The sequence below is a fragment of the Oncorhynchus gorbuscha genome, linkage group LG03 (genome assembly GCF_021184085.1).
Source record: "Oncorhynchus gorbuscha isolate QuinsamMale2020 ecotype Even-year linkage group LG03, OgorEven_v1.0, whole genome shotgun sequence".
Classification (NCBI taxonomy): domain Eukaryota; kingdom Metazoa; phylum Chordata; class Actinopteri; order Salmoniformes; family Salmonidae; genus Oncorhynchus; species Oncorhynchus gorbuscha.
Window position 1 is genome coordinate 73,749,580 of NC_060175.1, and position 144,179 is coordinate 73,893,758.

The 144,179-nt window shown below is 42.4% G+C and overlaps 6 protein-coding genes across 20 annotated transcripts; 3 read left to right on the top strand and 3 right to left on the bottom strand.

The window, feature by feature from the left end:
* Positions 1–15,477: 15,477 nt before the first annotated feature.
* On the top strand, positions 15,478–39,096 carry LOC124031877 (beta-citrylglutamate synthase B-like). Its single transcript, XM_046343659.1, has 5 exons — positions 15,478–16,413; positions 25,283–25,513; positions 31,580–31,666; positions 34,616–34,819; positions 37,685–39,096. The coding sequence occupies exons 1-5, from the start codon at positions 16,251–16,253 to the stop codon at positions 38,194–38,196; spliced, it is 1,197 nt and encodes a 398-aa protein (XP_046199615.1). The 5' UTR covers positions 15,478–16,250; the 3' UTR covers positions 38,197–39,096.
* A 3,066-nt stretch (positions 39,097–42,162) lies between these two features.
* zmynd12 (zinc finger, MYND-type containing 12) lies at positions 42,163–52,583 on the bottom strand. 2 transcript variants are annotated; one of them, XM_046343660.1, is made up of 8 exons: positions 52,281–52,583; positions 49,032–49,173; positions 48,440–48,611; positions 47,594–47,784; positions 46,837–46,959; positions 46,591–46,672; positions 44,639–44,784; positions 42,163–42,835 (listed from the first exon to the last, which is right to left on the bottom strand). In XM_046343660.1, the coding sequence occupies exons 1-8, from the start codon at positions 52,430–52,432 to the stop codon at positions 42,707–42,709; spliced, it is 1,137 nt and encodes a 378-aa protein (XP_046199616.1). In that variant the 5' UTR covers positions 52,433–52,583; the 3' UTR covers positions 42,163–42,706. The 2 variants fall into 2 exon arrangements, with proteins under 2 accessions (XP_046199616.1, XP_046199617.1); XM_046343661.1 differs by having other exon boundaries at positions 47,615–47,784; positions 52,281–52,572.
* A 2,324-nt stretch (positions 52,584–54,907) lies between these two features.
* LOC124031879 (epithelial membrane protein 3-like) lies at positions 54,908–59,418 on the bottom strand. Its single transcript, XM_046343662.1, has 5 exons — positions 59,275–59,418; positions 57,442–57,532; positions 57,194–57,296; positions 56,958–57,098; positions 54,908–55,603 (listed from the first exon to the last, which is right to left on the bottom strand). The coding sequence occupies exons 2-5, from the start codon at positions 57,517–57,519 to the stop codon at positions 55,428–55,430; spliced, it is 498 nt and encodes a 165-aa protein (XP_046199618.1). The 5' UTR covers positions 57,520–57,532; positions 59,275–59,418; the 3' UTR covers positions 54,908–55,427.
* A 782-nt stretch (positions 59,419–60,200) lies between these two features.
* ccdc30 (coiled-coil domain containing 30) lies at positions 60,201–101,040 on the top strand. 6 transcript variants are annotated; one of them, XM_046343664.1, is made up of 28 exons: positions 60,201–60,298; positions 60,984–61,192; positions 62,351–62,533; positions 63,063–63,183; positions 63,390–63,580; positions 63,751–63,840; positions 64,541–64,624; positions 65,095–65,248; positions 69,981–70,052; positions 73,429–73,544; positions 73,763–73,860; positions 74,268–74,460; positions 74,638–74,739; positions 75,121–75,246; positions 76,821–76,958; positions 77,367–77,545; positions 78,831–79,086; positions 79,357–79,479; positions 79,820–79,990; positions 85,553–85,762; positions 86,473–86,630; positions 92,502–92,667; positions 93,132–93,253; positions 93,625–93,766; positions 94,056–94,192; positions 96,597–96,720; positions 96,809–96,876; positions 97,883–101,040. In XM_046343664.1, exons 2-28 carry the CDS (start codon positions 61,172–61,174, stop codon positions 98,100–98,102), a joined length of 3,765 nt encoding a protein of 1,254 aa, XP_046199620.1. In that variant the 5' UTR covers positions 60,201–60,298; positions 60,984–61,171; the 3' UTR covers positions 98,103–101,040. The 6 variants fall into 6 exon arrangements, with proteins under 6 accessions (XP_046199620.1, XP_046199619.1, XP_046199624.1 ...); XM_046343663.1 differs by having other exon boundaries at positions 60,211–60,302; XM_046343668.1 differs by having other exon boundaries at positions 60,211–60,302; positions 97,904–101,040.
* A 5,573-nt stretch (positions 101,041–106,613) lies between these two features.
* Positions 106,614–112,222, bottom strand: LOC124031882 (zinc finger protein 362-like). Of its 9 annotated transcripts, none has more exons than XM_046343676.1 (9): positions 112,090–112,222; positions 110,511–110,574; positions 110,023–110,248; positions 109,484–109,630; positions 108,879–109,215; positions 108,358–108,582; positions 107,805–107,883; positions 107,393–107,551; positions 106,614–107,055 (listed from the first exon to the last, which is right to left on the bottom strand). In XM_046343676.1, exons 2-9 carry the CDS (start codon positions 110,571–110,573, stop codon positions 106,939–106,941), a joined length of 1,353 nt encoding a protein of 450 aa, XP_046199632.1. In that variant the 5' UTR covers position 110,574; positions 112,090–112,222; the 3' UTR covers positions 106,614–106,938. The 9 variants fall into 9 exon arrangements, 7 of the variants coding, with proteins under 7 accessions (XP_046199632.1, XP_046199631.1, XP_046199628.1 ...); XM_046343675.1 differs by having other exon boundaries at positions 110,023–110,275; positions 112,090–112,221; XM_046343672.1 differs by lacking the exon at positions 112,090–112,222 and adding an exon at positions 111,235–112,030.
* Positions 112,223–120,606: 8,384 nt separating this feature from the next.
* On the top strand, positions 120,607–129,888 carry LOC124031884 (tumor necrosis factor receptor superfamily member 25-like). The gene is made up of 9 exons (XM_046343677.1): positions 120,607–120,867; positions 121,513–121,606; positions 122,550–122,666; positions 123,118–123,232; positions 124,494–124,615; positions 125,154–125,315; positions 125,600–125,625; positions 126,043–126,151; positions 128,739–129,888. The coding sequence occupies exons 1-9, from the start codon at positions 120,850–120,852 to the stop codon at positions 129,101–129,103; spliced, it is 1,128 nt and encodes a 375-aa protein (XP_046199633.1). The 5' UTR covers positions 120,607–120,849; the 3' UTR covers positions 129,104–129,888.
* Positions 129,889–144,179: the final 14,291 nt, after the last annotated feature.

The window sequence follows — 144,179 nt, forward strand, 5'->3', positions numbered from 1 at the left end:
TGCCATGGGATCTTTAATGACTTCAGAGAGTCAGGACACCCGTTTAACGTCCCATCCGAAAGACGGCATCCTACACAGGGCAGCGTCCCCAATCACTAACGGCGTTAACGGCCCAAAGTAGTTTTAGAACAACAAGCTCTCACAGTTTAACGTCAGAATTAGACGTTCATCCATTTTCTCAAACGTCAAATTTCAAAATGGTTCCACACATCAAATTTCAAAGTGGTTGGTTACTTCTCTGTATCGTTCAAGGTTAAGTTTCTATTATTTCTTAACTTCTTCTTCTTAAGGTTATGCATTAACTCTGGGTAGTTAAGGTAAGGGTTAAGGTTTGGGATCGGCTTAGAACAAAAATACGTTTTTATTGCTGGATTTGAATATGAAACCTTTGGAACCTTAGCAAAACCAAAGCCTACTTGAAGGCAACAGCCCTCACTGTTGTCTCTAATAGCTGATTGCCAAGTGGCCCGCCAATGGATATGCATCCAGCTGCAGCACCAATGTGCAATAGAAGGAAGAAAACGTTGAGCCGGTAATATGGGCTAGAGACAATGCGTGACGACACTATATGCAAATAACTAAGAACAAATAAAATAAGACAAAAGAGGGGGATGTTGTCCTGAGGACAAGAAAACATCAGAATAAAAAAATGTACCTGTGAAAACTCACATGCCACCATAGTCACAGGCAGGTTAGAGGGTTTGTGACACTGTATGACAAAGTTCTGTGGACAGACACCCATTCAACATAAATGCAATGGTTCATTGGATCAGTCTAAAACTTTGAACATACACTGCTGCCATCAAGTGGCCAAAATCTAAATTGCACCTAACCTGCAATACTACATTGTGACATTTCTCTTGCATTAAAAAGATGAAAAGAAAATGAAAAAAATATATATTTTACCAGATCTAATGTGTTATATTCTTCATGATATATTCTCCATTGTATTCTACATTACTTTCACATTTCCACAAACTTCAAAAGGGGTTTCCTTTCAAATGGTATCAAGAATATGCATATGCTTGCATCAGGTCCTGAGCTACAGGCAGTTAGATTTGGGTATGTCATTTTAGGTGAAAATTGAAATACATATTTTTTAACACAGAAATATCTCATTCATATAAATATTCAAACCCCTGAGTCAATGCATGTTAGAATCACATTTGGGAACGATTACAGCTGTGAATCTTTCTGGGTAAGTCTCTAAGAGCTTTGCACACCTGGATTGTACAAGGTTTGCACATTATTATTTAAAGAATTCTTCAAGTTCTGTCAAGTTCATTGTTGATCATTGCTAGACAGCCATTTAAGTCTTGCCATAGATTTTCATGCCAATTTAAGTCACACCTGTATCTAGGCCACACAAGAACTGTCATAAACGTGTATATAGGTGGCAGGGAAGTCAGACGCAGGAGAATCGAACTTGGTAAAATGGAGTAGTTTAATAACTTAAAAACAGCTCCAAAACCATGACAATAATCAAAACAAAGTGGCGCACCAATACAAACATGATAAATGAACAACAAACAATCTCTGACAAGGACATGAGCCGAAACAGAGGGTTAAATACACAACAGGTAATGAATGGGATTGGAACCAGGTGTGTAGGAAGACAAGACAAAACCAATGGAAAATTAAAAATGGATCAATGATGGCTAGAAGACTGGTGACGTCGACCGCCGAGCACCGCCCGAACAAGCAGAGGCATCGACTTCGGCAGAAGTCGTGACAGGAACATTCAATGTTGTCTTGGTAAGCAACTCCAGTATAGATTTGGCTGTGTGTTTTAGGTCCTGCTGAAATGTGAATTGGTCTCCCAGTGTCTGTTGGAAAGCAGACTGAACCAGGTTTTCGTCTGGGATTTTGCCTGTGCTTATAGCTGTCCTCCGTTTATTTTCACCCTAAAAAAAAACTCTAGTCCTTGCCAATAACAAGCATACCCATAACTTGATGCAGCCACCACCATGCTTGAAAATATGAAGAGTGGTACTCAGTGATGTGTTGTGTTGGATTTGCCCCAAACATAACTCTTTGTATTGAGGACAATAACTTAATTTCTTTACCATCCAGTATTTCTTAAGTGCCTTGTTGCAAACAGAATGCATGTTTTTGAATAATTGTATTCTCTACAGGCTTCCTTCTAGATTCGTATTGTGAAGTAACAACAATACAATTATGTTGATCCATCCTCAGTTCTCATATTACAACCATTCAACTCTGTAAATGTTTTAACATCTTTAATGGCCTCATGGTGAAATCCCTGAGCAGTTTCCGTCTTCTCTGGCAACTCAGTTAGGAAGGACCCCTGTATCTTTGTAATGACTGGGTGTATTGATACACCATCCAAAGACTAATTAATAACTTCCCTATGCTCAAGGGGATATTATTATTTTTACACATCTACCAATCTCATTTGCGAGGCATTGAAAAACCTCCCTGGTCTTTGTGGTTGAATCTGTGCTTGAAATTCACTACTCGATTGAGGGACCATACAGATAATTGTACGTGTGGAGTACGGCGATGGGGCAATCATTCAAAAATCATATTAACCACTATTATTGAACGTGGAAGGAGTCCATGCTGCTTATTATGCAAATTGTTAAGCACATTTTTACTCCTGAACTTATTTAGGCTTGCCAAAACAAAGGGTTAGAATACTTATTGACTCAAGACATTTCAGCTTTTCATTTTTAATTAATTCTAAAAACATAATTCCACTTTGACATTATGGGGTATTGTGTAAGCCAGTGACACAACATCTCAATTGAATCAATTTTAAATTCAGGCTGTAACACACTAAAATGTGGGAAAAGTAAAGGGGTGTGAATACTTTCTGAAGGCATTGTACATGACACATACATGTTGAGGAAAATAAATCCCGTTTTGAGAGGACAGGTTTTTCTCTATGTGAATAAAACAATCATGGAGACTGATTCGAAGGGGCACATTCTATAGAACACAATCTGAAATCTGTTTCACTGACTAATTTGTATAACTTTGCCTCAGGCTTTTAATTTTCTCTAAGGTTAATTAATTAACACTGTTCCGGTGTCTGATTACTTTCGGTATCTTGTCATATTTTGGTGTCCTTGTTAAAAACGACCCCCGTTAAAAGGATGAAACAAAACCCAGACAATTTGCCGGGTTTATAGCACATTGTTGTGAATGATAGCATAACAGTTTTGAAAATTGCCACATTTATATATTTTAGTGTAAACATACCGCTTTGTAATTTCAAATGACCTGGTGTTTTTGAATGGATAAGACAATTCCGCAGCACATTCCAGCATCAAATCCCATATGTATCTGCACCCACTTCCCTAAATAAAACTACAGAGTTGCGTCTGGCCATAATCTCACAACAACAATATACAAAAACTCCTAACAAAAAAACAGCACACTCATTAGCATCGCCAACGATTTCTCAACAGCTATTCCATGCTATGCAGACCATTAAATTATGCATTAAACCTAATTTATACAAAAGTGACTTTAGTCTTCATTGCTTGTCATTACAGATAATCCAATCAACTCCCACCAAGAAACACTTCTATAAATCATTTTAATACCTTCAAACTAGACAAAAAATGTGAGCGAAAAAAAAACCCTAGTCTGAGTCAGAGCTGAGCTGAGTAAAGCTGAGAAAATGTGTGTGTGGGGGGGTGACGTTACCTCATTACTTAGCTAGCTAACCAACATTTGGGGGCAAAGAAAGAATGGAAAAAGGATTGCTTCTTCAGGAGATCAATGATCACAGCGATGAATGAATGACAGATTCGCATTTCATCACTCAGAACTTCGCTGACATTCTTAAAGAGACAGTATACCATTCTTTTGAACTATTCTCCATAGGAAACGGTGCTTTTTATATAATGTAGAAACCAAATATTCCACAAATTACTTTGTTATTTCAATGACAGGTGTTTGTATAAAATGTTTAGCTTTTATAATATACATTGATGTAATGTAACAATGAAATAAATCACACCGCAATAAAGAATCAGAGTACGACTTTCATGTGGAGTTTGATACTCACTGGCTTGCATAAGTTGCCCTTGGCGACCAAACACCTGGGAGAACGTGGTGCTGCTGAGGTTGAGTATGTCCTCCATGGCTCAGGTCTTCAGGGGGATGGTCCTCCCGCTGTTCCCAGGGAGGGTGTGCCGTAGGTGAGCCTGAGATGCAGGTTGAAAGTGGGTCACGACAGAACTCCTTTCCTTCACTGCTTTCACACTGGGGTCTGAGAGACACGGGCTCCCGTCTGGTTTACAGCTGCTTCGGACTGGTCTGAAATCAGTGCTGTTTCACTGTGCACCTGCTGCTGTGTGAAGTACCGCTTTTCTTCATCTGGTCTGAGATCTCTGCCGTCCTGTACTCCTTCCTCGTTTTGTACCTCTATGAGCAGCTGCTTCAGAGTGAGTGCACAGCTAAGAAGGCATGAAGAGAGAGACTAGAGAACCCTGCTGCAGTCAGCAGACAAACACTCCTCTCTATGGTCTCTGCTGAGAGAAACTCAGAGAACATTGTATAAGGAGAGAGAATATGAGTGTGTGTGTGTGTGATCAGCTCTAATGTTTATGCTGTTGCTGTTATGTATCTCTTCTTCTGGCAGTCTCTCGAGCTGAGCAGAAATACTGACTGGCATCCTATATATATAGTACATAGAGATGGCGACTCCTGTCTCAATCCACATAGCCAATATCTCTTTCATTCTCTCAACATTTAGAGGCACTCAATATTAGCTACAAGTAGTTGCCGCAAATATATATGAGAAAACAATTGGCATTTTAGAAATACCTATATTTACAGAGCCTTCAGAAAGTATTCATACACCTTGACATTTTCCAAATGTTGTTGTTTACCAAATGGAAATAAAATGGATTTAATTGTAATTTTATGTCAACGATCTACTCAAAATATTTTGTAATGTCAAAGTGGAAGAAAAATACAAACATTTTTTAAATTAGGTATGGAAAATAAAACAGTATAATATCTTGATTATATCCTGAGTCAAACAATGTTAGAATCACCTTTGGCAGCGATTACATCTGAGTCCTTCTGGGCTTTGCACAAAGTCTTAAATAGATTTGCACATCTGGATTGTACAATATTATCACATTATAATTTTTTTAATTCTTCAAACTGTCAAATTGGTTGTTGATCATTGTGAGACAGCCATTTTCAAGTCCTGCCATAGATTTTGAAGACAATTTTGTAACACAACAAAACTATGAATAAGTACACGGTTGTGAATACCTTCTGAAGGTCTGTTACATAGGCAGGAGACACATTTTATTTTCATCACACAGAAAGTCAACAAAGTCAGTGTTTTTTATGACAACAGTTCCTCGCTCAATTCGAAAAATCTTTGAAACACAAGCAAATAATCATGCTCAGATCCCATATCTCCACACAGTTTTGCAAACAGGTAGTTTGCCTTCTGCAGTAGGCCTATATTTCCAAGTTCTGTGCTCAGCTGTTTTGTCACCAGTTGCTCTCAGTGTATCATACAATGTGTCCATGTGGCAGAGGGAGGAAGACATATTCATAACTACGTAGTGGGGAGGAGGCCTGCCCGCCGTCCCGCCATAGATGGAGCCCCATCTGTGTAACAGCCATTAGATTCCATGGAATATGTTTTTTGTCAATATAGCCACGCAGCACACTGAACGGGATGTTCAGGAATCATGTACGGTTTCATCCTCGGGAATCGTGAGACAGAACAATAAGTCCTCGTAAATAGCATCTCCCGACATGTATAGCGAACAAAAGTCCTCCGACACATTGGTGCGACACATGGGCAACTCGGCCCACACAGCTAACATCCATTTGGAGAGCATAAGCTGGGGAGTTTGAGTAGTTTAGTCAGAGTTCTCTTGATTTCTAGCAATGGCATCAATTCTTATTTTCGTAGTGTTATCTGACAAAGATATTGATTAAGTTTATGTCTTTGCCTCCCCACACTTTTTTTTCACCATTTAAATTGCAGCCAGTAATATTAAGGCACAGTCTTCTACAGTGTGTGTGTTTTGGTAAGATGAGCAAGATGTTAAAACATTTTTTTTAATTGAATTTTTATACCCCCTTTTTCTCCCCAATTTTGTAGTATCCAATTGTTAGTAGTTACTATCTTGTCTCATCGCTACAACACCCGTACGGGCTCGGGAGAGACGAAGGTCGAGAGCCATGCGTCCTCCGAAACACAACCCAACCAAGCTGCACTGCTTCTTAACACAGGGTGCATCCAACCCGGAAGCCAGCCGCACCAATGTGTCAGAGGAAACACCGTGCACCTAGCGACCTGGTCAGCGCGCACTGCGCCCGGCCCGCCACAGGAGTCGCTAGTGCGCAATGAGACAAGGATTTCCCTACCGGCCAAACCCTCCCTAACCCGGACGACGCTAGACTAATTGTGCATCGCCCCATGAACCTCCCGGTTGCGGCCTGCTTCGACAGAGCCTGGGGTCGAACCCAGAGTCTCTGGTGGCACTCCTTAAACCACTGCGCCACCCAGGAGGCCTAAAACATTTTTAGTTTTTATCATGAATTACTTTATTTTCAAACATGAAGTTTAGGAGTCAGGGTTCAGGGTAGCCACCTCTCAATAGAAATAGGTGTACAAACAATAACTTTGTACTATATTAATTTAACAATATGTTTGTTATTGCCTTAGAACATACACTTCTGTAAATTCTGAGATAAATAACAATTCAACTGAGAAATGTGTTTCCGGTGATTCACTATTCAATAATGATTCAATATTTCAGTGGGTCTGAGGCCATATAGTCTAATGTTACATATTTTAACCAATCATTATAAAACAAAATACATTTCGGGCTGCTGTAATATACAAAAGGTCAAGGCCATAGTGAATGACCATATTTAGGAAGACGCTGAAATAATACTTTATAATAAGCCTTTGTGCCAAATTAGATTGAAATGGGTTCAGTGTGTATTGACGGAATATAGGGTTGAGGGAACATAGGGCTGAGAAAAGTAACTGGAAAAAGTGCAGACACCACCACCTACTGCATTGGATAGGGCCTGTGTAACGGATGTCATCTGGAGATAAAGAGGAGGACCAAAGCGCAGCGTGGTAAGTGCTCATGATGATATTTAATTGAAACGAACTGAACACTGAAATACAAAACAATACACAATGTGAGCAAACCAAAAACCGAAACAGTACCATGTGGCCCAAACACTCACACGGAAACAAACACCCACCAACCAAAAGTGCAACCCAGGCTACCTAAGTATGATTCTCAATCAGAGACAACTAACGACACCTGCCTCTGATTGAGAACCATACTAGGCCGAACACAAAAACCAACATAGAAAACCAAACATAGACTGCCCACTCCAACTCACGCCCTGACCATACTAAAAACAAAGAATAAAATAACAAAACTATGGTCAGAACGTGACAACCTGAAACAACTGTTTTGGTCCACCAGCCACTGTGGCAGGTATACTGAACAAAAATATCAACACAACATGTTTCATGAGCTGAAAGAAAATAAGCTTATTTAGCTCAAATTCTGTGCATAAATTAGTTTACATCTCTGTAATTGAGCATTTCTCCTTTGCCAAGATAATCCATCCACCTGACAGTTGTGGCATAAGAAGAAACTGATTAAACAGCATGATCATTACACACGTCCACCTTGTGTTAAGGGACAATACAAGGCCACTCGAAACATTGCAGTTTTGTCACACAAAACAATGCCAGTGATGTCTCAAATGTGTAAGGAGCTGCAATTGGCATGCTGACTGCAGGAATGTCCACCAGAGCTGTTGTCAGAGAATTTAATGTTAATTTCTCAACCATAAGCCACCTCCAATGTTGTTTTAGAGAATTTTGCAGTATGTCCAACCGGCCTCACAAGTGCAGACCATGTGTATGGCGTCGTGTGGACGAGCGTTTTGCGTGATCATAGTTGCCCCATGGTGGTGGTGGGGTTATGGTATGGGCAGGCATAAGCTACGGACAATGAACACAATTGCATGTTCTCTATGGCAATTTGAATGGACAGAGTTTGGGATGCTCTGGATCGACATGTACGACAGCGTGTTCTAGTTCCTGCCAATATCCAGCAACTTCACACAGCCATTGAAGAGGAGTGGGACAACATTCCACAGGCCACAATCAACAGCCTGATCAACTCTATGCGAAGGAGATTTGTTGCGCTGCAAGAGGCAAATGGTGGTCACACCAGATACTGACTGGTTTTCTGATCACACCCTTACCTTTTTTACGGTATCTGTGACCAACAGATGCATATCTGTATTCCCGGTCATGTGAAATACATAGATTAGGCTGTAATGAATATATTTCTGTCACGCCCTGACCTTAGAGATCCTTATTATTCTCTATGTTAGGTTAGGCATGGGGTGGCAGCATCATGTTGTGGGTGTGCTTTGCTGCAGGAGGGACTGGTGCACTTCACAAAATAGAAGGCTTCGTGAGGAAGGAAAATTATGTGGATATATTGAAGCAACATCTCATGACATCAGTCAGGAAGTTAAAGCTTGGTCACAAATGGGTCTTCCAAATGGACAATGACCCCAAGCATACTTCCAAAGTTGTGGCAAAATGGCTTAAAAACAACAAAGTCAAGGTATTGGAGTGGCCATCACAAAGCCCTGACCTCAATCCTATAGACAATTTGTGGGCAGAACTTAAAAAGCATGTGCGAGCAAGGAGGACTACAAACCTGACTCAGTTACTCTAGCTCTGTCAGGAGGAATGGGCCAGAATTCACCCAACTTATTGTGGAAAGCTTGTGGAAGGCTACCCAAAACGTTTGACCCAAGTTAAACAATTTAAAGGCAATGCTACCAAATACTAATTGAGTGTATGTAAACTTCTGACCCAGTGGGAATGTAATGAAAGAAATAAAAGCTGAAATAAATAATTATCTCTACTATTATTCTGACATTTCACATTCTTAAAATCCTAACTGACCTAAGACAGGGAATTTTTAGGAATTGTAAAAAACTGAGTTTAAATTTATTTGGCTAAGGTGTATGTAAACTTCCGACTTCAAATGTATATTGATTGATTGATTGATTGATTGATTGATTGAAAAATGACACAGTCACACTCAACTCTGATTATGGACACCAACAGAGGGTTTCTTTTACACTCTACTTAAAAACTGATCTGGGACCTTTGTTTTTACACTGCTGCTACTCGCTGTTTATTATCTATGCATAGTCACTTTATCCCTACCTACATGTACAAAATAACTCAACTAACCTATACCCCCGTACATTGACTCAGTACCGGTACCCCCTGTATATAGACTTGTTATTTTTATTGTGTTACTTTTGATTTAAATTATACTATTTTTACTTTAGTTTATTTGTTAACTCTTTCTTGAACTGCATTGTTGGTTAAGAGCTTGTAAGTAAGCATTTCACGGTAAGGTCACCTGCTGTATTCGCAGCATGTGACAAATAAAATCTGATTTTAATTTGATTGATTGATCTTATGCTACACACAAATTCATTGTAAAAAAAGTATAATCTAATCCATTCTGTTAGCAGTTGGATTTATTGCACCTGTTACTGAGATGGTTGTTCCTGTTTTGATGGTTTAGGAACTCAGTCGGAGTCTCAATTTACTTTTGAGAGTTAGAATAGTAGAATACACAAGGTACAATTGGTTGTGGATCTGCAGTTTTCTTTTGAAATTTCAGTCACTGACAGTCACCCCCCCCCCAAAAAATTGTATTTTTTTTTAAATATGTTTTTTTAACTAGGCAAGTCACTTAAGAAAAAATTCTTATTTACAATGACAACCTACCCCGGCCAAACCAGACGATGCTGGGCCAATTGTGCGCCGCCCTATGGGACTGCCAATCACAGCTGGTTGTGATACAGCCTGGAATCGAACCAGGGACTGTAGTGATCCCTCTAGCACTGCCTTAGACTGCTGCGCCACCTGGGAGCCCAATTAGCCATGTCAACAATTTTTTATTGGTAAATTAGTCTAGCCAGCTGTCTAAACTTGTAGTAATCATAGATGAATACCGACCAGGCATGTAGAGCATTGCATACTATGTCACATATGTGCAGATATGTGCACGACGTCATTGTGCTCTCTCTCGCTCTGCTGTGTGTGCATCTTGCTAGCTGTCACCCCAATGAGGGGGGGGGGGCTGTAGCTCATTGGCTAGAACTCGAATTGCTAGGGGGCTGGCCCAGATGGGGAAACATTTTGGGAAAATTCCAGAAAAACAGTCACTTTCAATCTAGGGATTTCGTGGCTAATTGAGGTTAAACAGTAATTCAGCTAATATATTATGCATGTATGAACTTCACATTGACACATCCAGCCCAAAGCGGAGGTTTAAAAAATAATTAGTAGTTGCCACATTTCCAGAGCATGTCTTTGACTTTAAAACATACATTTTTCTTTCCACTGGGGGCATCAAAATGATTTGCCTGCAAAAGAATAGGCTCAGCCTTTGCTACTGGTATAAAGCATTTCCTTAATAGAGTTAAGTAGTTTAACTGCACAAATGGATTGATTGCACAAATCAGTTTACTGCATATTAAATCAACATAAAGAAAGGGAGGGAAAAATCATTGAAAGTCAATTGAATTTCTTGAATGAAACACACCTTGGCATTGTTTGAACAGGGAACAAATACAAATGGCGGAAGACTGGGGAAAAACATGTGTTTATCTATATTATACCTTAACGCAGAGCTTTCCATGATTCTAGATTGTCTTTAGCCAAAAGTGTTTAATTTTGAGTAGACTTTGTTGCCAGGTACAGGTGTAAGGCCTAACCCTCCTTCATTTAAACTGCAACGTCTTTAAATATGTTTCATAACAGCCACACTTAGGGCCACTGGTTTACAGTCATTCAAATACAGTTAGAAATTGACCCCAACCCTAGTGGGTACAGAATAACATTCAGACAAGGCTGCCTTTGTTGTAAAGCACACCGTATTATGTCACTAGATGGCGCTCTAAACCAATAATTAATATTTCTGTATAAGACATTGTTACAGACACTTTTCCAAGACCTGTTTAGTCATTATTAGTTCATCGCCCATTTCACCAAAATAATGAAGATAGTAAGATATGACATCTGGTGGAACCCGCCCATGATTGTCTTCTATAAATCACAAAAGAAAAACAGTCAAATCTAAATCAAATTTTAAAAAAGAAATATATATAACTGAATTGTTACAACAACAAAAAATATTGGGGTTTAACACAAAATAAACAAAAATGATTTAGTTCATATGTCGTTTATAAAGCCCCCAAGCATATCTCACTTTGTGCCTGCAAAAGGCTAGGCTAAGCCTTGGCTACTGGTATAAAGCATTTCCTTAATAGAGTTAAGTAGTTTAACTGCACAAACGGATTGATTGCGCAAATCAGTTGACTGCATGTGTGGGTATGGATGTGGCTACACAGATTTATTTTGTGGCTTCCATCCCCATCAAAGTTGCCCATCCCTGGTTTAGGTAGTCTCATTTATCAATCTTCCCTAACTTGAAAGTTATTCTGAATGTGTGTTGCAGGTGATTAAAAGTTCCAATTGTTGGATATCATCACTCTATATGCAGGCTACATCAGGTGTGACTTAGCCTGTATTGTTATAAAGAGTTGAAATGTAATGATAACATATTCACTTAGGCACTCACTTGATGAATGCTACATGATTGAAAGCCACTGAATGCAACAACCAAGTCTCTGTCACTAACAAACACAGTCATGGGTGGTACAGTAACTCTACAATTCACTCGAAATGCACACTGGGAAAGGTACAAATAAGGCTTTACACCCTTCATAGAGGGTCCTAGAAAAAACCTTCAGAAGATAGAGGGTTCTAGGAAGAACCTTTCATGGAGGGGTCTATGAAGAAACCTTCATAGAGGGTTCTAGGTCTAGGTAGAATCCTCTGCAAAAGGTTCTACCTAGCATCAAAAAAGGGTTCCCCTATGGGGACAAACTGAAGCACCTTTTGTTCTAAGAGTGTAGATTTGATTACTGAATGTTGTGAATTATTCTCATTTCTGTTGATAGTGAATGAGGCCAGACTGGAGGTACAAGGGCCAAGGACACACTGATTATTCACTGTTATATTGCATTGAGGACATTCTGTGAACACTGTGTGACTCTGTAGCAGCTGACAGTCACTGACTTTTCGTTTTGACTTCCTACAAGCCTCCCAGGCTGGAGTTCACAAAACATGTACTGCTGTCTGATTAAGACATAAAGGGCATGTCTCCAAGAATAGACTACAACTTTGTTTTCCATGTATTACAGCGAACAATAGAAATGTGTCTTCTGCTCTGTTCTCAACTCCGAATGATTTGAGGTGTATATAGTTTATCATCTCTTTAAAGCTATAGACTGGGATCTGGGAATCTGTATAATGGTATTTTAAATTCTCTGTATATACCTACTGACATACACCATAAGCCCACAGGTCATATCTCAACCTCATACACATAAAAAAATATATATATTAAATAAACATAAAGAAAGGGAGGGAGGGAAATATCATTGAAAGTCAATTGAATTTCTTGAATGAAACACACCTTGGCATTGTTTGAACAGGGAACAAATACAAATGGCAGAGGACTGGGGGAAAAACATGTGTCTATCTATATTATACCTTAACGCAGAGCTTTCCATGATTCTAGATTGTCTTTAGCCAAAAGTGTTTAATTTTGAGTAGACTTTGTTGCCAGGTACAGGTGTAAGGCCTAACCCTCCTTCATTTAAACCGCAACATCTTTAAATATGTTTCATGACAGCCACATTTAGGGCCACTGGTTTACAGTCATTCAAATACAGTTAGAAATTGACCCCAACCCTAGTGGGTACAGAATAACATTCAGACAAGGCTGCCTTTGTTGTAAAGCACACCGTATTATGTCACTAGATGGCGCTCTAAACCAATAATTAATATTTCTGTATAAGACATTGTTACAGGCACTTTTCCAAGACCTGTTTAGTCATTATTAGTTCATCACCAATTTCACCAAAATAATGAAGATAGTAAGATATGACATCTGGTGGAACCCGCCCATGATTGTCTTCTATCAATCACAAAAGAAAAACAGTAAAATCTAAATCAAATTTTAAAAAGGAAATCTACATAACTGTTACAACAAAAAATATTGGGGTTTCTCACAAAAGAATCAAAAATGATTTAGTTCATATGTCGTTTATAAATCTTTAACTCATTGGTTCAAATGGTGTGGTTTTGGTGCAATGTAATCCCTTATTGCTGTTATTATACATTGACATATTAGCTCACTATTCGATATGCACCAAAATGATCATTCCACAATTGTTTGAGTTAAAACTATTAATCGGTTATTATAAACTACATGTTGACTAAAACGGTTTATTGACTAGTCTAGGATAAAACCATAGCAGTACCTTAGGGTACCCCTAGGGATAAAGTAACATCTAACATTGATTCCAGCCATGAGCTTTATGGCTTTATGAAGCACAATTAAAGGGGTATGACCTTTCATTTCATGTCTTACAATCAAATTCACTTCAAAGGGCACACACACTTTTAAAAGGTGTCTTTTGTATCTTTACAACAAAAGTCTAATCTGGGCATCGCAGTGATTCACAGTTGTAAGTCTATTTTGCAGAACTTGAATGTAAGAAATATCATAATTCCATTCAGCAGTGTCTTGCTGGGCTCGCATTGAAGGATAAAGCTGGCCAGGCTATTTTGTCCATGATGGATGTGATTCAGCTGGAGGAGGGTAGTGCTATTGAACGAAGGGGAGAAAGATGTACTTGTCTGTCTTGTGATTGGTTTTGGTACAACTGACCTGGCTTGGTTCTTACACTGGCCTATTCATTCTGCGGTTCCACTTGTGTGCCTGTCCAGTCTAGAACTTAATCATCCATTTTCAGAATTCTACAAGAAACAAATCTCACATTTTAAGACACCCAGAAATTCCCGAAAAGTAACATTTTGACACATCCTAAAGTACTTTAAAATGGGGGTCGGAGGTTCTAAGGGTGTCATATTGGTTGTGAACAATCAACAGTGTTGTCCTTATAAAGTCTGAATAAGGCGATTGTCTGAAAAACAATACCTATCCAAATTAATTGAACACGGCCTGCAATAGCTCTCCACTCCCTCCCTTTCTCGGAAATAGCTCATTGCCAAGGCATAATTTCGCCCTTGATGATCACATGTGTTTTGAATCCGTGATGCACAGCAGCCTGTCACACACAAACCTATACCAGTCGATTGATAGAACATTCGTACTCTGTAAAATAAAGCTCATAACAGAGAATATTAGATATGTTTGTTTTTTTAAGCGTCGAAAATAGCCTACAAAGAAATAGTATCGTTGAAATGTTTAGAAAAAGCCTACAAAAGAACGACTGTGACGTCCTCTACCAGCAAAACTATGCGAGATCTTGTTTCTTGAAATCATATACACTATTGCTTTTGCGTGGATAAATAAGCTTCCGACCGTTACAGCAAAGATTGCCTGTAACTAACCCAATATACTTAATCAGGGTCGCTTCAATGAAAGCAAACGAAGGCAAGCAAGCATAGTGGGGAGAACAAGCAAGGAGGTGGACAGCGTTAAGCACGAGCTAGAGAGATACCATTGGCGTAATTTAGCATGTAATTGCATATTTTTGTTAGGGAACGCCTTCTCCGTGAAGAGAAGGCGTTCTCTCGATTCGCCCTTGAAAGCCTTCTGAACAACGAAATGTCTTGAAACTTTGGCAAATGGTCGAGTCTACAAAACCTAGTACAATCTGTTCGTAACATAATATAGTTTTTGGAACCGAAAATTCTATTGAGATCGAATGTTTAATCGATGAGGAAATAAGTGTTCCCGCCACTGGACTTCCTTTCATCACCATATTTGGTGGTGAGTGGAAGCTCTAAACGGATGCTTCAGATGTATACATCCTGTGAGACATCTGGATTCTTTCTATTTTTGTTTATAAACTGTCGACCAGAACTAAAGTATTGCATAATTGGTCAAATGCTAGTCTGTCCAGCAGAGATTTGCTGTCGATCAACGTTTCGATTAGGCTACAGCTAGCTAAGAAAACCAGTCTGACCATCCGATTGTTGAAGCTATGTTATAATTCCTTACATTTCAGCATCACAACATGGAGACAGAGGCGTTAGTATTCACCAAACCTCCCAGCACCCGGTCTGAACCGGTTCGGGTGATGCGCAAACTCGTGATACTGAGTCCCCCCCTCTGCTGTAGCTTGTATGACACGCACTAAATCACAGCATTAGCGCGCCCACGTTAGCTACACCCCTGTGTTAATTCACGCATTGTCATTGGCTCACATGCCTTGCGAGCCTCCACAGCGTCAGCATCCTGATTGGACAATAAAACCGATTGCACTCGTTCTCGTCCGGTGCTTCGGATTTCACTTTAGAACCAATGAAATTGTATAAAATACGCAAACTCCGCCCATAGAGCTAAAACGAAAGCACATACTTCAGCGACCGCTGGTTTATAAACTGCGATTGGTCGATATTATGGCATAAACTCGATTATCATTGGCCATATATTTTTCGGGAACGAGGAAAATTGAGTTGTAAACGAGGCGCGTGCTTGAAGGACAACGCAGGACTGAAAACAAGCGTGCACCTTTTCAGCACCGATCCTCGTGGATAGCGGTACAGGGCCATTCCACCAATTAATCAGACCAGACAAGCGTGGGGATACGAGCAGCATCGGTTTCTTCGATAATCATAGAGCTACCACAATTGTGTTATTCAGCCAAGCGGCTGCCGTGTTCACTGGGTAGTAGCTGTTGAGTTCCATGAGCGGTGGATTCGAAGCAAAACGGCACAAGCTTTGTTTGCCCTAAGGGCTGCAAGTGCAAGGAGCCATAGCTAGTACTGCTACCAGTATTGTTTTTAGAAGGGAAGAAACTGTGGTGCTCATTGTGATTCAACGGGTTCTTGGATCGAAAGGGACCAGGAATAACGGCCTGCAAATGAAGGGAAGCAAGTGGAAATCGAGTAATTAATCGACCATTAAAAGAACAGCTGTAATCGTGGTGTTAGATGTTTTAGCCACATTGCTTGTTCGTGTAGCTGCACTCTATTGTATGAGCATCTTTGTATTATTCGCGTCAATCTCTGACTAGGATCCCGCGCTCTCGTTCGCCCGCCCGCCCGCCACCCTCTCGGCCACAGCTGTGTGTATTCTGTACTATTTTCAATCGGCACGACACAGTTTGATACAAATATGTGTTCTCGGGTTTGGTTTGTGACCGACCGGCGTATCCACCAGGAGTATCCGCAAGTCCAGATCCTTCGGGCTCTGAAACAGCGATGCGCCGAGGAGGATGTTGAATTCCGCTCACTTCTCATGGACCAAATCGTGCTCACCATCAGTGAGGGACAATTAGGCAAGTATCACTAGATTTGAAGTGGCACACCGTAATAATAGTCATGTCATTTTTCAACTGTTTTGAATTTGGGTTTAATCGTGTATTCTTGTTGTCTATGGTGGGGCGTATTTCAGTTGTAGTATTATATAGCCACTAGCGAGCCTAGCAGTAGCAGGTATTGTTCCGCACCGAAACACACACACAACTTGCTAGCGCGAGCTGCTGGCTAGCTAGCTAACTCTGTGACGTGACCGCCTAAACCTAGGTAAAAATGAGTTCACATTGGATTTGTGGTTTTCTTTCGTCAATAGTTATTGAACCAAGCATGCAATGACCATTATAATTGTATATTATGAACCAGGGAAGGATGGAAAACAATGACATTTTTTGAATAATAATAAAAAGTACGTTTCAGATTTAAATCTTCAATAGCTCTTAAACAAAGCATACTGTGACTATGAAAATGATAAATTCTGTATCAGGGGAGGATGGAGAACAATCCACACATTTTATTTTGGGGGAATAGCCTGATTCAGAATATATGGTTGTCATAGTGATGGTACCCTTAGTTTAAGAGCTATTGAAGGATTGCAATCGTTTTATAATGTGTGGATTGTGGTTTAAGAGCTACTTAATTAAGATTTACATCTGAAACCTTACCCATGTTTTATACAAAATAAAAGGTTTTGATGGTTCTCCATCCTCCCATGACCTTTTTCATATTCATGGAATGCTTGATTCAATAGCTATTGGACGAGTGAACCGAATATCCAATATAAAACTAACTTTACTTAGGTATATCACCAACCCAGTTTCCAGACACCCTCGAATAGTCAGACAGAGATACTCCATGATGCCAAGCCAACAAATTTGCTAAATCGAATAGCTACTTTATTATATGCGTAGGTGGAAAATATTGTCTACATTATGGAAACGTATAAAACTAGCTAGCTAACGTTATGCTGGATAGCTTTTGTGAACAAGTCACATTTTATTGGTCACATACACATATTTAGCAGATGTTGTTATTGCGCTACACCCGCATCGTAATACAAAGAGAGTGGCTAGCTAGTAGCTAACGTTAGTAGGTTATGGGGTATTCTTCATGGGCCAGCACAGCTATGCTAGCTAGCATTAATTCAATAGAAGTATCTAATAACGTTAAGCAGTAGAAGAAGATGTCATTGATTTGACTTGTAATTAGCTAAGTGAAGTGTGGGTTTAGCTAGCTAGCTATATTGATTCACTTTTAGCTGTCTTCTATTTTTTTTTTTTAAACTTGAGTCAACACGAGTACCACAATTGCAAATACATAGGAGATATTGGAATTCTCACGAGGCACTTGCATGCAGGGACAACAGACACAGGCTTCAGAACACATACTTTAGCACTGATGGCTGGTGGGACAAGTCCAACAATAGCTACTATAAGTTTATCACATCTTAATATCCTTGGTTGCTTGATTTGAAGAACGTGAGGACCCTTGTTGTGTGGAATTTGGTCGTCAGAGGTGAGCTTGGGTAAGGGGAGGGCGCATTTAGCTCAATGAGGTGGCAGGCTGTCTTATAGCACATCTTACATGATGGCATTGACTGAAGGGAGGGGGCAAGCTGACTCAGACCAGGAGGTGGGGATGGAGCTGTCTCTTTGACATGTGGCAGTGAGATTGGGAACGGCTTCCGAATCCAGAAGCCGCTTCCTCACGTGGGATGGAGCACGTACGATCTAGAAACCAGTGTGCATTCTCCTCATCCTTCACGTAGGCTACATGTTGAATCTGTTTCTCTACAACAGTTGGGGAAAAAACGTAGCTTACAAAATGGTGGTAAAGTCAAAGCCGGTCAGACGCCCACTTTAACAATGGCCTACTTGGTAGATAGCATAGTCTTCAATGCTGAATAATCTGTGACACACCCAGGAGGAAGAGAGGGTAGGAATATTGGCCAAAGCCATAACTGGATCACAGCTGTGTTTTGTGTGGCCTGCCTTCTTTTTTTCTCACAGGGAGTCAGTCATACATTCTCGTGACATGACAGGCCTTACAATGCATTGTAACCACATCATAATGCATTAGGCCTATACCTGCAGTGCTATCTAATAAACAGTATGAAATGACAGCAGGCTTGAAATCGTTCAGTATGTATCCGCCCTGTATTGTGTAAATAACTTTAGTAGCAAAGTCCATTGTCATAGCCTGTTCCACGTAAAAGTGTTTAATGGATCCTCCATGTCCTCTGAACAGGCTATGTGCTCACTAGCTTGTCTGGAATACCAAAGATGGACCTTCACGTAAGAGGCCAAACCCAGTGATCAGCCAAAGGAATCTCACATCCCATGATTCAGTGATATAGAGTTGTGCAAGAGGTTACACAGGTTACGAATCGACACCGGATTCTTTGGCCTTCCACGTAGAGGCGACACACACACTTTTCACCGCTAGATAACAAATATAACACGTCCATACTATTATTGAAGGCAACAGGACACAGGATCTCTTGAGCCAGGGACAATTGAACACATTGTGATTTTCCACCACCGTCAGTAATATGATGTGAGACGCATCAGTAATAGACCAAGAGCACAGTTCCCTATCTTTCCTTAATCATAATCTTAGCACTGGAACACTGAGGAAAGACTCCCCATTGACGAACCATGCTGATCCATCTGTTTCAAGTTTTATTGTCACGTGCACAGGATACAGCAGGTGTAAATCAGTACAGTGAAATGCTTACTTGCGAGCTCTTTCCAACAATGCAGAATAAAAGTAATATAGTTAAGAAGAAATAAATACAAAATAAGTACAAATAAACACAAGAATGTAAGTTATATACAGGTCAGAGCCAGTACTATTATTACAATGTGCAGGGATAATGGAGTGATTCAGTTAGGTATATACAGTGGGGTCTATAATTACTGGCATCCTTGATAAATACTGAGCTATGTTGTTTTTTTGTTTTTTTTTTAAAAGGGGGAAATTGTATTTTGTATTAATAGAATTGGTCAGAGAAAGATATTTGGGGGGGGGGCAAAAATGACACTGAGCCTTTTTCAAAAATATTTTATGATATTGGAGAACACATTGGTAGGGATCTTAGACCCTTCCTCCATACAGAATCCTTCCAGATCCTTGATATCCTTCACCTGCCCTCTTCAATTCTTCATAGGTTTTCAATGAGGTTCATGTCTTGAGACTGAAAAGGCCATTGCAAAATGTTGATTTTGTGGTCAATTAACCATTTCATTGTTGATTTTGATTAGTGATTAGGGTTATTGTCTTGCTGGAAGATACACTTGTGGCCAAGTGGCAGACTCCTGGCAGAGGCTACCGTTTTTTTGGCTAAATGTCCTGGCTTAGATGCCACTGACCTTAACAAGGGCCCCAGGACCAGTGGAAGCAAAATAGGCCATAACATCAACGATGTTGACTATAGCACCGGTTCCGATCCAAGTGCCAATGCCTCCAGGCGGAGCTATGGTCAGATGACATGATAGTAGAGAACTTTGGCCATGCACACCAGTGGTGGGTTTGAAGCATATGCAGAAAAGTACCTCATACCTACGGTAAAATATTGTGGTGCATCATCGATGTTGTGGAGCTATTTAGCTTCCACTGGGCCTGTGGCCCTTATTAAAGAGTAACTATCATGTTTTTTTTAGGGGAGGGGGGATATACAGTACAGATGTTTTCGGCTTAGTAATAGTGAATCGCGTCAATTCTGGTTTTCAATTTGACAGTTGCAAAAGTGATATATTTTGGGCTTTAAGTTGTAAATCTAGCTCGTTTTGCCCCTAGCGGTTTGACATTTTAAAAAGTGATGTAGAGGCACCTTGAGAAAGTTCCTCTAGTCTATGTCATCTCAAGGGAGGAGTTCGGTATGATATACACTCCCTTCTAGATCTGCTGGGTGGTACCACCACAAGGCTTACTATTAAAACAGGTGACAGCTTGCTTTACTTGGCAATGGTCTTGGTATGTGGAGTGGGCGAATAGTATATACTAAACGCAACATGTAAAGTGTTGGTCCCATGTTTCATGAGCTCAAATAAAATATTCCCGAAATGTTGAATACACAGAAAGGTTATTTCTCTCAAATGTTATTCACAAATTTGTTTACATCCCTGTTAGTGAGCATTTCTCCTTTGCCAGAGTAATCCATCCACCTGACAAGTGTGGCATATCAAGAAGCTGATTAAACAACATGATCATTACACAGGTGCACCTCACCACAGATGTCTCAACTTTTGAGGGAGTGTGCATTTCAAATCAAAATCAAATTGTATTTGTCACATGCGCCGAATACAACAGGTGTAGACTTTACAGTGAAACGCTTACTTACAAGCCCTAACCAACAATGCAGTTTTATTTTTACAAATAATACAACATGTTATGATAAGAAATAAAAGTAACAAATAATTAAGGAGCAGCAGTAAAATAACAATAGCTAGGCTATATACGGGGGGTACAGGTACAGAGTCAATGTGTGGGGGGCACTGGTTAGTCGAGAAGGTTGAGGTAATATGAATAATTAAAGTGACTATAACAGAGATTAGCAGCAGTGTAAAGGGGGGTCTGAGGACCCATGCCAAATCTTTTCAGTCTCCTGGGGGGGGGGGGCGGGGGGGTTGTGCCCTCTTCACGACTGTCTTGGTGTGCATGGACCATGTTAGTTTGGTGATGTGGACACCAAGGAACTTGAAGCTCTCATCCTGCTCCACTACAGCCCGGTCGATGAGAATGGGGACGTGCTCGGTCCTCCTTTTCCTGTAGTCCACAATCATCTCCTTTGTCTTGATCTCGTTGAGGGAGAGGTTGTTGTCCTTCACCACACGGCCAGGTCTCTGACCTCCTCCCTATAGGCTGTCTTGTCAGTGATCAGGCCTACAACAGTTGTGTCATTGTCAAACGTAATGATGGCGTTGGAGTCGTGCCTGGCCGAGCAGTCATGAGTGAATAAGGAGTACAGGAGGGGACTGAGCACGCACACCTGAGGGGCCCACGTGTTGCGGATCAGTGTGGAGGATTTGTTGTTACCTACCTTTAGCACCTGGGGGTGGCCCGTCAGGAAGTCCAGGATCCAATTTCAGAGGGAGGTGTTTAGTCCCAGGGTCCTTAGCTTAGTGATGAGCTTTGAGAGTACTATGGTGTTGAATGCTGAACTGTAGTCAATGAATAGCATTCTCACATAGGTGTTCCTTTTGTCCAGGTGGGAAAGGGCAGTGTGGAGCACAATAGAGATTGCATCATTTTTGGATCTGTTGGGGCGGTATGCAAATTGAAGTTGGTCTAGGGTTTCTGAGATAATGGTGTTGATGTGAGCCATGAACAGCCTTACAAAGCACTTCATGGCTACAGACGTGAGTGCTACGGGTCAGTAGTCATTTAGGCAGGTTACCTTAGTGTTCTTGGGCACAGGGACTACAGTGGTCTGCTTGAAACATGTTGGTGTTACACTCAGACAGGGAGAGGTTGACAATTTGGCGTGCTGACTGCAGGAATGTCCACCAGAGCTGTTTCCAGATAATTCAATGTTTATTTCTCTACCAAAAGCCACCTCCAACATTGTTTTAGAGAATTTGGCAGTACGTCCTGTGCTGGCGTGAACTTACTCCAATGAACTTATCCTCTGCAGCAGAGGTAACTCTGGGTCTTCCATTCCTGGGTCGGTCCCAATGAGAGCTAGTTTCATCACAGCACTTGATGGTTTTAGCGACTGCGCTTGAAGAAACTTTCAAAGTTCTTTAAATTTTGACCTTCGTGTTTTAAAGTAATGATGGACTGTCGTTTCTCTTTGCTTATTTGAGCTGTTCTTGCCGCAATATGGACTTGGTCTTTTACCAAATAGGGCTGTCTTCTGTATACCACCCCTACCTTGTCACAACACAACTGATTGGCTAAAACGCATTAAGAAGGAAAGAAATTCAATAAATTAACTTTTTAAGACATTACACCTGTTACTTGTGCAAAACTGTCATCAAGGCAAAGGGTGGCTACGTTGAAGAATCTCAAATATCAAATATATTTTGATTTGTTTAACACTTTGTTGGTTACTACATGATTCCATATGTGTTATTTCATAGTTTGGTGTCTTCACTATTAGTCTACAATGTAGAAAATTAGTCGAAATAAAGAAAAACCTTAAAATAAGTAGGTGTGTCCAAACTTTTGACTGGTACTGTATGTATTTTCTTCTTCAAATATTTAATTTACAATATTCGTACCGTGCCCACACACTTCTAATTTTTAAAAGTGAAAGCATACCTGTAAGAGGGGTCACCCTGGTAGTACAGTAGATAGTAGGTTGTATATTGTACCCAAGACCGATCTGTGTATTAAGTTGACCATTGTAAAAAGAGCCGCCATAGAAAGCAGTCTCACAACAACTAATTTGCAAATTGGAGTGGGTCTAAGGTGTCTTGGACGATGGAGTTTGTGTGCCATGACCAGCCTGTCAAAAGCACTTCATCATTCAAGATGTGAGCGCTACAGGGCGGTAGTCATTGTGGCAGTTTTCCTTCGTTTTTGAGTACCGGATCGGTGGTAGTCCGGTTGAAACATGTGGGGATTACAGAATGGACAAGGAGCAGTTGAAAATGCCTGTGAACATTTTGTGATGACGTGCCCTAGAACACCGTAAGGCCGCGGGGCCAGGCGTGTGTTAACCCGTTTAAAAGACTTAGGCCTACTCACGTCGGCTTCAGAGAGAGCGAGATCACTCAGTCCTCCGGAACAGCAGGGGAGATATATATGTATACTGAACAAAATTATAAACACAACATGTAAAGTGTAGGTCCCATGTTTCTTGATCTGAAGTAAAAGATCAGACATTTTCCATATGCACAAAAAGCTTATTTCTCTTAAATTTTGTGCGCACATTTGTTTACCTCCCTTTTGGTGAGCATTTCTCCTTTGTCAATATTTTCCATCCACCTGACGGGAGTGGCATATCAAGAAGCTGGTGAACCTTGTGCTGGGCACAATAAAAGGCCACTCTAAAATGTGCAGTTTTGTCACACAACACAATGCCACAGATGTCTCAAGTTTTGAGGGAGCATGCAATTGGCATGCTGACTGCAGGAATGTCCACCAGAGCTGTTGCCTGAGAATTTAATGTTCATTTCTCTACCATAAACTGCCTCCAACATCGTTTTAGAGAAATCCATTTACATTGACTGATTTCCTTATAAGATTTGTTGTTCTGACAAGAGGAAGAGGAAGGTTATATGAACATTTTCTGAATGTTCACATCGTACTATAGGTGCACCCACTCGCCCCAAATGAATGAACAGATTCATTGAGGTTTTCAATGTGCTCTGTGTAGTTCCCTTGGAAACCGAGACAAGTGATGTGGACATTGTCTTGGCCAGTGTGTCCTCTAACACTTAATTGTAGCATGGTTTGCTCAACGGCTGCACAATCAAAAGTGTGATTGGGGAGAAAAGGGTGTGTATGAATCATCCCCCGATTTGAATACTGAGAATGAGGGGAGGGCTGACAGACTGTGCTATTCCTAAACAAACGCTTTCCACTTCTCAGAGTCATCCCCCGCCACACACTTTTTCCCCGCCGCCCCTGCAGTTCTTTATGCATACATCTCCAGCCTTTTCCATTTTTTATTTCTCTGACCATCGTTTGAACCAAAAATGACCTATGTCCTTCCCTTTTTCTGTGCGCTCCATTTAGCATCAGGAGCCAGTATTTGAGAAGCCCGTCACCTATCCTTTGTTTGTGTGCCTCAGTCACTGCGACCTCTGTCGATCCAGCGTTGACGCTGTCGCTTTGGTGAGTGGAGATCTTAAGATGGCTGAAAAGCAGGTCACGGTGGATTGAAGAGTGCTGCGTCAGTGACGAGCCTTTCTCCTCCCTCCCTCCCTCCTTCCCCCGCTCCACCTCTCGTACCATCATCACCCCATCTGCCTCTCCTTATTGTTCTTTCTTCCCGAATTAAAATGGCTGGTAGTAGGCCAAAATGGACTGTTATTTGCCAGTTCAAATCGCACAGTGAGTAACCTCATGCACAATAAAATGTTCAAACACGCAAACTATGTCAATATAAATATACATATGTTTGTACATAATCTATAGATGGGCTATATACATAGCTATCTCTTGTATACCTTCTCAAACACGCGGTGCAAGATCATTCAGAGAATAGGTGCTGGTGGTACATCTTGTGTGCATGATCGTAGAAATCTCTTATGTGTATTTAGGTTCAATCTCCCCTATTTGTGCTGATACCTTCTTATATTGGGAGAATGCAATGAACTGTAAGCTGTATTAAGTACACTGCTGGGGATCGGTGCTCCTCCAGGGGCGACGAATCTTGGCCCTGAGGCCAGAGAAGTTGGCAGTGCCACGGGGGAGCATGAGGATGTGGGCAGGGTGTGATGTGAGTGAGCGATGCAGGCAGGACCCAGTCCAAATGAAGCACTTACACCACTAGGTTACAGTAACCTACCTGGACCCTTGCCTCTGCTACTCACAGCCAGCTCAGAACTCGCACATCCAGAGCAGCTCCATAATGTCGAGCTGCGTACACAAACACAGTAGTATCCGATCGCAGCTAGACTAGGCCCTACGTTTTTGGTGCAGTGGGAACAGATGTATGGGCGTGGCCTGAATGTTCCAAATGGGCACTAGCTACTCCTAGGTTGTCTGGGCTTCTGTTGTGTGAGACAGACAAAGCCAAGCCACTGTCGCTACCTGAGTTGCTCAGAAAGAGTGAAAGTGTAGCCTGCATTTCCATATCGGTAGAAGATTGCGAAACCTGTCTATGTGATCAATCAATAATTGCCAAAGCTGTCTATATGAAGCTATGTGATGTGACATTGGGAATATTTTAAGATGGAGGCCTCTCTTTTCTCTCTCACACCCTCCTTTCATCCCCAGGTCTGCGGGTGGAGCAGGAGGTGGTGACGTCCTACCCTCAGGTGGCGGTGGTGCGGGTGCCCACCCCCTGGGTGCAGTCGGACAGCGACATCACGGTTCTGCGCCACCTGGAGAAGATGGGCTGCAGGCTGGTCAACCGGCCCCAGGCTATCCTCAACTGCGTCAACAAGTTCTGGACCTTCCAGGAGCTGGCCGGCCACGGGGTCCCCCTCCCAGACACCTTCTCTTACGGTGAGCTCCAAAGCTTGGTCCATATTGTTTCTGATTCCTGAGCTTAGAAAACCCTTAATCTCTTGACTTTTCATGTTGTGTAGATTACATCCTTGATTATAATGATTTTCTGAAATGTATTTCTGTAACTGAAATTGGATAACTACACTGAACAAAAATATATAAACGCAACATGTAAAGTGTTGGTCACATGTTTCAAGAGCTGAAATTGGAGATCCCAGAGATGTTCCATAAGCACAAAAAGCTTATTTCTCAAAAATGTTTCTCCTTTGCCAAGATAATCCATCCACTTGACAGGTGTGGCATATCAATAAACTGATTAAACAGCATGATCATTACACAGGCGCACCTTGTGCGCTGGACAAAAAAAGGTCACTCTAAAATGTACAGTTTTGTCACACAACACAGTGCCAGAGATGTCTCAAGTTTTGAGGAAGTGTGCAATTCACATGTTGGCTGCAGGACTGTCCATCAGAGCAATTGCCAGATAATTTAATCTTAATTTCTCTACCATAAGCCGCCTTGAACATCGTTTTGGCGAATTTGGCTGTACATTCAACCGGCCTCAGACCGCAGACTAAGTGTATGGTGTCGTGTGGGCGAGTGGTTTGCTGATGTCAACATTGTGAACAGAGTGCCCCATGGTGGCGGTGGTGTTATGGTATGGGCAGGCATAAGCTACGCACAACGAACTCAATGGCAATTTGAATGCACACAGATACCGTGATGAGATCCTGAGGCCCATACCGTTCCTCCACCTCCATCACCTCATGTTTCAGCATGATAATGCACGGCCCCATGTCGCAAGGATCTGTACATAATTCCTGGAAGCTGAAAATGTCCCAGTTTTTCCATGGACTGCATACTCACCAGATACAGTGCATTCGGAAAGTATTCAGACCCCTTTACTTTTTCCATATTTTGTTTGTTTACAGTCTAAAATGGATTAAATCGTTTTTCCCCCTCATAAATCTACAGTCGTGGCCAAGAGTTTTGAGAATGACACAAATATTAATTTTCACTAAGTCTGCTGCCTCAGTTTGTATGATGGCAATTTGCATATACTCCAGAATGTTATGAAGAGTGATCAGATAAATTGCAATTAATTGCTAAGTCCCTCTTTGCCATGCAAATTAACTTAATCCCCCAAAAAAACATTTCCACTGCATTTCAGCCCTGCCACAAAAGGACCATCTGACATCATGTCAGTGATTCTCTCGTTACCCCGGGTGTGAGTGTTGACGAGGACACGGCTGGAGATCACTGTCATGCTGATTGAGTTTGAAAAACAGACTAAAAGCTTCAAAAGGAATTTGGTGCTTGGTATCATTGTTCTTCCTTTGTCAGCCATGATTACCTTGAAGGAAACACGTGGCGTCATCATTGCTTTGCTCAAAAAGGGATTCATAGGCAATGATGTTGCTGCCAGTAAGATTGCACCTAAATGAACTATTTACTGGATCATTAAGAACTTCAAGGAGAGCGGTTCAATTGTTGTGAAGAAAGCTTCAGGGCGCCCAAGAAAGTCCAGAAAGCGCCAGGACCGTCTCCTAAAGTTGATTCAGCTGTCAGATCGGGGCACCACCATTACAAAGCTTGCTCAGGAATGGCAGCAGGCAGGTGTGAGTGCATCTGCACGTACACTGAGGCAAAGACTTTTGGAGGATGGCCTGGTGTCAAGAAGAGCAGCAAAGAAACCATTTCTCTCCAGGAAAAACATTGGGGACAGACTGATATTCTGCAAAAGGTACAGGAATTGGACTGCTGAAGACTGGGGTAAAGTAATTTTCTCTGAATCCCCTTTCCGATTGTTTGGGGCATCCAGAAAAAAAGCTTGTCCGGAGAAGACAAGGTGAGCGCTACCATCAGTCCTGTGTCATGCCAACAGTAAAGCATCATGAAAACATTCATGTGTGGGGTTGCTTCTCAGCCAAGGGAGTGGGCTCACTCACAATTTGGCCTAAGAACACAGCCATGAATAAGGAATGGTACCAACACATCCTCTGAGAGCAACTTCTCCCAACCATCCAGGAACAGTTTGGTGACGAACAATGCCTTTTCCAGCATGATGGAGCACCTTGCCATAAGGCAAAGGTGATAACTATGTGGCTTGGGGAACAAAACATTGATATTTTGGGTCCATGGCCAGGAAACTCCCCAGACCTTAATCCCATTGAGAACTTGTGGTCGATCCTCAAGAGGCGGGTGGACAAACAAAAAGCACAAATTCTGACAAACTGCAAGCATTGATTATGCAAGAATGTGCTGCCATCAGTCAGGATGTGGCCCAGAAGTTAATTGACAGCATGCCAGGGTGGATTGCAGAGGTCTTGAAAAAGAAGGGTCGACACTGCAAATATTGAATCTTTGCATAAACTTCATGTAATTGTCAATAAAATTCTTTGACACTTGTGAAATGCTTGTAATTATACTTCAGTATTCCATAACATCTGACAAAAATATCTAAAGACACTGAAGCAGCAAACTGTGTGAAAATTAATATTTGTGTCATTCTTAAAACTTTTGGCCACGACTGTACACACAACACCCCATAATGACAAAGCAAAAACATTTTTTTCTTAATGTTTGGAAATGTATAATTTATTTTACTGAAATGTCAGTACTCAGTACTCAGTACTTTATTGAAGCACCTTTTGGCAGCGATTATAGCCTCGACTCTTCTTGGGTATGGCACTACAAGATTGGTACACCTGTATTTGGGGGAGTTTCTCCCATTCTTCTCAGCAGATCCACTCAAGCTCTGTCAGGTTATATGGGGAGTGTCGCTAAACAGCTGTTTTCAGGTCTATCCAGAGATGTTCAAGTCCGGGCTTTGTCTGGGCCACTCAAGGACATTGAGACTTGTCTCGAAGCCACTCCTGCATTGTCTTGGCTGTGTGCTTAGGGTTGTTGTCCTGTTGGAAGATGAACCTTCACCCCAGTCTAAGGTCCTGAGTGCTCTGGAGCAGGTTTTCATCAAGGATCTCTCTGTACTTTGCTCCATTCATCTTTCCCTCGATCCTGACTAGTCTCCTAGTCCCTGCTGCTAAAAATCATCCCCACAGCATGATGCTGCCACCACCATGCTGCACCGTAGGGATGGTGCCTGGTTTCCTCCAGAAGATACACTTGGCATTCAGGCCAAAGGGTTCAGTCTTGGTTTCATCAGACCAGAGAATGTTGTTGTTTATGGTCTGTAGAGTCCTTTAGGTGCCTTTTGGCAAACTCCAAACAGGCTGTTGTACCTTTATCTGAGGAGTGGCTCCCGTCTGGCCACTCTACTATACATGCCTGATTGGTAGAGTGCTACAGAGATGGTTGTCCTTCTGGAAGGTTTCCCCATCTCCACAGTAGAACTCTGGAGCTCTGTCAGAGTGACCATCAGGTTTTTGGTCACCTCCCTGACCAAGGCCCTTCTCCCCCGATTGCTCAGTTTGGCCAGGCGGCCAGCTCTAGGAAGAGTCTTGGTGGTTCCAAACTCACACTTAAGACAGCTTGTAAGGAGTCGACTCAAGGAATCTCGGACAGTTTGTCCAGGTTCAATTCTTTAATTCGTCTCGATGGAAGGGTTGCGCTTCAACCAATACAATGGAAGCTTGAGTTTTTCTTTACATGGCTTATATACTGTCACATGATGCACTTCTTATTGGTCGGTACAGAACTTCAAATTTGGCATTAACATGAGGTTAACAGAGAGCTGACTGACATGGTACTTAAAAATAAATGGTTCAAACTGGTCAACAATTCAACTTATCCCCTCCAGGAGAATGTGTCTTGCTCAGCAACCTTACTGCCCAGAATAGGCAGAGCTCTTCCAGATGAATTCCTCAGCGGAGTGGCCCTTTATAGCACAGACATCTGACCACAAGTGAAGGGTTAAAACACACACACACACACACACACACACACACACACACACACACACACACACACACACACACACACACACACACACACACACACACACACTACTTGAGATCTTATATGGATATATATTGGACTATAATAACTAAGGATATACTGCTTAAAATCTACAACATTATCACGAAATAAAAGTCCTTATACTACCGCAGATTGTACATAAAGCGGAAGACTACTAAATCAAAGCACAGCTGCTCTCTTTGTTCTTGAAGTGAGGGCAATGATAATGAATTGGGTGCATCCTTGTATCAGAGATATGCCATCTTAAATATTTGTTATTTATTTTACTAGGCATGTCAGTTAAAAACAATTTCTTATTTACAATGACGACCTACCGGGGAACACGGGATTAACTGCCTTGTTCAGGGGAAGAATGACATATTTTTACCTTGTCAGCTCAGGGATTCGATCCAGCAACCTTTTGGTTACCGGCCCAACGCTCTAACCACTAGGCTACCTGCCTTGCAGGGAATGATTCGCCAAGCATACTTTTAAATGCGCTTGAGTTGGTCTGAGTGTAGACATAGTCATGACAAATGGTTCTACAACCAGGATTAACATAAAAAGTCACCCGATAGTATAATCTTAAGAATCAAAACAGAAAGAGCATCTCACATCCAATCCCCTCCTCTATCATCATCCCTTTCTCCGACACAAATAATCGGTGTCATTTTGGGGTGTTTGTCACATTTTCCATGGAATTTCTTCCTTCTTTACGTTGGACAAAGCAGGATGTTACGTTGGCCAAAACAAAGCAGGATGCTCAGTCAAAACTGTTCGCTGCTCTGGCTCCCCAATGGTGGAACAAACTCCCTCACGACGCCAGGACAGGCAATCACCAGGAGCCTGAAACCCCACCTCTTTAAGGAATACCTAGGATAGGATAAAGTAATCCTTCTCACCCTCCCTCCCCCCTTAAAATATTTAGATGCACTATTGTAAAGTGGTTGTTCCACTGGATGTCATAAGGTGAATGCACTCGCTGATGTTTTGACTTAAATTTGTAAATGTAAGACTACATCAAATCTGACAGCGACTGTGTATTTAGATATTATTATTTTGCCACTGCAAAAATCAAATGCCGTGTGTTTTGGCAAGGGCAGTAGGGATAATCTTTCCCGAATAGCATTCAGAAAAACGAGGCCAGGCAGACCAGGCGGTGCAGGGAAGCTGGAGTGCTTATGTAATGTGCCCCTCCACCCTCATGACTTTGAAAATAAAAGATCCCTCCCTCCTGCCCCTCCCCTCCTCTGGCTCTAACCCCGCCACAGCAGCCAGTGACATGGTCGAACTGAGCTTTAAATTGTATGTGCTGCTGTCTCTGTGTCTCTCTCTCCTGTTCTGTCTCTCTCTTTTTCTGTCTCTCTCTCTCATTCTCACAGCAGTGTGGACGTGTGCTTTTTGAAAAAGGCATGTGCAGGGCAGCTCACATCTGGTTCTCTGTTAAAATGCCAGACCAGAGACCGAGAGCACAGAAAAAATCTAAATGATCCTGTGTTTCCTTCTCGTACAAATTTCAGTGCTCAATATTCCAAACAGTTCAGTCCCAGACAGAGCAAACTGAAGCAGAGCTCTCTCTCTCCAAATGATGTTTAAATGTCAATCGTGTTCTTAATGGTCAATTGTATTAGAAGTATTATCAGATATCGTCACATGAAAAGTCAGAGACGATAAAACAGCCAAGTATAAATGCAGAATGACATACTCACAGCAATCCTCATCCAATGGCAATCCTTTCTTATTAGCCACGAGTCATCCGTAAGGCGCGATCCATTCTGAAGGGCTCCCAGCATCCCTTGTTTGATGAATTTATCTTTCTTCCCTCAGATACAGGCTCCCCAAGTTTAAAACGAATACGTCTGAAATACTGTTAATTGTGCATATTGCTCTATTTATATTTTTGGTGTATATTATTGTCATGTGTTCAATGTGTTTTTACTACATGCTGCAAAATCAATTGCCACCTTGGGATAATAGAGACTAAACTACTCTACTTCTTGCTTCACAAGTCACAACATGTATCCTATAGCAACAAACCCCATTCCGCACGGTCAAATGACTGATGTACACAGAGAGTTAATAGAGGGGGTATGATCATTGGACAAATTGTAACGTGTATGTGTGTCTGTCTTGTGTGTTTCGTAGGAGGACACGAGAACTTCCGCAAGATGATCGACGAGGCGGAACCGCTGGGCTACCCCGTGGTGGTGAAGAACACTCGTGGCCACAGAGGTCAGTCTGACTGCAACCATCCCTCCCATCTCTCATTGCTGTCTCTTTACAGCCCAGGCTTCTGGGTTTATGCAAACCCGACTCTCTCTACTCCTCTTCCACCATTTGAGGCACTGCATCTCAGTGTAAGAGGTGTCGCTATATTACCTGGTTCAAATCCAGGCTAACACATCTAGCTGTGATTGGGAGTCCCTTCGGGCGGCACACAATTTGACTAGGTTTGGCCCGGGATAGGCCGTCATTGTAAATAAGAATGTGTTCTTAACCGACTTGCATAGTTAAATCAAGGTCAAATATGCATTGTGGCCAATGGCACCTTGGTCCACCTAATATAATTTGACAAATGAGTGCTAATTGTTTGAGGAAAGCAGCAAGTATGAATCTTTGACAGCTTATTTAAACCCATATTAATAATCACGGTCCCTTTCTTTTGATATTTTCTTACTTTATTTATTTTAAGGATTGCCAGAGACCTTTTTTATAACCCTGACATTTTGGGAAGAGATTGACCACGGGCTATTCCACAGCAGCCTGCCGGCCCATCAACCTATCTATTCATAGTCATTGACACTTTAGTTGGTCTCCTAGTTGGTCGTCCATTGTCTGTATGGATAATAGACTTTGGGTAGCGACAGGGCATAGACTATCAAGACAAGGCATTGTTAAGGAAAGTGACCGTTGGTGGAGATCAGCCAATGAGCCATTTCTTGAGCATTTAACAGGACTTAAGATCCAAATACCTAGCCAATAGCAATGCCAATGGGCAGAGCCGTTCCTTCTTTTCTCACATGTAAAGCTAAGTGGTCCTCTTTGTTGAATGTGTAGTCTGGTTGGCTGGTTGACACTGGGTTTTAGTGAGTGTGCCCCCTCTCTATCTCATTGGACAGCTGTTTTGCTCCTGTTCGATGGGGTCGTGTCCTGTTGTTTGATCTCAGCTATGAGGTGTCATGGCTACCATTTTGTCCTGTCTGTGTGGTGTAAGCAATGCAACCTATTCAAATATCTCTACACACACCCCACCACACTCGCATGCTCCTCTCACGAGTCTCCCTCCCTGGTCCCTTAGTCAACGCTGACCTGTGTTGGGGTTAGAGGACATGCCACTAAGCACGAAGACAGAGTCTACACTAATTAAAATGGGCCCTGGCATTTTTGCTAGCTAGTGCGAGAGGCATTCTGCTCTCTCCCCACCATGGCTTCTCAGTCAGTGTCCCGAGTGTCTTGAAAGATGACTACATTTAAATTGTTACATGGCCTTTCATGTGAGAGGTGTCAGCGTTCACAATATCACTGTCAGCTTCAGAAAAATACTGAAAGTACGCACAGTGTCTTCAGAAAGTATTCTCACCCCTTGACAGCCTGAATTTTTTATTAGATTAATTTGAGCTTTTGTGTCATTGGCCTACACACAATTCCTCACAATGTCAAAGTGGAATTATGTTTTCACTACATTTTTACAAATTAATTAAAAATGAAAATCTGAAATGTCTTGAGTTAATAACTATTCAGCCCCATTGTTATGGCAGGCCTAAATAAGTTCAGGAGTAAAAATGTGCTTAACAAGTCACATAATAAGTGACATAATAAATATGTACATCTGACTATGTATCCCCCTTTCCCTTAAAAGCCCTTAATCAACAACGCAGTTCAAGAATTGGAGTTAAGAAAAGATTGACTAAATAAACGTAAACATTTAAAAACATAAAATCTACAAGTAACACAAGAAAATTACATAACAATAACGAGGCTATATACAGGGGGTACCGGTACCGAGTCAATGTGCGGTGGTACAGGTTAGTCGAGGTAATTTGTAAAGTGACTAAGCTTACATGTAGATAATAAACAGCGAATAGCAGCCGTGTAAAAACAATGTAAATAGTTTGGGTGGCCATTTGATTAATTGTTTAGCAGTCTTATAGAGGGGGTAGAAGCTGTTAAAGGAGCCTTTGGTTCCTAGACTTGGCGCTCCGGTACCGCTTGCCGTGCAGGAGCAGAGAGAACAGTCTATGACTAGGGTGACTGGAGTCTTTGACAATGTTTTGGGCCTTCCTCTGACACCACCTAGTATATAGGTCCTGGGTGGCAGGAAGCTTGGCCCCAGTGATGTACTGGGCCATACGCACTACCCTCTGTAGCGCCTTACGGTCAGATGCCGAGCAGTTGCCATACCAGGCGGTGATGCAACCTGTTTGGATGCTCTCAATGGTGCAGCTGTAGAACCTGTTGAGGATCTGGGGACCCATGCAAAATCTTTTCAGTCACCTGAGGGGGAAAATGCGTTGTTTAATAGTCTTTAACATAATTTTTTAATGACTACCTCATCTCTGTACCCCACACATACAATTATATATATTATACAAATATATTAGTGTTTTATTTAGGGCTCCCGAGTGGCGCAGCGGTCTAAGGCACTGCATCTCAGTGTTAGATGTGTCACTACAGACCCTGGTTTGATTCCAGGCTGTATCATAACCGGCCGTGATTGGGAGTCCCATTGGGCGGCGCACAATTGGCCCAGGATCGTCCGGGTTAGGGTTTGGCCGGGGGTATCCCGTCATTGTAAATAAGAATTTGTTCTTAACTGACTTGTCTAGTTAAATAAAGGTAACATTTTTATTTTACAGAGTATTTTGTGTAGATCGTTGACACAAAAAAAGAGACTTAAATCCATTTTAATCCCACTTTGTAACACAACAGAATGTGGAAAAGGTCAAGGGGTGTGAGTACTTTCTGAAGGCACTGTTTGCAGAGTATTACATGGTCAGGAGGGCAATGGTCAGATACATGGATGATGACTTTTGTGACTGAAAACCCTTGCTCACTTTCTGTTTAACTCGAACATTGTCTTTTAAAGCATCTTTGAGATTCTTGAGATGTAATGAAAAGTTCTACATTTCTCCCTACCCTACACTCCTCAACAACCCCCCCCATCCCACCCCTCTCTCACAGGAAAGGCAGTGTTCCTGGCCAGGGACAAGCACCACCTGGCTGACCTGAGCCACCTGATTCGCCACGACGCTCCCTACCTCTTCCAGGAGTACGTGAAAGAGTCGCACGGTCGCGACGTCCGGGTGGTGCTGGTGGGCGGCCGTGTCATCGGCTCCATGCTGCGCTGCTCCACCGACGGACGCATGCAGAGCAACTGCTCCCTGGGTGAGTGATGCTGGCCAGAGGAGAGAAGGATATTATTCTTGGACAATGGAAGTTTGTTTTTATGCTTCTTGTTTACAACCGACACGTTTCAGCATGTAGCCTTCATCAGGGTTTTACAGACAGAATATAAATTAGGTTTATGTGATGCTGTTTATGTGATGCTGTCACCACAGTGTCTATAGACTGGTTATTGCTAGAGAAAACCAAGGTCAGAGTCAAATCTGTTTTTTTATGGTCCTAATCTCTCGTGGACAGATTCTCGTGGACAGATAAAACGGCAATAATCTGTCAAGGCTCACGTAGAATTATGTGATTACGAGCAGGAGTGTTGATTATTTGGATGAATCTGGATAGGGCGAAGACTATGCTTAACCTGTCTGGGAACGGGGTTCCACATCTCATTCCGCTGGCGGGACCCCTCGCCAACAGCCAATGAAATTGCAGGGCGCCAAATACAAATCAACAGAAATCTCATAAATCGAATTTCTCAAACATACAAGTATTAGGCACCATTTTAAAGATAACATTCTTGTTAATCCAGCCAGAGTGTCTGATTTCAAAAATGCTTTACAGCGAAAGCTCCACAAACGATTATGTTAGGTCACCACCAAGTCACAGAAAAACCCAGCCATTTTTCCAGCCAAAGAGAGGAGTCACAAAAAGCACAAATATTGATAAAATGAATCACTAACCTTTGATGATCTTCATCAGATGACACTCATAGGACTTCATGTTACACAACACATGTATGTTTTGTTTGATAAAGTGCCTATTTATATCCCAAAATCTAATTTTACATTGGCATGTTATGTTCAGTAGTTCCAAAACATGCAGTGATTTACAGAAATACTCCTTATAAATGTTGATGAAAATACAAGTGTTATGCATGGAATTATAGATACACTTCTCCTAATGCAACCGCTGTGTCAGATTTCAAGAAAACTTTACAGAAAAAGCATACCATGCAATAATCTGAGTACGGAGCTCAGAGCCCAAACCAGCCAAAAGAAATATCCGCCATGTTGCGCAGTCAACATTAGTCAGAAATAGCATTATAAATATTCACTTACCTTTGATGATCTTCATCAGAATTTCACTCCCAGGAATCCCAGTTCCACAATAAATGTTTGATTTGTTCGATAAAGTTCATCATTTATGTCCATATACCTCCTTTTGTTAGGGCGTTTGGTAAACAAATAAAACGCGCGTGCAACTTCCAGCGGAAAGGTCGGACGAAAATTCCATAAAGTTATATTACTGGTCGTAGAAACATATCAAACAATGTATAGAATCAATCTTGAGGCTGTTTTTATCATAAATGTTCAATAATGTTCCAACTGGAGAATTCCATTGTCTGTAGAAAAGCAATGGAACGGGAGCTACCTCTCATGTGAATGCGCGTGACTGAGCTCGTGGCTGCTGGCAGACCTCTGACTCATTCCCCTCTCATTCAGCCCCCCTTCATAGTAGAAGCATCAAACAACGGTCTAAAGATGGTTGACATCTAGTGGAAGCGGTAGGAAGTGCAAAATAACCCGTATCCCACTATCTTCAATAGGGGCTGAGTTGAAAAACTACAAACCTCAGATTTCCCACTTCCTGTTTCGATGTTTCTCGGGTTTTTGCCTGCCATATGAGTTCTGTTATACTCACAGACATCATTCAAACAGTTTTAGAAACTTGAGTGTTTTCTATCCAATACTACTACTAATATGCATATATTAGCATGTGGGACTGAGTAGGAGGCCGTTTACTCTGGGCACGCTTTTCATCCAAAAGTGAAAATGCTGCCCCCTATCCCAATGAAGTTAAACTGGTGCAGAGATCTTTAAGCCTATGTGTGTTTGATAAACGGTTTCTGCTAGATTCCACAGCCACAAAGTCAAAATGGTCTGTTTTGTAAGAATGCATGTCTACAAAACACGGGCGACGGGAGGGGTTTGACCAAGAGATTCCCTTTGCGAGGGAGGAGATTTCGCTTCCTTCCTTTGCACAAAGGTAATCGCAGTTAACGGCATTCCCCCCCAGAAGAAAACCAGAAAATTTGAAACTTTCTCACAGAAATGTACCTCTGAGTAACCGCGATTAATGGAGTTCCATAAAACAAATGTTGCTTTGTTATGTTATGTTATTTTCAATTAATGAGAATTTCTTTAGTTGGCTAAGAAACTCTTTTTAATTTTTTTTACCCTGAACGTTTCCATTTCCATTATTTTCATTTATTTTGTGGTTCACAAGAGGATTCCAATGGATTTTGCAGAGTCATAGTTTGTCTATGTTAGGAAACCACACCATATCATAGTGAACAGTAAGAGGAGCAGTGCAATTGAATTGGACCACAGAAGGGCAATGTAGTTAGTTGTCTTGAACGTGACTTTGTGGTTGATGACAGACATGATTATGCTTGTCATAACATCTGCAGTTTTAGACTAGCCGACACACTCATGTCTTGTGACATTTTGGGGTCATTGGTCATCAATTGTTCCACAGTTATATGACAAGTGTCACATGATGTTATAACAAGATTTGGTTTTGTCTTATGCAAGCATAGATTCTCAGTTTCTCTGGCTGGGTCATATAGTATATGATGTATGTGTTTGTCCATCCTATTTCTATCTATTTCGCCAAAAGAAATACTCATAATTCCACATTTCACAAGACATCAAGAAATAGTGGTCCCGAGAGTTGGTCACTGTTTTCTCTGTCCTTCTATGATTCCTCGCTATAGAGGCCTCAGAGAATGTGAATAATGTCCATGTATGGCACACAGTGAACAGTCTACAGTCCACAGATAGTGATGGCTGGCGAGTGTGTGAGTGTGGTGACTGACATCCCTATTGTCCGTTGTCCCCTTCTTTCCCGCAGGCGGCGTGGGGATGATGTGCCCGCTGAGCGAGCAGGGCAAGCAGCTGGCGGTGCAGGTGTCCAACATCCTGGGCATGGACGTGTGCGGCATCGACCTGCTGCAGCTCAACGACGGCTCGTTCGTGGTGTGCGAGGCCAACGCCAACGTGGGCTTCATCGCCTTCGACCAGGCGTGTGGCATGGACGTGGCGGGCATCGTGGCCGACCATGCCCTCTCGCTGCTGCCCAGCCGCCTCACGCGCAAGATGTCACTGCTCTCGGTGGTGTCCAGCGCCAGCGAGACGAGCAGCGAGCCCGAGGTGTGCCCTGCAGTCAGCAGCGTGCTGCCCGAGGCCGTGTGCAACATGAGCGTGGGCTCTACTTCTAGCGAGAGCGACCCCGAGCTGGCCGATACCACCCCTCAGCCCCCGAGCCGTCAAGCTGGCCCCAGCCCGGTGCTACCCAACCTCCCCGACCCGGCCTACAACTTCAACACCCTCCTTGCCAACGAGATCAAATTATTGACTGAGTGAGCTGGACACAGCCAAGGCACGCACGCACGCACACACACACACACACACAGACACACACACACACAGACACACACACTTACAAACACACACCTGAACATTTGGCGGTGGACATTCCTGTTGCAGAGCACAAACACAAACTCCAATACATGTTACACAGGCAGGATGTTACATGCAAAAGCATGAGCTGAACAAACAAAAATGTAATGAAAAATGCTATGACCACATAAACTGACATGACGAACAGATGTAGACGCACGCGCCTTCTCATACTAACTCCCCCCATAAACACATAGAGATCTAAGGCTGCTCCCCTGACTCTTCTCCTCTTCTCCCCCACTGCAAACAACCCAGTTAGTTTACAACTGCAGTTGGTGGCAGAAGTGGGATCCAGAAGGTTAGCTGAATTAAGGAATCTTTTTGTTTTCAATTGCTTTGTGAGGGTGAGTTGAGCAAGAGTGTTTATTTTGTGAGAACCCTAAAGAGCGTTACATACACCAGCACATAGTCAACGGAAATCTGTCCATCCTATTGAGCGAGCACACACTACAAAACTGTATGTTGGAGAATGAGATTGATGCGTGGTCGTCGTTGTAGATTAACCACTGAGGACATAGCCAGGCTTGATTTACTGTTGGTGAAATGAATTGTTTTGCATGGGATTTTCTCCATGACCGGGAGAGGGGTACACACAGAGGACTAGATAGACTGCCCACCAGCTCCATGTAGCAGAGGACAGACAGGTTACACTGTCACGGGGACTATTAAGTGCAGATTGGGGCCAATTCCATCTTCTACCTCAGTTAATTATGGAAATGGGATGATTGAAAATCATAAAATACAAATCGACATCACATTTCATTTGCATTAAATTCATGAATTGTCTGGAATCAAAATGGAACTCCCCCCTAACGCTGACAAGGAGCTCCTAAACACTGGATCTATGGTCTGACTTCCCTTCCCCTAACTCTTAATTGAAGATGTCAGAACATCTTAAAGCTCATTAGAATAACAAAACTGACCTAGGGCCTTTGCTTAGGGGCACCTTGTAGAGTAACAACACTACACTATTTCCTGTCAAGAGAATGCATCTAGAAACACAAGCATAGGTCAAGCACAAATGACCCAAAATCGAGCCTGCAGTCACTCTGTTTTCAATGTCATGTTTTTAGGGGCTTGTTTTTATTCGCTTTAAAAAATAAAAGCTTTTTACAGGAACAATAGTCAAATGAAGACACGGTTTATTTTTCTTCATTTTATAGTTCTCGGGAAGAAAGTTGGATCCGTCTAGGAACAGTGAGTTACAGTGCGGAAGCTGTCACTACACCTACAAGAATAATATACCTCAAAACAGAACTTCTCACTGCCATAGAATAAACTACTTTGAGTCATACATATCTGCCAGCATCCTTGTGGTTTCAAGTGAGCCTTGACTTTGCAAGCTTTGATCCATCCATAGGATGTAAATATAGTCAAGTAAATTGTTTGTAAATAATAATTTTAGAAGCGTTTATGCTTACTAGTATCGGGCTGAAATGAAAATCCTAGGGGCTGAAATAACTGTAAACTTTCTAAACTTAAAACATTTTGGTAAGCTATTGTGTACAACAGATTGGTTTGTACGGAACATGCAATGTCAAAAATAAAGTTTTAACAAAGAACATGCTTGCTAACATTTCTGTGGATTTGGCTAAATGCGGTTAATCAGCCTAATGTTTTGGCCGATGACAAATTACTGTTTATTCTTCTCAAGTGAGCTAAACTTCATAAACTTGTTGTACAAATAAAATGCAAAACAATACTATCTTTTTTTACAGTGTGTTTGATAGAATGTTACCGTTTCATTCCTCAAAAGGAACACTTCTCCAGGGATACCTGTGGCCTAGAGCTTCTCTCTCGAGCTGTTGGTTAATTGCGGTAAATCTTCTACCACTCAGCCTTAAAAAAATACCTATCCACTACGTATCAACTCTGGGGCATCCGCCATCAACCAAAAAGCATTCGCAGCAATCATCCAAAGCACAAGCCACCCTACTTTGTGCCACTTAGTGACTAGCCATTATTGTTGAGGTCCATAACCCATATGTAGAAGGCTTCTATGTCAAACAGTTGACTCTCAAACATAACTCAGGGAAGCAGCCTTGATCTCATCCCCACTCCTAAGGCATGTGACATATCCATCCTAGCTACAGATCTGCCTAAAATGTGTATTGATGACAAACAAAAAAATAAATGTTAAACTATTAAAAAATGTGGTGTACCATGAAGGTTAACGTGCACTTTTTTCCCCTTGCTTGTTTTATGATGTTCAGTGTTTTTTCCGCTAATCTATGGTATTTTTTAAGGAAAAAAAGTGGTTTGTGTGCACTAATCTTGTCTCAAATAAAGTGAGGCCGCTGTGAAGCTTGATTTTTGTGGGGGCGATTTACTAACGGTCTGGAATCTAACAGGGGTCTGAGGCAGTAATCACAAGCGTGCCAAATGTGAACGCAGCAAAGAATTTGTGACTTTTTGGGAAAAAGCTGTAAAGTATCTGAGCGGCTCCCATGGGATTTAACACCATTTACAGTACTGTGATTTGTCCAGCATTATGAAATATCCCTCTGAGAACTGTGATTCCCCTGTACTTGACATAGGGCCACGGGGTCTGTTCATCAATAAGTCTATGTCACCCTGCTTCCTTCCACAGCTTTTGGGTGACTGGTCTACAATTGTTGTTGTCCCTTTTTTTTTTAAGGTTCCGTTTATTGTGTGTTTTATATGAAGCCTGTGTCATTCCACATTAATTACTTTTTAGATTAATGTAAAGAGAACACATCCTCTAAGATCTTAAGACTAGCCATAGGAAAGAATTAAAGGACGACCGTTTTCTCCAACTTATGCATTGTTGGAATAATATCCCTGCTCACTACATTCATATAACCGACAGCGTATCTAGGTTAATTTACTCAGTATGGTTCAGTATGTGTCCAAAAACACTTAAAATGCCTTATCATCCCAATTCCTTTGTGGACACTGATAGGAAATCACGGTTCAAACTGGCCTGGCAGCACCCCCAACTAGTCATTGATTTCATCTATCCCGTCTTTTCAGATCAGTGCCCACCATAGGAAGGAGACAAGGAACCAATTGACGAGAACAGGTTACACTGGCTGTTCTATTTATGACATGGCTAAAGCTATCAAATTGGTGCTGGTTTGATGATGTAACACTCCAGCCTGTTCTGTACTGACCTCTGCTGTGTGAAGGGTTTGTGACTATCCTCATTGGTGACTGTGTACACAACACAACTTAAAAGTTACTATTTATTTCTGAATTGCTGCTAATGTATATTTGGCTCATATATTTGAAAGGGAATTGAGGAATCCAATGTGTCTCTGAGTTTCTCTGCCTCTCAACACATAGGAAATGAATCTGAATGCCAAAAACAAGCATTGTTGTAAAATTTCAATACTAATAATACTAGTAGTGAAATGATTTTAACATTTATTCTTTGTTTTGATAAAAATAATAATAAAGACATGTCAGAAATGACCTGTACATATGTAGGACTTGAAAGAGTTCCTTAGGGTGCTTTCATCCATCCATTGTTTTCAGAAAATAACCTGAATTTGCTCTAAGGTTTACAATATTGATTGATATATTTAGTTGATCAATAAACTGCTACGCTCATTTTTTTTTCATGATTTGATTAAACTTTGTGGGTTCAAATTCAATATACTCCATAACACAAGAAATGTCTCCTTCAAACCATCTGTGTATGATGAAATACTAAAAACTTATATAAATGATGACGTTTTGGACCGCTAATGCCATGCATCTGTAGGCTCGAGTCATGCAAGAATTTTGTGTGAAGAAATAGGATCAATCATTACTCTTATCATTATTATGTGAATCATTTTGACAGCATGGCAAAAATGGATCCTAAATTTGGTTCTAGCTGATATATTTACTCATGCAAAAATTATGTAAAGACACACCTCTTTTTATTCAAATAAAATGAGTCATTATTCAAAACAGACATGTGTTCTGTCACTATTCAAATAAAGTTTCACTCACGTACAATGAGATGTCAGCATTATCTTATTAATGAAAACGGGGTGACACTAATTTTGACAGACTGCAAGTTACCTGGTATTTATTTAGAAACTACATGGCAACAGTGTAATTGCATACTTAATACCCACAAATGGGAATAGAAGATGTCTCAAGTGTGGACATATATGAGCCTGAACATCACATCTGAAATGTACCTCTCCCAACATGTCTGCATCATGGGTCTTTTCTATTCTCAACTCAAAAACACACATACCGGTATGACACATCCTTACTGTTCAGTCACATCCTATCAGAAGTCACCATGGAAAGTCACAACATCATTTATTCTGTAATGCTTCTACTATGGCCCATTTTTTCATGTATAGAGTGTGCTTCTTTTGTGTTGTGCTGAGGAGGTAGCCGGCTGGTGGATGGACAGGCAGTCAAGAAGACCGGCGGTCAGGCGGGCGGGCAGTCAGCTTGCGATGGTAAGGTGTGGGCCTCTCTCTGCTGCCAGCTGCAGCAGGCCCTGGATGGGCTCTGTTAGGCTATGGTCTGGGACCAGCTGGCTGGACTGCAGGGCCTTCCTGCCAAACTCCAGTGCCTGACAAAACACACACACAGTAAAGCCATTGCACCCACTGCCTGTTGTGTGTATATACACAGTATATTAATTTATGTATGTATGTAATATGTATCACTGTAAAACTGGGCTTTGCCCCAAAAGTCTATAAAAGCTTCCTTAGCACCATGCTCACTGATCTGAAAGGACAGTTGAAAACATATCCAGTCCTTTGATCTATCAGCGACTATGAAGGAATGAAGACGAGGAAAGAAAAGTATTTGGAACTACCGAGACACTGCCTGGGACGTTTTACAAACCAGACAAAATAAATACAAATCTTCTGATGTTAATGCACCACGATGAAAGGTATTGAACTGAAATGATTCAGGCAATATCTAAAAATGTTTTGTTTATTGACAAATGTAAGCAATGGAAATTAAGTGCAGTCAGTATTTTGGATAGATTCAATAAAACCTGCCACAGTAAGGCTTATTCAGTATCTTCATCCATACCAATGTAGCCAGTTTACACACATGCCTAATTCTGGAAGCATCCAACTGTAAAGGGAATCTAACTTTTTCCAGTTATTACGGACAATGGGGAAAATAGATATGTTTCTACACCACTACTGAAATATGGTATTGAATGAAAAATGTGTCCTTGGTTTTCCTGCTTTTTTCATTGTCTGTCATGCCTAGTCAGACTATAGGTGAATTTCAGTCATCTCTAATGGTGGCTTCCTGTCCTCATATTTCTCCTTCAACCACACTGATCTGAAAGAACAGAGCATTTAAAACCAAGTCTCCTCTCTTTGGCTTCTCCCACTTTCCTTTTCGGATCCGTGCAGATGAGGTATAGGTGACAAGCAACTGTCAGTAAGATGCACTGTAATGGCTAGCCAAGCTGAGCTTCATTCAACCCCCATTGAAGGTCGATCAATCATAGCCTGCTCCAGATCTCTACTGCATGTCCTTTAGCCAACTCCTCTTACTATCTTTGTTGTCATGTGACGAGAGCTGCTGCTCCTGATCCCTGCAACAACAGCGAGGGAGGGACTGCAGAGATCGAAGCAGACGTGGGAGACGTTCGGGGGTTTGTGTGTTATTTACTCTCGCCAAGACATTGTGTCCTATTGAACTAAAGACCATAACTCAGGGTTTTTCTCAACTCATTCCTCAGGACCCCAAGTGGTGCACGTTTAGGTTTTTGCCCTAGCATTACTCAGCGGATTCAAATAATCAACTCATCATCAGGCTTTGATCATTTGAATCAGCTGGCACTACTCAGCTGATTCAAATAATAAACTAATCATCAAGCTTTGATCATTTGAATCAGCTGGCACTAATCAGCTGATTCAAATAATAAACTAATCATCAAGCTTTGATCATTTGAATCAGCTGGGACTACTCTGATGCATTAAACTCAGAGACTCCCTCCTTGGGTAATTCGTTGGTCAGTGGGATTGAGTGACCTTCACAATGTCAACTATTAAACTTCTCCTGGCAAATCCTTCTCTCCATTTGCATGACCTTTCTCCTTTCCCATAGATATGCATACTAGCTACATCCTTGGATAACACTCCCAAAATCCCCCACTAAGCACTAGCATACTTGCGAGATCAGAGAGAAGTTGCCTGGCCAGAAGCCCGGGGAGGGCAGTTAGAGTATCAAGCCAGTCGCATCGAGTCCCACTAAATCCCCCCAGAGTGATAATCTTTAAAGCTTTACCAATTAGAAACTAATCCTGTCTCTAGACAGCGCTCCATGGGAAGCACATGGTGGAAGAAAATGTGTCAGGGTGTCACCAGTAACCACCAGATCACTGGTCATCATAACACCTCACCTTGTCTGGGGATCCTCCCAGGAACCACAGCATGGCCAGAGAGTGGGCCACTAGGGTGTTCTGGGCCGCAGCCTGCTTGGGGCTACTCTCCTGAACCTTCAGCATGGCCCTTAGCATCTGGTCCGCTTCCGCCTGCTGAGCTTCATCTGCATGGAGATCAATATAAAACACACACATTTATGCTAATGAATTCACATCCAGGTGTAGCTCAGTTGGTAGAGCATGGCGCTTGTAACGCCAGGGTAGTGGGTTCGATTCCCGGGACCACCCATACGTAGAATGTATGCACACATGACTGTAAGTCGCTTTGGATAAAAGCGTCTGCTAAATGGCATATATTATTATTATAAAACTAAACCTAAACCGCACAGAACTATGGGCCTACAGATCAGAGGTAAGGGTCTCAACTTCATGAGTCTTCAGGGCAGAATTATTGACTGTGACCACTGAATACTAACTGAAATATAAGTTTCCTGCTTTTTCATTATCTGTCATGCCTAGCCAGACTATAGAATAATCTAATTAATTTACAATAGACTCTCACACAAATCATGTATGTAAATGGAAGATTTGGGGTGGTGGGGGGGGACTTCATATTTCACTGACAACAACCAAACTGTTAGGAATTCCAGTAGGCATAGCCTAAAATGTATCTTCCTGGTTCATTCCCATTGTTTAAGTGAAAGATGGACAATTTATGGCTGGGCAAGTTAAGCCTGCTATGTGGTTGTCCCATTAGGCAGGGGCTTTATGTGCATGGGGATCATTAGAAATCACACAAACACACACATTTATGTTCATGGATTGGTTTTATATAACGTTCGTCACCAGGTCCCAAAGCGCTTTACATTGTTTATGTGTTTGGGGTGGCCGTGACAGGGTCAACCTACTTCATCCACCACCAATGAGTAGATGTAGCCAACAGTAGCACCCAACCTGGGGCGCGCATAATAGCCATCCTGTGCCAGAACGCACATAATAGGAGATGAAGACACATCCCAGCAGAAACTGACCAGTGTGAGCTAACAGCAAGCTCATGCTCTGCAGTGGTGGCTCGCCTGAAAATCCTGGGGAATTGCATTGCCGCTAACAAGCTTAGCATAGTGACTAGGGCAGGGCAGCAGCAGAGAGGCGGTGTCGGATGCTGCAACAGCCAGAGATGTGTCATGAATGGTCTTAGTCAGCCCCCAGCACTGTCGATTTAAAGCTGGGGTTTAGCTCTAGGATAGCACGTCAGGGTAAGATGCTAAATTTAGCACCACTGACCTTATTTTCAGTGATCCACGAACGAAGCCAAATGCTGTTGGGCTGGTGGAGATGATGATTCCTACTGATGTCATCAAGCCACTTAGAGCTGGCAGTGGTGTTGTTTATTAAGTGTGTGATTGGCTGCAGCATGTGGCTGTTAGTGAGCCCACAGAATTAAATAGACCAATTTAATTTATCTCTGTGTGTCAACAATTTATTATCATCTACCATCAATCTGTTCACAATGGTTCTGGGTATTGACTTTGACTGAAGGAGCTGATGCTAATTCAACAGCGTCATAATCTTCATTTATTTTTTATTTACCTTAATTTAACTAGGCAAGTCAGTTAAGAACAAATGCTTATTTACAATGACGGCCTACCCCAGCCAAACCCTAAACCGGATGACGCTGGGCCAATTGTGCGCCGCCCTATGGGACACTCAATCACGGCCGGTTGTGATACAGCCTGGAATCGAACCAGGGCCTGTAGTGACACCTCTAGCACTTAGATGCAGTCTTTACACCGCTGCGCCACTCGGGAGCCATTATCTGATCAAGTTTCCATTTTAATTTAGTCTTGGTTTGAATGATTTGTCAATACATAAACCTGTTGTAGATAACCTACACATATACGCACCACCAAAGAATGTATACATATTTCTCAGCAGTCCTCGGTATCTATTTGATATGAAGCTGTACCCACCAAAAGAGTGCTCCAGCGTCATGGATCCTGGGGTATGCTTCTCCAAAAGTTTGGTGAGGTGAGAGTGCCATGTACTTGCTACCTGTAAAGTCAGACACAAAAAAGTAGTCAGGCAAACTAACACACCAAAACACTATGTTTTCATGGACTCATTTGCTGTTTTAATGCTACTAGACCAGTAATATAATCATGATAACACAGTATTTTATCTTCAGTTTTACTGTCAGGCACGTATTTAAATTTTACCTCAGTGTATAAGGAACTGGCAATATCCATCTTTTCTTGCTTGATAAAGACATTGGCCATCAGAAAGTAGCCACCACAAGTGACAATGTTATCCAAGCCATACTCCTCACTGGCATAGTACACCTGAAAACCAAAGAAACAGGTTCAGATCTGGAATATTTCAGTATATTATACCTCTATTCAAATAGGTAGTCAAAGTGCATTCATAATTCCTGAGATTCTTCACTGGTACTTATGTTTGGCATGGGGATAGCAACCTTCAGTGAACACGGAGCTAACATTTTGGACATGCAAAAGAGCATATGTATCAAGCGTCTCAGAGTAGGAGTGCTGATCTAGGATCAGGTTAGCCAGCACTTCTACTCTGAGACGCTTTGTGAATACAGGCCCTGATTGGTTTAAAACAATACTGTAAAACTCCTTATAATCTGCACTGCGATCATTGTGTTTTCAGATAATTAGGGTTGGGTATGTTACTTTCTAAATGTAATCCATTACAGTTACTAGTTACCTGTCCAAAATTGTAATCTGTAACATAACTTTTGGATTACACAAACTCAGTAATTCAATCTGTTTACTTTCAGTTACATTTAGATTACTTTCCCCTTAAAGGTCCAGTGCAGTCAAAAACGAGATATTCCTGTGTTTTATATATACTTCCACACAATGAGTTTGAAATAATACTGTGAAATTGTGAAAATGATGATAATGTCCTTTTGTTGTAAAAGCTATTTAAAAAGGCTACCTGAAAGGCTACCTGATAAGCTTTGACACTCACGTCGTTGGCAAAGTGCAATAGCGCTCCCTCCAGGTTTTCCGTGGCGGTGTAGAGGCGACCCAGGTTGCGGTGCAGCTGGTGGCGGACGGTGTGGCTACACTCGGGCGTCTTCATCACCGTCCACTCTGCCTGAGACAGGTACCCCTCTGCCTGGGACAGACTGCCCAGACCTGAGGGGAGGGGAGCAGAGGAATGGGTCATTCGCAACACAACAACAGTCTACAGTTCAGTGGCATTGGTTACTCTACAGGTCAGAGTAGCAGGGTCAAGGGTCACATCCAGGTCAAAACTAAACTTAAACAGAACTATGGGCCTACAGATCAGAGGTAAGGGTCTCAACATCTAAATCATGAATCTACAGGGCAGGACTATTGACTGTGAAGGCTGAACACTAGCTTTAGATCCATGTGCGTATCTCTGACTTTAGCGGAAATGGGAGATTTGAGAGCGAATTCAAATCTAATCAAATTCTATTGTCACATACACGTGTTTAGCAGATATTATTGCGGGTGTTATTGCGAGTGCAGCGAAATGAAATAGCACGGTTCCCAAGTAAGATTCGGCCCGAAAGGAATGGATCACAGTGTTTCCACAAAGAGTTCGACACAGATCAGCAATGATTTGAGTTCAACACAATGCTGAAAATGGACTGAAGACACAGTGCAGGTTCTCTAAAATCTAATGTATCCACTACTACCCTTGCATGAATATTGTAAATACAATAGTATCTCATAGCTGCATTTGAATACATTTGGTCTCTGCCTTCCTGTGGTTCTTTGGTAAAACTGCCAGCTCATGGGGAGTTTCCTCCATCTTGTGACTCACCCACATTTGCCTCCGCCAGCAGGAGGTATGCAGGGACCAGCTGGACAGCACTGGGGCCGTAGACATCCATAGCACAGCGCAGGGAGAGCTGGGCGGCAGGCAGTGACTCCTGATACTTCCCCTCGAACAGCTTCTTCTGAGCCACAGCCCTGGAGATCTCAATCAGCTCCTCCTAAACAGGGGTTACACCAGGCAAAGACACAACAGTTACAGTACAGGGCATGCTTTTCCGTAGGTTGTTTCCGCACAAAATCAAAGTTATCGGACATTTCTACAGACGTAATTTGCGATTGAGGGCTACAGATTTCTGAAATGTTGTATAGGCTCTTAATTAACAGATGGCATGAAATCCTCGTCCTCAAATTACTCTTTAGCTATGCAAATGTCTGACAAAACATTGATTTGGGTTCAGCTATCTCTATTCAGGTTCATATTCATTAGACAACAAACAGTAGAAAAGGACTGAAAGAGCCTACCTAACTGGACTTATCCATAAGAATCGATGGTTTTTGTTTCCCTTAAAAACAAAACAAAAACGTTTCACTTTGGTATGCCCTAATGAATGAGACCCTGGTGAGTGTCTGATCCTCACTTGTCTGTGCAGTATCTGGGCGCGGTGGTGGTCTCTGTCCGCCTGCAGGCTGTGGAAGGGCATTGCGGTGCGGATGGGGATGAGCAGCTGGCAGATCTTCTCATGGATTCCTACCCAGTCAGCCTGCTGGTGTTCCGTGTCACTGAAAAAAAGAAAAAGAGACATGGGCTGCATTCCAATCTCCAAAATGGGCTCCCTTCCCTTTGTCCTAGCTGACCCTGCTGTGCGAATCACACAGGACTGGATGTGAGCAATGTGGTTTCTCACAGTACTTACTTTCACCAAATGGCATTTCTTGTTTTCCGGAACTTTGTTTTGAAGACATTATACCTGAACCTGTATGCATTGGCATGTCATGCGTAGATCTGTCTACAGAAACATTTTAAGCGACACTAGACGAGATGAGACATCAGTCTGTCTGCATAAGTCACATTGCCTTCTCTAACAGTTTAATAAGAAGGCATAGGCCTAAGCTATGATTTGAATCCATGTGCAACATCTTTCAATTCCCCTAAAGGTATCCTAAATTGTATGCCATTAAATAACAGGTTTATAATTTCATGCATCTTGCTATTTTCCCAATGGGTTGGAACTGTCTGACTTTCCTCATGTTTTCTTTCTGCGGTGCTTGAACATTCCAATGTGTTTTTACTGGTCTGGAGTTTCAGTCACTTCATGGCAATAACACAGCATATGGGCTGGCTCACAAGGACTGAAATGTGCCTGCACTTACTATGCACTCACACAAGAGTCAAGGGGATCCTAAGGACACAGACCTGTACTTTCTCATTCATTGAAGGTCCCTAACTCTGAGTCTGTAGACCATAATGTATGGTGTGTTTGGCTAGTTGGGATTGTAGCTGTTGCTCCGCAGCATGGCAGTGTTTATGCAGACCCTTGGTACGGAGACGTGTATTAAATCGGGACGTAGGCAGACAGCTGGCCCCAGAAGTAGGCTAGTTTTTCTCATGTTTTGGAGAATACTTGCAGGATGAGAGAAATGCATTTTAAAAGAAGAGATGCAGCAGGGGGAATAGAGCCAGGGATAACACACTTTTAAGCTCCCTCAGAGGGAATGGATTTAGTGTCTCATCCCTTAAAGCTTAGGCCTAGTGGAAGGCTGTCACCAAGCACTAGGTCATATTATGTACAGTGCTTTCAGAAAGTATTCATACCCCTTGACTTATTGCACATTTTGTTGTGTTACAGCCTGAATAAAAAAATGTATACAAAACAAGTGTCTCACGCATCTACACACAATACCCCATAATGACAAAGAGAAAACAGATTTTTAGAAATGTATTGAAAATGAAATATCGCATTTACATAAGTATTCACACCCCTGAGTCAATACATGTTAAAATAACATTTGGCAGCAATTACAGCTGTCTTTCTGGGTATGTTTTTAAGAGCTTTGCACACCTGGATTGTACAGTCAAATTGATAATTGATCATTTCTACATAACCATTTTCAAGTCTTGCCACAGATTGTGAAGTAGATTTAAGTCAAAACCTAACCCGGTCACTGGGGATTTAATTAGATTTATTTAACCCTTATTTTACCAGGTAAGTTGCTTAGAACAAATTCTAATTTACAGCAACAACCTGGGGAATAGTTACAGGGGAGAGGAATGAGCCAATTGGAACCTGGGGATGATTAGGTGGCCATGATAGTATGAGTACAAGATTGGGAATTTAGCCAAGACACTGGGGTTAACACCACTACTCTTACAATAAATTCCATGGGGTCATTAGTGACCACAGAGAGTCAGGACACCCAGGTCATACCTGTCCCAAACAGAGCTTTGTATTCAAGACAAACTTATTTTCTTTGCCACATTTTTTAAAGTTTTACTTTAGTGCCTTATTGCAAACAGGATACATGTTTTGGAATATTTTTTATTGTGTACAGGCTTCCTTATTTTCCCTCTGTCAATGAGGTTAGTGTTGTGGAGTAACGACAAGGTTGTTGATCCATCCTCAGTTTTCTCCTATCACAGACAAACTCTGTAACTATTTTAAATTCACCATTGGTCTCACGTTGAAATCCCTGAGCAGTTTCCTACCTCTCTGCCAACTGAGTTAGGAAGAACACCTGTATCTTTGTAATGACTGGGTGTATTGATACGCCTTCCAAAGACTAATTAATAACTTCACCATGCTCAAAGGGATATTCAATGTCTGTTTTTTTTGTGGTTTTTGTACCTATCTACCAATAGGTGCCCTTCTTTGGGAGGCATTGGAAAACCTCCCTGATCTTTGTAATTCACTGCTCGACTGAGGGACCTTACAGTATGTGTGGGGTACAGAGATGAGGTAGAGTTCATTCAAAAATTATGTTAAACACTATTTTTGCACAGAGTGAGTCCATGCAACTTATTAAGTGACTTGTTAAGCACATTTTTACTCCTTCCATAACAAAGGGGTTTCATCCTTATTGACTCAAGACATTTCAGCTTTTAATTTTGTATTAATTTGTTTTAAAAAATATATTTAAAAAACTGAAGACATAATACCACTTTGACATTATGGGATATAGTGTGTAACAACATGACCCCCCCCCCAAAAAAAAAAATCGCAATTTAATTCATTTTAAATTCAGGCTGTAACACAATTTCTTGGGGAAAAAGTCAAGGGGTGTGAATACTTTCTGAAGGCATTGTATTAGTAAGAAGCTTAGCTCTGCCAAAAGTGACAAATTCAGCAAATACAGCAAACCAAGTGGCGAGGCTACTGTTTGGATGAAGAACGAAGTAAGGATTGTGATTTTAAATGTAGCATATAAAACTAGAAATTCAGTAGGACTTGCTATTACATAAGGGTGCACTCTTTCAGAGACCACGTGATAGGGCTTAGGCATAATTCACTTGACATTATTCTCTTAAAAATATGCTTCAGAAGAGCTAACTTGCTTTCCAACTGTTTCCAGTACCACATTTTGACTGAGGCAAACACAAGTCTGCTTTTAGTGTTCTCTAGTAATACTTTTGTAGCAAGCTAAACACTGCCACCTAGTATTGAAACTGGTCAGATGTATTTTTCATAAAACTTACAAGTCAGAAGCTTTTAACTACTGCAACTTACTAGCACGTTGTTGTTATTGTTGTGTAGCTAACTACCGGACTCCACTAGTTACACAACAAAAAAGTGGAGCCATATTTAAACAATGGCAATAATTATTTATGGTCATTTAAGTACTATCTTTGCCAGCTAGCTATGTCGACTACTAACGTTACTTCATAAACTTACCAGTAGAAAGTTACTCGACATTTGGTGCATTGCAGGTACGCGAGGTTTTGACAAAGCTCACAAAGCTTTTTCGCTCCTCGTGGGTTTGCAAGTGGATTTATCGCTGACGTCAGTACCGAAACATGAGATTTACTCCTCGTTGTTGAGCTCATGATAAACGAAATAAAAGTTTACCCTGTCTGCTATTGTTCGGTGAGAAGAACATGTTTTACCATTTGTTTCCTGAACGCTTCAGGTTGCTATGGAGACGACCTTTGATGGTATTACTTGTTTAAAAAAGAGAATAGCACAGAAACACAGGCATCCAACAAATACAAACAGATCCGCGTATTTAAACGTTTGTTCTGTACGAACATATTTAACTTTTGATCAGAGAGATAAATAATACATTTTATGACACATTTTCCTGAAAATTTGTACACTGAGTGTACAAAACATTTAAGGACACCTGCTCTTTCCATGACAGACTGACCAGGTGAATACTATGATCCCTTATTGATGTCACTTGTTAAATCCACTTCAATCAGTTTAGATGAAGGGGGGGAGACGGGTTAATGAAGGATTTTTATGCCTTGAGACAATTGAGACATGGATTGTGTATGTGTGCCATTCAGAGGGTGAATGGCCAAGACAAAATATTTAAGTGCCTTTGAACAGAGTGTGGTAGTAGGTGCCATGTCAACTAATTCACACATAGCAGTCATTGTTGGTTTTGACAATGTTGACTCATCTTGCTGAGCTCCACTGAGCATTTGACCTCTTTAACCTTCTCCATTATCTCCTGGATCATCTGATACATTTCTGACTGCCCTTTCTTAACTGAAACAAAAATACATTTACAAAGAGATGTCTCATTGGTTTGTTCCTTACTAATGCATGGGTCCATCATCCACACACAGTACATATCAACTTTTCTCCCCACTCCCCCAGTGGTTTGTCAGGCTCCAAGTGAATATGTGATTACGGGTTACCAGGGTGATGAGATTCCATCCAGTGAAAACACTGCCAGGCTCTTCTTCTCCATGTCTAGCTGTGGCTGGGGCCGAGGTTAACACATCACATTGGGCAGTATGTGTAGCTTTAGATTTCTCAACAACCTCAACCTCATGTCTTTTCTGGAATCTCTTATTACAGAGTGGACACCGGTACTGGTCACTACTTCCCCAGTATCCACCGATACAAGCCAAGTGGAGGCTGTGTCCACATGTGGTGGTGACTGGGTCTGAGAACATCTTCAGGCAGATGGAGCACACTGGTGGACTGCTGGTGGCTGCCATAGTCTCGCAACAAAGACACATGTTGCTGTTATTGTTGTTGTTGTTGTGTCTACCCCTAGATTTCAATGACTCCAAGACAAGTTCCAAAGACTATGAAACCAGTGTTTTCCATGTATTGTTTTAGTGCTTGTACATTGAACAGTTCAAAGTATGACAGCTTGCTTGCGTTGAAAGATCAGTAGATAGCTGTATTCAGACCTTTGAAGGGGTGTCAGTAGACAAAGATGTTGTCAACAGAAAATGTTCAAACAAGTGATAGAAATACAATAGTGTTTTGTTTGAAATTTGAGTCATTATTTGAAGATCTACTCTGTGGACCAATTACATATTCAATTCAATTAAATGAAATGTTATTTGTGCTTCGTAAACAACAGATGTGGACTAACAGTGAAATGCTTACTTACGGGCCCTTCCCAACAATGCAGAGAGAAAGAAAATAGAGAAAAGTTAGTGCAAAACGGGTCAATGCAGAAAGTCCGGGTAGCTATTTGGTTAACTATTTAGCAGTCTTATGCTGTGGGGTAGAAGCTGTTCAGGGTCCTGTTGGTTCCAGACTTGGTGCATCGGTACCACTTGCCTTGTAGTAGCGGAGAGAACAGTCTATGTGTCTATTAGCACTCTACTCCTCTTTTCTCCCTCCTGTCCCTTTCCCCTCTTTTCCTTTCTCTCTCCGAGAGATTCTCTATTGGAAAAAAGTCTATCCTCTCCTCGACTCCTCCGTCCTCCTCTCCTCCATAATAGGAGTGTCAATTCGTTAATAAGCAAACGGAGGAGTTTTCCCCTCTCCTCAATAGCCTCCTTCGGCTGAGGATTCTCACGTTTATCCCGAAGCATTTGAAATCTGACACACCCTCTTTGAATCAGCTGTTGTTTTTCGCAGAAGAGAAAAGCATGTACATGATAACAAAAAAAAGCGACTTATCTTTTATGTATGCTATGTCTGGCACCACATCAAATCAAGTCTTTATTGTAACTCCATATCCAATCTGCATCCCTTATGCCCCTTTGGCACATTGAATGTCAAGTATCTAGAGTGGACTTGCATGCACACTAATGATTCAACTCTGTCTTTGATCCTTTCCTGACATTAGTCCATTGAGTTGAATTGTGTAGTGTTATCTGTTATCCTAGGCCCAGGAAGACAACTTTACCTATAGTGACCTTGCTGCTATCTTCATGTGTAGATAGATCATTTCAGGGGGAAAAGAACAACAGGATATGATCACTACTGGAAACTGTTACTGAATTGAATATAAAAGATGTACGTAGCGTGTTTTGTACTGCAAACTGAAAATAAGAGCATTTCAATCAAATAAATAAAAGAGAATGTAATAAGAAACAACTTCAACGCATATTCTATGTGTTTTATTTAGGAAAGTTAGAGCAGCTCTAGCTGATAGGACTACATATTGCAAGTACAAAAATATATTTCCCTATTCATATACATACATTTCAAATCAAAACAAGCTTGATTCTGCAATATATCAGCAACACTTCTTTGGCAGTTGTCATCATTGGCTTCATAAGTCACCCAGAATTACAATAAATACTGACTTGGAGCTTTCAGACATTTTCAGACATAGATATTTTGGAAATAGGAAAAATATATATAATTGCCTGTAGCACTGTATACCGATGCTCTATAGGCTACTAAACATGCTATATTTAAAAGCTTCACCAGATTCGCTTTTATCCGAGATCCAATCAATATTTGGATTGACCAGAAATAGCTGCTTCTAAATACCAAACAAAGTAACAGAGACAGATCTGTACTCATGTGATTGAGCTCCATCACCTCTGATATTATTATAGCTCAATGTCAACAACTATGCTTTTCTGTTTGTGCTCAGTATTCACCTCTCTTCCATGGTCACTCTTTCTTACGTAGGTGGATGTACATGACTCCACTGATGAGTAGCAGCGGCACACACACCCAGGCCAGTATAAAACAGTAGCCAAAATGTCCCTCGGTCAGCTTTCGTGAGTCCTGGAGGATCTCTTGGTTGTGCAACGTGTAGATGAGAGCAGCCGCAAATGCAGTGAGACCTAAGAGAATCAAAAGCCAGAGCTAAATTAGGGGTGTACTCACTGCTTACTTTGGACTGAAATAGGTGCCGCTACTCATTTTGGGTGGAGTTACTGTTTATATTTAGGTGCAGGAGCTCCACAACAGTTTGTAGCTAATATTCTGTAAGAAGCGCAGGAGCTTAAGCACTAGAAAAGTTGAGGTGCCAGTACTCAGCTCCAGTAAGATCCTGCCCAAGTCAAGCACTGGGTGTACTGTGACAGCAAAATGAAACATTTCCGTTGAACAATAGACAATAAAGCATATATTCTATTCTTTCCTGTAACCCTCTTAAATGAGTCACATCAAGACAACTCTACTGTATACTGTGTTATGCTGTTGTCCCTGCCTGTTTTGGAGTTAATTATTCTGTGTGCATTACCTCCCCATCATCAACAAAAAGGAGCATCAGGTGTGAGTATGTGCCCACACCAATCAGAGTGCTGAATTGGCGCCTCCCATCAGGAATAAAGAGCCTGAGTATGGACTGTTCTGATGAGCTGTCAATCGGTGACTGAACCAGCATAAAGACATTTGCCTATTCATAGCCACAGGAAGTAGGGGTGCTGATGGTGGTGCAGAACCCCCTGATAAATAAATACATACATTACAGCACCCCCAGCCCAAAACATCTTCCCGCGGCCATGCGTCTATTCCAAGTTCGCATAAATCATCAGTACGAGTTTGCTTCCAGCTGAAAACGATAATTTGGATGAAAAAGTCACTAAATCGCAACACTAAAATTATATACTGGATGTCAGTATGCATAGCAACGAAACGCCATGCACAATTTAGGCTCACTGTTTATTTTATAGTGTCAAGAAAAGTCTAAAATAAAGGAAAGAAAGAAATTAAGGAATTAAGGGGGAAGTTAAGCACCCCTATGATTTGATTGATTCCATACTGAAGAGGGATTTTCTGAAGAGGCATTTGTCATTGATGTTGTCGTACGTCTAACGTGGTATGTACTCATGAACAAGCGAATGGTTCGTCTTCTGGTTATTGCAAAGCGGTTGACTTGGGCTGTAACAACTGACACTCTACACTAGTGTTGAAATAATCCTATACTAGACTTTCGTCAAATTGCTATATTAAAACAACCGTAACACAGCACTGAAAAACTTTCCGAGGAAGGCTGAAAGGATTTGAAGGAGACTGCAGTATTTCACCATAAGGGGAGCTCGTTGGTCTTTCACAGCACGTGTGAATGTTTGTAAACATTATCTAGCACTGGTGGTTAGGACCATGCGCTTTTTCTGACCACATGACCTTTTTAAAATCAACTACAACAGTCCTAGTGGCAGATAGAGATGTTTCATTCTTTCACTTCATTACCTGCAAAGATTTGACATAACCCGGTGAAGTAGAATAGCCCCCCTTTGGACATTGTGAAGAGCTGCCCAAGGAAAACCAGAAAGGAAACCGAAGAGAAGACCACAGACAGCACCATCAACACCTGGACTGATTGGAGCCACTCTGAGGAAGAACAAGGAACGATGTATCAATATGCACCTCAAACTGTCAGGGAAGGGAAGATTTCAATGATTTCATGGGGTAATAAATATGTTTACCAGTCTCCTTGGAGGAGGCACACAACCAGGTTCCAGTGTCATTGTCAAATCGACAGTTATACCAGAGATCTGAGTTCTCCATCCCATCCCATACCCACCAGGACTAAGAGGGAAAGAGAGGCAGTAAGTAAGTAAATGTGTTGTATGGTAAACACCTATTGTTTAAGAAAGGCTGAACTACTTTTATCACACATTTACATCTTAACTAACAATAATGAAAAGATATATTGGTGAAGTAGAGCTCTCACCTTCTCCATGGTGGCAATGAAGAGCATGGCCAAGGTGATTAGATGCAGCAGGGTCACAAACATCAGCAAGTACGCCATCTGAACAGGGTCCCTGTCAGAAAATGGAGATTGAAATGTGGCTGAAATAACAGATGGTTTACAAGTAATAGGCAATATTTATTGTTTCAGTTTTGGCTTGGTTGGTGTTTTTATTGGTTTGAGGGCAGTCAAAACAATATTTTGATTATGGCAAAAAGAAACATGTGGTCTAGAATATGTTAAATTTAAATTTTAAAAAACTTTAAAAACATTTTTTAAATATAAAGTAATATTTGCAAATGTATGTCTTTCATCAGGTTCACATGACTGCCCCACCCCCACCCACCCCCTTCATAACATAGGTTTACTATGCTTTCAGGGGTGTAACGTGTTTAAGTAAACCCCCCCCCCTCCGGGGGTATCTTTTCTTTTCCTTTATTATTCATATTTTTTACTTTTACTCTACTACATTCCTAAAAAATATTGGCTACTTTTTAATCTGATATATTTTCTCTGACACCAAGAATACTCATTACATTTCAAATGCTCAGGCAGGACAGCAATATGGTCCAATTCACACACCTATCAATATAACGTGTTGTCATCCCTACTGCCTCTGATCTGGTGGACTCACTAAATACAAATACTGTGTTTGTAAATTATGTCTGAGTATTGAAAGGTGCCCCTGTCTGTCTGTAAATAATAAAAACAAGAAAATTGTGCAGTCTGGTTTGCTTAACATAATGAATTTAATGTTAGGCATTTACTTTTACTTTTACTCAGGTATCACAATTTAGAATGTTTTCAACTACTGTACTTAAGTACATTTAAAACAAGTTACCTTTAGACTTTTACTCAAGTAGTATTTTACTGGGGTGACTTTTACTTGAGTCATTTTCTATTAAGGTATCTTTGCTTTTACTCAACTCAACAATTTTGTACTTTTTCCACCACTGTGTGCTTCTGAGCTCGAATAAATGTCACCCCAAACGCAAATGGAAAGTCTGAGCTGTGAAAATACAGGATACTCTTTTACATAAGGCCACAAAACAGAGAGCTATTTAACTATTTCTAAAACTGCTCTTTGACTGGTCTGTGTCACTGTAATAAACATGTACTTAAATGAGAGGGCGGGGCTGGTTAAAATAGAAATTGTGACAAGTTGTTTACTGAAGTAACCTCAAACTTCTGCTATGATGGAAAAGGGGAATAAGTGCTTCATAATTTGGAGGACAAAACCGTTTTCGACTGGGCTAACAAATGGTTTTAACATTAGCTTTATAACATTTAAACTTGTAACGAGCAAATCCAGGTTAATAGATCATACTCATATTATTACAACAACACTACAAACATTGAACATAGTAGCTCTGTAGTAGTATGCTAGTCATAAACATAAAAATATAATTTTACCACAGGGGACATGATGAATTAGCCCAGCAAAAAGGGTAGAAGGATGAACACGTCTGTATAGATCTCTATCTTTAGGAGGGGCCCAATTTGGGGTGGGTATATCGTGATTGTCAAATTGTACTATTAAATTTAACAAATTCCATCTGACAACTGAATGAAGATCTAAAATGTGACGTAATGGTTGAGTTGAATGAGAATTAGCATGGAATTCAAAACATTAATAGAAAATGGTTAAAGTCACAAGCTTTCTCAATTCCATGCGTTATGCTCTGATTACTTCAGTCTGGTGATTTAAGAACGTGTTTTTCTTGTCAAGTAGGCCTATAAAACATTTATATAACAAACCTCTCTGGTGAATGTACTCCAGAAATTCAGAATTATCATTGAAGAATCTCTACGCACCTTAGTTTGTGTATATCACGGTCCTCTGAATCAGCCTCTCTGTAAAAGTTTCCCCTCTGGTGGTCCTCTCCTTTCCTCTCTTGCCACTCCCCCTTTATTTTTTTCAATCACTCCATTTCCAAAGTTTCCATGAGGAGGAAAGGAGGAGGAATGCTGAAGAGTTTTTTAAAAGAAACCCTAAACGCCCATTTCCTTTTAGTTGAACAGTGCTCCCTTTGCTCTGCTGACTCCCTTCAGTCCAAAATCACCATCTAAAAAATACTCAAACCAGACCCACCCTTGAGCGGTAGAACAGCAAACCACATGAAAAGTTGTCTACTGTAAACCTTTCACTTTGAGTTAAAACCACATCTGGTGTCTGTCTATATGATCATAATGCACTACTTATGCTCACCACATCTTTAACTCCCAAAGAAAGATATATAAGAAAAAAAGAAAATGTAAAAAAAGCCATTTTAGAGTGGGAGTGTGCTAGGCCTAAATGCGGCTGTACAGTACACAAACCATTATGTTAATTTGCATGGGCGTGTGGTGAGTTACAAAATTGACTGGCAACAATGAAATAGAAATGCAAATCACGCCACAAAGCAATTAAATTAAATGAGACACAGAAGGCTAAATACAGTTAAGGCATTCATTTTAAAAGGAATTTACTGTACTGACCGAAATAAATGTGGGTGCATTCTGGCCCTGCTATTCCACGTGTTGGTGTTTTCAGGTTTATACAGATACAGAACCACTAAATGTATAGAACGTTTTTTTTTGTACATAGTTTTATTATTACCATTTCATGTTTTGTATAAAATGATAAAAGCCACATATTTCTCCCCATCATACAATAGATAGATTTTCCCATGTATCCCCCGTATCACCGGAATGGTATATTCCGTTGCCTAGGTGCTTGTAGAAGCTACCAAACTTGTCCACCCCTGCTGACTTCTGGATACACCAGTGAGTGTCTGCTGCACCTGAGCTTTGGCGCTAGCTAGCTAGCTAGGTTGGTTTGTTGGTTGAAGGCAGGCAGGTAGGTAAGTAGATGGGTAGGTAGGTTGGTATGTATTGCCTGATGCTGGACGTGTCGGTGCAATACGTTTGATCGAGCCAAGCGTCCAAGATTTAAAGTCGCTCAGTTGTGTCTACAACTATTAATTAATAACTTTTTTTAGGCATGCATGCAGTCAGCGATCATTCGTTTTCAAGACGTTAGCAGGCGCTAACACTCTGATTGCTAACGTTAGCAAGTCTTTCTTCTCTGGCGTTGTCAGACATTTTGGGCAGGATTAGGAATTTCATTAAACTCCAACTGGCTAACGTTGCACTGCCTCTATTTTATAGCTAGATATAGTTAACTAAGGTTGTCTGCCTACTTGTTGTGAGACATTGCACCCTGAAATGTTATCAGTCAGACAGATATTAGTGCACGCTTCAGAGTTTCGTTCTCTGTAGTAGCTAACGTCAGTAACGTTAGACTATTCATAGACGCTAGCTAGTTAACTCGAGTCTAGGGATAACGGCAGTAGAATGCCACCTTGGGTTTCTCGAGAGAAACTAACGTAGTAGCTGCTGCTGGACCATCATGACAGCTCCTCAGTACATGTTTTTACGGGGCTAACGTTAGCTTGCTAACTATAATCGTCTCGACTAAGCCTTGCTTAGCTGTACTCGTTCATTCCTTGCTCTGTTTATAGTTGCCCTGTCATCTTTTTCAGGTGATTGACTTGGGATGGAAGTTCTAAACTGCTGTCTATGGATTTCACTGGCTTGCAACCATCCTTGTCATGCCTTTCAAACCACAATCTGTTCAACAGTATACCATGTAGCCCGCTACTTGGTAACTTTTTACTGAAGGAAACAGTTCATCACTTGCAGATGCAACTCCCTTGGATCTAGCTAGTGTATGGACATGGATCATGATGAGGTAAACTCAACCCTGAATTTGCTTATTTAAACGAGATAGGCCTATGTATGAAGTCAGCCAGCTTGATAAGATGTTAATTTTAAAACTGCATGTCATGCAATGCAAATGTTTTAGTTGCTAAACTTCAGTAGCTAGTTCTTAGTCTAGCCCAGGGCTCTATTTGCCCTTATCATGACTCCAATTCCACATTCCTTTTGATTAGCTGAAGGGATTGAAATGTGAAATGCTCTATCTAGAAACATGAATCCTTGATTGCGATATACTTTTGCAAACCTTGATTGAACACAACTTAATTATCATCCAAAAATACCTTTATAAATACAAAAGATACTCACTCTTAGCTGTTTTTACAGATTTCCACTAAGGTTTTTTGTGTAATAAAGCTACACGAGCCAATGTTTTTGTTGTTGTTCCCTCCCGAGTTGCAATTAACTCAAGAAGTGTTCTTTTAGTTTAGGTAAATGTGCAATGCAAAACACCTCTGTGGGATTCTATTTAAAAAAACTAACAGTATGTTTTTGTAAAATAATTTCTGTGATATGAAAGTTAAGTTCCAAAGGTTTCCAAAACCGAATCGCAAACAGGTTTTATTAGCATTTCTAAATGTTAAAACAGAGTGTCGGGATTGTAGTTCACATTGTCCAGCTGAGGTCCATACCTCAACCCTAGGGCTGGCTGTATGCCCTCTTGGGTACTCTAGAGATAGGGCCCTATGTGATAGCAAAGTATGAGTACAACTGACAGTTCACTAGCCTAATAACAGAACAATTTTGACTTGGCAGTAATATTTTCTGTTAGATCACAACAACAGGTGGGGTTGGATGAGATCTGATGCTCTGTGAAAGTTTGTTGAGCAATTCTGCCTACTAGCATGTTGAACAATGTCTTAGCCTTGTAGTCTCATCGTTGAATGATGAGCCGTCTCAGGTTACGGGGCTTGCAAATTACAGTATTGAATTCTATGTTAGGCAGTGTTTAGCATTGGCAGGGGTCTCTTTGCGCATCTTCCCATGTGTCACAAAGGAGATCACATTACAGTTAAATGACTGCTTTGCCATTAAATCATTCAATCACTCAAAATTGTACGACATGGCATCACCTATAAAAAGGAAATAACCATGATGTATCATTTTGTTTGTGTTTTGTTGTGGCGCTCAGGTCCCGTCGGAGCTGGATCAGATTGCACTGCGTCTGCAGGAGTGCGGCCTGGCTCCCTCGGCAAGTGCGGAGGAGTGTCAGCGGCACCTGTGGCGTCAGCTCCTGCATTGTGAGGGAGACCTGCGCACAGCTACCCAGGAGCTGCACACACTGCGCACACAGCAGGCCACCGAGATGAAAGAGGTGAGGCACGGAGCTCAGCAGACACCACACTAATTACTATGAACTGACTTGTGATCAGCAATTCCCACCGCAGTTATCCCGCTAACCGTTTTGAAGTCAATTACACAATTGGTTCTGGAACAGTTGCCTAAGATGTAATGCACATAATAACACACCAGTCACCACAGATGGTAGGCTAGGATCTGTTATCTGATGCCTAGTTCTAAAGAATGGTTAATGAGGCATTCATATAACATTTGTGGTGAACCTCTGGTGAATAGTCTTGCCCACAGCTATCTTGTTTTAAATCAAAACTATGACCTACTGTATTCAGTCCATTGCATTCTACATTTATTTTTCATTTAACTCATGGTAGCGGTGTTTAGAACTGAAAACAGGTACAAAAAGTTCCAATTGGATTCAGTCAGCTCTGTCCAGTTTAATACTGGTACTAGGAAAGTACTGGTCCGGTTCTCAATACCATCCCTAATGGGGGGTAGCCTCATCCATGATCCAATGTCATTCATGGATGGCTATCGGTCTGTCTCAGGTGGAGAACTATGTGGAGCACATCCGTGGCCTGCTGGAGGAGCGTGAGTCTCTGACAGCCGAGTATGAGCAGGACAACGAGCAGCTCCATGCAGACCTCCAGCAGATTAGGCTCCAGCAAGGTATTTAGGCAAGACCGATGGAAGATGTCTTCACTGGCACTCACTGTTGTCACTTAGCACACTCTGTAAAAAGCTGGCTGAACAACAGTGTAGACACAGAATCTTGTTTATTTCTATCTCCACAAATACCTGGGTGGTTGGGATTAATATCCATTTGGGCAAGATACTGCATTGACTCAATTGCTCTCCTTTCCACCGTCTGACAGATTCCCAGAGGAAGGAGGTGGTGGAGATGCTGGCCCAGGAGGACTTGGGTGAAATTGGCCTCAGTAGCACCAGTGAGCAGGTGGCCTACCTGCTGGTGGAGAGGGCCACGTTGTTGGAGAGACTGGAGGCTGCAGAGAGGAGGCTGGACACGCAGAACCTCACAGGCAACCTCAGGGAGGTCCACCTGCAGGTAACGGACTATGTTTTTATTGGTTATTTTCTACCTCGTTGTGTTACACAATGAAGGATTAAAGGAAAGCTGTTTTCGAAATACAGTCAATAAAGTGTATTTCCAAGTCACGGAGTGGAGTTTTACATGTATGTGACTGTCCTGGGGTGTGGGGTTGCTGTGTTTCACAGGACGAGCTGGATCATATTCGCCACACTCTGGAGGAAGAGTTAAGACAGCAGAGGGAGACCATGCAGCGTACCAAAGAAAGCATGAGCCAGGTAAAGAGGGATAACTGTAGATATCTGGGTGGAAAACCTCCTCTTGCTTTAGACTAGTCAGCATCTCTCTCAGGTTGTGAAAGAATAGAGATAAGGGGAGGTGAAGTCTGACTTTGAAGGACCAATCTGCAATTGCTACATCCATTTTTGGACTTAAATTCATTATATATACCCATTGATTATTGAATGATAAAAGTTATAAATGCCTCATGAGTTTAGTTCAATTGTCGTACCCCATCAAACTCCTTAGTTTGTAAACAATTTGATTATAAGCAAACACTGTATAGCCTAAAAACATGGTTAAAACCATAATTTTGATATCATGGATGGTCAGTTTAAATGGTTACATTTCTGGGTGTCACATTCTTTATTGTTGAAACTGCAGATTGATATTTAATACCAAAAAAAGTTTCCCAAACTCTGTCCTCTGGACCCCAAGGGGTACACGTTTTGGTTTTTGCCCTAACACCACACAGCCGATTCAAATAATCAACTAATCATCAATCTTTGGTCATTTGAATCAGCCGTGTAGTGTTAGGGCAAAAATCCCATTTGGGGTCCTGAGGGCCGAGTTTGGGAAATGCTGATTTAGCGTTTAAGTTGATAACGCTTTGACGCAGCTGGCATTAATCCTGGACAGTGGGGATACCCTCATGGGGTCTCTTGTCAATCCTTCTGCCCCGTGGTCTTTCTTCCCAAGGAGCAGCAGTCTCCAGCTCAGAGGCCTTGGAAGAAGCTGTTTGGCCTACGCAAGTCCTCACAGAGCACACACAATGGTGCACTTGTAGGTCCCTATCTTATCTGCCACATCCAACTAACCATGATGCTGTAATAACTTGAGGCAAGACTGCATGGGTCAACTTTTCTGTGGTTCTTGCCTTTCAAGTCCTATTTCAGAGCCGCACTGGCAAGGTGTCCACGAAACTGCTCACATTGCTAACCCCGGAGCCTCACTATCTGTTTAAATCATTTTCCTTTTAAGACTGGCATTTTGAATGGCATGGGCATGGAGAGTTATGGGTCTGGTGGAAATTGTGCACTTTACATGAAGCTCTGTAAACGTAATTATTACCAAGAGAAACCAAGTGTCAATATGTGGTTTTTAGTTGAGTTTCAGCTTCAGTACATTTATGTACTCTTTCAGATGCAAATATCTGCAAACATTTTATCCATTTTTACCACATGCATTTGTTTAAAGCTCTAACACAGACGTGATACCTTGACTCCGTAGTCTTTGCTCTCCCTCTGTCTCAGGTCCACAATGAGGACGTATCCCAGGAGCGCTCCGAGCGCCAGCGGCTGGAGAGGGATCTGGAGGAGGCATCTCGGAGGCTCTCCATGGCCCACGAGGACATCCGCAGACTGACAGACAAGCTGGAGTCTGCCAAGAAGACCCAAGCCATGTGTGGTATGAGAAAACAATTATACAATATTATCTTTCTCGTTATATTGTACATGTAACTGCCCATATAAAATAAAACGCCAACATAAGGTGTCTTAATAGGGCGTTGGGCCGCCACGAGCCAGAACAGCTTCAATGCACCTTGGCATAGATTCTACAAGTGTCTGGAACTCTGTTGGAAGGATGTGACACCATTCTTCCATGAGAAATTCCATCATTTGGTGTTTTGTTGATGGTGGTAGAAAATGCTTTTTCAGGCGCCGCTCCAGAATCTCCCATAAGTGTTCAATTTGGTTGAGATCTGGTGGCTGAGATGGCCATGGCATCAAACCATTCAGTGACCACTCGTGCCCTGTGGAGAGGGGGGCATTTTCATCCTATGGGGGCCTAGCCATGGTAGACAAAATAATGGCCTGCCCAGCATTTTTTATAAATGATCCTAAGCATGATGGGATGTTAATTGCTTAATTAACTCAGGAACCACAGCTGCTTTCAATATATTTTGTGTTCTTCACTTACTCAAGTGTTTCCATAATTTTGGCAGATACCTGTAGTACCAAGCAATAACATTAACATCTTCTCAATTCTGAGGACTAATATAAATGAGAATTTAATTGATATTCCCCTACACACTTTCTTAGTACACTATTTGCTGGGCAGTTCAGGGTGTAATCCTGCAGTCACACAAAGAAAATTAGCATTTGGTACCTGAAAAAGGCAGAACCCCTGTAGTGGACAGATGGGTAAGCCAGCAAATGACTGAGGATAAACAGGAGAATGCAGCAGGAAATTCCGGAAAGGAGGCAAGGCCTATAAAATGCACACATATTGATTTTAACAGGTAGGCTTACATTTGATGCAGTTCTAAATGTGTGCATGTATAGCCTACTTGTAATATCATTCTACAAATAGTGCCTTTTGGGTAGTGTATTTTTGTCAGAAATAATTATTTCACCTAATTTTAACATTGTTTAAAGAGCACGTCTTCAACTTCATAACAAGCATGTTTTCTCATCTCGAGAGGTTAAATTAAAGTGATATTACAGAGATTTTGTCTAAGTTCAGCCAGCAGTTCCACTCTGCACTCTGCAACCTCATTGGACAATACAGGGCTGACCTGATTCCGCCTCCTAATCTGGGGATTTTCAGAGGAAACAAATATTGTTAACATGTTTAGTTTGTGTAGATGTATGTGATCCAACTGATAAATTGACTGTTTTATCAAAATGTACACGTCTGAGGGATATAAGACATGGCCCACCTGGTGTTTATTTGCTCAAATGGAAGGTGATGCCGGGCCATTATAAAAGACCTGCGTGTGTTGGAGTCAATGATGTACAGTACCAGTCAAGTTTGGACACACCTAATCATTGTAGAATAATATTGAAGACATCAAAACTTTGAAATAACACATATGGAATCATGTAGTAACCAAAAAAAGTGTTAAATAAATCAGAATATATTTTATATTTGAGATTCAAGTCACAAAAACCATCCAAGCGCTATGATGAAACTGGCTCTCATGAGGTCCGCCACAGGAAAGGAAGACCCAGAGTTACCTCTGCTGCAGAGGATGAGTTCATTAGAGTTAAATGCTTCACAGAGTTCAAGTAACAGACACATCTCAACACCAACTGTTCAGAGGAGACTGCGTGAATCAGGCCTTCATGGTCGAATTGCTGCAAAGAAACCAATACTAAAGTACACCAATAAGAAGAAGAGACTTGCTTGGGCCAAGAAACACGAGCATTGGAAATTAGACCGGTGGAATTCTGTCTTTTGGTCTGATGAGTTCAAATTTGAGATTTTTGGTTGCAACTGCCGTGTCGTTGTGAGACGCAGGGTAAGTGGAATGGATGATCTCTGCATGTGTGGTTCCCACTGTGAAGCATGGAGGTGTAATGGTGTGGGGTGCTTTGCTGGTGACACTTGGTGATTTATTTAGAATTCCAGGCACACTTAACCAGCATGGCTACCACAGCATTCTGCAGCGATACACCATCCCATCTGGCTTGCGCTTAGTGGGACTGTCATTTGTTTTTCAACAGGACAATGACCCAACACACCTCCAAGCTGAGTAAGGGCTATTTGACCAAGAAGGAGAGTGATGGAGTGCTGCATCAGATGACCTGGCCTCCTCAATCACTCGATTTCAACCCAATTGAGATGGTTTGGCATGAGTTGGACCGCAGAGTAAAGGAAAAGCAGCCAACAAGTACTGAAAAGCATTCCAGGTGAAGCTGGTTGAGAGTACCAAGAGTGTGCAAAGCTGTCATCAAGGCAAAGGGTGGCTACTTTGAAGAATCTCAAATATATAAAATATATGTTGATTTGTCTAACACTGTTTTGTTTACTACATGATTCCATATGTGTTATTTCATAGTTTTGATGTCTTCACTATTATTCTACCATGTAGAAAATAGTTCAAAATAAAGAAAAACCCTTAAACGAGTATGTGTGTCCAAACATTTGAATGGTACTGTATCTATACCCTAGATGACTGACGGGGTAATGTTTTTAAGCCAATGCGCAGCCAATTTTGTACTCCACCATTGTAAAAAAAAAAAAGTGTTTGGAAGCTACAGAAATGCATGAACAGTTTGTTTGGATCGCTTTCTCTGAGCAAATGTGTTCGTATAAAATAATCGTTTTTAGATTTTCAGTATTTGTATGTATACTGAACAAAAATATAAACGCAACATGTAAAAAGTGTTGGTCCCATGTTTCATGAGCTGAAATTAAAGATCACATAAATGTTCCATATGCACTGAAAGCTTTTTTTTCTAATTTTGTGCACAAATGAGTTTACTTCCCTTTTTGTGAGCATTTCTCCTTTGCAAAGATAATCCATCCACCTGACAGGTGTGGCATATCAAGAAGCTGATTAAACAGCACGATCATTACACAGGTGCACCTTGTGCTGGGGACAGTAAAAGGCCAATCTACAATGTGCGGTTTTGTCACACAACACAATGCCACAGATGGCTCAAGTTTTGAGGGTACCTTGCAATTGGCATGCTGACTGCAGGAATGTCCACAGAGCTGTTGCCAGAGTATTAAATGTTAATTTGTCTATCATACGCTGCCTCCAACATCATTGTTAGTGAATTTGGCAGTATGTACAACTGGCCTCACAACTGCAGACAATGTGTAACCACTCCAGCCCAGGACCTTCACATCTGGCTTTTTCACCTGCGGGATCATCTGAGACCAGCCACCCGGTAGCTGATGATACTGGGTTTGCACAACTGTCAGAAACCATCTCAGGGAAGCTCATCTGCATGCTCGTCGTCCTCACTGGGATCTGACTGCAGTTCGGTGTTGTAACTGATTTCAGTGAGCAAATGGTCACCTTCGATGGCCTCTGGCACGCTGGAGAAATGTGCTCTTCACGGATTAATCCCGGTTTCAACTGTACCGGGCAGATGGCAGACAGCGTGTATGGCTTTGTGTGGGTGAGTGGTTTGCTGAAGTCAACGTTGTGAACAGGGTGTCCCATGGTGGGGTTATGGTATGGGCAGGCATAAGCTACAGACAACGGACAATTTAATTTGATCGATGCACAGAGATATCGTGACAAGATCCTGAGGCCCATTGTTGTGCCATATCATCTGTTGCCATTACCTCATGTTTTACCATGATAATGCACAGCCCCATGTCGCAAGGATCTGTACAGCAGAAAATGACCCAGTTCTTCCATGGACATGTCACCCATTGAGCAGGTTTGGGATGCTTTGAATCGATGTGTACGACAGTGTGTTTCAGTTCCCCCCCCATATCCAGCAACTTCCCACAGCCATTGAAGAGGAGTGGGACAACATTCCACTTGCCACAATCAACAGCCTATGCTAAGGAGATGTCACGCTGCACGAGGCAAGTGGTGGTCACGCCAGATACTGACTGGTTTTCTGATCCATGCGCCTACCTTTTTTCAAGGTATCTGACCAACCGATGCATATCTGTATTCCCAGTAATGTGAAATCCATAGATTAGGGTCTAATGAATTTATTTAAGTTGACTGATTTCCATTTTATATGAACTGTAACTCAGTCAAATCTTTGAAATTGTTGCTTTTTGTATTTTATTCATGCTTTTTGTATTTTATACATGCTTTTTGCTCGTCTTTATCAATGGATTCGATCATTCTAGACCCCACTGTATATATCAAAAAGGGCTATAAGAAAGACTAGAAACTTAGGTAGCATACTGTATAATTAAGCAGAAAGGCCCGGGGGGGTGAGCTGTATGGCCAATATACCACGGCTAAGGGCTGTTCTTACACAAGGTAACGAGGAGTGCCTGGACACAGACCTTAGCTGTGGTCTATTTGCCATTTACTACATTTACATTTACAGGGCTGTTCTTACACGAGATGCCTTATTGCTATTATAAACTGGTTACCAACTTGATTAGTGAGTAAAAATGCCTTTTGGACACAGACCAGCCAATCAAAGAGTGTCGAACCACCCAGTTTATAATCATGTCACAATATTTAATCATTTATTTGATTTTACAAAAAAAAATGTAGTTGCATCACCATGAAAGGATTGATAATGTTCAGGGAGGGAAGTTCATCCCTTTACATCATAACATGAGAAATGTTGGGAATTTAAAACAATTATTTTTAAACAATTTAATCAGTGTGACATTAGTGAGAGAAATGCTGGCCTAATAGAAGTGTGTAGCCTGCTCGTAAAATCATGTCACAATTTTGTCATTTGTATAAAAAAAAATGTAGGACCTGAGCTTGAGCAAACTGGTCAAGAGGTGGAGAGCCTGAGGAAGGAGGTGGACAAGCTGAAGCAATGTGGTGAGATACTTGTGTTGCCTTGACCTTGATAGTTCCTCTTCCATCAATTTTTTTTCACAGTCCATATTAACGCTGAGTCTCAATAAGCTCCGTTATTGACTGGAGCCAGTTAGTGACTTATGCACACAAAGTGTGTAAGGTCGGCTAACTTAAACTACTGTTAGGAAACAAACTAGCCAGTCTACAGAAAACTATTGCTATGTCTAGGGGTTCTGTGTGTGTATATAATATATACACACACTACCGTTCAAAGGTTTGGCGTCACTTAGAAATGTCCTTGGTCCATTTTAAAATAGCATCAAATTGATAAGAAATACAGTGTATATACATAGTTAATATTGTAGATGACTATTGTAGCTGGAAACAGCTGCTTTTTAATGTAATAGCTACATAGGTGTACAGAGGCCCATTATCAGCAACCATCACTCCTGTGTTCCAATGGCACGTTGTTTGCTAATCCAAGTTTATAATTTTAAAAGACCAATTGATCATTAGAAAACCCTTTTGCAATTATGTTAGCACAGCTGAAAACTGTTGTCCTGATTTAAATAAGCAATACAACTTGCCTTCTTTAGACTAGTTGAGTATCTGGAGCGTCAGCATTTGTGGGTTTGATTCCAGGCTCAAAATGTCCAGAAACAAAGACCTTTCTTCTGAAACTCATCAGTCTATTCTTGTTTTGAGAAATGAAGGCTACTCCATGTGAGAAATTACCAAGAAACTGAAGATCTCGTACAACGCTGTGTACTGCCTTCACAGAACAGCGCAAACTGACTCTAACCAGAATGGAATAGTATGCCCCGGTGCACAACTCAGCAAGAGGACAAGTACATTAGAGTGTCTGGTTTAAGAAACAGACGTCTCACAAGTCCTCAACTGGCAGCTTCGTTAAATAGTATCCGCAAACACCAGTCTCAAGGTCAACAGTGAAGAAGCGACTCCGGCATGCAGTACTTTGCTGAAGCACCATTGGCTGCGATTACAGCCTTGAGCTCTTCTTGGCTATGACACTACAAGCTTGGCACACTTGTATTTGGGAAATTTCTCCTTCTCTGCAGATCCTCTCAAGCTCTGTCAGGTTTTTTGGGGTGCTTCGATGCACAGATATTTTCAGGCCTCTCCAGAGACGTTCGACCGGGTTCAAGTCCGGTCTCTGGCTGGGCCACTCAAGGACATTCAGAGACTCCTGCAATGTCTTGGCTGTGTGCTTAGGGTCGTTGTCCTGTTGGAAGGTGAACTTTCACGTCAGTCGGAGGTCCTGAGCACTCTGGTGAAGGTTTTCATCCGGGATCTCTCTGTACTTTGCTCCGTTCATCTGTCCCTCAATCCTGACTAGTGTCCCAGTCCCTGCTGCTGAAAAACATCCCCACAGCATGATGCTGCCACCACCATGCTTCACTGTAGGGATGGTGCCAGGTTTCCTCCAGAAGTGACGCGTGGCATTCAGGCCAAGGAGTTCAATCTTGGTTTCATCAGACCAGAGAATCTTGTCCTTTGACCTCTGAACCTAGAGATCTTGGGTCGATTGCAACGAAGAAGCTGAACTTTGCACGAAACACTGTATTAGCGCAAGTTTTCTCCAAACAATACTAACTGGAGATTACATGCAGCTGTGTGGTAAAATTCTCATGTTGATACTAGACCGCTGAAAATGTCATCCAGCCCTCAATGACATAATGATTGGAAACTGTAAAGCTGATAGACTGTATACAAATCACGATTGGCTTGATTTATGACATATTTCAAATATGGACAGTTTAGGGATATTTCCCCCCCGATCTTGATAAGGAATGACCATACCATTTTTTAATGGTATTTAATATAATTAATGGATTACATAAATGGAAACAAAAATGTATTAGAGTAGGCTACACCAAAATAATTTTTCCATTCATAAAATGTGTACTTTAAATTGCCACAGTAGATTTGCTGTGGTAAACGAGGAAATACATTATTTCAGTTGTTTGGAATGATTGTCAAATAGTTACATCTACCCTTGGTCTGCTGAAAATGCAGATTTAATTTAAACCGATGATAATACCCATCAGAGTGTGAAAATGTCTTCAGACTTTGCCAGTAATCAGCACTACAAGTTAACACCAACAGATTTAGGGAGCAGTAAATCAGTGGCCAATAAAGGTTGCAATTGAGACCAGCTGTGTGGCTTATTTTTAGCGTGGAATTACATTTTTCAAAACGTATTAAAAATAAAATACGGATACCTTATTTACATAAGTATTCAGACCCTTTGCTATGAGACTCGAAATTGAGTTCAGGTTTCATCCTGTTTCCATTGATCATCTTTGAGATGTTTCGACAACTTGATTGGAGTCCACCTGTGGTAAATTCAATTGATTGGACATTATTTGGAATGGCACACACCTGTCTATCTATATAAGGTCCCACAGTTGACAGTTCATGTCAGAGTAAAAACCAAGCAATGAGGAGAGCTCTGAGACAGGATTGTGTCGAGGCACAAGGGTACCAAAGAATTTCCTCATCATTAAAGGTCCCCATGAACACAGTGGCCTCCATCATTCTTAAATGGAAAAAGTTTGGAACCAAAGACTCTTCACAGAGCTGGCCGCCCGGCCAAACTGAACAATCGAGGGGGAAGGGCCTTGGTGAGGGAGGTGACAAAGAACCAGATGGGCACTCTGACAGAGCTCCAGAGTTCCTCTGTGGAGATGGTAGAATCTTCCAGAAGGACAACCATCTCTGTATCACTCCACCAATCAGGCCTTCGTGGTAGAGTGGCCAGAAGGAAACTATTCCTCAGTAAAAAGCACATGACAGCCCGCTTGGAGTTGCCAAAAGGAACTCCACAGACCATGTGAAACAAGATTCTCTGGTCTGATGAAACCAAGATTTAACTGTTTGGCCTGAATGCCAAGCATCATGTTTGGAGGAAACCTGGCACAATCTCCATGGTGAAGCACGGTGGTGGCAGCATCATGCTGTGGGGATATTTTTCAGCGGCAGGGACTGGGAGACTAGGCAGGATCGAGGGAAAGATGAACGGAGCAAAGTACAGAGAGAGCCTTGATGAAAACCTGTGCCAGAGCGCTCAGGACCTCCGACTGGGGTGAAGAAGATTGGTGCTTCAACAAAGTACTGAGTAAAGGGTCTGAATACTTATGTCAAATGTGATGTTTCAGTTAATTTGTTATACATTTGCTAAACTTCTAAAAACCTGTTTTTTCTTTGTCAGTATGGGGTAATGTGTGTAGATTGAAGGCTGGAACGTATCAAATTGAGTAAAAAGTGAAGGGGTCTGAACTTTCCCAATGCACTCAAATAGTACTTATTAAATAGCACTTTATTTGTGGAGGTCCATGTGAAGCCCCTCTACACAATAATTGTTTGTTTTCCTTAGATACGCTGGAGCTGCAGAGGGCGAAGGAGCACAATGAAAGACTGGATGGGGAGATCTGGGTTCTGAGAGAGCGAGTGCGCTCCCTGGACTCTGAGAAGAAAACCCTCTTACAGGTGGTGCGCATTGACTAAACATATAAGCCTACTTTTTGGGCCCTACAATATTGGGTTACCACATATTACCTAGCTGATTCTTTGTAAGCTCGAACAGTAATGTCACAGACTGACAAACTCCCATCACTATGGGATGTGGTTAGTACTTTTATGTGCCTTGTGAGGCTGTGTTTCTTGTACAGAAGGAATGATGTGTGTACAACAATGTTTGTATTTGTCAGGGGGAGGGCAATAGCAGTGAGCACCCTAAAGATCTGCCTATGATGTTGTTGACCACATCGAAACCTGAGGAGCAGGAGCAGGAGCAGATTCATAAAAGGTATGGATGCACCCTCAGCCCCATTGCAATAATTAGGTTAATCCTGCATCTGTAGAATCATTCTGTTCAGAGGTCTTTCTCTGGTTGCGCTGACCAGGAGTCACCTCATGTCAGTCCTGTCCACATGTCAGTCATAAGAAGTAGCATTCACGCTGTTCAATCAAATGTATTTAATGAAGCCCTTTTACGTCAGCAGTTGCCGTTCATCAATGATCTGACATCTTTCTTGTTCTCTCTTTCTGACACTCTCTCCCTCTCACACATTTATCTTACTCCCTCGTGCCGTCTTTCTCTCTCCCTCCCCTTAACCTCCTCGCATATCTCACACTGTCTTTCTTTCTCTCCCTCCCTCTCTCGTACACACTTTTCTCACACAATCTCCCTGACTCTCTCACCCTGTCCTGCAGGTGTCGCGAGGCTGTGGAGGACGTGGGCTGCCAGCTGCGGGAGCTGCAGCGGCGCATGCAGAGGCAGCAGCGGGAGCAGGAGGAGCTGGTGGAGAGGAACGAAGAGCTGGAGGCGCTACTGGGAGAGGCCCAGAACGCCAGCAAGGAGGAGGGCCAACTCCACGAGGGTGAACTCGAGGGACTGCACCGCAAGGTGGGAGAGGGGGCTGAACGAGAAGGGATAGAAATGACATAATCAAGAGAGAACTTCTCAGGACTTTTTGACTCAGAGACAAAAGTCTTTTCACAGATTTAGACACTGTTATGGTGCTGGAGATAATGAATATGAGGTTATAAATGATAGTGTTCCTTTTTATACGTCCACTCACAGATTAAAACCCTAGAGGCAGAGCTGAAGAAGATATGTGCTCAGGACCAGGTACTGAAGGATGGAGGTGTCGTCGGCAGAGAGACCGAGACGTACTTACATCAGGTAGGAAAACGTTGTGCTGTTAGCTTGTAAATTTCCACTCTAAACTGACTTGCCTGTGCCATTGTTTTGTCTTATCCAACTACTTTCTCAAAAGTGTCAGGCACCCATGAATGGTAATAATTGAAAACCAATGTAGCAGGCCAAAGAAGTTCTTCCCAGGCACCCAGAGACACCCAGACTGGCAATCGCCTATAGCTATTTGATTGCCAGTGACCTATTGTACATCGTAACGGTTTGTGAATTTTGAGAATAGGAGCTGTGCTTGAGTGACAAGTTGCCCCTAACCACAAAACAGGAAGGACTATCAAAAATAACTGAACTTTCATCAGTGAATAAGGACTTTTACCAACTGTAATATTTTTTCCTGCCTGCCCTACCTAGTTAAGGGACAGCAGTCAGGAGAGGGTGGCCCTGCTGGAGGCTCGTCTGACCGAAGAGAAGGATTGGAGGAGACAGCTGGAGGTAGACCTCGGCTCTGCCCAGGCTGCACTTAAAAGTAACAAAGAGGTACGCTGCAATGCATGCTAGGTAGAATAATGGGTTTTGCAAAGTCAATGATGTCCAGTACCCGTCAAAAGTTTGGACACACCTACTCATTCAAGGGTTTTTCTTTATTTGTTTTACTATTTTCTACATTGTAGAATAATAGTGAAGACATCAAAGCTATGAAATAACACACACGGAATCATGTAGTAACAAAAAGTATTAAACAAAATATTTTATATTTAAGATTCTTCAAAGTTGCCACTGTGACAGCTTTGCACACGCTTGGCATTCTCTCATCCAACTTCAACAGTGTTGAAGGAGTTCCCACATATGCTGAGCACTTGTTGGCTGCTTTTCTTTTACTCTGTGGTCCAACTTATCTCAAACCATCTCAATTGGGTTGAGGTCGGCTGATTGTGGAGGCCAGGTCATCTGATGCAGCACTCCATCACTCTCCTTCTTGGTCAAATAGACCTTACACAGCCTGGAGGTGTGTTTTGGGTAATTGTCCTGTTGAAAAACAAATGATAGTCCCACGAAGCGCAAACCAGATGGGATAGCGTATCGCTGAAGAATGCTGTGGTAGCCATGCTGGTTAAGTGTGCCTTGAATTTTAAATAAATCACCAACAGTGTCACCAGCAAAGCACCCCCACACCATCACACCTCCTCCTCCATGCTTCACGTTGGAACCACACATGCGGAGATCATCCTTTCACCTACTCTGCATTTCACAAAGACACGGTGGTTGGAACCAAAAATCTCAAATTTGAACTCTTCAGACCGAAGGACAGATTTCCACCAGTCTCATGTCGATTGCTCGTGTTTCTTGGCCCAAGCAAGTCTCTTCTTATTGGTGTTCTTTAGTAGTGGTTTCTTTGCAGAAATTTGACCATGCTATATATAAACCCTGGATTACAGAATTGCTGCTGCATTGCTCATTGAGAGGCTTTGAAGCCACTGGTCGGCCATTATGGCACTCCCCAGTAGGAGCAATCGTCCATAGGAATTAATGGAATTCTACAGTATTTCACTTATATGTTTCAAGGGCAAAATGACATGTATTTTTGTTGTTGTAGTGGGGACAGTAACATTAGTACTCCAAAAAATATATACTTTAAGGAAAATGTTTAGATATTTTCTTTTTAATGTTTAGTTCACACAATATAATTTAAGTATGCTTTAAAGTGTCTGTAGTAGAATATACTTGGCAAAAATGTATGTAGACATAAATGCATTTCTATCGCTTCCAAAATCTTTTTCACAATGGAGGAGAACCAAGATGGATGTGCGGTGGGTTCAATACAGGGTTTATACCCATAATTGGTTACCTCCAATGGTTGAATTGGGCAGCCTCCTCCATTGGATAGCTATCCATCAGGGGCCTACTTTGTCCCCTGAATACATCTCGCATGGTTTTAACCTAAAGGCTGTTGTAACCTTTCCACATGCTATCTCAATCATTTGGAAATACACAACAGCAAGATATTTTTCCTTTGGATTCATAGCTGTAGTTTTATCTGTAGTCGTATATATTTAGCAACTATAGTTGTTTATTGATAATACTGTCATTGTCTGATTGTCTGTCACCTCAAGACACTGCAGAGAGATGAGAGGGAGCTGAGGAAGTTGCGATTGGAGATACAGGGCCTGCAAACTGAATGTCAACAAGGGAAAACGCTCATCAAGAGCCTAACGCAAGTTAAAGGGGAAAAGGGAATCTTGGAAGAGAAAGTGAGTTGAATTCACCAAATTGCCCCTGCCATCGTTCATCACTGAATACAGTCTGTACACCATTGTTATACGTTCATCAAAAACACAAACTCTGATTCACACTATAGGGCCAAGCTGAGATATACTGGGCTGACCTGGTTAAATGCTGAAACCGTGCTGAAAAGGTGAAGATAAAAGTACAGTTTGGGCCAGCAAAGTACGGTTTGAGGCGGCCCTATAGTGCGACTTGGGCAATAGTGTTCGGGTTTGTGACGAATTTCAAATCTATCCTTCATTGTATTCGACTGCACTGATCAAGAGACTATTGTGTCGTAGGAGTGAAGCTGCCAAACGGAATAATGTTCTATTGATCTGAATAGACAACATGTCTAGTGAAAGTGTTTTTCATTCACTTTGTGCTCACGGCAGGTGGCCCAGTTGGAGCGAGCTCAGAGCAGACTCCAGAGTGACCAGGAGCACCAGACAGAGAGCAGCCGGACCCAGGAGGACCTGAGGGAGAGCAGGACGCAGGTGGAGGAGCTGGGAGCGAAAGTGGAGCGACTCACTTCGGTGCTCTCCTGCTTGGAGGAAGAGCATTGCACACTGCGGTCATTATCTAGACAATAGATTGTGTGTGTGGTCATTATCTAGACCAGTGGTCACCAACCGGTAGAACTTCTAGGCATTCTTTGTTGATCGCCAAACATTTCTGTAGAAAAGCCAACGATAAAGGCTTTGCGTTCCTTTTATATATTTTTTTATTTCGACTTTGCGCTTTTGGCGGAAGTGCACTTGATTCAGAAGCCCGGCGCGCCGGTTAGGCAAAGTGTTCCCATTTTGAACCATTTCATTTGTCTGAAGGTGCAAACTCCGCCTAATCAAGTGCGCCTACTGACCTGGCCAATCGCATAGCTCAAATCAACGTGCCCCACAGCAAAGTTTGATACCAGCCTACCAGAGAGCAACTGTCAAATAATACAGCAAAGAGCTGCTGTTTTTATGAGTGAGTTCATGTTGAAGTTTTTATTCAGCACTGTCAACAATGTTTCTATTAAACATAAAACGCGCTTCTCCCGACTCTCGTGCTGCACTGAATTAGCAGCCAAGTGTATCGATAGGCCTGCGTTTCTTTTATTGTCAGCAGCTCGTTATGTCTATTTTAATAGCAGGGAATATTTGAGTTTCTCTGGTCATAGAAACAACGTTCAGTTGTGCATGCGACAGAAATAATGCGGTGCAACTCGAGTTTCACCATCAGTAGGAGGACGGTATCCCTCTGGTCAATAAAAAAAATACAATTATTTCCATTTATACTCCGCTGTGCCTCACAAGATATACAACTGATCTGTTTTGTTGTCAAAGCTCACGTTTTGAGATCTAATATGGCCTGAGAAGAACAATATTAGCAGGGCAGACACATAGCCAATATTCTGTGATCATGTATTAGGCCTAATGCACAAAGTTTGGTTTTATTAATGTTGCACAGGCTTACATTTTTCACGTTTTAAAAAAGCGGTAGATCTCTGCTTGCTTTTTGACTGGAAGTGATCTTGACTCAAAGGTTTGTGAGCACCACTTTAGACTGACCTTTTCTTTACATAGTCATTTTGTGACTGGAGGTTTGAAATGTGATTTTCTTTTGTTATGTGGTACACATGATTATACAGTGAGCGTTGTTGCGGCACCGGTTGGTGTAATTGTCCTCTACAGAGTGCAGCTCTATCCCTATGATTCCTTGTACCGTTCCCTCCAATCTGTCGTCCTCACACTCCCCCGTATGGCCTTGCGGTTGTGTACTGTTAGGTTGCCATACAGTCATGCGTCTTCGTCAGGTCACACTCAATGATGCCACGGTAACAGTTCCCACGTCTGCCTGTCCATGCCAAATTTCAGGGATGAGATGGTGCAGGAGAGGAGGCGGGCCGCAGACCTCCAGGCCCAGCTGAGTGAGCGGGTCCGGGAGAAGCTGACCGCTGAAGGGGAGAAGGAGAGACTGGGCATCGAGCTACTCCGGCTCAGGGAACAACTCCAACTCTCCACCCAGACCCGACAGGAGACCGCAGGACCCACCAGGCCCAGACAGGATACCCCAGAATCAGACTACAGCTTCCTCCTAACAGAGAGGACCAAAGACGAATGCCTCAACCAGGTACCTGGATAAGCATTCACATAGAAACATAAGGTGAACATGGTTACTTTCATAGGGTCTTAAATAGAAAAACATCTTGTCTGATTTATGACAAGCCAAAGGATATATGAATATCGAATTGTGTCGCCACATAAATCAATTATCAGTGATTGTTTATGTATCTTCCATAACAAAGATTTTGTGTCTGTCTTTCTGTCTGTTCTGTGTGTGCTGTGTGTTCTGTGTGTTCTGTGTGTGTGCGTGCGTGTGCGCTCTGCACTCCTCTCCTAGCAGGCGTCTCTAAAGTGTGAGCTGAGTCGTCTGCACGCCACCCTGGAGGAGGAGCGGCAGCTGGCCAATCAGCACCAGCTGGCCCTGCAGGCCCAGATCAACGAGGCCCAGGCCCGCACTAAGGTCAGTACCCAATGTCCCCTCAACGGCCTGTCAGTGTAACTCAATCAATACTGTCACGCATAATGCACTGAACAACGATAAGCCAATATTACTCAACGTTATCCCGGGACGATAAGCCAAAATTACTCAATCAAATTACTGTCACACCTGATGCACTAAAGTCTAAGAAACAAAATGTCTAGTCCCTAATATAAACACAAATATAAAGCCAGGGAAAAAGTGTTTCACGCAGCACTTTTTGAAATATTGTCTGATATTCTCCTTTTTGAGGTGAACCAGCCCTTCCAATTCAGTGGCTTATCTGTTCCCCCACCATCCCTCTTCCCCAATGCCTACCCAGTCCCAGGACTCCGTGCTGGGACAGAAAGCTGAGGAGAGCAAGCAGCTGAAGCAGGACCTCCAGAGAGCCCAGAGTCTGTTCACCTCGGCTGAGAGGGAGCTACGCTACGAGAGAGAGAAGAACCTGGACCTCAAGAGACACAACGCCCTCCTGGACCAGGAGAAGATCAAGGTACACTTAACACTACCACATGTTCACTGACGGCCAATTCTAACTTTCACCGACAGTTTCACTTAGTCATGCATTGATGTCAATGGGAGTGAGACTTAAATGCTTAAGTGGAAGTTAGGATTCGCCCGTTAAATCGTACCGACCATCGAGCCTAGACATTATCTTGTTATCCTCTTAAAACATTGTTTTATATATATATATATATATATATATATATATATATATAATCTCATATACAGTCGTGGCCAAAGGTTTTGAGAATGACACATTAATTTCCACAAAGTTTGCTGCTTCAGTGTCTTTAGATATTTTTGTCAGGAATACTGAAGTATAATTACAAGCATTTCATAAGTGTCAAAGGCTTTTATTGACAATTACATGAAGATGATGCAAAGCGTCAATATTTGCAGTGTTCTTTTTCAAGACCTCTGCAATCTGCCATGTCATGCTGTCAATTAACTTCTGGGCCTCATCCTGACTGATGGCAGCCCATTCTTGCATAATCAATAATCAACTGTTCCTGGATGGTTGGGAGAAGTTGCTCTCAGAGGATGTGTTGGTACCATTCTTTACTCATGGCTGTGTTCTTAGGCAAAATTGTGAGTGAGCCCACTCCCTTGGCTGAGAAGTAACACCACACATGAATGGTCTCATGATGCTTTACTGTTGGCATGACACAGGACTGATGTTAGCGCTCACCTCGTCTTCTCTGGACAAGCTTTTTTCCTGATGACCCAAACAATCGGAAAGGGGATTCATCAGAGAAAATTACTTTACCCCAGTCCTCAGCAGTCCAATCCCTGTACCCTTTGCAGACTATCACTCTGTCCCTGATGTTTTTTCTGGAGAGAAGTGGCTTCTTTGCTGCCCTTCTTGACACCAGGCCATCCTCAAAAGTCTTGGCCTGCTGCCATTCCTGAGCAAGCTCTGTACTGGTGGTGCCCCGATCCCGCAGCTGAATCAACTTTAGGAGACGGTCCTGGCGCTTGCTGGACTTTCTTGGGCGCCCTGAAGCCTTCTTCACAACAATTGAACCACTCTCCTTGAAGTTCTTGATGATCCGGTAAATGGTTGATTTAGATGCAATCTTACTGGCAGCAATATCCTTGCCTGTGAAGCCCTTTTTGTGCAAAGCAATGATGACATGTGTTTCCTTGCAGGTAACCATGGTTGACAGAGGAAGAACAATGATTCCAAGCACCACCCTCCTTTTGAAGCTTCCAGTCTGTTATTCGAACTCGAACAGCATGACAGTGATCTCTAGCCTTGTCTTTGTCAACACACTGTGTTAACGAGAGAATCATTGACATGATGTCAGCTGGTCCTTTTGTGGCAGGGCTGAAATGCAGTGGATTTTTGGGGGGGCGATTCGGTTAATTTGCATGGCAAAGAGGGACTTTGCAATTAATTGCAATTCATCTGATCACTCTTCATAACATTCTGGAGTATATGCAAATTGCCATCATACAAACTGAGACAGCAGACTTTGTGAAAATTAACATTTGTGTTATTTTCAAAACCTTTGGCCACGACTGTACACTACCATTCACAATTTTGGGGTCACTTAGAAATGTCCTGGTTTTTGAAAGAACACTTTTTTTTGTTGTCCATTTTTAAAATAACATCAAACTGGCAGCTTCATTAAATAGTACCCGCAAAACACCAGTCTCAACGTCAACAGTGAAGAGGTTACTCCGGGATGCTGGCCTTCTAGGCAGAGTTGCAAAGAAAAAGACATATCTCAGACTGGCCAATAAAAGATTAAGATGAGCAAAAGAACACAGACACTGGACAGAGGAACTCTGTCTAGAAGGCCAGCATCCCAGAGTCACCTCTTCACTGTTGACATTGAGACTGGTGTTTTACAGGTACTATTTAATGAAGCTGCCAGTTAATGACTTGTGAGGCATCTGTTTCTCAAACTAGACACTCTAATGTACTTGTCCTCTTGTGCAGTTATGCACTGGAGCCTCCCACTCCTCTTTCTATTCTGGTTAGAGACAGTTTGCGCTGTTCTGTGAACACAGTAGTACACAGCGTTGTACGAGATCTTCAGTGACTTGGTAATTTCTCACATGGAATGGCCTTCATTTCGCAAAACAAGAATAGACTGATGAGTTTCAGAAGAAAGGTATTTGTTTCTGGCCATTTTGAGCCTGTAATCGAACCCACAAAATGCTGATGCTCCAGATTTTTTTAATTTATTCATTTCACCTTTATTTAACCAGGTAGACAAGTTGAGAACAAGTTCTCATTTACAATTGCGACCTGGCCAAGGTAAAGCAAAGCAGTTCGACACATACAACAACACAGAGTTACACATGGAGTAAAACAAACATACAGTCAATAATACAGTAGAAAAATAAGTGTATTTACAATGTGAGCAAATGAGGTGAGATAAGAGAGGTAAAGGCAAAAAAAGGCCATGGTGCAAAGTAAATACAATATAGCAAGTAAAACACTGTAATGGTAGATTTGCAGTGAAAGAATGTGCAAAGTAGAAATAGAAATAATGGGGTGCAAAGGAGCTAAATAAATAAATAAATACAGTAGGGGAAGAGGTAGTTGTTTGGTCTAAATTATAGATGGGTTATGTACAGGTGCAGTAATCTGTGAGCTGCTCTGACAGTTGGTGCTTAAAGCTAGTGAGGGAGATAAATGTTTCCAGTTTCAGAGATTTTTGTAGTTCGTTCCAGTCATTGGCAGTTGAGAACTGGAGTTGGTTTTGGGGGTGACCAGAGAGATATATCTGCTGGAGCGCGTGCTACAGGTGGGTGCTTCTATGGTGACCAGTGAGCTGAGATAAGGAGGGACTTTACCGAGCAGGGTCTTGTAGATGACCTGGAGCCAGTGGGTTTGGCGACGAGTATGAAGCGAGGGCCAGCCAACGAGAGCGTACAGGTCGCAGCGGTGGGTCGTATATGGGGCTTTGGTGACAAAACGGATGGACTGCATCCAATTTATTGAGTAGGGTATTGGAGGCTATTTTGTAAATGACATCGCCAAAGTCGAGGATCGGTAGGATGGTCAGTTTTACGAGGGTATGTTTGGCAGCATGAGTGAAGGATGCTTTGTTGCGAAATAGGACGCCAATTCTAGATTTAACTTTGGATTGGAGATGTTTGATGTGAGTCTGGGAGGAGAGTTTACAGTCTAACTAGACACCTAGGTATTTGTAATTGTCCACATATTCTAAGTCCGAACCGTCCAGAGTAGTGATGCTGGACGGGCGGGCAGGTGCAGGCAGTGATTGGTTGAAAAGCATGCATTTAGTTTTACTTGTATTTAAGAGCAGTTGGATGCCACAGAAGGAGAGTTGTATGGCATTGAAACTTGTCTGGAGGGTTCTTTACACAGTGTCCAAAGAAGGGCCAGAAGTATACAGAATGGTGTCGTCTGCGTAGAGGTGGATCAGGGAGTCACCAGCAGCAAGAGCGACCTCATTGATGTATACAGAGAAGAGAGTCGACCCAAGAATTGAACCCTGTGGCACCCCCATAGAGACCACCAGAGGCCCAGACAACAGGCCTTCTTATTTGACACTGAACTCTATCAGAAAAGTAGTTGTTGAACCAGGCAAGGCAATCATTTGAGAAACCAAGGCTATCGAGTCTGCCAATGAGGATGTGGTGATTGACAGAGTTGAAAGCCTTGGCCAGGTCGATGAATATGGCTGCACAGTAATGTCTCTTATCGATGGCGGTTATGATGTCGTTTAGGACCTTGAGCGTGGCTTTGTTTGTTAACTTTGCTTTCGAAGACCTTAGAAAGACAGGGTAGGTTAGATATATGTCTGTAGCAGTTTGGGTCTAGAGTGTCACCCCTTTGAAGAGGGGGATGACCGCGGCAGCTTTCCAATCTTTCAGAATCTCAGACGACACAAAAGCGAGGCTGAACAGGCTAGTAAATAGGGGTTGCAACAATTTCGGCAGATAGTTTTAGAAAGAAAGGGTCCAGATTGTTTAGCCCGGCTGATTTGTAGGGGTCCAGATTTTGCAGCTCTTTCAAAACATCTGCTGACTGGATTTGGGAGAAGGAGAAATTCGGAAGGCTTGGGTGAGTTGCTGTGGGGGGTGCAGTGCTGTTGACCGGGGTTGGGGTAGCCAGGTAGAAAGCATGGCCAGCCGGTGAAAATGCTTATTGAAATTCTCAATTATAGTGGATTTATCGGTGTTGACAGAGTTTCCTATCCTCAGTGCAGTGGGCAGCTGGGAGTAGGTGTACTAATTCTCCATGGACTTTACAGTGTCCCAGAACTTTTTTGAGTTTGTGTTGCAGGAAGCAAATTTCTGCTTGAAAATCTAGCAGTGGCTTTTCTAACTGCCTGTGTATATTGGTTTCTAACTTCCCTGAAAAGTTGCATATCACGGGGGCTGTTCGATGCTAATGCAGAATGCCATAGGATGTTTTTGTGTTGGTTAAGGGCAGTCATAGCCCTTGGTTCTCTCCAGACCTATCTGTTCCTGGTTCTAAATTTCTTGAATGGGGCATGCTTATTTAAATGGTGAAGTGTTTCAGGGAGCGGTTGACAGTGATGAGTGGAGTTCGTTTGACCGCTGACACATTACGGATGCAGGCAATGAGGAAGTGATCGCTGAGATCTTGGTTGAAAACAGCAGAGGTGTATTTAGAGGGCAAGTTGGTTATGATGATATCTATGAGGGTGCCCGTGTTTATGGCTTTGGGGTGGTACCGGGTAGGTTCATTGATAATTTTTGTGGGGATTGAGGACATCAATCTTAGATTGTAGGATGGCTGGGTGTTAAGCATGTCCCAGTTTAGGTCACCTAGCAGGACGAGTTCTGAAGATAAATGGGGGGCAATCAGTTCACATATGGTGTCCAGAGCACAGCTGGGGGCAGAGGGTGGTCTATAGCAGGTGGCAACGGTGAGAGACTTGTTTTTAGAATTGGATTTTTAAAAGGAGAAGTTCAAATTGTTTGAGTACAGACCTGGATAGTAGGACAGAACTCTCAACTCTCAGATACTCAACTAGTCTAAAGAAGGCAAGTTGTATTGCTTCTTTAATCAGCACAACAGTTTTCAGCTGTGCTAACATAATTGCAAAAGGGTTTTCTAATGATCAATTAGCCTTTTAAAATGATAAACTTGGATTAGCTAACACAACGTGCCATTGAGTGATGGTTGCTGATAATGGGCCTCTGTACACCTATGTAGATATTCCATAACAAATCTGCCGTTTCCAGCTACAATATTCATTTACATCATTAACAATGTCTACACTGTATTTCTGATCCATTTGATGTTATTTTAGTGGATAAAAAATGTGCTTTTCTTTCAAAAACAATGACATTTCCAAGTGACCCCAAACCTTTGAACAGTAATGTATATTTTTTTAACAATACAAAACATACACATGCAAACGACAACATACAGACGCACACAAACATTTACATCACCACCCATGCCCAGATCCATCTGCTCATCCACTTATTGTCATTGTGTGTGAGAGGTAATTATCTTCACCACACTTACATTTGTAGTTTCAGCACACAGTCATTTTGTGCTTTGGGGATTCGAAATGTGGACTTCCTTTCCCAGGTGTGTGCGGAGCTAAAGCAGGCCCAGGCAAAGCTTTCCCAGGCAGAGCAGACTGGCTCGGGGCAGGCTGCGGAGATGGAGCGGCTGCAGCACAGGCTCCGAGAGCTGGAACTGGAGCTGGCCCGCAGCGGGCAGAGCCACAACACCAACGCAAGCCTGCAGGAGGAGCTTCAAGCAGAGAGAGTCCGCGTCATCTCCGCAGACAAGAAGGTTCCTCAGTTCTCACTCAATACTGAGCCATCATGATTGCTTAGCGATAATGGAACATGCCATTTAGGGTTTTTGATTCATCATATTTTACAGAAACATTTGTCCTTTCAGTGCAAACACATCAACACATCCTGCTCTTCAACAGTGTAAGCTAGACACACCAATCTAACTTTATAATATGCAGCTGGCTCAACTTAGTTTGCCATTAATTTTTTTTGCTAATATTTATACTTTTTTTTGTTCTTTTTGTAATACTTTGTTTTTATTGTAGGAACACAAATAAAGTAAAATAAAAGAACAACAAAAAATATCTGGTAGTTACAGTGCACGTCATACCTTCATCATATTAGTTACATCTTTGAATTAGACCTTTTTTGAGTATGAAACCCATTTTTCCCAGTATTCCTAACCTCTCTCTTCTTGTGTTCTTAAAGCAAAGGTCATACGCTCCATGTGGTGTATTTCTTTTACAATGTCTATCCATTGTGTTACTGTGGGAGGGTCTTTTTTGTAGCTATTTCTTAGTGATAGCCATTTTACTGGCTGCCAGTAGGACCTTCAAGAGGTACTTTTCTCTATTGTGTAAGTTATCAGGTATTTCACCCAATATTTAAACTTTTTAAACTATAAAGCTTTTTGGACCCTCCCAAAAGTATGTATATTCTTTCATGTAAGTGAACCCCTTGCTGTGACCTGGCTGTGTTCTGTAGGTGTTGGAGCTGCAGCAGAAGCTGAAGAGTGCCCACCACCAGCTTCGTCTGGAGGAAGCCCGAGCCGGGGAGACCAGCCGGCTAGAGAGGGACAGTAGGGACATGTCCGACACCCTCTCCTCTCTCCGAGCCAGACAGCTGGAGGACCAACTCCAGAGGTGATTACTACTGTAAAGAAAGCAGAGGCATTGGATAGCTGAATATCCCATTGACCCGCACTGGTCAAGGAGCGATTGGTAACTTCCACATAAGTCAAATTTTCACTTAGTCATGAATTGATATCAATGGATTTGCCCCCAAGTGGTTAACTCATTTCAATTCAATTTAGTCTGGTTCCTTTTCCAACTCATAGTGTGTGTGTGATAGTGAGGGTTGGTGCAGAGCCACACATTGGAGGTGTCATAATACCCATAAAACCTAGCTGTCAAACACTATACATTTTCCCCATAGGGGATTTTAGAAACACTTAAAATAAGGGCTGTGTTTGTGTAGGCTTACCCTGGTGTGATGTTTTGATAAGCATGTAAATCTCTCTCGGATTAGGCGACTCTTTTATAAATATATTTGGCTCTATTTACTCTGATTTTGAAAATGCTAATTAGCATCAAAGTAGACATCATCATGCAAAACTACAAATCCCTGCAGGCTCCTGCATGTCATCTCTAGCTGACACCTTTGCTAACAGGTGTTTTGTCAATTTGTGCCAACACAAACTCAAAAAAGTTCTGGGACACTGTAATGTCCATGGAGAATAAGTACACCTCCTCCCAGCTGCCCACTGCACTGAGGATAGGAAACTCTGTCACCACCGATAAATCCACTATAATTGAGAATTTCAATAAGCATTTTTCTACGGCTGGCCATGCTTTTCACCTGGCTACCCCTACCCCAGTCAACAGCACTGCACCCCCAACTCGCCCAAGCCTTCCCCATTTCTCCTTCTCCCAAATCCAGTCAACTGAAGTTCTGAAAGAGCTGCAAAATCTGGACCCCTACAAATCAGCCGGGCTAGACAATCTGGACCCTTTCTTTCAAAAACCATCTGCCGACATTGTTGCAACCCCTATTACTAGCCTGTTCAGCCTCTCTTTCGTGTCGTCTGAGATTCCCAAAGATTGGAAAGCAGCTGCGGTCATCCCCCTTTTCAAAGGGGGGGACACTCTAGACCCAAACTGCTTCAGTCCCATATCTATCCTACCCTGCCTTTCTAAGGTCTTCGAAAGCCAAGTCAACAAACAGATTACCGACCATTTCGAATCCCACTGCACCTTCTCTGCTGTGCAATCTGGTTTCAGAGTTGGTCATGGGTGCACCTCAGCCACACTCAAGGTCCTAAACGATATCTTAACCGCCATCGATACGAAACAATACTGTGCAGCCATATTCATTGACGTGGCCAAGGCTTTTGACTCTGTCAATCACTACATCCTCATCGGCAGACTCGATAGCCTTGGTTTCTCAAATGATTGCCTCGCCTGGTTCACCAACTACTTCTCTGATAGAGTTCAGTGTCAAATCAGAAGGCCTGTTGTCCGGGCCTCTGGCAGTCTCTATGGGGGTGCCACAGGGTTCAATTCTTGGGTCGACTCTCTTCTCTGTATACATCAATGATGTCGCTCTTGCTGCTGGTGAGTCTCTGATCCACCTCTACACAGACGACACCATTCTGTATACTTCTGGCCCTTCTTTGGACACTGTAAACAACCCTCCAGACAAGCTTCAATGCCATACAACTCTCCTTCTGTGGCCTCCAACTGCTCTTAAATACAAGTAAAACTAAATGCATGCTTTTCAACCGATCGCTGCCTGCACCTGCCCGCCCATCCAGCATCACTACTCTGGACGGTTCTGACTTAGAATATGTGGACAACTACAAATACCTAGGTGTCTGGTTAGACTGTAAACTCTCCTTCCAGAATCCAAAATGAAATCTAGAATTGGCATCCTATTTCGCAACAAAGCATCCTTCACTCATGCTGCCAAACATACCATCCTACCGATCCTCAACTTTGGCGATGTCATTTACAAAATAGCCTCCAATACCCTACTCAATAAATTGGAGGCAGTCTATAACAGTGCCATCCGTTTCGTCACCAAAGCCCCATATACTACCAACCACTGCGACCTGTACGCTCTCGTTTGCTGGCTCTCGCTTCATACTCGTCGCCAAACCCACTGGCTCCAGGTCATCTACAAGACCCTGCTAGGTAAAGTCCCCCTTACCTCAGCTCGAGCTCCGGCAGGTATATCTCTCTGGTCACCCCCAAAACCAATTCCTCCTTTGGCCGCCTCTCCTTCCAGTTCTCTGCTGCCAATGACTGGAACAATCTACAAAAATCTCTGAAACTGGAAACATTTATCTCCCTCACTAGCTTTAAGCACCAGCTGTCAGAGCAGCTCACAGATTACTACACCTGTACATAGCCCATCTATAATTTAGCCCAAACAACTACCTCTTACCCTACTGTATTTATTTATTAATTTTGCTCCTTTCCACCCCATTATTTCTATTTCTACTTTGCACATTCTTCCACTGCAAATCTACCATTCCAGTGTTTTACTTGCTATATTGTATTTACTTTGCCACATTGACCTTTTTTTTGCCTTTACCTCCCTTTTTTCACCATTATTTAACCAGGTAGGCTAGTTGAGAACAAGTTCTCATTTGCAACTGCGACCTGGCCAAGATAAAGCAAAGCAGTGTGACACAGACAACAACAGAGTTACACATGGATAAACAATAAACAAGTCAATGACACAGTAGAAAAAAGAAAGTCTATATACGGTGTGTGCAAAAGGCATGAGGAGGTAAATAGGCCATAGGAGCGAATAATTACAATTTATCAGATTAACACTGGAGTGATAAATGAGCAGATGATGATGTGCAAGTAGAGATACTGGTGTGCAAAAGAGCAGAAAAGTAAATAAAACAAAAACAGTATGGGGATGAGGTAGATAGATTGGGTGGGCTATTTAAAGTTGGTGAGGGAAATAAGTCTCCAACTTAAGCAATTTTTGCAATTCGTTCCAGTCACTGGCAGCAGAGAACTGGAAGGAAAGGTGGCCAAATGAGGTGTTGGCTTTGGGGATGATCCGTGAGATATACCTGCTGGAACGTGTGCTACGGGTGGGTGTTGTTATCGTGACCAGTGAACTGAGATAAGGCAGAGCTTTACCTAGCATAGACTTATAGAGGACCTGGAGCCAGTGGGTCTGGCGACGAATATGTAGCGAGGGCCAGCCAACTAGAGCATACAGGTCGCAGTGGTGGGTGGAATAAGGTGATTTGGTAGCAAAACGGATGGCACTGTGATAGACTGCATCCAGTTTACTTAGTAGAGTATTGGAAGCTATTTTGTAGATGACATCGCCGAAGTCGAGAATCGGTAGGATAGTCGGTTTTACTAGGGTAAGTTTGACGGCGTGAGTGAAGGAGGCTTTGTTGCGAAATAGAATGCCGATTTTGGATTGGAGATGTTTAATATGAGTCTGGAAGGAGAGTTTACAGTTTAGCCAGACACCTAGGTATTTATAGTTGTCCACATATTCTAGGTCGGAACCATCCAGGGTGGTGATGCTAGTCGGGCGGACGGGTGCGGGCAGCGAACGGTTGAAAAGCATGCATTTTGTTTTACTAGCGTTTAAGAGCAGTTGAAGGCCACAGAAGGAGTGTTGTGTGGCATTGGAGCTTGTTTGGAGGTTAGTTAGCACAGTGTCCAAGGAAGGGCCAGAAGTATACAGTGTATATGGTATATGTATATGGTGTCGTCTGCATACAGGTGGAACAGGGAATCGCCCGCAGCAAGAGCGACGACATTGATATATACAGAGAAAAGAGTCGGCCCAAGAATTGAACCCTGTGGTACCCCCATAGACTGCCAGAGGTCTGGACAACATGCCCTCCGATTTGACACACTGAACTCTGTCTGCAAAGTAGTTGGTGAACCAGGCGAGGCAGTCATTAGAAAATCCAAGGCTATTGAGTCTGCCGATAAGAATATGGTGATTGACAGAGTCGAAAGCCTTGGCCAGGTCGATGAAGACGGCTGCACAGTACTGTCTTTTATCGATGTCGGTTATGATATCGTTTAGTACCTTGAGTGTGGCTGAGCTGCACCCGTGACCAGCTCGGAAGCCGGATTGCACAGTGGAGAAGGTACGGTGTGATTCGAAATGGTCAGTGATCTGTTTATTAACTTGGCTTTCGAAGACTTTAGATAGGCAGGGCAGGATCGATATAGGTCTGTAACAGTTTGGGTCTAGGGTGTCTCGGACGATACGAAGGAGTGGTTGAACAGGCTGGTAATAGGCGGCGGATAGTTTTAGAAAGAGAGGGTCCAGATTGTCTAGCCCAGCTGATTTGTACGAGTCCAGGTTTTGCAGCTCTTTCAGAACATCAGCTGTCTGGATGTGGGTGAAGGAGAAGCTGGGGAGGCTTGGGCGAGTAGCTGCGGGGGAAGCAGAGCTGTTGGCCGGGGTTAGAGTAGCCAGGAGGAAGGCATGACCAGCCGTTGAGAAATACTTATTGAAATTTTCGATTATCATGGATTTATCGGTGGTGACCGTGTTACCTAGCCTCAGTGCTGTGGGCAGCGGGGAGGAGGCGCTCTTCTTATCCATGGACTTTACAGTGTCCCAAAACTTTTTGGAGTCCCTTATCTCACCTCATTTGCTCACATTGTATATAGACTTATTTTTCTATTGTATTATTACATTTAAGTCATTTAGCAGACGCTCTTATCCAGAGCGACTTGACTGTATGTTTGTTTTACTCCATGTGTAACTCTGTTGTTGTATGTGTCGAACTGCTTTGCTTTTTCTTGGCCAGGTCGCAATTGTAAAGGAGAACTTGTTCTCAACTTGCCTACCTGGTTAAATAAAGGTGAAATAAAATAAAAATGTAAAACTTGCACAAGACATGGCGCTGCATGGTCAATCGTCCGTCTGCATTGGCCGTGCAGAAATCAGGGCATTCATACTGTACTTCTTGCTGTTGTCAAGGAAGTGAGTTTGTGTTTATACAGGACCTCCCGCCCTCACCTACCATCAACCAATCATGTCAATGCAGAGCTATACGGAGCCCTATGCATTGTTGCAAAATTTGAGAGTCGGTGCGGAGCTCAATTTGGCCCCTGCGTGCCTCCCGGAGGCTCCCAATTGCATCACCACCGTCCATACGGCGCTTTAGACCACATTTTCCGATCAAGCATAAATTGGCTTTTACACAGCTATCAAAACATCGCGCCAGGGTAAGCCTAGATGAGAAGCAGCTCTTATTTTAAGTGTTTTTAAAATCCTCTATGGAAAAAATGAATGGTGGAAAAACTGACTGCTATGTTTTATGGGAATTGTAACTCATACTGTGGTACTCTACAGTCAGAGAATAATAGTCTGCTGAGGCACTTTATAAAATACACTACTTTGGATCTTTTTTCTCTCACTCACTACTATATTGCTTTTACCCCCGCAGCCTTTAAAGATCATTGAGTGAGCTGTAGGACAGAAGAAAAGGCCTCCAGGGATCACATTGAAAAAGAGACTCGTAGCTCAATCAGATTTCATTCATCACATGCTCCAAATACAACAGGTGTAGACTTTACTGTGAAATGGTTATAAGTAAGAAAAGTTTAGCAAGGAAATAGTAACACAATAAAATAATTAACAAGGCTATATACAAGGAGTACCGGTACCGACTCAATGTGCAGGGGTACGAGGTAATTGAGGTAATATGTACATGTAAGTAGGGGCAATGGTGACACGGCACATCAGGATAGATGATAAACAGTAGCCGCAGCATATGTGAGGAGTGTGTGAGTGAGTGGCATCAATATGTTTGTGTGAGTGTATGTAGTGTGTGTCTATGTTTGTTGTAGTGTGTGTGTGTATCGAGCCAGTGCGAGAATATCAGTGCAAAGAAAAGTGCACATTTATATTTAAAAGGATGCCACTTTTAAAAGTACCAAAACACCGAGTGCCTGATCTCACTATGGCTGTATCTCATGCCCCCACATCACTGCCCCCTTGAACAGGAAGCTGTTGGAGCAGAGGGAGGAGGAGCTGCAGCAGCAGGTGCGTTCTCTGAGGGGGAAGGAGGGATCACTGGGACGCAACAACTCAGAGCTCAAACACCTCACACAGCAGCTGGAGACACGCCTAGCTGTCCTGGAAGCCGAGCATGGCAAGGCCAGAGAGGAGGTCAGTAGATACTGGGCCCAGACGTGGGTTCAAATACTATTTGATATTTTTCTAAAACTTGGAGCGTTTGTTTTAGTCTGTCAAGAATGCCAGGGGCGTGGGGTTTGCACTTTTGGGACTTTTTCTATTTGTTCCATGGCAACATGGAAGCTAGCTGGTGACCAGCTAATGTTTTTGAAATCATCTCAAATAGTATACCTACAGGATCTACCTCTGAAGCGAGTTTCCAATCCCGTAGTTCTGTTACTTTTCTCTGCCCTCATTCAACTTTTATAAGATAATGTTTTGAGAAGTGTATGTATTTTTAAAGGCCGAGCTTCAGGTTAAAAACGTCATTTCGTGACTATTCAAATCAGGTCATTTGTATAATTTGATATTCGTCAATTCGACTCCATGGGGTCAACCCTAGTAATAGGAGTACAGATTGAACGTTGTGTTGTGCGTATGCATGCTCTGGTCTGCAGCAGAGAGAGAGCCAGAGGTCGTGTCTTCAGCTGGGAGAGGAGTTGGTGGCCAGTCAACAGGAGAGTGAACGGCTCCAGGAGGAGCTCCAGCAGGTCATCACACAGCTGGACACTTACATCAGGTCAGAAGCCTGTTCGTCAAGTAGCCTATAAAAGGATTTTCACAGTACTGTACCAAACTGGCCTGGCTATGTATCCCACCAGTTGCTGGAAAGGGAATATCAGTCAGCACAGTTTGGGTAGTTTGTGCACTATAGTGTGAAAAGGGAATATATATATATATATATTTATTTATTTATTTATTTATTTATTTATTTATTTATTTATTTGCTCACACACACCACCCTCTCCAGCGACTTATTGTACACATACACAAACATTAAGATGACTTCCTCCATGAATACCATAAACACTAGACTAATATTAAACTACACCTCAATGACACATCATGAATGCTCCAACATCTCTCCCACGTCCCCGTTCCACATTACAGGAAGTACAATGAGAAACAGTCGCAGCACAAGACCAAGCTGAGGAAGGCCAAGCAGATCTTCCTGATGGCCACGGCCCAGAGAGACCGCACCATCCAGAAACTGGAGAATGACCTTGCCCTGGCCTCCAGCCTCTCCCACAAGGTCAGTCTGTCTGTCAATCAGTCTGTCCGTTTTTCAGTCATTTCATTGGTTTCATGGTTCATTTCATGAACAGGGACAGGTACAAACACATTGACACATTGAAGTAACAATCATCCGATGCTATATGCTCATTTTGTCTGCCCTTTTTGAAAAGAGTGGCATCTGTAGTGTCACAGTGTCTGTTGTCTGAGAGGGCATTGAGATGTGGCATGAGCAGTTGCTGTAGTAGTAATAATAGTGATGATAGCCTTGAAGGACTCTAACTCTCTTCTTCTCTTATGGTATGCAGGAGAAAGACTGGATCAGGACAGTTATGGAGGAGAATGAAAAATTGCTGGTAGAGAAGAGAGAACTTCTGAGGAGGATGAGCGAGGCAGAGGAGATGGGGAGCAACGGCATGAGAAAGGCCTCCAATGTTCAGCACAGGTACTGAATACTCCATCTATGAATTTGCGTGTGGTTACATTTCTCCATCCCCATTCCTTATTTTTGTAATAAGTAGTTAAAGCAAGGTGGGGCTGCCAAATTAAGGAGTGTGTCTTTTGGTCAAGTGTTGATGTGAATGTGTTCACCACACGCAACTCCGGCTGTAACATAGTCACCTGGGTATAGTTCAGCGAAATTAGGGAAAGTTCCACAAAACCAACGTGTGAATTTCAGTCACTGCTTCTCCATAGACTGCTTTCAAGGTAAGGAAACAAATATCTAAATACCGTAAAACTTCAATTAAACACGAATAGCCACCTGTCACTTTTTTAAAAGCCAGGCATTTCAGCAAATAAATCCCTGTTTCAAATAAACACAGGATCTTAATGAATTGTTTGAGGTTTGATTTGTTACATTAAATAATTCAGTATTGACTCAAAAAAATTAAATCATCCATTTTTATTGCCAGTAAGAAACAACTAGCCATTGGCTGCCAACAGCTGAGAACTGCAAGCTAACTGGCTAGAAGAAAACAGTCAGTAATTGGCAGATCGCCCTCTAGTGGTGAAAGTACAACTGCAGGAAATGCAGTCAGTCAAATTATTCTGTCAAGGAAAAGTAATATATTATTATTTTTTTTTTATGGAGGTATACTAAGACAAAAGAAAAATTACATTAACTAGGTTTCCATTAAATTGGCGACCGATTTATGGGAATATTTTTTTTAAAGCATAAAGGAAATATTTGCATTTTTCCACCAGTGGTGTTTCCACCAAACAGACTGGTTGTGGATAAATAATCACTGCGTGATGATGTAGTGCAGACACAATTTATTTTTTCGCTTATGTTTTCATGTACCAAATAAAATCTATTTCATTGCATTTTCAATAGCTTTTGTCACAACTGTTGCATTAAATAGCAAATGTGCCTACTATGGTCTTGGTACGTGAGCTCTAGCCAACAGCTCGCAGATACAGTGTGGGTAGGCTGTGCAGGTAGTCTAGTAAACTGCATGTTTTCCCTGAGTCGTAACGGGAGAACCACACACCATATCATCGCGTGCCTCAAAGCTTACTTCTATATGATTATTATTTCAATATTTTCCACCACCATTTTTCACACTTCATTTTACAGACATAAAGATGTTGAACAAACAAGTTCTGTCAGCATTTAAAAAATTGTACTGAAACTTTTGATTGTTTTTAAATATGGTATGACTCGCATAAACTCTGGATGGAAACGTGGTTACAGTGTGTAAATGATAACACACTAGTGCAGGTAATTAAGAAATATATTAAAATGCTGGAATTAAACAGATAACTATGCAAATGAGCAAAAGCTGTGTGCATTAAGGAAATGGAAGACTATCTCTAATAAACGGCAGTTGTGTTCAGTGATTTAAGCAAATAAACTCCTGGGCTATTAATACAAGTTTTACAGTATGTAATTTTGCCGAACTGTCCCTTAAGGTACAGTGCCAGACAAAAGTTTGGACACACCTACTCATTTAAGGGTTTTTCTTTTCTTTTTATTATTTTCTACATTGTAGAATAATAGTGAAGACATACACTATGAAATAACACATGGAATCATGTAGTAGCCAAAAAAAAGAGTTAAACAAATAAAAATGTATTTTATATTTGAGATTCTTCAAAGAAGCCACCCTCTACCTTGATGACAGCGTTGTAAACTCTTGGCATTCTCTCAACCAGCTTTACCTGGAATGCTTTTGCAACTGTCTTGAAGGAGTTCCCACATATGCTGAGCACTTGTTGGATGCTTTTCCTTCACTCTGCTGTCACCAGCAAAGCACCATCACACCTCCTCTTCCTTGCTTCACGTTGGGAACTACACATGCAGAGATCATCCGTTCATCTACTCTGCATCTCACAAAGATACGGCAGTTGGAACCAAAAATCTCAAATTTGGAGATCAGACCAAAAGACAGATTTCCACTGGTCAAATGTCACTTGCTCGTGTTTCTTGGCCCAAGATCGTCTCTTCTTATTGGTGTTCTTTAGTAGTGGTTTCTTTGCAGCAATTCAAACATGAAGGCCTGATTTCACGCAGTCTCCTCTGAACAGTTGATGTATCTGTTACTTGAACTCTGAAGCATTTATTTGGGCTGCAATTTCTGAGGCTGGTAACTCTAATGAACTCATCCTCTGCAGCAGAGTTAACTCAGGGTCTTCCTTTCCTGTGGCGGTCCTCATGAGAGCCAGTTTCATCATAGCACTTGATGATTTTTGCGACTACACTTCAAGAAACTTTCAGAGTTCTTGAAATTTTCCGCATTGACTGACTTTCATGTCTTAAAGGAATGATAGACTGTCATTTCTCTTTGCTTATTTGAGCTGTTATTGCCGTACTATGGACTTGGTCTTTTACCAAATTTCTCTTTCAGGGTCAACTTTCTGGAGGTGGAGAACAGACAACTTCAGGAAAGAACTTTAAAGTTGGCCAATCAAGTCGGAACGCTAGAGCGGGCTCTGAGGAACGTCCAATCACAATCGCTCTGCAACCTAGAGGTACTAATCCCATGGTCCCTGACATTGGCACAAAAGAGCATCATGTTTTCCTCACTAATTTTTCATTTGCTCCCCCCCCTCCCCTCAGGATATCAAGAAAATGTTTCCTTCTGAAAGTCTTGCGAACGACAGCATCCTTCATAAGTCAACATTAAGGTACAAATTGCATAGATGCATACAATATATTGCATATAGTTATAGTTCAAAAATATAAGTGCAACATGCAACAATTTCATTCATTTTACGGAGTTACAGTTAATATGAGGAAGTCAGCCAATTGAAATGAATTCATTAGACCCTAATATATGGATTTCACATGACTGGGAATAAAGATATGCATCTGCGGGTCACCTTAAAAAAATGGTCCCCACAGTATCTTGTCACGTTATTTTTGTGCATTCAAATTGCCATCGATAAAATGCAATTGTGCTCGTTGTCCGTAGCTTATGCCTGCCCATACAATAACCCCACCTCCACCATGAAGCACTCTGTTCACAATGTTGACATCAGGAAACCACTCACCCCCACACGACGCCATGCACATGGTCTGCGGTTGTGAGGCCGTTTGGACGTACTACCAAATTCTCTAAAACGATGGTAGAGAAATAAACATTCAATTATCTGGCAAAAGCTGTGGTGGTCATTCCTGCAGTCAACATGCCAATTGCACGCTCCCTCAACTTGAGACATCTGTAGCATTGTGTTGTGTGACAAAAGCTGCACATTTTTGTGGCCTAATATTGTCCCCAGCACAAGGTGCCCCTGTGTAAATATCATGCTGTTTAATCTGCTTCTTGATTTGCCACCCCTGTCAGGTGGATGGATTATCTTGGAAAAGGAGAAATGTTCACTAACAGGGATGTAAACAAATGTGCGCACAACATTTGAGAGAAATAAGCTTTTTGTGCATATGGAACATTTCTGGGATCTTTTATTTCAGCTCATGAAACATGGGACCAACACTTGTGTAAAGTGTTGGGCCCATGTTTTTTATATTTTTGGTCATAAATATACTCAGGGCATACTACATGACTTGCTTGTATGTTCTTATTTGAAGCTGCTCTTCAACATTGTGACTGCTCTGGGCTTGAACAACATTTTAACTGCACTTGTAGCAAGGTCATTCATAACTTCTGGCACCATTCATCCATTGTTCTTACAGTAACCACCTGTCTGTCTGCAGTCTGACATCAGGTGCGTGTGACCCTCTGGGCATCCTCAATGCCATCTGCCGGGTGAAGGTGGGCGAGCGCGTGGAGGGCATCCAGACGTCGTCCTCCACGCCCCATTCCCAGTTGCAGTCCTTTGAACTGGGCTACCTGAACCTCACCTCCCCTGTAGCTCCCCCAGACACCAAAGACCCAGAAGAGAGTGACCAGTGACCAGAAAGTGATTTGTGTGGGGAGTGACTAGGTATGAGGAAGAGGTTAAAGGGTGGTGAGGACCCTGGTATACAAAATGACTGCTCCATTGACCACAGGAGAATCTGTCACTGTTACTCTAGTCTTGGTCTCTGCGTTACCATTCTTCCAAGTCTCTAAGGAAGCCTGGAAGCTGAGGCTACTGTTCCTTACCTTTGAGGTGTTGACCTGAGTGTTGATTTTACAAGACAATTATGTCATTGTGTACAAAATAGACAGTTGTGAGAATTTTTTATGCGATGCCTCCACTATAACGACAATTCATGGTCTTTTCTGCTTTGCCTGTGGAACACAGTTTGAATTGTGGAATTATACCACTGACTCCCTCATTTGGCTTGCAGCTGCTGCCTTATCTCCCTTGAGTTTACAGTGGGATGTTTGAAACGTGAGCTTTTGGGGGTTTGGCTGGTTAAGTCTGTGGGAGTGTGTCAATGGCAAACATTGAAAATAGTATTTTGAACAGTGACTTGTGTGATTTGAGCTTAAGTGCAACTGTTCGATTGGAAGTGGAAGTAACTAGTTCACTAAGATATGGTCTTTTTTGGATGCACTAAATGTGGATGCACTTAATTTTAAATCCTCCAAATGCTACGATGGTCTTTATATTCAGAAAATAAGGCCAAACTGAACATGGAGCCTTATGAAGGTCTGGAGGTGGTATGACTACATTTACATTGAATCAAATATGTGTCTTTGTATTCAAGGAAAAGACTGGTAACTTTTTAATTTAATTTCTACACTAATACAGTGAGGTCCAAAAGTATTTGTAAAGTGACTCATTTTGTTGTTTTGGCTCTGTACTCCGGCACTTTGGATTTGAAATGGTACAATGACTATGGTTCAAGTGCAGACTCTCAGCTTTAATTGTATGGTATCTTCATCCATATCAAGTGAATCGTTTAGAAACCACAGTACTTGTTGTAAATAGTCCCCCTATTTTACGGAACCAAAAGTATTTGGAGAAATTCACTTGTGTGTATTAATAGTCAAAAGTTTAGTATTTGGTCCCATATTCCTAGCACGCAATGACTACATCAAGCTTGTGACTCTACAAACTTGTTGAATGCATTTTGCAGTTTGTTTTGATTGTGTTTCAGAAATGTTTGTGCCTAATAGAAATTCATGGTAAATAATGTATTGGTTCATTTTGGATGAACTTTTATTGTAAATAAGAATATAATATGTTTCTAAATACTTTTACATTCATGTGGATGCGACCATGATTACGGATAATAATTTAATGAATTGTGAATAATGATGAGTGAGAAGGTTACAGGCATAAATATCATAAGTACATTTTACCTAAAACGTTTGGTTCCCTAGAATCATGGGACTATGTACAAAAAGTGCTGTAATTTCTAAACGTTTCACCCAATATGGATGAAAATACCCTCAAATGCAAAGTGCTGGAGTACAGAGGCAAAACAACAAAACATTTGTCACTGTCCAAATACTTTTGGACCTTACTGCATGTGTCTGACCTCAATGTACCATAGTAACAATTAAATGACAGTGGTGTGAAAGAGCCGTTTGAAATTATCACTTTTTATTTAGAATATGCTCGAGTTGGTTTACATTCTGAGGAATGTGGCAGTGAAACGGTAGCTGTAGGATTGAACTTAAATCCATTGTTGGCATTTTATTTTCTATGAAAAACTCATGCCTTTTGGGATTTTAATATGTTTTAGGATGTTTTCTGAGATTAATTCTTAACGTGGTTCAAGGCGTATCTGTTAAGTTTACAAACGTGTTTTCTATCGAGTGGACCAATGGTGTTACGAGGGCGAGAATGTTACATACAACTGGATGTGTTGTAATGAGGCAGAAACAGTATGTGTGTGTAGCCTAATGCTAAGAAGCAGATTGTTGGCTTTCAAATAGCCATTATTAGCAATCTTAATATTATCACTCAAACCACTACAAACCTGTACTCTGGTGTAGACTATACTATACCTCTGTTCATTATGTTCTTAACTAAAATGCGTTTTAATGTGGCGAACAATACCGTTTGTTGTCTCTTATGTAAGAGATTCTGGCGCAGCATCTCAGTGCTAGAGGCGTCACTACAGACCCTGGTTCGATCCCGGGCTGTATCATAACCGGCCGTGATCGGGAGTCCCATAAGGCGGCGTTCAATTGGCCCAGCGTCATCCGGGTTAGGCCATCATTGTAAAATAAGAATTTGTCCTTAACTGACTTGCCTAGTTAAATAAAGGTTAAACATTTTAAGAAAGATAGCAAGTTTTACAATAGTTTGTTTTGCTTTGAATGGGATCCACTTGCATGCCCATTTAGAGGTCAGTGTTTTTAGGTACTTTATCATTTTAAAAAAATTAAAAAGCTGCTTATTTTTTATGTAACTTTTGTGGGAGTGACATTAATCCCTTGTCGAGGTTAGGGCCTGCTTGGTAGTCTTGGAAAATACCATATTCACAGTATACACATCATTTGATCATCTGTTACAGTAATGCATTTATTTTTCACTATAGATTTTTAAGTTTGTGTAGTATGACTCTTGGGTGTTTTAACCACAAAGCGATTTTAATTTAGCAATGTTTTATAAACATGGAATTTTAACCTTTTTATTTAGCCACTGACAACTTACAATCATTCACTGTAGCAGTTAGAGATTAATTCAGCAAGGAATGTACATTAAATAATATGGTATGGTATGCTTTGTAATCCTCCATTTTGTCTTCAAGGTGCCTGTAATGATAAAGTGTAATGCTCTGTCCTGCTGCTAAACTGAGAGGGAATATCAATCTACAAATAATGCTTGCTATTAACAGTCATATTCATTAGAGTAATTAACATTAACTTTTAGGTACTAATGTAAATGTGATTTTTTTAAATAAAGATAATAAACATGTATTTTCATAAATAAAGGTAATTCAATCTTCCCATGTGTATTTGATTCATTTGTTTAGTTTAAGCGCACCTGGGGTGTATTCATTAGTGCCAAACAGAAGCAAAGATTTGGGCAATTGAAAATGTTCAGGTTAGTCCCTCCCTGTTTTGACTGTTTGCTTCTATCTGGTTCCTAATGAATAAACTCCAGGTCATATCTTGGAACAGAAGGTCAAACAATCATGTTGTTGATGATAAATGTTGCAATATTGAATGGTGAATACAATATTCAACCCATGTTTTGAATACAATATTCAGTGTGGCTGCAAACTGTTGTTTGGTTTTAAATTATTCATCAAAGTTATGCAGTAAAAAAAAATTGTTTAACTGTCTGTTTATTAAACAAGGTAAAGATAAAGTTTTTTTAAAACATTGATATTAGTTTTACTTCTCAGTCTTGTGCATATTAAGTTGTCTAAACTTTATATGAAATCACAAAGAAAGAGGTGTAATAAATCTACACATCTTTTCATAGAGAATATGGGTTAACAGTTCATTAATATACAGATTACAGTTTGGATATTCCATGCGGAAAAATAAAAATGTTTACTAGACTGAATACTGAAGAACACAATACAGAATATGGAAATAAAATGGTTGTTCAATGATAAAATAGTTAAGGCTTATACGTAAACTGAAAACATTCATATTAATAACAAATGATCAATATTCGGATAGACTAAAATCATTACAATAAGTTCATACATAAACATACCTGTACAAAACTCTAACCCAAAACAACAGTTTATGAAAATGGTACTAGAATGAGGATCATTACAATACAGCAACATGTACATTTCCCTATAGTTTTTCTCAGAAGAGACTAAAATTGAAGAGGCAGGGTCTGTTGGCATAAATGTTTGTTTCCAGGCCAGTGGCTTGAATTATATTTTTTTATATTTTTTTTACATACTATAAATGTATTTAACAATATTCTCAGCTCCATCTCAAATAAACATCTAACCTTAGCACCTTTTCTTAAGCAACTTGGAAGAATACAAGCTACTAGTACCATCCTGAGCAACCAGAAGGTAAAATTACAGTAAAAATACAACAAACAATACTGTGTATACCATGATGAAACACTTGCAGTAACACTGCCAGTTCATATGAAGTTATATATGGTATGAACCTTTGAACAAATTCATACTGACTATACTTTACAGTAATTAATTGTAAACCTGTTGAAAAATCAAGATGAATCTATCCTGAATGTAGTGGGCTTAGGGGTTAATATTGGTTCACTTTTTGGTCCACTTTCAAATACTATTGTGTCCTGTTAGCTTTAAGTTGACTTGATAAGATTTTGAATGTGACACAAGTGAGATTATAACAAACTAGAAGTCAACATAAATACCAAAATACTTAACCTCCAATAAATGTAAGCTCGCTATATATTTCTCTATAATTGGAGTAGAAATGTTCTACTCAAGTAACATAGACCTAACAACATTACCAACGTGGCAACACTTAACTTGATGCCCCCCTGTCAAGGCCTGCCTGACTCGGTCACAATCATGAGAGCCATCATCAGCTGTTGTGACTTATTACAGAACTATAGTGACAAAAGCATTACTCTCTGTTATTAGCACCCTAGCTAACAGGTGCTTGTATTAGGAGAACCATTGGAAGTTACTTGACAAACGCTGGCATGACTGTAAATGACAGTTGTAATACTCATCGCGATAGTTTTGCGTATGCCTATCGAGGGCCGTGCCAAGCAATACCGTAAAGCTGGCACACTAGCTAATGTTAGCTTGCTTTCCTAATGAATCTTGACTTGGCTCACATAGGTGCAAAGCTACCATCTGTGCTACCTGGCCGCAAGGAAAACCGGTGGGTGAAATGTTCTGTTGATTTGAACAGTTCAGTTGATTGAATTAGTGTCTGGTCATTAGAACCCATATGATCTTGATTCGATTAACCACAAACAATGATTGAAATGATCTGGACAAAACAAACATTCCTTCCTTTTTTACATTTTGGTGCACTTTAGTTTGTTTCATCATTCCTCTGAGAGAAACAACCTGACAAACTAATGGTCCACATTGTTCCAATTGGTTTCTGCTTAAATGGCACTTTTATAGTTTGACCCTGTATACTTGCATTGAACAAAAATATAACAACAAAAAAACAGACTTTCGATTAGACACAGTCAATACTCTTAGCTGCCTCAAGCAATGCTTTTGCATTTCCATTGGAAAAGATGGAAACATTTGGAGTCAAAACCACAAAGCCTGAAAGTGCTTTAAAGGGACAATCCGCAGTTGAAACAATAACAAAATGTTTTCCCCGCCACTGTTTCGGTAAAAAGTTGAGGGATGGGGCTGGAGAAATGTAACAACTCTCAAATTCATAGACCGGGCTATAGATGCAACGACTGACCACCCATGATATCTAAAGGATAGTTTTAACCATTGTTTTACAGTGTTCGTTTACATTGACCTTGTTTACAAACATTGGTGTAAAACAAGCTTATATTTTGGGTTCTGATGCGGTATGAAAGTTGACCTAAACTCATGAAGCATTTCTAAGTTATATTCTTCAAGAATCAATGGGGACATAGAATACCTTTATACGTCCAGGAATGTATGTAGCAACTGCATATTGACCCTTTAAGGTGCTCTTTGGATGTCACCAGAACACACCCAGATTTTTTCAAATCGATTTATTTTCCGTATAAGGGCAAATATTGTCTGGCACATTTTGGAAATCCATTTAATGGAATATATACAGTACCAGTCAAATGTTTGGACACAGCTACTCATTCAAGGGGTTTTCTTTATTTTTACTATTTTCTACATTGTAGAATACTAGTGAAGACATCAAAACTATGAAATAACACATGGAATCATGTAACCAAAAATGATGAAACTGGTTATCATGAGGACCGCCACAGGAAAGGAAGACCTAGAGTTACCTCTGCTGCAGAGGATAAGTTCATTAGAGTAGCAGCACCTCAGCCAGGAGTGTTCAAAGCTGTCATCAAGGCAAAGGGTGGCTACTTAGAAGAATCTAAAATATATGTTGATTTGTTTAAAACGTTTTTCGTTACTACATGTTTCCATATGTGTTATTTCATAGTTTTGATGTCTTCACTATTATTCTACAATGTAGAAAATAGTAAAAATAAAGAAAAAAGAATGCTGAGTAAGTGTGTCTAAACTTTTGACTGGTACTATATATCACTGTTTGCAAAACGCCTTTGTAAGTGCTCAGTTTTATTCGACGCGAGACATTATCCGACATTTGTTTCCATTGACATAAACATTTGCAAAGAATGTGTTTGTTTTCATTTAACTGACCCAATCTGTGTCAAAATAGAACAAGGGGTTTGGAAATTAATGTCAGGTGTCATGTGAATGCATACAGTGTTTTCAGAAAGTATTCAGACCCCTTGACTTTTTCCACATTTTGTTACGTTACAGCCTTATTCTAAAATTGATTAAATTGTTTTTTCCCCTCACCAATCTACACACAATACCCCATAAATACCCAATTTTTAGACATTTTTGCAAAAAAAACAGAAATATCACATTTACATAAGTATTCAGACCCTTTACTCAGTACTTTGTTTAAGCACCTTTGGCAGCGATTACAGCATCAAGTCTTCTTGGGTATGACGCTACAAGCTTGGCACACCTGTATTTGGGGAGTTTCTCCCATTCTTCTTTACAGATCCTCTCAAGCTCTGTCAGGTTGGATGGGGAGCGTTTCTGCACAGATATTATCAGGTCAAGAGATGTTCGATCGGGTTCAAGTCCGGGCTTTGGATGGGCCACTCAAGGACATTGAGACTTGTCCTGCGTTGTCTTGGCTGTGTGCCTAGGGTCATTCTCCTGTTGGAAGGTGAACCTTCGGCCAAGTCTGAGGTTCTGAGCGCTCTGGTGCAGGTTTTCATCCGGGATCTCTCTATACTTTGCTCCGTTCATCTTTGCCTAGATTCTGACTAATCTCCCAGTCCCTGCCGCTGAAAAACATCCCCACAGCATGATGCTGCCACCACCACGCTTCACCGTAGTGATGGTGCCAGGTTTCCTCCAGATGTGACGCTTGGCTTTCAGGACAAAGAGTCCAATCTTGGTTTTATCAGACCAGAGAATATTGTTTCTCATGGTTTGAGAATCTTTAGGTGCCTTTTGGCAAACTCCAAGCAGGCCGTCGTGTGCCTTTTACTGAGGAGTGGCTTCCGTCTGGCCATTCTACCATAAATTACTTTGAGTAATATATTCAACAACTTACAAAAAATTGAAGCTGAAATTGGGACTTTATTTTAGGAATAAGGCCTGTTTTTCTTTTGAAGCCAGAAGGAGGCTAGTATCAGCTACATTTATGCCTTTACTAGACTATGGGGATATTGTCACGACTTCGGCTGAGGTCGGCTCCTCTCCTTGTTCGGGCGGCGGTCGACGCCACCGGCTTTCTCGTCATCACCGATCCATGTTTCCTTTTTCCTTTTGTTTTGTCTTGATTACGCACACCTGATTTCTACTCCCTTATAATGTTCCTTATTTACCCTCTCGTCTACCTTTCTGTTTTGTCCGTGATTGTTTTGTGTTACCGTGTGTGTTGGAGGGTTTCTCTAGACTTTATGTTTCCTTGTTGGAGATATTCCGGTTTTTAATATTTTGAGTAAAGACTTTTGTGTTTTCTCAAACCTGTGTCTTGCGCCTGACTCAGACAACGGACCCAGCATTTTATCACAGATATTTTATATATGAATGCTTCCGCTCAGTGTTTGAGATCAATTGACACTCTTTACCATGGTACTTTGAGATTTATTTTAAACTGCAAAACCCTTACGCACCACTGCACTTTGTATACCAGGGTTGGCTGGCCTTCTCTAGTCACTCGTATCTCAGTCACTGGTATACTTTTATTTACAAAGCCATTTTGGGTTTATTACCTTTTTATTTTGATATTTTTATTGTTCATAAATGTGGTGGGTACTCTCTTCGTTCGCTGGACGTTATCCTGCTAACTGTTCCAAATGTCCGAACTGAATTTGGTAAACGGGCTTTTATATACTCTGCTTTATATACTCTGCGCCATCGTCTTGGAACACCTTACAAAATACTTTTAAACTGGAAGAACTTGTCCCGATTGGTGTTTTTAAATCACTGATGAAGGATTTTGAGGCTGATTCCCTGACCTGTCAATGTTTTTAATTTGCTGTTTTATACTCTTGTGAATTAAATGGTTTTTACTAGATTACTTGTAGTTTTTCATGTTGTCTGTCTGTCAATTTTTTTTGTAATGACTTGGTGCTGCCTATCTTGGCCAGGGCGCTCTTCAAAACTAGATTTTAATCTCAATGAGCCCTTCCTGGTTAAATAAAGGTTAAATAAAATAAATAAAAAGAGTAAAAGGTTTGAATACTTATGTAAATGGGCGGCAGCGTAGCCTAGTGGTTAGAGCGTTGGACTAGGAACCGGAAGTTTGTGAGTTCAAACCCCCGAGCTGACAAGGTACAAATCTGTCGTTCTGCCCCTGAACAGGCAGTTAACCCACTGTTCCCAGGCCGTCATTGAAAATAAGAATATGTTCTTAACTGACTTGCCTGGTTAAATAAAGGTAAAATAAAAATTTAAAAAAAAAAGCTATTTCTGTTTTTTATTTTATTTAAATTTGCTACAAATTCAAAAAACCTGTATTAAATTTGTCATTATGTGGTATTGTGTGTAGATTGCTGAGGATTTCTATTAAAAATCCATTTTAGAATAAGGCTGTAACGTAACAAAATGTGGAAAAAGTCAAGGGGTCTGAATACTTTCCAAAGGCACTGTATGTAGGCCTTGTGTTGATGACCTTATATGCAGGGTTCCTAAACTACAGCCTTACATAGAAAATGAATACAACAACATACAGTACTGCTGTGTGGGTGGAGAGCTCAGATGAGGGAGATGCGTATTGGGATACTGGGGGACTCTGTCCTCTGGGGGGACTGGTGGCTCACTAGGTGCTCAACCACTGTATGTTTGGACATGTGCTTCATAAGGTAGGTTTCCTGCAAAGACACAAAATGGACAACTGAAATTCTGTTGGTTTCCCCACACAAATGCCTAAACACAGGAATAGGTTGGCAACCCTGGTCCCAACATTCAGTAATCGCCTGCAGGTTTTTATAAAAGTCAGTAGGCAACTGATTCTGTAAATCACAATCTTTGACCCCTCTTTCTTTCTTCATGTGGTGAGCTTAATTCATGCTTAGTTATGTTGTGGTTTTATGTGCGGCTTCTGCAAATGTTTACAGACAATATAACTGAACAGGACTATAGCAATTTATTGGATTTGCTTACACTACTACTAACACCTAATACTGAACAGAGGGATAGGATACTCACTGAGGTGTATGCCCGGCCACACATACTGCAGCAGTAGGCCTTAGCGTTTTTGATGGCGTGCGTCGACAGGTGGATCTGTAACGATGCTGAATCTGAGTAGGCACGGTAGCAGTTGGGACATTTGTACGGCTTGTCCTTGTTGTGCTGCCTCTGGTGAGACTACATAAAGAGAGAGAGCGAGAGGAGGGGAGGGGGTGGGCAGAGCGAGAGAGAAATAGAAGAGATAAGCACAACTCAGTCACTCATTAGAGGATAACTATCATTCAGAGCATCCCAGGAAAGTAATTATTGTATGGTTGAGTAGACCATATTTTTCTCTCATGGAATCTTATACCTTCACTTCTGCAGTATGCCATTTAGGGCTACATTCAATTAGAATTGTACATTGTACCTGCTGTGATGTAATACTGACCTGTAGGTTAGAGAGCTGGGTAAAGGCCTTTTCACATCCAGGGGCCGCGCATTTATAGGGTCTGTCACCAGTGTGGATTCTAAGACGCATGCAGAGGAAAATAGATGCATGTTGGAGAGAGAATGGACTGATATATTATGTTTTATTTAGCAATTATGACAGGACATATAATGTAATGACAATGTAAAATAATATGGTGTAAAAAATATATATAAAGAGTTATAAAACAATGGCATAATCATACATTTCTCAGTGCTGCCCAATGTCAGGGTCACTGATGCAAATCAAATGTTATTTGTCACATGTGCCAAATACAACAGGTACCAATACAACCTTACGATGAAATGCTTACTTACAAGCCCTTATCCAACAATGCAGTTCAAGGCTACTGTACATTCCAGCAATACATGGAGTGTTCCTGTTTAAAACATGTTTTTAATTCATGTTGTCATTGCCATTGTGAAGCCACAAACACATTTTAATATGGTGTGGATTTTGGTGGATTACTTTTTTTCCTATTCCTTCCTATTCCATGAAGGTGAACTCAAATGACCTGGTGTGCTGCTGCAGGTGCGAGAGCTGACGGAAGGAGTTCTCGCAGTAGGAGCAGTGGTAAGGCTTGATGCCCAGGTGAATGCGGAGGTGCTGGGCCAGGTAGGACGCGTTGGCAAAGGACTTGGAGCAGTGGGGACACTTGTGGGGTTTGGCCTCCGTGTGGGACTTGGAGTGGATCTGCATCTCCGACTTGGACAAGAAGGTAAGCGGACACACTTTGCATCTGAGTGGAGGGATACATACAAATGGGACTGAGTCGTATCATATGTCATGGATGAATGTTGTGTTATGAATGATACTGCAACACTCAAAAAGGTGCCATGACCAATCTTTGAGGGTGTTATGAATGTCTTATGTATAACACTGTGTTACCAATAACACCGTTACCGATATGTGCATGTGACTCAAATTTCTCCAGGTCTACAACCACTGAAATTGGTACTTATTGAAGAAATAAGAATTATTATGTACACTTGAAACTAAGCTAAATTGAATCCGTTTTACAAACATTGCCCATACCTGTACGTTTTGCCCTCTTTGGCAGGGAAGGTGATGCAGCCCTGGTCTGCGCCAGAGGCCATGATGGGGTAGGGCACCACCAGAAGAGGCCCTCCGCTCTCAGCTTTGATCTTCTTCCTGCCGCGGGGTGTCTTGGGTGGAGGGCCGAGGAGTCCGGCCAGGCCCCCGTTCTTCATCTGCTCCATGCCAGGCCCACTGGCCAGTCCGGAGATGATGTTGACCGATGGGGCCCCTCCCAGTCGGTTCTGGCTGCTGGAGGTGGGTGTGGTGGGCGTGAGGGCCTCGGAAGTGCTGTGGCCGTCCGGCCGGGCCAGACCTGTGTATGGGCACATGAAGACTTACAAATGATAAGCCATGCAAAAGGTTAGCGAGTTAGCTTGCTGAGAGACTGAGCTTTGACACAAACTAATTAGGGAAGGTGTCAGAACTTCAAAGGCACACTGAAATGTAAGTCGCTCTGGATAAGAGCGTCTGCTAAATGACTTAAATGTAAATGTAAATGTAAATGCATTTGGCTCTTGTCTAACCCTTGTGAACTACACAGCTTTTGAATGTTTTCATTGACGATTGTATGTTTCCAATGAGAAAGGTGGTGTGGTTATTACCTGACCGATGGTTGACTCTAGAGGGCTGCTCTACGATCTGTCGCATGTGCCACTCATCCCACAGTCCTTTGGCCTTCACTGCTGACTTGTCATCCATATTCACGTCTGCATCATCGACATTGAAGGTAATAAAGTTAACTGATCTAACTGAGGGACAAATGAGAAAATCACTTTATAAATAGCACCAATTTATACTCAACATGCCTCCTGAGATCTTACAACGCTCCATAATACAACGGGGATGATTAAAAATGTCTACATCTATGGCTGCATTTAAGCTACATTTTTGACTTACTTTCAATCCTCTGCACCGATATGAAAGAACTACACTGGTAGGCATCCACCATATGACTTTCATCTGTGCTTTCCTAATCAATGCAGATGACGGAGAGGAGATGCGAAGGGGAAGGCACTTCAGACTATTGAGATTGAGACCATTGAACAGAATATTGGTCTTTAAGTATGACCAGAGCCAGGTGGTGTCTCCAGTGAGCACGCCAGTGTGGTGAGCAGACAGCAAACACTGTTACAGTACCTACCTGGCACAGAGCTGGAGGCTGGGCGGGCGTGCAGGGCGATGTCGGGCTGCTGGACCAAGCCCTGAGGGTGGTGCTGCCCCTGCTGGTGCTTGGGCATGGGCATGCCATGCTGCTGCTGCCCCCCGTCTGAGGGGGAGGAAGCCACCAGCAGGGTTTGCTGGGAGGGGGCTGAGTTGGGTGGCAGGTGCAGGGGTCGGATCTTCTCAGCCATCAGCTGCTCCTTGATCTTGTTGATGAGCACCAGGTTATCCAGCTGAAAGGGTTAACCGGTCATGTTCAACAGAAAACAGCTCCATTGTATCAACCATCAATCTAAAGATGATCCCATTGTAGTCATACTTTTGTTTCCGTTTAATACCTTAGTTGTTAACCTCTTCTGATGGGCATTTACCTAGATTTAAATACTTCTAACTGAGAAAATAATGAGCTGAGTATGCATAACCATGTCAGCCTAGATGGAAGGACATAAAACATTAAGATGTCCTTACCTGGCCAGGCATGGAGGGAGGCGGAGGCCAGAAGTAGGGGTTGTTGAACCGAGGCTCAGCCATCCTGCGATAGAAACGCACGTTTTATTGCGGTATTTTATAATTTTCCAAATACCATTATCTACAAAGCATTATCCCATGTATTTAGAGGTTAATAAAACGTATTAGATTACAACTACGAATAAAATGGACAGGTATACTGATGTTTCATGTGACTGTTTTGTTTTTGAGCATCCCTCCTATTTTCCTTTGCACAGAGCAGAAGTAGTAGAGTGGGGGAAAGTACAATAGCCTTAATGGGAGGCAGACTCAGGTCTCTACCTCTCAAGACAAAGAGACCAGTTTTGTACCATATGGTTTATGAAATTAGATTGTGACTGTGTGAATAGGGCTGTTATCATGAGTTTATTACCTAATAACTTAGATTATTATATTCTTTCTACTATATTACATGAATACTTAGAAAAAATATATAATATGCCAATAATGAAGTATTTATACAATAGAGTAACTTTGTCGCATTCGGATTTGGTTAATTAACAGAACAAATAGCACAATTCACAGTCACAATAATAAATGTTCATAGTTATTGTATAAAAACCTAGTATGTTCAGCTCAAACTGCAGTCAATCACAGGCCTCAAAAGACATTACAAGAATGCAATCAAACATCCAAACTTTCACTGAATACGGTCACACCTGTCAGTCATTTTCGATAGGCCTACCTTGAATATTCTTTATCCCATTCCCAAAGGTTTATGCCAGAGGTTTTATGCCTAGACAGTTTAGCACACATTGTTGGTCTACGGAAATCAGAATAGGCTCAATGTCAACGTTTTATTCTTTACAAAATATATTTCCTGTAAAATATTAGTTACGTCCCCTTCCAGTTATAATTCATTTAGGCAGCATTTCATGTTTCCCTTGGTAGTCTAGACTTTTGAGAGCACGTGTGCCCCTCGACAGCTCTGAAATTCTGTCACATTTGGCGATGCGACAATCCGATACGATGCCACACAGAAACAATCTCAGACACATTTATTAAAACATTTTCAGACAAAAGAGAAACAAAAATGGCAGCCTGACTTATTTTTATAAGGCGGGACGCCATATTCTGCAGACCCCAAAATTAGGAGCATCTCATTTTCTCCTAAAAGGAGGCCGCTTAACACAAATGTGTATTTATGTCAAAAACATGAATCAATGTTTACGACGAATTGCAGGTTTGAATAGCCCGGCCTCCCCACCTCTTAAAAAACGGGACACTTCCTAAACAGACCATGCCCTGCAAATAGCACGCAAATAGGTAAGATGCTCGAGCTTTGAGCTTAAATGCTTTTATAAAACATCATCAATGCGTAAAGGTCACAATGTAACAACCGCACGCTGACAGAAAGATATTCTAAAAGACGTTATGCCAATCTTTTCCAAAATGCGTTCACTTTGGTATTTTTTACATTCCAACTTTTTAACGAATCGAGGGGCATAAAATTATATTATCTGCATAATGCATACATTTGGGGTTTATCAACTTCCAGAAATGCACATTTACAAACAAATTCCATGAATTGCACACAGACCTGATGTCCCGATTGCAGATTTTGTCTTGCTTTATTATTAAAGATTGGTATTCTTTCTGCCTGCCTCCAATTGGTTCAGCGCTTCCGGGTCGCTTTGTTCGCTTCTGGGTGCTGCTTCACACTGTACGTAGCTGCTGTTGCCAAGCTGTCCGAAGGCTGGACATTTTTAAAAGTAGGCTAATCTGAATCCAACTGCAGTGGTTTTATTTTAACTTGGTTATAATGCGAAACGACGTACAAAGCATTGATCTAATGTCCATCAGGTGTCAATGGCAAACATTACTCAAAAAGAGCATTTTTCGATACACGACTTCTTGATCTTATCACACGCCCAAAACTTGTTACATTGGCACCTGATTTTTTCCCTACTAGTAATGGTAGCCAAGTGACTTTAGTTTATTATGGAATTGTTTCATAATTAATGTTAGAGAGCATACCGTCCAAGGGCAGTGGATATAGCATTCCTGGGATACTACAATAATGATTTAGTCAAGTATTTCACCACAATACACAAGGAGACCCGCAATGTTGCTGTTTGCTACACTGGTGTCAGAAGTGGGATGGGATGGCATAGCAAACGGGGCAACTGCCCCTGCCGGTCTCGAACCTATGTCTCCTAACCAAGGTTTTTATAGTAAATGAATACTGAAACAAAAACTTGTCAGGAAAAAAAAATGTCAATTTAAATAAAATAATTAACAAACCTGTTTGAAACACGAAAACTATTCTGCAACTATTAGCTTTGACACAAACTAACTAAAAAAAATGATGTATTATGTTTATTTTTTCTTTAAGCTGCAATATGTAACTTTTTGGGCGACCTGCAATGTTGCTGTTCGCTACACTGGTGTCAGAAGTGTGATGGCATAGTATAATGCTTGTTTTGTCGCATATACTGAAATTAGGCGCACTCTTTTAATTTGAGCAACCAGGAAATGGTGGATCAATTTCTGCATAATGCATATTTACCTTTTTTTAACCCCTTTTTCTCCCCAATTTAGTGGTATCCAATTAGTAGTTACAGTCTTGTCTCATCACTGCTACAACCGTACGGACTCGGGAGAGGCGAAGGTCGAGAGCCGCGCGTCCCCCGAAACACAACCCAACCAAGCCACACTGGTTCTTGACACAATGCCCACTTAACCCGGAAGCCAACCACACCAATGTGTCAGAGCAAACACCGTACACCTGGTGACCTTGTCAGCGTGCACTGCGCCCGGCCCACCACAGGAGTCACTAGTGCAAGATGGGACAAGGACAACCCTGCCGGCCAAACCCTCCCCTAACCCAAATGACGCTGGGCCAATTGTGGGCTGACCCATGTGTCTACCTGTCGCGGGCTGGCTGCGACAGAGCCTGGACTCGAACCCAGAATCTCTAGTGGCACAGCTAGCATCTTTAACTTTAACCAAAAATCAAATTGGGTTTTCAAGCTTTTGGGAGGTTTTCAAGCTACTGAATCTGGCAGGTAAATGCATCCAGGAGATGGCAACGTTTCAAATACGCCTAGCTTGTGTATCGCTAGCTATCACAAGCTAACAGGGATTTTTTAAAGTATTTATTTAACTAGGCAAGTCAGTTAAAAACAAATTCTTATTTACAATGACGGCCAAACCCTAACCCGGAAAACGCTGGGCCAATTGTGCGCCGCCCTATGGAACTCCCAATCACGGCCGGTTGTGATACAGCCTGGAATCGAACCAGAGTCTGTAGTGACGCCTCTAGCACTGAGATGCAATGATGCAGTGCCTTAGACCGCTGTGCCACTCAGGAGCCAACTTGATTATTTTTGTACTACTAAAGTTTAAAAGCATTGGATTGGTGTAAACATATTTTTTATCATCAGTCTGCACTATTCTTTTTAAATCCAAGTCACATTGAGATTGACTTTATAATTTACAGAGCTGCTGCGGATCTGACTTTTACTGGACCTCTCTTCCCGACAGCTAATGGTCAAAGAGGGCTTGCGCATGTGCGGGACACTCTACGTAGAATTTTTTACGTACAGTTGATGTCGGAAGTTTACATACACTTACGTTGGAGTCATTAAAACTCGTTTTAACAAACTATAGTTTTGGCAAGTCGGTTAGGACATCTACTTTGTGCATGACACTAGTCATTTTTCCAACAATTGTTTACAAACAGAATATTTCACTTATAATTTCCTGTATCACAATTCCAGTGGGTCAGAAGTTTACATAGACTAAATCGACTGTGCCTTTAAACAGCTTGGAATATTCCAGAAAATTATGTCATGGCTTTAGGTGCTTCAGACAGGCTAATTGACATAATTTGAGTCAATTGGAGGTGTACCTGTGGATGTATTTCAAGGCCCACCTTCAAACTCAGTGCCTATTTGCTTGACATCATGGGAAAATCATAAGAAATCAGCCAAGACCTCAGAAAAAAAAGTGTAGACCTCCACAACTATGGTTCATACTTGGGAGCAATTTCCAAACGCCTGAAGGTACCACGTTCATCTGTACAAACAATAGTATGCAAGTATAAACACCATGGGACCACGCAACCATCATAGCGCTCAGGAAGGAGACACATTCTGTCTCCTAGAGATGACCGCACTTTAGTGCCGAAAAGTGAAAATCAATCCCAGAACAACAGCAAAGGACCTTGTGAAGATGCTGGAGGAAACCGGTACAAAAGTATCTATATCCACAGTAAAACAAGTCCTATATCGACATAACCTGAAAGGCCACTCAGCAAGGAAGAAGCCACTGCTCTTAAACCGCCATAAAAAAGTGAGACTACGGTTTGCAACTGCACATGGGGACAAAAATTTTACTTTTTGGAGAAATGTCCTCTGGTCTGAGGAAATAAAAATAAAACTGTTTGGCCATAATGACCATCGTTATGTTTGGAGGAAAAGGGGGGGATTCTTGCAAGCCGAAGAACACCATCCCAACCGTGAAGCACAGGGGTGGCAGCATCATGTTGTGGGGGTGCTTTCCTGCAGGAGGGACTGGTGCACTTCACAAAATAGATGACATCATGAGGCAGTAAAATTATGTGGATATATTGAAGCAACATCTCAAGACATCAGTCAGGAAGTTAAAGCTTGGTCGCAAATGGGTCTTCCAAATGGACAATGACCCCAAGCATATTTCCAAAGTTGTGGCAAAATGGCTTAAGGACAACAAAGTCAAGGTATTGGAGTGACCATCACAAAGACCTGACCTCAATCCTATAGAACATTTGTGGGCAGACCTGAAAAAGTGTGTGCAAGCAAGGAGGCCTGCAAACCTGACTCAGTTACACCAGCTCTGTCAGGAGGAATGGGCCAAAATTCAACCAACTTATTGTGGGAAGCTTGTGCAAGGCTACCTGAAATGTTTAACCCAAGTTAAGCAATTAAAGGCAATGCTACCGAATACTAATTGAGTGTATGTAAACTTCGACCCACTAGGAATGTGATGACGGAAACAAAAGCTGAAAAAAAGCATTCGTTGTCACGCCTTGGTCATTGTATTTTGTGTTTTTGTTATATGTTTGGGTAGGCCAGGGTGTGACATGGGTTTATATGTTGTGTTTCGTATTGGGGTTTGTATTATTTGTGATCGCGGCTGATTAGGAGTGTGGTATAGGCTTGGCTGCCTGAGGCGATTCTCAATTAGAGTCAGCTGCTTATCGTTGTCTCTGATTGGGAACCGTATTTAGGGAGCCATAGTTTCGCTTTGTATTTCGTGGGTGTTTGTTCCTGTCTCTTTGTTGTAGTCACCAGATAGGCTGTAATTAGTTTCACGTTCCGTTCTGTTGTTTTTGTATTTAGTATTTCAGTTATTTTATGTACCGCGATTCAGTTTCATTAAAGTCATGAGTAACCTACACGCTGCATTTCGGTCCGACTCTTTTCTTTCAACAGACGAATGCCGTTACAGAAACACCCACCTCTCACGGACCGAGCAGCGTGTAACTGGCAACGACGTAGATAACTGGCAGGATCTAAAGGAGGACGTTATGGACGGTAGAGGCATGGAGTATACGACGTGGGAAGAAATCGACAGGTGGGCGGCCGACCCAGAGAGAGTGCAGGCGCCCGCCTGGGATTCGCTTCAGCAGTGCGAAGAGGGCTATAGACGAATGGAGTCTAAAAGGAAAACACGGCGACGCAGAGCGAAAACCGAAAGTAACCCCCAAATATTTATTAGGGGAGAGCGCAGAGAGAGAGTGGCTGAGTCAGGAGTCAGACCTGAGCCTACTCTCGCTGTTAATCGTGAAGAGCAGTAGCAGTGGGAGAGGCTGCACCACTTGGAGAATTGGACATGGGAGGAGGAATTAGACGGTAAAGGACCCTGGGCTCAGCCTGGAGAATACCGCCGTCCCAAGGAAGAAATAGAAGCGGCTAAAGCGGAGAGGCTCAGGTATGAGGAGGCAGCACGGCGACGCGGTTGGAAGCCAGAAAAGCAGCCCCAAAAAAATTATTGGGGGGTGGCTAGAAGAGAGAATAGTTATGCCAGGTAGGAGACCTGCGCAAACTCCCTGTGCTCACCGTTGGGCTAGAGAGACCGGGCAGGCACCGTGTTATGCTATGGAGCGCACGGTGTTTCCAGTGCGGGTGCAGAGCCAGGTGCGGCACATACCAGCCCTTCCTATTGGCCGGGCTAGAGTGGGCATCGAGCCAGGTAAGCTTGGGCAGGCTCGGTACTCAAGAGCTCCAGTGCGCCTGCACGGTCCGGTCTATCCAGAGCCACCTCCACACACCAGTCCTCCGATAGCAGCTCAACGCACCAGGCTTCCTGTGCGTGTCCTCGATCCAGTACCACCAGTTCCAGCACCACGCACCAGGCCTCCAGTGCGCCTCGCCTGTTCAGCGCAGCCAGCGTTTTTCTCCTCTCTTGCGCTGTCGGAGTCTCCCGCCTGTTTAGCGTGGCCAGAGCCTTTCTCCTCTCCTGCGCTGCCGGAGTCTCCAGTCTGCCCAGCGCCGCCAGTGCTCCCAGTCTGCCCAGCGCCGCCAGTGCTCCCAGTCTGCCCAGCACCGCCAGTGCTCCCAGTCTGCCCAGCGCCGCCAGTGCTCCCAGTCTGCCCAGCACCGCCAGTGCTCCCAGTCTGCCCAGTGCCGCCAGTGCTCCCAGTCTGCCCAGTGCTCCCAGTCTGCCCAGCACTGCCAGTGCTCCCAGTCTGCCCAGCGCCGCCAGTGCTCCCAGTCTGCCCAGCGCCGCCAGTCTGCCCAGCGCCGCCAGTGCTCCCAGTCTGCCCAGCGCCGCCAGTGCTCCCAGTCTGCCCAGCGCCGCCAGTACCGCCAGTCTGCCCAGCGCCGCCAGTGCCGCCAGTCAGCCCAGCGCCGCCAGACAACCAGTCTCTTCCAGATCTGCCAGACAACCAGTCTCTTCCAGATCTGCCAGACAACCTGACTCTTCCAGTTCCGCCAGCCAGCCAGGATTTACCGGAGCCTACTACCTGCCTGAGCTTCCTCTCAGTACTGGGCTTCCTCTCAGTACTGGGCTTCCTCTCAGTACCGGGCTTCCCCTCAGTACCGGGCTTCCCCTCAGTACCGGGCTTCCCCTCAGTACCGGGCTTCCCCTCAGTCCCGGGCTGCTTCGGTCCTGAGCTGCCCCTCTGTCCCGGGCTGCCCCTCTGTCCCGGGCTGCCCCTCTGTCCTGAGATGCCCCTCTGTCCTGAGATGCCCCTCTGTCCCGAGATGCCCCTCTGTCCCGAGCTGCCCCTCTGTCACGAGCTGCTCCTCAGTTATGTGGGGATCTGGGTGAGGACTATTAGGCCATGGTCGGCGGAGAAGGTGGATTATCCCAGGACGCGAAGGGGAGGAAATAGGACATTAATGGAGTGGGGTCCATGTCCCGAGCCAGAACCGCCACCATGGACAGACGCCCACCCGGACCCTCTCTATGCTCTTGAGGTGCGTCCGGGAGTCCGCACCTTAGGGGTGGGGTTCTGTCACGCCTTGGTCATTGTATTTTGTGTTTTTGTTATATGTTTGGGTAGGCCAGGGTGTGACATGGGTTTATATGTTGTGTTTCGTATTGGGGTTTGTATTATTTGGGATCGCGGCTGATTAGGGGTGTGGTATAGGCTTGGCTGCCTGAGGCGATTCTCAATTAGAGTCAGGTGCTTATCGTTGTCTCTGATTGGGAACCGTATTTAGGGAGCCATAGTTTCACTTTGTATTTCGTGGGTGTTTGTTCCTACTCTGTGTTGTAGTCACCAGATAGGCTGTAATTAGTTTTACGTTCCGTTCTGTTGTTTTTGTATTTAGTATTTCAGTTATTTTATGTACCGCGATTCAGTTTCATTAAAGTCATGAGTAACCTACACGCTGCATTTCGGTCCGACTCTTTTATTTCAACAGACGAACGCCGTTACATTCGTTCTACTATTATTCTGACATTTCACATTCTTAAAATAGAGTGGTGATCCTAACTGACCTAAAACAGGGAATTTTTACTTAGATTAAATGTCAGGAATTGTGAAAAACTGAGTTTAAATGTATTTGGCTACGGTGTATGTAAACTTCCAACTTCAACTGTATATGCAAAACACCTTCCTAATAATGAGTTACACCCCCCTCTCCCATTTTGCCCTCAGAACAGCCTCAATTCGCCAGGGCTTGGACTCTACAAGGTATCAAAAATGCTCAACAGGGATTCTGACCAATGTTGACTCCAATGCTTCCCACAGTTGTGTCAAGTTGGCTGGATGTCCTTTGGATGGTGGGCCATTCTTGACACACACGGGAAACTGTTGAGCGTGAAAAACCCAGCAGCTTTGCAGTTCTTTGAAAAAACGTGCCCGCCTATGGAAATCAAAGGCCCGATCAACGGATTCTTTCTCGTGCCAGCCCGGTTATGGGTATGCTTGTAATTGTTAATGACTGGGGAGTTTTTCAAGATTAAAAAAATAAACAGAATGGAGCTAAACTCAGGCAAAATCCTAGTTGGAAAACCTGGTTCAGTCTGCTTTCCTCCAGAAACTGGGAGATCAATTCACCTTTCAGCAGGACAATAACCTAAAACACAAGGCCAAATCAATCAATCAATCAATCAAATGTATTTATAAATCCCTTTTTACATTAGCCAATGTCACAAAGTGCTATACAGAAACCCAGCCTAAAACTCCAAACAGCAAGCAATGCAGATGTAGAAGCACGGTGGCTAGGAAAAACTCCCCTAGAAAGGCAGAAACCTAGGAAGGAACCTAGTGAGCCAGAAACCTAGGAAGGAACCTAGTGAGCAACCAGGCTCTGAGGGGTGGCCAGTCCTCTTCTGGCTGTGCCGGGTGGAGATTATAACAGTACATGGCCAAGATGTTCAAACGTTTATAGATAACCAGCAGGGTCAAATAATAATAATCACAGTGGTTGTAGAGGATGCAACAGTTCAGCACCTCAAGAGTAAATGTCAGTTGGCTTTTCATAGCCGAGCATTCATAGTTTGAGACAGCAGTTGCAGTAGAGGGAGAGAGTCGAAAACGGCAGCTCCGGGACAAGGTAGCACGTCCGGCGAACAGGTCAGGGTTCCATAGCCACAGGCAGAACAGTTGAAACTGGAGCAGCAGCACGACCAGGTGGACTGGGGACAGCAAGGAGTCATCAGGCCAGGTAGTCCTGAGGCATGGCCCTAGGGAGAGGGAGAGAGAGAGAATTAGAGGGAGCATACTTAAATTCACATAGGACACCGGATAAGACAGAAGAATTATACCAGATATAACAGACTGACCCTAGCCCCCCCGACACATAAACTATTGCAGCATAGATACTGGAGGCTGAGACAGGAGGGGTCGGGAGACACTGTGGCCCCGTTAGATACCCCTGGACAGGGCCAACCTGGCCTGATGACTCCTTGCTGTCCCCAGTCCACCTGGTCGTGCTGCTGCTCCAGTTTCAACTGTTCTGCCTGTGGCTATGGAACCCTGACCTGTTCACCGGACGTGCTACCTTGTCCCGGAGCTGCCGTTTTCGACTCTCTCTCCCTTGATAATCAAGAAGACCGTGAATGTTCCTGTGTGGCCGAGTTACAGTTTTGAATTAAATCTACTTGAAAAATCTATGTCAAGACCTGAGAATTGTTGTCTTGCAATGATCAACAACCAATTTGACAGAGTTTGAAGAATTTTGAAAAGATAAATGGGAAAATGCTGCACAGTCCAGGTGTGGAAAGCTCTTAGAGACTTACCCAGAAAGGTGCCAAAGGTGATTCTTACATGTATTGACTCAGGGGGTTTAATACTTATCTTATCAAGATATGAGTGTTTTATTTGTCATATTTCTTTTTACAAATGTTTGAATTTTTCTTCCACTTTGACATTAAAGTATTTTGTGTAGGTTGTTGACAAAAAATCCATTTGAATCCCAATTTGTAACACAACAACATGTGGAAAAAGTCAAGGGGTGTGAATATTTTTGAAGGCAATGTACAGTAAATTGCAGCTTTACAGACTTAAATAGAACTGCTTGCTTACGTATGGTTGTACCAGCAATGGAAACCAGTATTTTATCTGACTGAGTTTCCTGTCGCCTTATCAGTTCTCTGAAGTCTTGAAAGGGCTGACACTATAGACTTCCTTTGACCTACTTCTTTTAGCTTTTTTGTTCAGATTACTACTAGGAAATTGGCAAATGGCTAGCTAGAATGCTGCAAACATTTTGTATTGACTCGCTATGTATTTTTTGGCTATAGTCTTTTTAATATTGATCTTAAGTTTTGTTTTATGATTGATTTGAGTACATCCATTTATTTCAGATGAGAGAAGCAAACCACTGGCTACACTTTATCATTTCAAGTTATTTTCAAAATGTGGTTCTATGTGTTGGTAAGTATTTACACAATTATTATCTAAATCTAATTTCTGTATATTCTAATTTCTGTATGTTCATTAAAATTCCTCTACTTTGATTGGAAATTCACATTCTGCTTTACATGAATTTGGATACATTTTTTTGTTTTGTTATTGGCCTGTCATAATGCTTATGTAACTGCATCATAACGGATATGTAAAGTGATATCATGGCAGTTTATTTATATAATGACAGACAATTATTTCATGTTACTGTCAATGGATTAGGTTTAGAGTTATTTATGACGATGCTCGAAATGTTTACTATTTAATATTTGGTGATAATAGTTGTCATAGGTGTTAGCAAGGTTGTGAAGTGGAAGGCAATATTTCTAAATGTGTTGACTGGCCAAATCTAATTAAGTGTTCCTAATTATCACATATCGTTTGCTCATATGTAGACACTGGTATTGTGCTTTAGATAATGAATATGAGGTTAATACGCTGCACAATGCCCCTTTAATTGTGGGCCATTAGTGAGGTAATTTCCAAATACACATAAATGTATTTTGGAAGAGTATATCAGTATGTTGGCGTTGTAAGCTGTAGCAGTTTATGCACTCCTCAAGGACACATGGCATATCACTAATGACAAACCTCTGTCTCTCCTTTGTCTGCCAGGTGTTGACACTAACCTGTCTTGACTCTGTGCGGAGTTGCACTGAGGAGATGCTAAAAAATCACCCGGAAAGGACCTGCAATGACTGTCCAGCAGGTAAACATCACTGAGTAACACAATTAGAATCTGAGCTTGAACAGAAGTGGAACTAGTTAGTCCCAAACTACACTACAGTATAGTGTATACCAGCCACACTCAATAAATAGGCTGACAGCGGTTCGGATTCGGACCCAAAATGGTGTCGAAATGGACCGCGGGTCCCAACTTTTTAATTTATTTTTGAAATTAAGTAGGGCTTTCAACTTTCTGCTATTGAGAGTTGTAGTAGTAAGTGCAATTTTGAAATTTGGTAGTGCATGGGCAGTTTTCCTCTTGTTATGTCATTTACTGACAGAGCTATTTGTATCATATGAACACACAGAAGACATGGCAAAATGTGTAGAATTGCCAGAAACTTAAAAGATGGAATCCTCAGTAGTGTGAAGAAGCTGAGGAGCAGCATGATTTTAAAAAAGTAGTACATATTGTGCTCTTCTATCGCTCGTGCAATGATGTCCGAGGTGTTCATTGTTTGCAGTAACTTCTTTGGTGTTGTAGTATTGCAAACAGACATGGCTGTTTCACCATTAAGAACTCCAGCTTTAAAACGGCTAAATGTTCTCTCCACCCCATGGCAAAATGTGTAGAATTGCAAGAAATTTGCTTTAAAACTGCAAAATTGTATCTCCGCCAACAAGAGTGGTGTAAACAGTTTGAACAATTTGGGGATGCATGGTTTGTGAGGTGGGGGTTTGTGACTACACTGATAAATGACAATATCCATCCGGACTTTTGCCACCTAGGATATTTGTGTGACCGAACCTTCTCCGATAGTATTTGAGTACCCCTGGTGTATACAGTATTGTCGCAGCTTTGTTCACAATCTTGATGTAAGACCGTAGTTAAATTGAGACACATTACAGTGCATATAATACAATGTTTGTGCATCACTTGGCGAAAGATACATATACATTGCACTTTATTTCAACATGTCTTTCAGGCTTTCACATTGAAAAAGGAACCTCCAAATGCATACAATGTATTGCGGGCAAAGAATTCACTGCAATACGAAATTATGATGTAGCTTGTAAACGCTGTAAAGCATGTGATGAAAGAGGTAAGCATTCTTCACTCCTATTTACGTGACCATCTACTGTATGGACTGCAGTCTAATAATGCACTGAGTGCTGCAGTTATTTTTCAGACGTGTTCATGTTTGTGTGAAGAACATCTGTGTGCTTATTTATGGTGTGTGACTTGAGCGTATTCTGTCAGCAGAACCACACACGCAGTGTGCAAAGAGAACAATTTTAATATTTTACACTGCTAGAACTGTTTCTATCAACTGTGTGTGTGTGTGTGTGTGTGTGTGTGTGTGTGTGTGTGTGTGTGTGTGTGTGTGTGTGTGTGTGTGTGTGTGTGTGTGTGTGTGTGTGTGTGTGTGTGTGTGTGTGTGTGTGTGTGTGTGTGCGTGTGTGCGTGTGTGCGTGTGTGCGTGCGTGCGTGCGTGTGTTTATGTGATAGGAGTGAGACTGAGACAGTGTCTTTGCTTTGTCTTTGTGTCTTAGCCTCTCAAATGGTGGTGAAGAGTTGTGAGCCCAAGAATGACACTGAATGTGGCTGCATGAAGAGTTACTACCCAAAGAAATCCAGAAATGGGTTGCAATGCTTCAAATGTCAAACGTACGACCACCAGATTCCAGCTTCTACAATATTTATACATTTAGTAAGCTGAGCATACGCACCACCCTTTCTGTTTAGCTCTGACAATACAATATACTGTAGTGCCAAGGAGTAGTGCCCACACATGTCTTTAGTCTCACAAACCCATCACATTTCGACAGAGGAAATGACCATGGAACATCCTAGAACATTTTTGAAATCAAATTTGTATTCTTGCCAAAGTACCTCAGACACATCCACAGTGTTTCACATTGAGACCTTTGTGCATCCCAAATTGCATCGTGGTCCCTATATAGTGCACTACTTTTGATATGGGCCCTGATCAAAATGGCTCCCGAGTGGCACAGTGGTCTAAGACACTGCATCTCAGTGCAAGAGGCGTCCCTGCAGTACCTGGTTTGAATCCAGGCTGCATCACATCCGACCGTGATTGGGAGTCCCATAGGGCGGCGCACAATTGGCCCAGCATCGTCCGGGTTTGGCCGGGGTAGGCCGCCATTGTAAATAAGAATTTGTTCTTTACTGACTTGCCTAGTTAAATAAAGGTTACATTTTGAAAAAATTACAAAAGTAGTGCAATATATAGAGAACATCTTCAGTATAACCTCTCAAAACCCACAGTTTTTGTCGATGTAGATTTCATTTCCCTGAAATGACTCAGCCATGGGTTTGAATCCAGTGTACTAGAAAATGAACACGCTCTGTTGTTGACGTCAACTAAGGGAGCACAGTTATTTGTTGGATGCTGCCGAAAGATCAATCAGATCCTGTAATGACATGCATTGAGGTGAGTGGGTTGAGGACTTCCTCTCAAAGTGGTGCTTTATCAGATTTATACGGTCTGAAGTTCCTGAACATCCCTTCTATGTTTCTGAGGTACTCTTGTGTTTCTGGTAATCCATGTTCTAAAGGCACGCCCACTTGTCACAGATACAATATTTATTTTCATCCCTCTGATTTAAGTTTTAAAAAATCGCTGTGACACTAAGATTGAGGAAGTTTAAACTTCTAGGCTGGATTGGGTACAATGCAAAAGCACAACATACAAAAAACATCTGTATCTAAACCTTCCTTTTGTTGAAAGTTTTCTAAACATGGGCTCCATCTGACTTTCCCTTGTCCAGTCTTGAAATGTATACATTAGTGCTGTTGGTATCGTATAAAACAATTGTTTTGAATGTTCAGGTCGACAGTGTTTTCTGGGAAATCCCTTCTGGTTTTATTGTGAGTGACCTTGAGTTTTTCTGTCTTCATGTTTCAGTAAAGACTGTTCCAACTATACAGAATGTCGCTCCTCCTGCATCATTACTACGACTCAGAGACTCCCGACCTTGACACCCTTGAAACCCAACCCCAGCATCACTCAAACAGGTCCAGTACATTGTGAGTTCCACCAATAACTTGGCTTCCACAGATCCTTCTTTCAGTCATCTCATGAAGCCTTTGTAGTCCTGTCACAGCGCCTGCCATTAATGGTCAGACAACCTTACCTTTTAAGAATTCTAAAATGGTTTGTTGAAATCCTGAATGCTGATTGGACGAGCAGCGTTCCAAGCCGTCCTGTATTCCCCGACACAGGCACACCTATATGCCTGCTAACAGTTCCATCTGAATTATTCCTGCACCTCCGTAAGAGTATCATCATGTTCATGTTGCTGTCCAAATCATCTGGCACTATTGCCGCTGAATTGATAGCATGAATCTATCGACAGCGTTAGTGCATCATACGGACAAATTCTATGATGTACATTTTTTTTACAGTAACTTAAATTTCTCCTCCATGCAACAAATGGTGCTCTAGTTTAATCATGTTGCTCTCTCCCCTTCATTCTTCTGAACCTTAAATGTAGTCACATAGTTCAGTTGTTTTTGTGGTATGAAAAACACCACTGATGGTTATATTTATTCATATCCTCAACAGATCCCCTTCTGACCATCGGGTATGTCTTTGTGGTTGTCCTGGTGACCATTCTGTTATTTGCCGGTCTCCTTGTCCTGACTAAGGGTGGATGGATGGTACATGGCTGTTGTGCGACCCCTGAAAAGGACCTCCAGTTGCCGACAAGGGACACATCAGCCAATGGTAATGATAAACTATCCAGTAACCCATTTGACAGTGTGGGCTCTGGCTTATCAATGGCCTACTGAGATTGAACCCCTTAGAGCAATTCATATATAATAGAAAGTAATTTTATTTTTTGAAGTGTTGAATGTAAATACTTGGTTTATATGGGTCAACTGTTATTCGCAGTAATTATAATTATTCATATTAAATCTTAAAGAGATCTGATGTGAATACACTTTACAAGTTATTCACTGCAACAGTTGGTGGAGGAAACGCTGATAGTCTGTCTTTAACTCAAACAGGTCAGCCAATTGGCCCAACATCACTGGTAAGTATCAGTTTCTTGTGTTACATTTGGATCATGATCAGTGATAGTGTGGGAAAGGATGCAAGTGAGAAATACATTTTTATTTATCTGTAGACCAATCCTGAACTAGCACATGCATTACGCGCATGTGCTAGTCATGGGGGTAAGAAAAAATTGATGGACTCACTACTGTAAGTTACTCTGGATACAATGTTTACATCAATAGGTCTTTTTTTTCTTCCAATCATTTGTCTTTATCCTCTTTAATTACAAAGTCAGTGATTTTAAAGCTGTAAGTACTTATCTAGTTTAGAGAATGACCTGTATCTATTTTGATATGTTACCATATACATATACTGTATGTGCGTATGGAAGCTTTTCTGCACTGCTTAGCCAGACAGATGCTAACGACTTGTCTGTCTGCATGTCCCTTCCAAGACACTGAATATTACTCAAGGGATTCCCATGACGACATTCTCTCACAGTGCTGCCAAGACGGAGTATCACACCCTTGTCACACCCCTGTTGCCAGCCAGAGAGCCCAGAAGTAAGTCTTTATTGTAGTTTGTTGCTTTCAGCTTCTCTAGCAAGCTACAGTAGTACTACTTAAGGTTGTATTCAGAAGCTTGGATTTATAATAAATGTATATGACATATTGTAATAACGTTAATGTTTCAAAAAATCTGAAGCAAAAGTCCCTGTACTCTTAAGATAAAATAGGACTGACATCCCACCAAGCACATTTCGGAGAAGTGTGTACGGCATAGAACTTACTACCTGTCCTGTTCCTGTTCCTGGTGTGGGCAGCATCTCTGTTGTGGTTTGTTGTGTTTCTCAGAATCAAAACAACCGCCTTTCCTTTAACACCTCAGCGTGTCAGCGTAAAAGTTATCTCTGGTCAGCCATGTGGTGGTGGCATGCATGTGTAGGTGGAAACTGGGAAACTTTGATGATATGAATCTGAAATATGCCGAGCCTCAGAGAAAATGGCAAATCAGATACCAAGAAGTAGCCAGATGCTTGACCTTTAACATTTGAGCGTGTTGCCTTATCCATCTTACAAATTACACTCTGATTCCAACATCCAATCCACTGAAAATATGCACCTGATAAGCGTGACATTAGTTAGCGTAGTTTTAGCACTGTGAGAGTAAGGGTTTGTCCCCAATCTTTCCACCCGGTTCTAACCTCATATGTTAGGTTTACTTGTTGATATTTCAGTCAAAACCCCATGTTTACGTCTCTTTATGATGAAACAGTATGCTCACGTTTAGTTTACGTGAAGATTGCTCATGGTTATCAACATCAGAATTCCCCTGTGGTGTTGTTGTAAGGTTATGGAGCATTTGTGTAGCTCAGGTTGTGTGTCATTCCCATCCAGACTGAGGCTTCCTCCACAAAAACAAATGAATTGAACTGGGATTTTGCATAGTGTGCAAATACCTTTATTTCTAGCAAGCATTTTGTTATTTAAACTATTAGCATCACACTTACCAGGTCTCATAATTTACACAGACTAGACAGAGATATGTTCATGTTGTTAGAAAAAAAAAACATTTATCACTCCTAAAAACACATCCTCACAGTGTTCTCTCATCCCAAAAAAATGATCTGATACCAGTTTTGGTGGAATCTCGCCCACACTCTCTAATACTTATAGTGCCTATAGAAAGTGTATACCTCCCTTGGATTTCTTCACATTTGATTATGTTACAAAGTGGGATTCAAATGGATGTGTCATTTTTTTGTCCACAATCTACTCAATAGTAGTTGAATCTGTGCTTGAAATGCAATACTTGACCGAGGGACCTTACAGATGTTGTATGTATAGGGGACAGAGGAAAGAGTAGTCATTCAATCATTTCAACCCCTATTACTTCACTCGGAGTCCATATAACGTATTGTGCTTTGTTGAGGCTAATGTCACCTCTGAACTCATTTAGGCTTGCCTAAAGCCTCGTAAATGTAATGGCAAAAATGTAGCTTTCCATCTAAATAGACATACCCAAAAGTAACTGATTTTAATAAGCAGTTATGTCAAAAGGACATGCGTGAACTTGGTATCATTAGAAAGAAAACACCTGGGAGATAAGGAAATGGTCAGAACATAGAAAGGAATGGCACAGTTTAGATCACACAAGATTAAACACTCACAAAGTAACTGTTTTTTGCTTACCTTGTAAGTTGTTTGATGTTTAGTGAAAACGACTCTCTGGGCTGTGAAGCGACAATGGTAGGTCACAGGCTGACAAATAACATATCCCTATCGTCTGTGAGTCTTCTCTTTCAACACATATCAACGTTGTTCAAGATTTGTATAGTTTTGGCTTCTTGAGTTGCAGCCTTCTTGAAATGGGCTCGTGGGTATGACATATGACCTGCCCTTTTATGGCGATATGCTCATATATGGTACTAAATCGCACCAAAGATTGTATGGTATGGGCCTCCCAAGTGGTGCAGTGGTCTAAGGCACTGCATCGCAGTGCTAGCTGTGCCACTAGAGATCCCGGTTCGGTCCAGGCTCTGTCGCAGCCGGCCACGACCGGGAGACCCATGGGGCGGCGCACAATTGGCCCAGCGTCGTCCGGGCTAGGGGAGGGTTTGGCTGAAAGGGATGTTCTTGTCCCATCGCGCACTAGCGACTCCTGTGGCGGGCTGGGCGCAGTGCACACTGACACGGTCGCCAGGTGTATGGTGTTTTCTCCAACACATTGGTGTTGGTGCATTGTGTCAAGAAGCAGTGTGGCTTGGCTGGGTTGTGTTTTGTAAGATCCCCAGCTGTATTCATGGATAGGGGTTACCGTTCTCATTTTAGACGACATTGAATAAAACGTTTTTGAAGACCCTATATTTAAGGTGGTGAATACTTATGCAACGACTATATTTTAGTTATTTAATTTTCATTAATTAGTAAAAATGTGTAGAATTGTATTTTTCAAGAATCTCTCTCACCTATAACAGTACCTTTCAGATTGCCTCCCTCTCATTTTTCTCTGTTCCTCAGTCGAACAATATGCTTTCCTCATACCATAATGTCCTGATACCAGTTTTGATTGAATATTCACCACACCACCTTGCTCACCTGAACACTACAATCATTTCTTTCTTCCCCACCTTTCCCCTCTCTTCATCAGTCCCTCGACAGGAGACCCAGGAGGAGCGCTGGCCCGCCAAGGTGTTGTACGCCATCATCAAGGAGGTGCCTCTGCGGCGCTGGAAGGAGTTCCTGCGCCTGCTCTCTGTGCCCGACCGACATCTGGAGCGTGTGGATCTGGAGCCGGGCCTAGGCTCCATGGAACGGCAGTACCAGATGCTGCGGCTGTGGAGCCAGGGCCCAGCTGCAGGCCTGGAGGATGTCTACTCTGCTCTGCTCTACATGGACCTGGCCAGCTGTGCCCACCAGCTGCAGGACAGCTTGGAGCAGCTGCAAGCGCTCCAGTCGATAGCCCCAACCAATGACATCCCTGCAGAGAACTACAGAGTCTGTAGGCTTACTTAGCCCCTGTCACATCATCCCAGCACCACCACATAGGATTTTGGAGGCTGCTGGGACATCACTTATGACTTCACCACAGAATAAGATCATACCCAGATGTGAATATGACATCATGACAGCATCATAAGACCACGAAGGCTGTTCTTTTCTTCTTCTTTTGAAATAGATTTGAGTCTTTTTATATTTTATTTACAGTAATTCACGAATGAGAATGAGAGACTGATGGAGAGAGAGAATTAGACATAGATCAAACCCCGAACCACCAAGGACCTGTGACATCAGGAGTCGGCAGTTCTACCACTACTCTAGTCACGGTGCTAGAAGCGTCCCTCACCCACCGAACTGTAAATATGATGTCACCACCTGGACTGTAGTCTTCCTGTTCAAGTCCCACTTCAGAGACTGGTTACCTGCAGGGTTTGGCAGGTTACTTTCTAAATGTAATCTGTTACAGTTACTAGTTACCTGTCCAAAGTTGTAATAATTAACGTAACTTTTAGATTACCCAAACTCAGTAATGTAATCTGATTGCTTTCCGTTACATTTGGATTACTTTCCCCTTAAGAGGCATTAGAAGAAGACAAAAAGGATCCATCAAATGCATTTGGTGTGTCATCATAGTGGTCTCGGACTTGTGGTCAGACTTGCTCAGGTTGAACAAAATGAATCCCGACCCTTACACATTCATTACTATGGGACAGTTGGAGATATTGAAACAATGTTGCAAATGTTGGCGAGACAGACAGTAAGGTTTATACAAATCTCCTCTGTTGAAAACTAAATGTTAGTCTAAAAGAAATTTGAGATAATGTCTAGATGCTTTTTAAGTTTAAGTTCCCTGCCTGGGCTGATGAGACAGTAGATTGCCAGATGGAACAGAGTAAATAGGCATTTTAACGTCATAGATTTAGCCGGTGGTAACTTGTGGAATAGACACCGGATGGAATGCGCTTTTAACCAATCAGCATTCAGGATTAGACCCACCTGTTGCATAAAGGGAAATAATGCATGCTCTAGAATGCCAATCAGAAATTAGTGTTCAACAATGGTATGAATGGAATTAATACTAAGTACACATAGGTCAGACCTATACACAGAATTAGTGATTAGAATACTAATCTCTATGGATATACAGTCATTGGATCAGAGCCATAGAATTAAACATCACATTTATTTGCCTAAGTCAGTTAAGAACAAATTCTTATTTTCAATGACGGCCTAGGAACAGTGGGTTAACTGCCTTGTTCAGGGCCAGAACGACAGATTTGTACCTTGTCAGCTCGGGGATTAGATCTTGCAACCTTTCAGTTATAAATCCAATGCTCTTACCACTAGGCTACCTGCCGCCCCAAATAATGACATCATAGCAGCATCACAAGACCAATCAAGAGGACCATTGCAATCCCCGCAAAAACTGTCAATCAAGCAGTGGAACAATTTAGTATCTTATAGAAATGAGATTGTTTGGGGTGATAATGTGTCAGCTATTATGTAACCTTGGTGAAGACTGTATCAGAGGAGGATCGTTGTAATGATGGGCCAGCGAGTCGGAAGCAGGAGCAGGTGAAACGTTTTAATAAAACAACACCGAGAACACGCCGCTAACATAAGGCAGCATGCCGACAAGCACACTATATCTTTTCTGTTTATATACAGTATATATATATTTGATTTGAGAATTTATATGTTATCAGTAATGTTCTGGTATTTTTTAAATGTGTTTACCCATTTCTGGTGATAAATATGTTAATTGTCAGAGAAAGATTTGTACTGCATATTGCTACATAGAGTAATAAAAGTGAATATTTTTTAAACAATTCCAAACCCTGTAGGGCATGATATTTTACTTTATTTATATTATTATCAATTACAGCAGACTTTGATTAAAGCTAGAGTCCTTAATTGAAACAATAACATAATAAGTGTTTTGGTAAAAAGCTGAGATGGGCCTGGAGAAATATAACCACTCTCAGATTCATCGGGAAAGATACCTGGTTCTTTGCACAACTGAATGCAAATGAGTCTTCAGCGCGGTGTGGGGGCTGCCTTAATCAATGTCATGGGGAGCAGTTGTTGTTGGGAGTTAACTGCCTTGCTCAAGGGCAAAACGGCAGATTTTTACACCTTGCAGGGATTTGAACCAGCAACCTTCCGGTTACTATCCCGCTCTTAACCGCTAGGCTACGAATGCAAGGACTGACCATCAATGATATCAGAATTATACTTTTAACCATGTTTAAAGGCTATAGTGTTTGTTTACATTTACATTGTTTACCAACATTGGAGTAAAACACGTTTATATTTCCGTTTCTGAAGGGGTACACCAGTTTAACTAAACTCATGAGGCATAAGTTACATTGTTCAAGAATCAATGGGTATATATCATTAATTTATAAGTCCATTATGGATGTAGCAACTAAGGATTCTAGCTTTAAATATATGTACAGCACTATGGTACTCAAGGTAAAATAATTATATGCTTAATTGCTGTATGCTGGGGTGTAAAAATCATCACTAATAAACTGAAGTTGAATTACAAATGTAACTGACCATACAGTGCTGTTTCATTGTAGCCACAAGATGGGAGTATTTGCCCAAACTGCAAAAATGTATATATACTACTGCTGAATCCATGCAGAATAACTGAATCACACAGAAGAACTGTCATGCATTCTGTCATGACTTGTAGGTCTACTGTCTCTTGTTTTGAATCAGAAAGGGTAGAAAACCATACTAAGGATAGAAATTGAACATCTTTGTCCCCTTTGGTGCCAACATGCAAGCGTCATTGCACGAGGCATGTTTTTTTTACACTTATGACATAATCTGGTCCACATAATGTCAAATGAACATGAATAGCAGGAGTTCTTAAGTAAGTGGTTCATCACAGAGTCAGTCAGTCGGTCTGTCACTTCAGCCAGGACGCCCGCTCAGACATTGTGAGGCCAAGTCAGTCACAGAGCCTAAAAAGGAATCAATAATCAACAAGGAAAATGCAGGGGCCTCCATTGGTTTCTATGTAACGCCGTGGGCAGATTCGGGAAGGGACGGGCACGTGTGGGCAATTTTTCTCTGCCGCTTCGCTTGCCACACGTTCCGCCCCTGTTGCCGCAAGAGTTTTAAAGGCTTTTTATAAACTACAGTTTCGCCTGCGTTTGCAGCTCCCTCTTCAAGTGTTGCTGACAGCGCACTTTGAAGATGAACACCCACAAGGACGTCAAAGAAAAGTTAGGCAATAATATTAGCTAGGCATATGTGCATTTCTGTATAACCTGAAAATGCATGAATATTTAATTTCAGTTGTGGAACTAAGATACATTTGTTTATAATCAGACTACTCCATTCTGAAGATGCCTGAATACATTTAGAAGATTGAGGGAAGTGGTCCAGAGGAGTCCCCTGAGATGTCCGGGTACCATTTTTAAACAGAGCCAAATAGAGAGATGGATGCATCTCAAATTGTACCCTATTCTATGTCTAGTGCTCTACTTTTGACCAGAGCCCTATGTCAGAAGTAGTGTACTACAAATGGAATAGGGTGTCATTTGGGATATATGCACAGATAGATGTAGAATAGATGTAGCCTAGATAGACATTATGACCACTGACACTCAACAACCAAATCTCAATGGTTAACTGAGTCGTGCTGTAGCCCACAGGGACTCGTCTCTAACACCACCACCAGAGGAAGATCTCATCTCCTGCTCCCCAATGAGGAAGGAGGGGACCATGAAGCATCCTTTCACTTTGTTCAATGAACTGTCATTTCCTTTTAAATGTTGTATTTCTTTAACCAGACAAGTCAGTTAAGAACAAATTCTTATTTAAAGTGACGGCCTACCCCGGGCAAAGCTGGGCCAATTGTGCGCCACCTTATGGGACTCCATAAGATATATGTAAATCAAACTGCAAATGCATGGTGTTGTCTTAAATACAAGGAGTGAAGTGTTACAATTTTACTCCATGGTCTGGGTTAGTTGTAACAGTGCTTTGGGTGAATTGTAACAGATTGAAAAGAGGGCATGAATCATGACATGCAACTAATTATTGAATGCCTTTATTGAGACCATGAGTGCAACATTGCCATGTTCAACATTTTGTTTGGCAGAAATAATAATAAATATAAATAATAAAATGTTTTATTTTACCCTCCGCTAAATGGTCTTTCTCAACCAAACAACAACTAGGCTAAACTAAACACCTGAACTTTTGTGGTGTGTGTGTGTGTGTGTGTGTGTTCTATGCTCTTCTTCCAGTGCCTGCTTGATGGGTGTATTCGTCAAAATCACAGCTTTTCTCCTCTTCCTACCCCTTTTCCTGGGCCCTGATTTTGTCCGTACATCAACTGGGTTGAAATTAGAAGAGTAATCAGGTGTTTCCCATCGACAACCTGATACATGTAGGAAGGTGCCCGGTGAAGTGGCTGGAGGGTTGGCCTGGCAGTTGGAGAGGTGCCCTGTGAAGTGGCTGGAGGAGTGGCCTGGCAGTTGGAGAGATGGCCTGTGAAGTGGCTGGAGGAGTGGCCTGGCAGTTGGAGAGATGGCCTGTGAAGTTGCTGGAGGAGTGGCCTGGCAGTTGGAGAGATGGCCTGGCAGTTGGAGAGATGGCCTGGCAGTTGGAGAGATGGCCTGTGAAGTGGCTGGAGGAGTGGCCTGGCAGTTGGAGAGATGGCCTGTGAAGTTGCTGGAGGAGTGGCCTGGCAGTTGGAGAGATGGCCTGGCAGTTGGAGAGATGGCCTGTGAAGTGGCTGGAGGAGTGGCCTGGCAGTTGGAGAGATGGCCTGTGAAGTGGCTGGAGGAGTGGCCTGGCAGTTGGAGAGATGGCCTGTGAAGTGGCTGGAGGAGTGGCCTGGCAGTTGGAGAGATGGCCTGTGAAGTGGCTGGAGGAGTGGCCTGGCAGTTGGAGAGATGGCCTGGCAGTTGGAGAGATGGCCTGTGAAGTGGCTGGAGGAGTGGCCTGGCAGTTGGAGAGATGGCCTGGAAGGTAGCTGGAGGAGTGGCCTGGCAGTTGGAGAGGTGCCCTGTGAAGTGGCTGGAGGAGTGGCCTGGCAGTTGGAGAGATGGCCTGTGAAGTGGCTGGAGGAGTGGCCTGGCAGTTGGAGAGATGGCCTGTGAAGTGGCTGGAGGAGTGGCCTGGCAGTTGGAGAGATGGCCTGGCAGTTGGAGAGATGGCCTGTGAAGTGGCTGGAGGAGTGGCCTGGCAGTTGGAGAGATGGCCTGTGAAGTGGCTGGAGGAGTGGCCTGGCAGTTGGAGAGATGGCCTGTGAAGTGGCTGGAGGAGTGGCCTGGCAGTTGGAGAGATGGCCTGGCAGTTGGAGAGATGGCCTGTGAAGTGGCTGGAGGAGTGGCCTGGCAGTTGGAGAGATGGCCTGGCAGTTGGAGAGATGGCCTGTGAAGTGGCTGGAGGAGTGGCCTGGCAGTTGGAGTTGGAGATGGCCTGCTGGAGGAGTGGCCTGGCAGTTGGAGAGATGGCCTGGAAGGTAGCTGGAGGAGTGGCCTGGCAGTTGGAGAGATGGCCTGGAAGGTAGCTGGAGAGGTGCCCTGGAAGTGGCTGGAGGAGTGGCCTGGCAGTTGGAGAGTTGGAGAGATGGCCTGGAAGTGGCTGGAGGAGTGGCCTGGCAGTTGGAGAGATGGCCTGGAAGGTAGCTGGAGGAGTGGCCTGGCAGTTGGAAGTGGCCTGTTGCTGGAGGAGTGGCCTGGCAGTTGGAGAGATGGCCTGGAAGGTAGCTGGAGGAGTGGCCTGGCAGTTGGCTGGAGGTGCCCAGTTGAAGTGGCTGGAGGAGCTGGCCTGGCAGTTGGAGAGATGGCCTGGAAGGTGGCCTGGCTAGGAGGAGTGGCCTGGCAGTTGGAGAGATGGCCTGGAAGGTAGCTGGAGGAGTGGCCTGGCAGTTGGAGAGGTGCCCTGTGAAGTGGCTGGAGGAGTGGCCTGGCAGTTGGAGAGATGGCCTGGAAGGTAGCTGGAGGAGTGGCCTGGCAGTTGGAGAGATGGCCTGGAAGGTAGCTGGAGGAGTGGCCTGGCAGTTGGAGAGATGGCCTGGAAGGTAGCTGGAGGAGTGGCCTGGCAGTTGGAGAGGTGCCCTGTGAAATGGCTGGAGGAGTGGCCTGGCAGTTGGAGAGATGGCCTGGAAGGTAGCTGGAGGAGTGGCCTGGCAGTTGGAGAGGTGCCCTGTGAAGTGGCTGGAGGAGTGGCCTGGCAGTTGGAGAGATGGCCTGGAAGGTAGCTGGAGGAGTGGCCTGGCAGTTGGAGAGGTGCCCTGTGAAGTGGCTGGAGGAGTGGCCTGGCAGTTGGAGAGGTGCCCTGTGAAGTGGCTGGAGGAGTGGCCTGGTAGTTGGAGAGATGGCCTGGAAGGTAGCTTGAGGTGGCGTGGGAGGTAGTTGGAGAGGTGGCCTGGAAGGCAGCTGGAGAGGAGGCAGCTGGAGAGGTGGGCTTGACAGTATTGGGCACAGTGGCCTGAGAGGTGGCTGAAGAGGTGACCTGGGAGGCAGCTGGCAAAGCCATTGTGTCAGCTGGAGCAGGATGATCAGTGACAAGTGAGGGTGCAAAGTCACATTCCTGAAATATATCAAGGTTGTATGGCCAAATGCCAGTGAACCTGAACCCAGCCTGTATATTGGTGGGTGTTGTGGCACCTGGAAGTCCTGGAATGTCATATATGGTCATGGCCTTTCTGGAGTTCACCCTCATCCAGGCATCACTGGCAGAGTTCATCATTTTTTTCAATGACCCGTACACACTCCTGTCCAGGGGCTGGAGCTTGTGTGAACGGTGTTGGGGGAAAGAAAGCAAGACTATGCCAGAGCGCCTAAAGAAGTCAATTGAGCTGATTGACAGGTGTGAGCTGTGGTTGTCAAGGTGAAGGACCTCCTTCCTTTCCAGGCTGACCTTGGTATGTTTTGCGTGTTCAAGGAAAATTAAGAAGTCATCTTCCTGCATCCAGCCGGATCCATTTCCACTTCCAACACATCCAATTGGTTCATTCCATACAAAGTGGCCTTTTGCGTAGGAAAACAAAAGTTGGGGGGGATTGAGTTTCCCATTGCATTTATAGCACATGCCATTGACACGAGTATACCCCTTTCTGCTGAGGTGATTGCTCCAAACGGTTTGGTATCACGTTTCGCATCCACTTTATCAGATGTTTGCATTTTGGTTGTTCCTGTCTCATCAACATTCCATATGTCATTGCCATCAAAGCTGTAGTTATTTATCACCTCTCCTAGTTTGCTGAAAAACTCTTCCACATGTTCTGTTGAAACGTGTGCCCCGTGTCCAACTAGTTGCTTCAGAGTAGGGTGCCGCTTTATGTAAGACGAGAACCAGTCTGAACCAAATTTCCTGGACCTGTAACAATACAATAAAATATGTTCAATACTTACCCCAACTAATACTTTACATGAATAATTTACATAGGTACTACTACCTCCCTTGACTGTAATTGCCACCAACATTAACCACTAACTCTGCAATGACTTACCCCTCCCTATCATGTGCTTGCCTCATGGGGAGACAATCCATAATATAAATCAGCTGCCCTCAAGAGATACTCTGACAACTTCTACTCCTGCTCATCCATGAAGACCCTGTTTCCACGGTAGCCTTCATGAGGAAGCTCTCTAGACCCCTTCTCCAGCAGATTTTTCTCTCTTTGCATAATCTGTACAGTGTCCCAGTTAAAGTCGATAGTTTACACACACTTAGGTTGAAGTCATTAAAACTCATTTTTCAACCACTCCACAAATGTCTTGTTAACAAAGTATAGTTTTGGCAAGTCGGTCTGGACATCTACTTTGTGCATGACAAAAGTAATTTTTCCAACAATTGTTTACAGACAGATTATTTCACTTATAACTCACTGTATCACAATTCCAGTGGGTCAGAAGTTTACAAACACTAAGTTGACTGTGCCTTCAAACAGCTTGGAAAATTCCAGGAAATTATCTCATGGCTTTAAAAGCTTCTGATTGGCTAATTGACATAATTTGAGTCAATTGGAGGTGTACCCGTGGAAGTATTTCAAGGCCTACCTTCAAACTCAGTGACTCTTTGATTGACATCATGGGAAAATCAAAAGAAATCAGCCAAAACCCCGTTTAAAAAATTGGAGACCTCCAAAAGTCTGGTTCATCCTTGGGAGCAATTTCCAAACGCCTGAAGGTACCACGTTCATCTGTACAAACAATAGTAAGCAAGTATAAACACCATGTTACCACGCAGCCATCATACCACTCAGGAAGGAGACACGTTCTGTCTCCTAGAGATTAACATACTTTGGTGCTAAAAGTGCAAATCAATCCCAGAACAACAGCAATGGACCTTGTGAAGATGCTGGAGGAAACAGGTACAAAAGTATTGATTGTACTTTTTGGAGGAATGTCCTCTGGTCTGATGAAACAAAAATAGAACTGTTTGGCCATCATGACCATCGTTATGTTTGGAGGAAAAAGGGGGAGGCTTGCAAGCCGAAGAACACCATCCCAACCATGAAGCACAGTGGTGGTGGCAGCATCATGTTGTGGGGGTGCTTTGCTGCAGGAGGGACTGGTGCACTTCACAAAATAGATGGCATCATGAGGCAGGAAAATGTTCACCTTTATTAAACCAGGTAGGCTAGTTGAGAACAAGTTCTCATTTACAACTGCGACCTGGCCATGATAAAGCATAGCAGTGTGAACAGACAACAACACAGAGTTACACATGGAGTAAACAATAAACAAGTCAATAACACAGTAGAAAGAAAAAAGAGTCTATATACATTGTGTGCAAAAGGCATGAGGTGGTAGGCGGATAATTACAATTTTGCAGATTAACACTGGAGCGATAAATGATCAGATGGTCATGTGCAGGTAGAGACTCTTCAGTATGGGCCATTCTACTGTCAATGTATGTCTATGGAGATTGCATGGCTGTGTTCTCAATGTTATATACCTGTCAGCAACGGGTGTAGCTGAAAAAGTTGAATCCACTAATTTCAAGGGATGTCCACATACTTGTGAATATATAGTGTATATCTCAGTAATCTGACGTCAATACAGTGTGCGTTATCATTCATTCCAACTTAAACATACAGTGTGGGAGCTGCTGACACTGGAGTGAAAGACCTGTGCCGAGAAGGTGAAAAGCTCCTAGAGACTGGAGAATTGGGGAGGGCAACTGCTTTTTATACTTATGCCTTCAGGAGCCATTCTGGATCCACCATGGGTCACATGCGAGACCAGGGGGGGTCCAGGTTAGCTAGGGTGATCTCCATTCTGGAGACCTGGCTCGATGGTCATGGGGAGAACCAGGCCTCAATGGAGGGCCTCAACAAAGGCCTGGCAGCTGTTTTCCTGTCAACGCTGAGCCCCAACAATGTTTGCCTCTTTTTTCAAAATTGAGTCAAAAGTTTTGTATGTTTGCTCGGCTACCCTCGAAGAAAAGCGAAATCCCCGCTCACAGGGTTCCACTCATGTGGTTTTGGAGCTGACTAGGGCCCTTACCTGCTTGCTCTCAGACCTCCACAGTCCCAAAGGCCCTAGGCTTTATCGCAGGGCTTTCCAAGACAATAAATCGGAGACTGTAAAACTGGCCAATAGCAGACAAGCTCAGCACTTGCCCAAGATAGTGAAGACATTCTATGAGCAGATGTTGCAAAAACATTCCTTACATACTGCTGAAATTAGGTCTGGGGAAAGAGCAAGTGAGGTCGGCGACATCGTGCCAGCAACTGCCTCTGAATTCCTTGAGTTTTTCATGGCTGTTTCCCCAGGGGACACGGAAGTGAGGACAAGAGCTTCAAGCAGCAGACTGATTTTCGTACGACAGGTTCGAAGAGAGCGCAGATGTGTATTCTGTAGCCCTGCAGGATCATTCACAATCATGGCCAAAGTCAGGTAAAGGCAAGGTGGCTCAGGGGATGCCAGCAGAAAGAAGAGCCACTCTCTTGACCAGTAGACCAGCAGAACTACCAGAACATAGTACAGGTGCTTCTCTACGACAACCACAAGGGGGCCTTAGTGTACTTCCAGGCGGTGATCAAACACAACGCTCTCTACCTGTCCAGCTGTGTGTGGGCGCTGTGCGGCAGGGGCCTGCGCCTCATCGGGGGCGTGTACTACCTCACAGCCCTGGACTATGTGACAGCGAGTTGGCTGCAGCCCCAAGACACGGCACTGACCGTACGATGCCTGGTTCCCTGGAACTGCTGTGGGCTGATGTTGGAGCAGGTCAGGGTCATGCTAGATGAGTGGACTGGAGATCACAGATCCAGCCTCAGCCCCCTGGAACAACAAGAGCACCAGAAGAGTGAGCCGCTACAGCCCATTTGTTAGCGCATTTGTTTCTGTATGTTACACACATAGAGCACTTTATTGTAAAATATCTCATAAAATAGGCTGCACCGTGAATTAGCTATAGCCTAACCTACGAGGTGGCTATTCTTTGAACAGTACCAGAATTCTCTTTTATAATCGTTCTTAAACTCAGTTTTGTATCAATTTGATGCGTATTTTCAATTAGACTTGGATTTTATTTTACTCGTGACTTTCAGTAAAGTTTTTCAATTCATGAATGTCATCAGTTGATATCCTGATTGAATCATGGCTGTGTCTCTCTATGTGTGCCGAAGCTCCTCAGATCCTGGGGACCGATGCACTGTACCAGCTTGGCCGGGTGGAGGAGGCCTATCGTCTGCTACTGGCCATCGGGCCAACCACCCCATGAGCACCCATCCTGGCCCGCCTCGCCCTGCTATAACTGCACCATGGCCCCCTCTATGATGACAACGCCGTCACCAAAGACATCCTGTCGCTCAAAGACAAGACCAGGAAACTGGTTTGTGATTGGCAGCAGCAAGGGCACATTTTGATGTTGTTTGATAAGAATGACCTACCGTGGCTTCTATAAGATGCCGTTGGAACACTTGTTAGGAGAAGATACGAAAGCATTATGACAACAAAAATACCTTTCATACTGATAGTCAGCTATTATGCATCAGCTACACACAGTTGACCTGGCCCCATGCAACATGTATTCAAATGATTTAAACGTTTATCAATTCACACCTGACAAGTGTTGTTTCAGCTGTCCAGAATGGAAAATGTTGAAATCTTTGACTACTTCTCCCAAATGTGCCATGATAAACTAATAAGCTAATAACTGTTATCAACTCTGTGCTCAGGACCTTTCTATTCTGTTCTCTCTCCGGCTGCTGAAGAAGCTGATCCAGTGTGGCGATACAAGCTGCTTGCACCCTCTGCTGGCCTTGGTGTCTCCCAAGGACTGGCTGCTGCTGCAGGGCCATTGCACGTGAGACGAGGGCGCACTGAGGGAACCCGTGGCCTATCTGTTCATCGCCATCATGGCCTCTGTTGACCATGACCATGTACAGGCCCTCTGTGGACGAGGCTTCACCTACCTCATACTAAACCAGCAGAAGGTACTAGGACCCAAAAATGGGAGATTGTTGTCTGACTGTACATGCAGTGCTAATACGAACTTAGAATTAGAATCAGAATGACAGCAATTGGTTTAAGGCTGCTATATCCACATAGACAGCTTCTCATTGACACATGATCTTGATGGGTCAAATTGAGGTCATGATAGGGGCGGCACCAAATGTTTGATGTATTATAATAATTTATTATAATATGTTGTATTAATAGAAGGGGAGGGGCTATGGACCCCTCCTCCACTACATTTATAGGGTCCTAGACTACAGATTAACAATATATATATATTCATTGTAAAGTTTTAGAATTGTTCCACAGTCTTTTCTAAGTCTCTGCCTCATAAAGAAAATGGTCTGTGAGAAAGCATTTCAAAGATAAACATAAAGCCCTGCGGGGGAGTAGAAGAGATAAGAGGCTAGTCAGACATACCTCTATAAATCAACTTGGGGGAGTAGACATTTACTGCTGAGGCCTTAGAAAACACTGGAACTATTGTATATTTTGCAAGGTTGTATAGCTGCATGGGCTTGGTCTGAGGAGTAGCAGGTAATGACGTATGCAGTGACATCACAGGGGGTTGACTACAAGCAGGATAAAAGCAACTTGGACTTTTCCTATGGGGCAGAACTCATGAGAGACATCAGTTATATGTGTGATGTTTGATCTTTCCCCCTTCTGATGACCAGGTGGCGAATCGCATCTCTGCATGTCTGGCAGACATATCAGTGTGGATGACGGATCACCACCTCATGCTGAACTTCGGCAAGACGGAGCTGCTCTTCCTCCCGGGGAAGGACTGCCCGTTCCATGATCTCGCCATCACGGTTGACAACTCCATTGTGTCCTCCTCCCAGAGCGCTAAGAACCTTGGCGTGATCCTGGACAACAAACTGTCGTTCTCAACTAACATCAAGGCGGTGGCCCGTTCCTGTAGGTTCATGCTCTACAACATCCGCAGGGTCGACGACCCTGCTTCACACAGGAAGCGGCGCAGGTCCTAATCCAGGCACTTGTCATCTCCCGTCTGGATTACTGCAAGTGTGCTGTTGGCTGGGCTCCCTGCCTGTGCCATTTGGGCGGTAAGCAACTCATCCAGAACGCCGCAGCCCGACTGGAGTGTTCAACCTTCCCAAGTTCTCTCAACGTCACTTCATGATTCTCCGCTCTCTCCACTGGCTTCCAGTTTTAGCTCAGTTATCCTTAGCTGGGAACAAGACCATGGTGCTTGCCTGGGAACGGAGCTGTGAGGGGGATATGGCACCTCAGCTACCTCCAGGCTCTGATCAGGCCCTACACCCAAATAAGGGCACTGCGTTCATCCACCTCTGGCCTGCTCAGCTGCGCCTCCCTCCCTACCACTGAGGAAGTACAGTTCCCGCTCAGCTCAGTCAAAACTGTTCGCTGCTCTGGCTCCCCAATGGTGGAACAAACTCCCTCATGACGCCAGGACAGCTTGTTCAATCACCACCTTCCGGAGACACCTGAAACCCCACCTCTTTAAGGAATACCTAGGATAGGAAAAGTAATCCTTCTCACCCCCTCCCCCCTTAAAATATTTAGATGCACTATTGTAAAGTGGTTGTTCCACTGGATGTCATAAGGTGAATGCACCAATTTGTAAGTCGCTCTGGATAAGAGCGTCTGCTAAATGACTTAAATGTAAATGTAAATCTTTGACTTCTGTCTACAGCTGTATTTTGATAAAAAATGGTTCTGATTTATAAGTGCACATTTTGAGTGTTCCTTATTTTTTAAGTAAATAAAACGGAGCACAGAAATACGGAACCAACGATCTCAACATGATTGTAAACATGTCTTTGGTTTCCAGGAATGTACTCAGGATATACTGTCCGAGCATCAAATAGCGCCAACGCCATCACCAAAGACATCCTGTCGCTCAAAGACAAGACCAGGGAACTGGTCTGTGATTGGCAGCAGCAATACTGCAGGACCTATCTGACGGAGATCCTGGCGACTAAGGCCGCCACCTGCCAGGAAGAAGAGCTCCGAGAGGTAGTAGTGACGATAGATGGAATAGGAAAAGTAGTGACGATAGATGGAATAGGAAAATGAATGTCGTTTTTGTTATGTTATTAAAAGTTAAATGATGACGTTATAACGAAAACATTGTAATTTGAAGAGTTTTCACAAGATATGCCTGATGTTTGCATATTGTACGTCGTGTGGAAAATGTCCAGATCAAAGATCATGTTTTTGTAAAGATGAAATGTGAAGTTAGTTGTCTAAATTGGATCTGAGTAAAATCCAGACCTTGCCTCGTAACTAGTTACGCCCAGAGAACTTGCCCTAAAGGCTGAAACGCCCATTTCTGACCCAAGGGTATAAAACATGTGAGTTAATAAGTAACATCAGACTAAGTGACCACGAGCTGCAGCCAAGGTTCAAATGAGTTGTAACCCAAAATTCAACACGAGGTTGAAGAAGACAAAGGAACCTTTTTATAATATATGCCAAGGATGAGTAGCTGTGTCTAAGAAGGTGAATTCAAGCAGGACCACCCGGTTACCACTCGCCAAGGAATCATGTAGCTACACTGCTTTCATTCCCACGCTGGAACCATCTACACGGCTGATGAGCTGTCCTCCGAAGAACCCTTTTCAGAGCAAAGGTGAGGAAACAGACCCCTAAGAGAAAGGACACTGACATCGTGAGGACAAACAGAGAGTTACACCCGGTAACCGAAGACGTGCCGTCATCAGAGAAGTCGGAACCGAGTCCACGAAGAGAAACCCCATCGGAGACCTTCAACACATAATTACATCATTGTATTCTGACCCATAAGAGCTGAAGTTCAGGGCAAGGTTAGGGTTAAAATAAGCATAGTTGACAAATATACCCAAGTGTGCTTTTCTCTTGTGCACTCTCTCTCTTTCTCCCTCTTTCGAAATTCCCATTTTGTGTAACACATGTCACATTGTGTTGGCCAGCTAGGGGCCTGTTTCATTGTACTAAGTTCTAATCAATAGCCTCAACTGTGTGTTTGTGTATGTATATATTATATTATAATTTTAGCTTGTTAGTAAATAAATAATCAACTCAATTGGTGTGGTACGGAGTTATTTAGTGAGACTCAGGTTTGTGCAGATTCCCGGATTAAGCGACGTTCAGAATGAGACCGTAGAGGAAATGAATCAATTAGTGAAAAATCGATATTCTGATATTCTTTGAGTTAATTTGGGAAATAGAAACTCAATAAAGCCCAAACTTTCCCATGGTGCCCCAGGTTAACGAGTTAATAATTACCTGATTCATTTAATCACGTAATTATAAACCGTTAATCATTCGATGAGCAGCAGTTGCCACATTAATCAATACAACGTTACGACAGGCCTTTCTAATTGGAGGAGCCCTGATGAGGACAGACTGCCGAGACTCCAGATGGCATTGCCTCTATGTGGATATACTACTGACCAAAGGTGAGATCATTGGCACTTGCCCAAAGGATGCTCCCTTATCTATCATCAGCGGATACTCTTTTTTGATTAATTTGCCATATTCCCTAGACCATATGCCCTATGATTACACCTTAAACCTGTCAAGTTATCTCAGATCTCCAGAAGTGCATAGGGCTCAGGTTTTATGGGTCGATTTGGGATTGGGCCTTTGTCCTGTTCTGCTCTGCAGATGACACA

Coding starts and splice junctions, on each gene's coding strand:
- LOC124031877 (XM_046343659.1), top strand. CDS start 16,251: ATGTGTTCTCGGGTTTGGTTTGTGACCGACCGGCGTATCCACCAGGAG. Junction 25,514..31,579: donor CCCAGACACCTTCTCTTACG/GTGAGCTCCAAA, acceptor TGTGTTTCGTAG/GAGGACACGAGAACTTCCGC. Junction 34,820..37,684: donor GCAGAGCAACTGCTCCCTGG/GTGAGTGATGCT, acceptor TCTTTCCCGCAG/GCGGCGTGGGGATGATGTGC.
- zmynd12 (XM_046343660.1), bottom strand. CDS start 52,432: ATGAGCTCAACAACGAGGAGTAAATCTCATGTTTCGGTACTGACGTCA. Junction 47,785..48,439: donor GCTGGCGGAGGCAAATGTGG/GTGAGTCACAAG, acceptor CCCTCCCCTCAG/GTCTGGGCAGTCTGTCCCAG. Junction 46,960..47,593: donor TGAGTGTCAAAGCTTATCAG/GTAGCCTTTCAG, acceptor TTTGGTTTTCAG/GTGTACTATGCCAGTGAGGA.
- LOC124031879 (XM_046343662.1), bottom strand. CDS start 57,519: ATGGCGTACTTGCTGATGTTTGTGACCCTGCTGCATCTAATCACCTTG. Junction 57,297..57,441: donor TCATTGCCACCATGGAGAAG/GTGAGAGCTCTA, acceptor TTTCCCTCTTAG/TCCTGGTGGGTATGGGATGG. Junction 55,604..56,957: donor GTTATGTCAAATCTTTGCAG/GTAATGAAGTGA, acceptor TGATTCTCTTAG/GTCTCACTGCATTTGCGGCT.
- ccdc30 (XM_046343664.1), top strand. CDS start 61,172: ATGGACATGGATCATGATGAG. Junction 79,991..85,552: donor TGGACCAGGAGAAGATCAAG/GTACACTTAACA, acceptor TTCCTTTCCCAG/GTGTGTGCGGAGCTAAAGCA. Junction 96,721..96,808: donor AATCGCTCTGCAACCTAGAG/GTACTAATCCCA, acceptor CCCTCCCCTCAG/GATATCAAGAAAATGTTTCC.
- LOC124031882 (XM_046343670.1), bottom strand. CDS start 111,305: ATGTGTGCTAAACTGTCTAGGCATAAAACCTCTGGCATAAACCTTTGG. Junction 110,575..111,234: donor TGGGATAAAGAATATTCAAG/GTAGGCCTATCG, acceptor TTTCTATCGCAG/GATGGCTGAGCCTCGGTTCA. Junction 109,216..109,483: donor TAGAGTCAACCATCGGTCAG/GTAATAACCACA, acceptor ATCATTTGTAAG/TCTTCATGTGCCCATACACA.
- LOC124031884 (XM_046343677.1), top strand. Junction 122,667..123,117: donor TAAAGCATGTGATGAAAGAG/GTAAGCATTCTT, acceptor TTTGTGTCTTAG/CCTCTCAAATGGTGGTGAAG. Junction 124,616..125,153: donor TCAAACAGGTCCAGTACATT/GTGAGTTCCACC, acceptor TATCCTCAACAG/ATCCCCTTCTGACCATCGGG.